At 44.1% G+C, this 144,179-nt stretch overlaps 6 protein-coding genes across 8 annotated transcripts; 2 read left to right on the top strand and 4 right to left on the bottom strand.

Annotated features, from left to right (window-relative positions):
* Positions 1–14,120: 14,120 nt before the first annotated feature.
* On the bottom strand, positions 14,121–18,934 carry LOC109881086 (somatostatin receptor type 5-like). The gene has a single exon (XM_031834716.1). The coding sequence runs from the start codon at positions 18,841–18,843 to the stop codon at positions 17,398–17,400; it is 1,446 nt and encodes a 481-aa protein (XP_031690576.1). The 5' UTR covers positions 18,844–18,934; the 3' UTR covers positions 14,121–17,397.
* A 30,054-nt stretch (positions 18,935–48,988) lies between these two features.
* On the bottom strand, positions 48,989–68,128 carry LOC109881073 (ras-related C3 botulinum toxin substrate 2). Of its 2 annotated transcripts, none has more exons than XM_031834714.1 (6): positions 67,773–68,128; positions 59,820–59,891; positions 59,121–59,238; positions 58,332–58,394; positions 51,931–52,090; positions 48,989–51,601 (listed from the first exon to the last, which is right to left on the bottom strand). In XM_031834714.1, exons 1-6 carry the CDS (start codon positions 67,805–67,807, stop codon positions 51,471–51,473), a joined length of 579 nt encoding a protein of 192 aa, XP_031690574.1. In that variant the 5' UTR covers positions 67,808–68,128; the 3' UTR covers positions 48,989–51,470. The 2 variants fall into 2 exon arrangements, with proteins under 2 accessions (XP_031690574.1, XP_031690575.1); XM_031834715.1 differs by having other exon boundaries at positions 51,541–51,601; positions 51,927–52,090.
* Positions 68,129–68,886: 758 nt separating this feature from the next.
* On the top strand, positions 68,887–78,687 carry LOC109881085 (cytohesin-3-like). Its single transcript, XM_031834712.1, has 13 exons — positions 68,887–69,360; positions 71,797–71,879; positions 72,160–72,224; positions 72,816–72,882; positions 75,102–75,220; positions 75,352–75,432; positions 75,555–75,667; positions 75,887–76,035; positions 76,153–76,264; positions 76,445–76,521; positions 76,649–76,720; positions 77,026–77,174; positions 77,357–78,687. Exons 1-13 carry the CDS (start codon positions 69,279–69,281, stop codon positions 77,442–77,444), a joined length of 1,257 nt encoding a protein of 418 aa, XP_031690572.1. The 5' UTR covers positions 68,887–69,278; the 3' UTR covers positions 77,445–78,687.
* A 3,085-nt stretch (positions 78,688–81,772) lies between these two features.
* Positions 81,773–88,748, bottom strand: LOC109881078 (protein FAM83F). Its single transcript, XM_031834711.1, has 5 exons — positions 88,230–88,748; positions 85,860–86,027; positions 84,659–84,780; positions 83,453–84,546; positions 81,773–83,333 (listed from the first exon to the last, which is right to left on the bottom strand). The coding sequence occupies exons 1-5, from the start codon at positions 88,698–88,700 to the stop codon at positions 83,287–83,289; spliced, it is 1,902 nt and encodes a 633-aa protein (XP_031690571.1). The 5' UTR covers positions 88,701–88,748; the 3' UTR covers positions 81,773–83,286.
* A 93-nt stretch (positions 88,749–88,841) lies between these two features.
* On the bottom strand, positions 88,842–106,580 carry LOC109881079 (growth factor receptor-bound protein 2). Its single transcript, XM_031834713.1, has 9 exons — positions 106,235–106,580; positions 99,951–100,025; positions 98,093–98,228; positions 97,770–97,861; positions 97,519–97,638; positions 93,398–93,587; positions 92,911–93,006; positions 92,568–92,684; positions 88,842–92,385 (listed from the first exon to the last, which is right to left on the bottom strand). The coding sequence occupies exons 3-9, from the start codon at positions 98,168–98,170 to the stop codon at positions 92,209–92,211; spliced, it is 870 nt and encodes a 289-aa protein (XP_031690573.1). The 5' UTR covers positions 98,171–98,228; positions 99,951–100,025; positions 106,235–106,580; the 3' UTR covers positions 88,842–92,208.
* A 3,555-nt stretch (positions 106,581–110,135) lies between these two features.
* LOC109881080 (ras-associating and dilute domain-containing protein) lies at positions 110,136–139,130 on the top strand. 2 transcript variants are annotated; one of them, XM_031834710.1, is made up of 15 exons: positions 110,136–110,915; positions 111,266–111,604; positions 111,869–112,104; positions 113,140–113,474; positions 117,424–118,128; positions 118,374–118,411; positions 119,090–119,384; positions 125,026–125,245; positions 125,606–125,778; positions 130,101–130,245; positions 131,460–131,623; positions 131,786–132,173; positions 136,503–136,639; positions 137,718–137,857; positions 138,034–139,130. In XM_031834710.1, the coding sequence occupies exons 1-15, from the start codon at positions 110,788–110,790 to the stop codon at positions 138,131–138,133; spliced, it is 3,543 nt and encodes a 1,180-aa protein (XP_031690570.1). In that variant the 5' UTR covers positions 110,136–110,787; the 3' UTR covers positions 138,134–139,130. The 2 variants fall into 2 exon arrangements, with proteins under 2 accessions (XP_031690570.1, XP_031690569.1); XM_031834709.1 differs by having other exon boundaries at positions 136,500–136,639.
* Positions 139,131–144,179: the final 5,049 nt, after the last annotated feature.

The following is a 144,179-nucleotide window of genomic DNA, read 5'->3' as shown; positions in this document are numbered from 1 at the left end:
TCTGCCAGAACAGTCCCTTCTCCCACACCTCATCTGCCAAAACAGTTCCTTCTCCCACACCTCATCTGCCAAAACAGTCCCTTCTCCCACACCTCATCTGCCAGAACAGTCCCTTCTCCCACACCTCATCTGCCAGAACAGTCCCATCTCCCACACCTCATCTGCCAGAACAGTCCCTTCTCCCACACCTCATCTGCCACATCAGTCCCTTCTCCCACATCTCATCTGCCAGAACAGTCCCTTCTCCCACACCTCATCTGCCAGAACAGTCCCTTCTCCCACACCTCATCTTCCAGAACAGTCCCTTCTTCCACACCTCATCTGCCAGAACAGTCCCTTCTCCCACACCTCATCTGCCAGAACAGTCCCTTCTCCCACACCTCATCTGCCAGAACAGTCCCTTCTCCCACACCTCATCTGCTAGAACAGTCCCTTCTCCCACACCTCATCTGCTAGAACAGTCCCTTCTCCCACACCTCCTCTGCCAGAACAGTCCCTTCTCCCACACCTCATCTGCCAGAACAGTCCCTTCTCCCACACCTCATCTGCCAGAACAGTCCCTTCTTCCACACCTCATCTGCCAGAACAGTCCCTTCTCCCACACCTCATCTGCCAGAACAGTCCCTTCTCCCACACCTCATCTGCCAGAACAGTCCCTTCTCCCACACCTCATCTGCTAGAACAGTCCCTTCTCCCACACCTCATCTGCTAGAACAGTCCCTTCTCCCACACCTCCTCTGCCAGAACAGTCCCTTCTCCCACACCTCATCTGCCAGAACAGTCCCTTCTCCCACACCTCATCTGCCAGAACAGTCCCTTCTCCCACACCTCATCTGCTAGAACAGTCCCTTCTCCCAAACCTCATCTGCCAGAACAGTCCCTTCTCCCACACCTCATCTGCCAGAACAGTCCCTTCTCCCACACCTCATCTGCTAGATCAGTCCCTTCTCCCACACCTCATCTGCCAGAACAGTCCCTTCTCCCACACCTCATCTGCTAGAACAGTCCCTTCTCCCACACCTCCTCTGCCAGAACAGTCCCTTCTCCCACACCTCATCTGCTAGAACAGTCCCTTCTCCCACACCTCCTCTGCCAGAACAGTCCCTTCTCCCACACCTCCTCTGCCAGAACAGTCCCTTCTCCCACACCTCCTCTGCCAGAACAGTTCCTTCTCCCACACCTCCTCTGCCAGAACAGTCCCTTCTCCCACACCTCATCTGCCAGAACAGTCCCTTCTCCCACACCTCCTCTGCCAGAACAGTCCCTTCTCCCACACCTCATCTGCTAGAACAGTCCCTTCTCCCACACCTCCTCTGCCAGAACAGTCCCTTCTCCCACACCTCATCTGCTAGAACAGTCCCTTCTCCCACACCTCATCTGCTAGAACAGTCCCTTCTCCCACACCTCATCTGCTAGAACAGTCCCTTCTCCCACACCTCATCTGCTGAACAGTCCCTTCTCCCACACCTCCTCTGCCAGAACAGTCCCTTCTCCCACACCTCCTCTGCCAGAACAGTCCCTTCTCCCACACCTCCTCTGCCAGAACAGTCCCTTCTCCCACACCTCATCTGCTAGAACAGTCCCTTCTCCCACACCTCATCTGCTAGAATAGTCCCTTCTCCCACACCTCCTCTGCCAGAACAGTCCCTTCTCCCACACCTCATCTGCTAGAACAGTCCCTTCTCCCACACCTCCTCTGCCAGAACAGTCCCTTCTCCCACACCTCATCTGCCAGAACAGTCCCTTCTCCCACACCTCCTCTGCCAGAACAGTCCCTTCTCCCACACCTCATCTGCCACATCAGTCCCTTCTCCCACATCTCATCTGCCAGAACAGTCCCTTCTCCCACACCTCATCTGCCAGAACAGTCCCTTCTCCCACACCTCATCTTCCAGAACAGTCCCTTCTTCCACACCTCATCTGCCAGAACAGTCCCTTCTCCCACACCTCATCTGCCAGAACAGTCCCTTCTCCCACACCTCATCTGCCAGAACAGTCCCTTCTCCCACACCTCATCTGCTAGAACAGTCCCTTCTCCCACACCTCATCTGCTAGAACAGTCCCTTCTCCCACACCTCCTCTGCCAGAACAGTCCCTTCTCCCACACCTCATCTGCCAGAACAGTCCCTTCTCCCACACCTCATCTGCCAGAACAGTCCCTTCTTCCACACCTCATCTGCCAGAACAGTCCCTTCTCCCACACCTCATCTGCCAGAACAGTCCCTTCTCCCACACCTCATCTGCCAGAACAGTCCCTTCTCCCACACCTCATCTGCTAGAACAGTCCCTTCTCCCACACCTCCTCTGCCAGAACAGTCCCTTCTCCCACACCTCATCTGCTAGAACAGTCCCTTCTCCCACACCTCCTCTGCCAGAACAGTCCCTTCTCCCACACCTCCTCTGCCAGAACAGTCCCTTCTCCCACACCTCCTCTGCCAGAACAGTTCCTTCTCCCACACCTCCTCTGCCAGAACAGTCCCTTCTCCCACACCTCATCTGCCAGAACAGTCCCTTCTCCCACACCTCCTCTGCCAGAACAGTCCCTTCTCCCACACCTCATCTGCTAGAACAGTCCCTTCTCCCACACCTCCTCTGCCAGAACAGTCCCTTCTCCCACACCTCATCTGCTAGAACAGTCCCTTCTCCCACACCTCATCTGCTAGAACAGTCCCTTCTCCCACACCTCATCTGCTAGAACAGTCCCTTCTCCCACACCTCATCTGCTGAACAGTCCCTTCTCCCACACCTCCTCTGCCAGAACAGTCCCTTCTCCCACACCTCCTCTGCCAGAACAGTCCCTTCTCCCACACCTCCTCTGCCAGAACAGTCCCTTCTCCCACACCTCATCTGCTAGAACAGTCCCTTCTCCCACACCTCATCTGCTAGAATAGTCCCTTCTCCCACACCTCCTCTGCCAGAACAGTCCCTTCTCCCACACCTCATCTGCTAGAACAGTCCCTTCTCCCACACCTCCTCTGCCAGAACAGTCCCTTCTCCCACACCTCATCTGCCAGAACAGTCCCTTCTCCCACACCTCCTCTGCCAGAACAGTCCCTTCTCCCACACCTCATCTGCTAGAACAGTCCCTTCTCCCACACCTCCTCTGCCAGAACAGTCCCTTCTCCCACACCTCATCTGCTAGAACAGTCCCTTCTCCCACACCTCATCTGCTAGAACAGTCCCTTCTCCCACACCTCATCTGCTAGAACAGTCCCTTCTCCCACACCTCATCTGCCAGAAACAGTCCCTTCTCCCACACCTCATCTGCTAGAACAGTCCCTTCTCCCACACCTCCTCTGCCAGAACAGTCCCTTCTCCCACACCTCATCTGCTAGAACAGTCCCTTCTCCCACACCTCCTCTGCCAGAACAGTCCCTTCTCCCACACCTCCTCTGCCAGAACAGTCCCTTCTCCCACACCTCCTCTGCCAGAACAGTCCCTTCTCCCACACCTCCTCTGCCAGAACAGTCCCTTCTCCCAACCCTCATCTGCCAGAACAGTCCCTTCTCCCACACCTCCTCTGCCAGAACAGTCCCTTCTCCCACACCTCATCTGCTAGAACAGTCCCTTCTCCCACACCTCCTCTGCCAGAACAGTCCCTTCTCCCAAACCTCATCTGCTAGAACAGTCCCTTCTCCCACACCTCATCTGCTAGAACAGTCCCTTCTCCCACACCTCATCTGCTAGAACAGTCCCTTCTCCCACACCTCATCTGCTGAACAGTCCCTTCTCCCACACCTCCTCTGCCAGAACAGTCCCTTCTCCCACACCTCCTCTGCCAGAACAGTCCCTTCTCCCACACCTCCTCTGCCAGAACAGTCCCTTCTCCCACACCTCATCTGCTAGAACAGTCCCTTCTCCCACACCTCATCTGCTAGAACAGTCCCTTCTCCCACACCTCCTCTGCCAGAACAGTCCCTTCTCCCACACCTCATCTGCTAGAACAGTCCCTTCTCCCACACCTCCTCTGCCAGAACAGTCCCTTCTCCCACACCTCATCTGCCAGAACAGTCCCTTCTCCCACACCTCATCTGCCAGAACAGTCCCTTCTCCCACACCTCATCTGCCAGAACAGTCCCTTCTCCCACACCTCATCTGCTAGAACAGTCCCTTCTCCCACACCTCATCTGCTAGAACAGTCCCTTCTCCCACACCTCCTCTGCCAGAACAGTCCCTTCTCCCACACCTCATCTGCCAGAACAGTCCCTTCTCCCACACCTCATCTGCCAGAACAGTCCCTTCTTCCACACCTCATCTGCCAGAACAGTCCCTTCTCCCACACCTCATCTGCCAGAACAGTCCCTTCTCCCACACCTCATCTGCCAGAACAGTCCCTTCTCCCACACCTCACCTGCTAGAACAGTCCCTTCTCCCACACCTCATCTGCTAGAACAGTCCCTTCTCCCACACCTCCTCTGCCAGAACAGTCCCTTCTCCCACACCTCATCTGCCAGAACAGTCCCTTCTCCCACACCTCATCTGCCAGAACAGTCCCTTCTCCCACACCTCATCTGCTAGAACAGTCCCTTCTCCCAAACCTCATCTGCCAGAACAGTCCCTTCTCCCACACCTCATCTGCCAGAACAGTCCCTTCTCCCACACCTCATCTGCTAGATCAGTCCCTTCTCCCACACCTCATCTGCTAGAACAGTCCCTTCTCCCACACCTCATCTGCTAGAACAGTCCCTTCTCCCACACCTCATCTGCCAGAACAGTCCCTTCTCCCACACCTCATCTGCTAGAACAGTCCCTTCTCCCACACCTCCTCTGCCAGAACAGTCCCTTCTCCCACACCTCATCTGCTAGAACAGTCCCTTCTCCCACACCTCCTCTGCCAGAACAGTCCCTTCTCCCACACCTCCTCTGCCAGAACAGTCCCTTCTCCCACACCTCCTCTGCCAGAACAGTCCCTTCTCCCACACCTCCTCTGCCAGAACAGTCCCTTCTCCCAACCCTCATCTGCCAGAACAGTCCCTTCTCCCACACCTCCTCTGCCAGAACAGTCCCTTCTCCCACACCTCATCTGCTAGAACAGTCCCTTCTCCCACACCTCCTCTGCCAGAACAGTCCCTTCTCCCAAACCTCATCTGCTAGAACAGTCCCTTCTCCCACACCTCATCTGCTAGAACAGTCCCTTCTCCCACACCTCATCTGCTAGAACAGTCCCTTCTCCCACACCTCATCTGCTGAACAGTCCCTTCTCCCACACCTCCTCTGCCAGAACAGTCCCTTCTCCCACACCTCCTCTGCCAGAACAGTCCCTTCTCCCACACCTCCTCTGCCAGAACAGTCCCTTCTCCCACACCTCATCTGCTAGAACAGTCCCTTCTCCCACACCTCATCTGCTAGAACAGTCCCTTCTCCCACACCTCCTCTGCCAGAACAGTCCCTTCTCCCACACCTCATCTGCCAGAACAGTCCCTTCTCCCACACCTCATCTGCCAGAACAGTCCCTTCTCCCACACCTCATCTGCCAGAACAGTCCCTTCTCCCACACCTCATCTGCTAGAACAGTCCCTTCTCCCACACCTCATCTGCTAGAACAGTCCCTTCTCCCACACCTCCTCTGCCAGAACAGTCCCTTCTCCCACACCTCATCTGCCAGAACAGTCCCTTCTCCCACACCTCATCTGCCAGAACAGTCCCTTCTTCCACACCTCATCTGCCAGAACAGTCCCTTCTCCCACACCTCATCTGCCAGAACAGTCCCTTCTCCCACACCTCATCTGCCAGAACAGTCCCTTCTCCCACACCTCACCTGCTAGAACAGTCCCTTCTCCCACACCTCATCTGCTAGAACAGTCCCTTCTCCCACACCTCCTCTGCCAGAACAGTCCCTTCTCCCACACCTCATCTGCCAGAACAGTCCCTTCTCCCACACCTCATCTGCCAGAACAGTCCCTTCTCCCACACCTCATCTGCTAGAACAGTCCCTTCTCCCAAACCTCATCTGCCAGAACAGTCCCTTCTCCCACACCTCATCTGCCAGAACAGTCCCTTCTCCCACACCTCATCTGCTAGATCAGTCCCTTCTCCCACACCTCATCTGCCAGAACAGTCCCTTCTCCCACGCCTCATCTGCTAGAACAGTCCCTTCTCCCACACCTCATCTGCCAGAACAGTCCCTTCTCCCACACCTCATCTGCTAGAACAGTCCCTTCTCCCACACCTCCTCTGCCAGAACAGTCCCTTCTCCCACACCTCATCTGCTAGAACAGTCCCTTCTCCCACACCTCCTCTGCCAGAACAGTCCCTTCTCCCACACCTCCTCTGCCAGAACAGTCCCTTCTCCCACACCTCCTCTGCCAGAACAGTCCCTTCTCCCACACCTCCTCTGCCAGAACAGTCCCTTCTCCCAACCCTCATCTGCCAGAACAGTCCCTTCTCCCACACCTCCTCTGCCAGAACAGTCCCTTCTCCCACACCTCATCTGCTAGAACAGTCCCTTCTCCCACACCTCCTCTGCCAGAACAGTCCCTTCTCCCAAACCTCATCTGCTAGAACAGTCCCTTCTCCCACACCTCATCTGCTAGAACAGTCCCTTCTCCCACACCTCATCTGCTAGAACAGTCCCTTCTCCCACACCTCATCTGCTGAACAGTCCCTTCTCCCACACCTCCTCTGCCAGAACAGTCCCTTCTCCCACACCTCCTCTGCCAGAACATTCCCTTCTCCCACACCTCCTCTGCCAGAACAGTCCCTTCTCCCACACCTCATCTGCTAGAACAGTCCCTTCTCCCACACCTCATCTGCTAGAACAGTCCCTTCTCCCACACCTCCTCTGCCAGAACAGTCCCTTCTCCCACACCTCATCTGCTAGAACAGTCCCTTCTCCCACACCTCCTCTGCCAGAACAGTCCCTTCTCCCACACCTCATCTGCCAGAACAGTCCCTTCTCCCACACCTCATCTGCCAGAACAGTCCCTTCTCCCACACCTCATCTGCCAGAACAGTCCCTTCTCCCACACCTCATCTGCTAGAACAGTCCCTTCTCCCACACCTCATCTGCTAGAACAGTCCCTTCTCCCACACCTCCTCTGCCAGAACAGTCCCTTCTCCCACACCTCATCTGCCAGAACAGTCCCTTCTCCCACACCTCATCTGCCAGAACAGTCCCTTCTTCCACACCTCATCTGCCAGAACAGTCCCTTCTCCCACACCTCATCTGCCAGAACAGTCCCTTCTCCCACACCTCATCTGCCAGAACAGTCCCTTCTCCCACACCTCACCTGCTAGAACAGTCCCTTCTCCCACACCTCATCTGCTAGAACAGTCCCTTCTCCCACACCTCCTCTGCCAGAACAGTCCCTTCTCCCACACCTTATCTGCCAGAACAGTCCCTTCTCCCACACCTCATCTGCCAGAACAGTCCCTTCTCCCACACCTCATCTGCTAGAACAGTCCCTTCTCCCAAACCTCATCTGCCAGAACAGTCCCTTCTCCCACACCTCATCTGCCAGAACAGTCCCTTCTCCCACACCTCATCTGCTAGATCAGTCCCTTCTCCCACACCTCATCTGCCAGAACAGTCCCTTCTCCCACACCTCATCTGCTAGAACAGTCCCTTCTCCCACACCTCCTCTGCCAGAACAGTCCCTTCTCCCAAACCTCATCTGCTAGAACAGTCCCTTCTCCCACACCTCCTCTGCCAGAACAGTCCCTTCTCCCACACCTCCTCTGCCAGAACAGTCCCTTCTCCCACACCTCCTCTGCCAGAACAGTTCCTTCTCCCACACCTCCTCTGCCAGAACAGTCCCTTCTCCCACACCTCATCTGCCAGAACAGTCCCTTCTCCCACACCTCCTCTGCCAGAACAGTCCCTTCTCCCACACCTCATCTGCTAGAACAGTCCCTTCTCCCACACCTCCTCTGCCAGAACAGTCCCTTCTCCCACACCTCATCTGCTAGAACAGTCCCTTCTCCCACACCTCATCTGCTAGAACAGTCCCTTCTCCCACACCTCATCTGCTAGAACAGTTCCTTCTCCCACACCTCCTCTGCCAGAACAGTCCCTTCTCCCACACCTCCTCTGCCAGAACAGTCCCTTCTCCCACACCTCCTCTGCCAGAACAGTCCCTTCTCCCACACCTCATCTGCTAGAACAGTCCCTTCTCCCACACCTCATCTGCTAGAATAGTCCCTTCTCCCACACCTCCTCTGCCAGAACAGTCCCTTCTCCCACACCTCATCTGCTAGAACAATCCCTTCTCCCACACCTCCTCTGCCAGAACAGTCCCTTCTCCCACACCTCATCTGCCAGAACAGTCCCTTCTCCCACACCTCCTCTGCCAGAACAGTCCCTTCTCCCACACCTCATCTGCCAGAACAGTCCCTTCTCCCACACCTCCTCTGCCAGAACAGTCCCTTCTCCCACACCTCATCTGCTAGAACAGTCCCTTCTCCCACACCTCCTCTGCCAGAACAGTCCCTTCTCCCACACCTCATCTGCTAGAACAGTCCCTTCTCCCACACCTCATCTGCTAGAACAGTCCCTTCTCCCACACCTCCTCTGCCAGAACAGTCCCTTCTCCCACACCTCATCTGCTAGAACAGTCCCTTCTCCCACACCTCCTCTGCCAGAACAGTCCCTTCTCCCACACCTCATCTGCCAGAACAGTCCCTTCTCCCACACCTCATCTGCCAGAACAGTCCCTTCTCCCACACCTCATCTGCCAGAACAGTCCCTTCTCCCACACCTCATCTGCTAGAACAGTCCCTTCTCCCACACCTCATCTGCTAGAACAGTCCCTTCTCCCACACCTCCTCTGCCAGAACAGTCCCTTCTCCCACACCTCATCTGCCAGAACAGTCCCTTCTCCCACACCTCATCTGCCAGAACAGTCCCTTCTTCCACACCTCATCTGCCAGAACAGTCCCTTCTCCCACACCTCATCTGCCAGAACAGTCCCTTCTCCCACACCTCATCTGCCAGAACAGTCCCTTCTCCCACACCTCACCTGCTAGAACAGTCCCTTCTCCCACACCTCATCTGCTAGAACAGTCCCTTCTCCCACACCTCCTCTGCCAGAACAGTCCCTTCTCCCACACCTCATCTGCCAGAACAGTCCCTTCTCCCACACCTCATCTGCCAGAACAGTCCCTTCTCCCACACCTCATCTGCTAGAACAGTCCCTTCTCCCAAACCTCATCTGCCAGAACAGTCCCTTCTCCCACACCTCATCTGCCAGAACAGTCCCTTCTCCCACACCTCATCTGCTAGATCAGTCCCTTCTCCCACACCTCATCTGCCTAGAACAGTCCCTTCTCCCACACCTCATCTGCTAGAACAGTCCCTTCTCCCACACCTCATCTGCCAGAACAGTCCCTTCTCCCACACCTCATCTGCTAGAACAGTCCCTTCTCCCACACCTCCTCTGCCAGAACAGTCCCTTCTCCCACACCTCATCTGCTAGAACAGTCCCTTCTCCCACACCTCCTCTGCCAGAACAGTCCCTTCTCCCACACCTCCTCTGCCAGAACAGTCCCTTCTCCCACACCTCCTCTGCCAGAACAGTCCCTTCTCCCACACCTCCTCTGCCAGAACAGTCCCTTCTCCCAACCCTCATCTGCCAGAACAGTCCCTTCTCCCACACCTCCTCTGCCAGAACAGTCCCTTCTCCCACACCTCATCTGCTAGAACAGTCCCTTCTCCCACACCTCCTCTGCCAGAACAGTCCCTTCTCCCAAACCTCATCTGCTAGAACAGTCCCTTCTCCCACACCTCATCTGCTAGAACAGTCCCTTCTCCCACACCTCATCTGCTAGAACAGTCCCTTCTCCCACACCTCATCTGCTGAACAGTCCCTTCTCCCACACCTCCTCTGCCAGAACAGTCCCTTCTCCCACACCTCCTCTGCCAGAACATTCCCTTCTCCCACACCTCCTCTGCCAGAACAGTCCCTTCTCCCACACCTCATCTGCTAGAACAGTCCCTTCTCCCACACCTCATCTGCTAGAACAGTCCCTTCTCCCACACCTCCTCTGCCAGAACAGTCCCTTCTCCCACACCTCATCTGCTAGAACAGTCCCTTCTCCCACACCTCCTCTGCCAGAACAGTCCCTTCTCCCACACCTCATCTGCCAGAACAGTCCCTTCTCCCACACCTCATCTGCCAGAACAGTCCCTTCTCCCACACCTCATCTGCTAGAACAGTCCCTTCTCCCACACCTCATCTGCTAGAACAGTCCCTTCTCCCACACCTCCTCTGCCAGAACAGTCCCTTCTCCCACACCTCATCTGCCAGAACAGTCCCTTCTCCCACACCTCATCTGCCAGAACAGTCCCTTCTTCCACACCTCATCTGCCAGAACAGTCCCTTCTCCCACACCTCATCTGCCAGAACAGTCCCTTCTCCCACACCTCATCTGCCAGAACAGTCCCTTCTCCCACACCTCACCTGCTAGAACAGTCCCTTCTCCCACACCTCATCTGCTAGAACAGTCCCTTCTCCCACACCTCCTCTGCCAGAACAGTCCCTTCTCCCACACCTTATCTGCCAGAACAGTCCCTTCTCCCACACCTCATCTGCCAGAACAGTCCCTTCTCCCACACCTCATCTGCTAGAACAGTCCCTTCTCCCAAACCTCATCTGCCAGAACAGTCCCTTCTCCCACACCTCATCTGCCAGAACAGTCCCTTCTCCCACACCTCATCTGCTAGATCAGTCCCTTCTCCCACACCTCATCTGCCAGAACAGTCCCTTCTCCCACACCTCATCTGCTAGAACAGTCCCTTCTCCCACACCTCCTCTGCCAGAACAGTCCCTTCTCCCAAACCTCATCTGCTAGAACAGTCCCTTCTCCCACACCTCCTCTGCCAGAACAGTCCCTTCTCCCACACCTCCTCTGCCAGAACAGTCCCTTCTCCCACACCTCCTCTGCCAGAACAGTTCCTTCTCCCACACCTCCTCTGCCAGAACAGTCCCTTCTCCCACACCTCATCTGCCAGAACAGTCCCTTCTCCCACACCTCCTCTGCCAGAACAGTCCCTTCTCCCACACCTCATCTGCTAGAACAGTCCCTTCTCCCACACCTCCTCTGCCAGAACAGTCCCTTCTCCCACACCTCATCTGCTAGAACAGTCCCTTCTCCCACACCTCATCTGCTAGAACAGTCCCTTCTCCCACACCTCATCTGCTAGAACAGTTCCTTCTCCCACACCTCCTCTGCCAGAACAGTCCCTTCTCCCACACCTCCTCTGCCAGAACAGTCCCTTCTCCCACACCTCCTCTGCCAGAACAGTCCCTTCTCCCACACCTCATCTGCTAGAACAGTCCCTTCTCCCACACCTCATCTGCTAGAATAGTCCCTTCTCCCACACCTCCTCTGCCAGAACAGTCCCTTCTCCCACACCTCATCTGCTAGAACAATCCCTTCTCCCACACCTCCTCTGCCAGAACAGTCCCTTCTCCCACACCTCATCTGCCAGAACAGTCCCTTCTCCCACACCTCCTCTGCCAGAACAGTCCCTTCTCCCACACCTCATCTGCTAGAACAGTCCCTTCTCCCACACCTCCTCTGCCAGAACAGTCCCTTCTCCCACACCTCATCTGCTAGAACAGTCCCTTCTCCCACACCTCATCTGCTAGAACAGTCCCTTCTCCCACACCTCATCTGCTAGAACAGTCCCTTCTCCCACACCTCATCTGCCAGAACAGTCCCTTCTCCCACACCTCATCTGCTAGAACAGTCCCTTCTCCCACACCTCCTCTGCCAGAACAGTCCCTTCTCCCACACCTCATCTGCTAGAACAGTCCCTTCTCCCACACCTCCTCTGCCAGAACAGTCCCTTCTCCCACACCTCCTCTGCCAGAACAGTCCCTTCTCCCACACCTCATCTGCTAGAACAGTCCCTTCTCCCACACCTCCTCTGCCAGAACAGTCCCTTCTCCCACACCTCATCTGCTAGAACAGTCCCTTCTCCCACACCTCATCTGCTAGAACAGTCCCTTCTCCCACACCTCCTCTGCCAGAACAGTCCCTTCTCCCACACCTCATCTGCTAGAACAATCCCTTCTCCCACACCTCCTCTGCCAGAACAGTCCCTTCTCCCACACCTCATCTGCCAGAACAGTCCCTTCTCCCACACCTCCTCTGCCAGAACAGTCCCTTCTCCCACACCTCATCTGCTAGAACAGTCCCTTCTCCCACACCTCCTCTGCCAGAACAGTCCCTTCTCCCACACCTCATCTGCTAGAACAGTCCCTTCTCCCACACCTCATCTGCTAGAACAGTCCCTTCTCCCACACCTCATCTGCTAGAACAGTCCCTTCTCCCACACCTCATCTGCCAGAACAGTCCCTTCTCCCACACCTCATCTGCTAGAACAGTCCCTTCTCCCACACCTCCTCTGCCAGAACAGTCCCTTCTCCCACACCTCATCTGCTAGAACAGTCCCTTCTCCCACACCTCCTCTGCCAGAACAGTCCCTTCTCCCACACCTCCTCTGCCAGAACAGTCCCTTCTCCCACACCTCATCTGCTAGAACAGTCCCTTCTCCCACACCTCCTCTGCCAGAACAGTCCCTTCTCCCACACCTCATCTGCTAGAACAGTCCCTTCTCCCACACCTCATCTGCTAGAACAGTCCCTTCTCCCACACCTCATCTGCTAGAACAGTCCCTTCTCCCACACCTCATCTGCTGAACAGTCCCTTCTCCCACACCTCCTCTGCCAGAACAGTCCCTTCTCCCACACCTCCTCTGCCAGAACAGTCCCTTCTCCCACACCTCCTCTGCCAGAACAGTCCCTTCTCCCACACCTCCTCTGCCAGAACAGTCCCTTCTCCCACACCTCCTCTGCCAGAACAGTCCCTTCTCCCACACCTCATCTGCTAGAACAGTCCCTTCTCCCACACCTCATCTGCTAGAATAGTCCCTTCTCCCACACCTCCTCTGCCAGAACAGTCCCTTCTCCCACACCTCATCTGCTAGAACAATCCCTTCTCCCACACCTCCTCTGCCAGAACAGTCCCTTCTCCCACACCTCATCTGCCAGAACAGTCCCTTCTCCCACACCTCCTCTGCCAGAACAGTCCCTTCTCCCACACCTCATCTGCTAGAACAGTCCCTTCTCCCACACCTCCTCTGCCAGAACAGTCCCTTCTCCCACACCTCATCTGCTAGAACAGTCCCTTCTCCCACACCTCATCTGCTAGAACAGTCCCTTCTCCCACACCTCATCTGCTAGAACAGTCCCTTCTCCCACACCTCATCTGCCAGAACAGTCCCTTCTCCCACACCTCATCTGCTAGAACAGTCCCTTCTCCCACACCTCCTCTGCCAGAACAGTCCCTTCTCCCACACCTCATCTGCTAGAACAGTCCCTTCTCCCACACCTCCTCTGCCAGAACAGTCCCTTCTCCCACACCTCCTCTGCCAGAACAGTCCCTTCTCCCACACCTCCTCTGCCAGAACAGTCCCTTCTCCCACACCTCCTCTGCCAGAACAGTCCCTTCTCCCAACCCTCATCTGCCAGAACAGTCCCTTCTCCCACACCTCCTCTGCCAGAACAGTCCCTTCTCCCACACCTCATCTGCTAGAACAGTCCCTTCTCCCACACCTCCTCTGCCAGAACAGTCCCTTCTCCCACACCTCATCTGCTAGAACAGTCCCTTCTCCCACACCTCATCTGCTAGAACAGTCCCTTCTCCCACACCTCATCTGCTAGAACAGTCCCTTCTCCCACACCTCATCTGCTGAACAGTCCCTTCTCCCACACCTCCTCTGCCAGAACAGTCCCTTCTCCCACACCTCCTCTGCCAGAACAGTCCCTTCTCCCACACCTCCTCTGCCAGAACAGTCCCTTCTCCCACACCTCATCTGCTAGAACAGTCCCTTCTCCCACACCTCATCTGCTAGAACAGTCCCTTCTCCCACACCTCCTCTGCCAGAACAGTCCCTTCTCCCACACCTCATCTGCTAGAACAGTCCCTTCTCCCACACCTCCTCTGCCAGAACAGTCCCTTCTCCCACACCTCATCTGCCAGAACAGTCCCTTCTCCCACACCTCCTCTGCCAGAACAGTCCCTTCTCCCACACCTCATCTGCTAGAACAGTCCCTTCTCCCACACCTCCTCTGCCAGAACAGTCCCTTCTCCCACACCTCATCTGCTAGAACAGTCCCTTCTCCCACACCTCATCTGCTAGAACAGTCCCTTCTCCCACACCTCATCTGCTAGAACAGTCCCTTCTCCCACAAACCATTTACTTGTTATCCCCCAGCTGTCTTTTTGAGCAATGCTAAAACTGTCAGATTGCATTGGCACAATGAGATGCTTGAGACATCATCAAAAAAAGAGGCACAATAACACTGATGGTGTTTTGGCATGGCCCATTGGAACGCAATGGCCACACCACAGAATGATCATCTACACATAGTTAGCTGAGAACATGTCAAAGCATGTGTATTGCCCTTGGATTGAGAGATTTAATCCCAAACCAAATAGCACATCTGGATGAGATAAATACTATGCCTATTCTCTGACTTTCAGGGCTCTGTTGTGTTCTTGCCCTTGCTCTACAGGCACTGTTTACATAGTGTTTCCATAGTAGCCACTGCCAAAAAGAGTGAATAATATCAGTGCTATCAGAGTCACCTGCGGTTCTGTTTGCTTCTTTCTGTGCCCATATCATACTTAGGTGGGCGTCTGTGGGTGGAGAGAGCGGACTATGAATCACACAGATTCATAAAGATACCACCCGTCGACCAATCAGGTGGTCAGCTGCTTGCCTCACCTCCGTCTACAATAAGCACTGCGCTGATTATCACTGAGGAAAGATCACACAAACAGTGGAAAACAAAAATCACATAATATAGAATAATCCCGTACACAACTCAAGTACGAGTAAACAAGTGTATATTTGATATGAAAGTGGCAATTATACAACACTTCACAGTATGCTGCTTGTCACAAGTCTGCCCAGCGGAACTGCAAGCATGGCATTGGTGAAACAATTCACTTTTCATAAGCCTTTATTGATGTTTTCACACCTCTTAATGCAGCTGTGAGAGTGTGTGTGTGTGTGTGTGGGAGTGTGGCAGAGGCGGGGGTGGCAGAGGAAATTGATTTATCATGGATCAGATAGCATTGTTCAAGGGAGTTAAACTGCTTTCTACAATACACTGCTATTTGTATCATTTGTATCATTGAATGCGTGGAGTGTAACAATATACGGAGGCACTTTATGTGTTGGTCAGTGTGGTTTCACCTAATGCCTTCCACTCCACTGGGCAAATTGGTTAATGAGGGCTTGTGTCTGTGTGATAACTCTGGTGTAACGGTCTAATAATGCAGTACCAGTTTCTTTTTCATGGCTTGGTGTGTGCATGATTTACATCCACTATTTTTACATTCTGCACTCTTTTTGTTGTCCAAGTAAATATCTATGATAAAACAAATACAATTATTAAACATGTAGTCATATGAATCACCTATATGTCAGATATTGTAGATACCATCCCTACAATGTCGGGATTTCAGCCATTCATGCTCATATTTTATCAATGCCTCCAATGTGGCTCCCCTGTCATAGCTGCCAGATAGCATTCAAAAGAAGGAAAAAGTCATTCTTAAAAGAAACAATCAGTGTATAGGAACTCTGATGTTCCTTGACCTTTCAAATGGCATACTATATAGACCGAGTTACAGAAACCAGAGGGTCAAGTGTTGAACAACAACTCAACAACAATCAGATATGTGCAACCTTGGTATGCCCTCAAGCAAATTGAACACTGTCACCAGATATTCCACCTTGATATTCAGTAATATGAGACACTGTCACCAGATATTCCACCTTGAAATTCAGTAATACGAGGCACTGTCACCAGATATTCCACCTTGATATTCAGTAACATGAGACACTGTAACCAGATATTCCACCTTGATATTCAGTAACATGAGACACTGTCACCAGATATTCCACCTTGATATTCAGTAACATGAGACACTGTCACCAGATATTCCACCTTGATATTCAGTAACATGAGACACTGTCACCGGATATTTCACCTTGATATTCAGTAACATGAGACACTGTCACCAGATATTCCACCTTGATATTCAGTAACATGAGACACTGTCACCAGATATTCCACCTTGATATTCAGTAACATGAGACACTGTCACCAGATATTCCACCTTGATATACAGTAACATGAGACACTGTCACCGGATATTTCACCTTGATATTCAGTAACATGAGACACTGTTACCAGATATTCCACCTTGATATTCAGTAACATGAGACACTGTCACCAGATATTCCACCTTGATATTCAGTAACATGAGACACTGTCACCAGATATTCCACCTTGATATTCAGTAACATGAGACACTGTCACCCGATATTCCACCTTGATATTCAGTAACATGAGACACTGTCACCAGATATTCCACCTTGATATTCAGTAACATGAGACACTGTCACCAGATATTCCACCTTGATATTCAGTAACATGAGACACTGTCACCAGATATTCCACCTTGATATTCAGTAACATGAGACACTGTCACCAGATATTCCACCTTGATATTCAGTGACATGAGACACTGTCACCAGATATTCCACCTTGATATTCAGTAACATGAGACACTGTCACCCGATATTCCACCTTGATATTCAGTGACATGAGACACTGTCACCAGATATTCCACCTTGATATTCAGTAACATGAGACACTGTCACCGGATGCCAAGTTGCCAACTCTTTCCAGAGCCCTTTTCTTCCCCCATATAGCAGCAGTACAAACACAACCATGGCTCACAACACACAAGCAAAATAAACCCTCAATCTATAACCACCGTTTGATTTTATGCCAATCAGGGCACCTGTTTTCCTCCTCTGATTGTGCATGTAGGGCCATTCTGTTGGCATGGAATAGAAGCTACACAAGGTGCCTTCTTTTTCTTCTGTCCTCTGTTCCTCCAGCTAAGGTGTAGCGAGGTGAATGACTAGGATATAAAAGTGACGCTACATTCATCTATATATAATTGATTGTCACATTGTAAAAATGTAATACAATTACAATCAGATATGTCAGATAAGTTTGGAAAAAGGCACAGACATTATGTACATACAGTGATCATGTGGTAAAACATATAAACACAGATTGAAATTATACAAATGTCTTCAGAAACAACCTAGTATATACACCGTTTTACAGGCAGTATCAAGTCATTGTAACACAAATTCCATTGGCTTGATGCAGAGTTCAAACACTCTCAGCCCGTTGATCAGAAATGTAGCATTAAAATAATGAAAGGTGCTATGGCCTTACAGAGTGCTTTTCTTCTCTATATGTGTATAGCGCTGTACATTTAAATAGACATTACTTGAATACCACAAAATATTAATGCAAGTTCCATCAGGTAACTGACTTCAGAGACAGTTATTTTACATTATAGGTAGCTTATCTCCAGTGAGGAGTTCTTCTCCACTGGCTCCTCTGGCAGTGGTTTGACACTCCCATTGGTGTGTCCATTATGCAGGGATGCTGGAGGCCCCAAGTTTGGGCCTTTCCCACCAATGTCACCAGCTTTGGCTTTCCTTTCTGGGGATACCACATGCTCAGATGCCCCTGGAGCTGGCGCCTTGGGTGTTAACAGGGCCAGGGAACTCTCAGGATGTCCGTTCCCATTCTGGGCGATCCTACAGATCTCCGTCATCTCTGTGATGTCCTCCCTGTCGTCATCATCCTCTTCCTCCTCCTCATCTCGTACGACCTTCCTCAAGCTCTCCCGGGGCTTCAGCACCCTTCCTCTCTCCTCCTGCTGCTGCTGGCGCTCAGTAACGTCGTGGCTCTCCACCTTGCGTGAGGAGCGACACAGGGCCTTGCGGAAGCCCCGCTTAAAGTTTTCTGACAGGAAGCCGTAGACGATGGGGTTGGCGCAGCTGTTGGCGTAGCCCATTACCACAACAAAGTAGTAGAGGCCCGGGTACTCTGATGGCAGAGACACCAGCAGGTTGAGGATGTTGAGGGCGTAGAAGGGCAACCAGCAGAAGACAAACACGGCCACCACGATCACCACCATGCGCGTCACCTTGCGCTCCGATTTCCTGCGCTTGGTGGACGTGGCGTGGACCTTCTTGCCAGAGCTGCGGATCTTGAAGACGATGAGCAGGTAGCAGAGGCAGATGATGAGGAGTGGGCAAAAGAAACCCACTGTGGACGTGTAGATGATAAAAGCCGCCCGCCAAATGTCGGCCGGCCGAGGCCAGGAAATATTGCAGGTGCCGCCCATCTTGTGGACGTTGGCGAAGATTACCACAGGCAGGACCACCAGGAAGGAGATGGCCCATACTGTGCCGTTGACCACCTTGGCCACCTGAGGCCGCCGCCACTTGGAGGAGCGTATGGGATGGACCACTGCCAAGTAGCGGTCAATGCTCATGACGGTCAGGCAGAAGATGGAGGTGAACTGGTTGATGGAGTCCACGGTCATGACCAGGCGGCACATAAAGGAGCCAAAGGGCCAAAACTGGAGGGTGTTCTGGACAGCCAGGAAGGGCAGGCCCAGCATGAAGAGCTCATCAGCGATGGCAAGGTTCAGGATGTAGATGTTAGTCACAGACTCCGTCTTGGAGTAGTGCAGCACAATGTGGATGACCAGGCTGTTCCCGCCAAGGCCGATGACACAGACGATGATGTAGATGAGTGGGATGAGGACCCCTGCTACACTGGGTCCTAATGGCATCTCTGGAATGTTGGTGGAGTTGATACAGTTGAAGAGAGTGTCGTTGAGGAGGGTGTCATTGAGGAGGGTGTCGTTGCATAGTAGCAAAGACAGGGGGAGGTGGGGGTAAGGGCTGGGGACTGTTCTGTTCTCCCACATGTCCTCTGCCATCTCTGAGGGGGCGGTGAGCAGAAGTCCAGGCAGGAGAGATGGAGGAGCAGGGGGATGTCTGTCTGTCTGTCTGTCTCTCTCAACTCCCACCCATCTGTCCTGTGGAGAGACCAGAAAGACTTATTAAACTGAGGAGATATTTCATATCTCATTTTTTATTGAGAAGCATCTGTAGCTCAATGGAGAGAAGGAGAGACACAAATTAAAAGGGATGTGACAGACATCTTTTTTTTAACCTTTATTTAATTAGGCAAGTTAAGAACAAATTCTTATTTTCAATGACGGCCTAGGACCAGTGGGTTAACTGCCTGTTCAGGGGCAGAACGACAGATTTGTATCTTGTCAGCTCGGGGATTTGAACTTGCAACCTTCCGGTTACTAGTCCAACACTCTAACCACTAGGCTACCCTGCCACCACATATGTCTAGTATGCCTCTTATGGGCTCTTTCAGGGCCAAGGCACAATAGTAGCCAGACAATACCTCATTGAGGGTTTTCCAAACAGCTTTAATTGTGTTCTTGCACTTCATTCAGGTGAAAGCCTTGTTTGGTAAATTCCCAGAAGCATGAGGTACATGAGAGAAGAAGACGTCAGTGTCTGGCTGTGTGAAAAGCTGCTGTTAAAACAAGTCTCAAGACAAATGAAGAGCTTGGGAAAACAATGAGAGTGAAGATGAAACAAAACAAAAAAGAGCAGCAGCTGGCGGAGGTCAAATGAAATGATAAGTATGAAATTATAAAAAAGGACACCCAAACGGGATACTAGGTACGCAGCCCATCATGAGTCAGACAGGAAATAATTAAGGCCAGACAAGGAGTGAGGGCATGGAGAGAAATTGACCAGATCGCAACACCTGTGTTTGGCTTCTCTTTGTGGCTATTGACCCCTCAGACAAATTAAACAGAGTGTGTTCCCACAAACAGCCACTGCTGGGGCTAATACATTTTATTGGTAACTAGGTACTCTGGTGCACAACAGACCACTGTGTGTAGCTCTTCTGCCAACACATATGCTGTCATCGGTGTGTATGTACTTGTGTGAATGTAAATATGGAGTGGGTGTATGTGTGCACAGTTAATGTGAGACAGGAGAAATCTCAGGTAAGCTCAAAGGCTTTGGAGGGCCCTTTTTGTATCTAGCTGTGGAGTCGCAATGCCACACTGGGTAAACATCCACTACTGATGACGTCTAGGGGTTCTGGAACAAATTAACACCTAGCTTTCTCTCTCTCTATCTACCTCCTTCCATCATACTGTGTAGATCCCATGAAAACACATATAGGAATGACCCTGAATTCATCTCTTTATGCTAAGAAGCTGTAACAGCATTGTATATCGTTTTAAATCACTTGCAAAAATTTGACTTTTATTATTTTTTTATTATAAAGAAGATTATGTATTGATTTAACATAATGTCCTGGGTCAAGCAGGTCATCCTTTGTCCCTTGGTACTTGGTCCTGTGTCATAGGTGCCATCATCACAAGAGAGGTATTGTCACGTTCTGAACTTTATTTCCTTTGTTTTGTCATTATTTAGTATGGTCAGGGCGTGAGTTGTGGTGGGCAGTCTATGTTTGTTTTTCTATGATTTGGGGATTTCTATGTTTCGGCCTAGTATGGTTCTCAATCAGAGGCAGGTGTCATTAGTTGTCTCTGATTGAGAATCATACTTAGGTAGCCTGGGTTGCACTGTTTGTTTGTGGGTGATTGTCTATGTTGATTGCTTGTTTCAGCACAGTTCGCATTAGCTTCACGGTTGTTATTTAGTTTATTGTTTTTGTATAGGGTTTCAGTGTTCAGTGTTTTCTTTATTAAAATTAATGATGAACACCTACCACGCCGCATTTTGGTCCTCCGATCCTTCTCGCCTCTCCTCTTCAGATGAAGAGGAGGACGACCGTGACAGGCATTTGGTCAGCAATGGATGTACTGAACTACAAAATGGACACATACACATGAATTCTAGGGACTTCCCACTGGGCAAAAACTGGTTGAATCAAGGTTGATTCCATGTCATAAAAAATAAATACATGTGATGATGTTGAATCAATGTGGAAACCTGATTGGATTTGCAAAAAGTCATCAACGTAAGGGAATTTAGTATTTTTTTTCACCAAACTTTTAACGTAAATCCAACGTCATGGTGCAACTTTTTGTTGATTTCACGTTGACTTCACATTTGTTGACAATTCAACTAAATATACATAAAAATAGTAGTTCTGTACCAAGTGGGTTAGAACATATTTATCACCACAGTTAAATGTAATCCAAGTTAGCATATTATCATGCTTTTCAAATCAATTCGTTTCTGTCCCATGAAATATGCATAATAATATTTTCTCTGTTTTCGGAAATGTCATTTAATGATTTTCTTTCAGGAAAATCTAAACCCTACTTATAATAGCACAGACGTGAGCTAAGCTCATTGATAGGGTTCATCAAACACTCCGACTGTTTCCTCAGTTCACTAAAAGGTTATCATCACTTCAAAATCTGGAAGCTGAGGTGAAGCAGATTCAAAGCAGGCTTTCCACCTCACTGATGCTCAGGTTCTGATCTGAGGGAGATACATGAAGAAAGACCAACTGTGAAAATGTACTGGCAAAGGAACGTGAGAGATAAACAGATGTTTTAGGGGTTGAAATTAAATATTATACAGTATATACACTGAGTGTACAAAACATTAGGACAGACTGATCAGGTGAATCCAGGTGAAATATGTGATCCCTTATTGATGCCACTTGTTAAATCCACTTCAACGCTGCTGGGTTTTTCAAGCTCAACACTTTCCCGTGTGTATCAAGAATGGTCCACAACATAAAGGACATCCATCCACTTTTGACACCTTGTAGAGTCCATGCCCCGGCGAATTGAGGCTGTTTGGAGGGCAAAAGGATGCAACTCAATATTAGGATGGTGTTCTTAATGTTTTGTACACTCAGTGCATATTTCTTAAATGTTTCATTTTGACTAAGAGCATTTTTCTACATTGCACAATTTCTATATTCTAAATGGTTTGATTATTTTCATGCGAGGTGCATACATTTATCATCCTCCAACATTGGTGCTGGTTTCCCCGCGCTGCGGAGACACCAGGGAGAAGGAGCGCGTTGGGATTGCTGCCATAAATCAAACAGAACCAAATCAAGGGCACACATGACGGGCTAACAAGATCACGCTCTGAAGTCTTCAGCTCCACATGGAGAAGAGAGGGAAGCCATTGCATTTATCTTTATCCTTGGGTTATGAACATAACATTGTCACTAATGCCTTGATTTCCTTCAGTTATTAACATATTGTTAGTGGAATGGTCTTTGCACGATGGGACAGTTTTTCTCTGAAGACTCTCTCACATCTCCAGCATTTCTCTTCTCTGCACAGAGAAGAGCAGCTCAGGACCTGTGGGCCAGCCTTAAAAAAGAAAAGACTAGTAAATTTACAAATTGGGGTTCTGAGCTGGTCAGGGTACCATGGGGAAGGCAGGAACATAGTATGAATGCAGACCACACACGTCTTTCAATCAATGTCATTCTCTTTTACTCTTTCACTCGGGAGCCATTTGTCCAGCAAACAAATATTTCTGGTCAGTCTGGTCAGTCAGTGTGGCAGTGCGGAGCTGCCATGGGAAAAGAGACATTAAAACTAAGTGACTACTTCAGAGCCGGATCCACATAATCAGCCCTCTTAGCCAGATCAATTGTGTTCCATAGCGGGGAAGAACAGAAGACACATGCCTCTTAAAGATGATCACTAATGCATATGATCATACACGGTTTAATCGGTACACCCATCTAGTACTGGGTCTAACCCCCTTGCCTCCAGAACAGCCTGAATTATTTGGGGCATGGAATCATTGCTCAATTGATATCGAGGGACCTAACGTGTGCCAGGAAAACATTCCCCATACCACACCAGCGCCGCCAGCATGTACCGTTGACAACAGGCAGGATGAGGCCATGGACTCATGCTGCTTACACCAAATCCTGGGTTTTGTCAGAACAGGCAATGTTTTTCCACTCCTCAATGGTCCAGTGTTTGTGATGGCGTGCTCACTGGAGTCGCTTCGTTTTTAACTGATAGGTGTGGAACCGGGTGTGTTTGTCTGCTGTAATAGCCCATCCGTGACAAGGATTGACAAAATGTGCATTTCGAGATACACAGCACTGTTGTACTGCACCGTTATTTGCCTGTTTGTGGCCCGTCTGTTAGCTTGCCATTCTCCTTTGATCTCTCATCAATGTGCTGTTTTTGCCCACAGGACTGCTGCTGACTGGATGATTTTTGTGTGTCGCACCATTCTCTGTAAACCCTAGACACTCTCGCGCGTGAAAATCCCAGGAGGGCGGCTGCTTCTGAGATACTGATTCTGGCGCACCTGGCACCAACGATCATACTTTAATTAAACATTTTATTTCACCTTTATTTAACCAGGTAGGCCAGTTGAGAACAAGTTCTCATTTACAGCTGCGACCTGGCCAAGATAAAGCAAAGTAGTGCGACACAAACAATAACACGAAGTTACACATGGAATAAACAAACATACAGTCACAATACACAATAGAAAAGTATATATGCAGTGTGTGCAAATGAGGTAAGATGAGGGAGGTAAGGCAATAAATAGGCCATAGTGGCGAAATAATTACAATTTAGCAATTAAACACTGGAGTGATAGATGTTCAGAAGATGAATGGGCAAGTAGAAATACTGGGGTGCAAAGGAGCAAAAAAAAGAAATAACAGTATGGGGATGAGGTAGTTGGATGGGCTATTTACAGATGGGCTATGTACAGGTGCAGTGATCTGTGAGCTGCTCTGACAGCTGGTGCTTAAAGTTAGAGAGGGAGATATGAGTCTCCAGCTTTAGTGATTTTTGCAATTCGTTCCAACTGGAACTGGAAGGAAAGGCGGCCAAAGTAGGAATTGGCTTTGGGGGTGACCAGTGAAATATACCTGCTGGAGCGCATGCTATGGGTGGGTGCTGCTATGGTGACCAGTGAGCTGAGATAAGGCAGGGCTTTACCTAGCAAAGACTTATAGATGACCTGGGGCAAGTGGGTTTGGTGACGAATATGAAGCCAGGGCCAGCCAACGAGAGCATACAGGTTGCAGTGGTGGGTAGTATATGGGGATTTGGTGACAAAACGGATGGCACTGTGATAGACTGCATCCAATTTGCTGAGTAAAGTGTCGGAGGCTATTTTGTAAATGACATCGCCAAAGTCAAGGATTGGTAGGATAGTCAGTTACGAGGGTATGTTTGGCAGCATGAGTGAAGGATGCTTTGTTGCGAAATAAGAAGCTGTTTCTAGATTTAGTTTTGGAATGGAGATGCTTAATGTAAGTCTGGAAGGAGAGTTTACAGTCTAACCATGTACAGTATGTATTTGACACCTATGTATTTGTAGTTGTCCACATATTCTAAGTCAGAACCGTCCAGAGTAGTGATGCTGGACAGGCAGGCAGGAGCGGGCAGCGATCGGTTAAAGAGCATGCATTTAGTTTTACTTGCATTTAAGAGCAGTTGGAGGCCACGGAAGGAGAGTTGTATGGCATTGAAGCTCATCTGGAGGTTAGTTCACACAGTGTCCAAAGAAGGGTCTGAAGTATACAGAATGTTGTCGCCTGCGTAGAGGTGAATCAGAGAATCACCAGCAGCAAGAGCGACATCATTGATGTATACAGAGAAAAGAGTCGGCCCAATAATTGAACCCTGTGGCACCCCCATAGAGACTGCCAGAGGTCCGGACAACAGGCCCTCCGATTTGACACACTGAACTTGGTCTGAGAAGTAGTTGGTGAACCAGGCGAGGGAGTCATTTGAGAAACCAAGGCTGCTGAGTCTGCCGATAAGAATGTGGTGATTGACAGAGTCGACAGCCTTGGCCAGGTCGATGAATACAGCTGCACAGTATTGTCTCTTATCGATGGCGGTTATGATATTGTTTAGGATCTTGAGCGTTGCTGAGGTGCACCAATGACCAGCTCGGAAACCAGATTTCATAGCAGAGAAGGTACGGTGGGATTCGAAATGGTCGGTGATCTGTTTGTTAATTTGGCTTTCGAAGACCATAGAAAGGCATGGTAGGATAGATATAGGTCTGTCACAGTTTGGGTCTAGAGTGTCTCCCCCTTTGAAGAGGGGCATGACCGCGGTAGCTTTCTAATCTTTGGGGATCTCAGACAATACGAAATAGAGGTTGAACAGGCTAGTAATAGGGGTTGCAACAATTGCAGCGGATACTTTTAGAAAGAGAGGGTCCAGATTGTCTAGCCCGGCTGATTTGTAAGGGTCCAGGGTTTGCAGCTTTTTCAGAACATCAGCTATCTGGATTTGGGTGAAGGAAAAATGGGGAGGCTTGGGCAAGTTGCTGTGGGGGGCAGGACTGTTGACCGGGTTTGGGGTAGCCAGGTGGAAAGCATAGCCAGCCGTAGAAAAATGCTTATTGATATTCTTAATTATCGTGGATTTATCGGTGGTGACAGTGTTTCCTATCCTGAGTGGGAGGAGGTGCTCTTATTCTCCATGTGTATATTGGTTCCTAACTTCCCTGAAAAGTTGCATATCACGGGGGCTATTTGATGCTAATGCAGTATGCCACAGGATGTTTTAGTGCTGGTCAAGGGCAGTCAGATCTGGAGAGATCCAAGGGCTAAATCTGTTCCTGGTTCTACATTTTTTTGAATGGGGCATGCTTATTTAAGATGGTGAGGAAAGCACTTTTAAAGAATAACAAGGCATCCTCTACTGACAGAATGAGGTCAATATCCTTCCAGGATACATGGACCAGGTCGATTAGAAAGGCCTGCTCGGGGCCTCCCGGGTGGCGTAGTGGTATAGGGCACTGCATCGCAGCGCTAGCTGTGCCACCAGAGACTCTGGGTTTGCGCCCAGGCTCTGTCGCAGCCGGCCACGACCGGGTTAGGGAGGGTTTGGCCAGTAGGGATATCCTTGCCTCATCACGCACCAGCGACTCCTGTGGCAAGCCGGGCGCAGTGCGCGCTAGCCAAGGTGGCCAGGTGCACGGTGTTTCCTCTGACACATTGGTGTGGCTGGCTTCCGGGTTGGAGGCGCGCTGTGTTAAGAAGCAGTGCTACTTGGTTGGGTTGTGTTTGGGAGGACGCATGGCTTTCGACCTTCATCTCTCCCAAGCCCGTACGGGAGTTGTAGCAATGAGACAAGATAGTAATTACTAACAATTGGATACCACGAAATTGGGGAGAAAAGGGGGTCAAATTTAAAAATATATATTTAAAAAAGAAAGGCCTGCTCGCTGAGGTGTTTTAGGTAGCGTTTGACAGTGATGAGGGGTGGTCGTTTGACCGCAGACCCATTACGGACGCAGGCAATGAGGCAGTGATCGCAGAGATCCTGGTTGAAGACAGCAGAGGTGTATTTGGAGGGCAGGTTGGTTAGGATGATATCTGTGAGGGTGCCCGTGTTTACGGATTTAGAGTTGTACCTGGTAGGTTCATTGATAATTTGTGTGAGATTGAGGGCATCTAGGATGGCCGGGGTGTTAATTAAGCATGTCCCAGTTTAGGTCACCTAACAGTACCATATGTGACGATAGGTGGGGGGCAATCAATTGGTGTCCAGGGCACAGCTGGGGACAGAAGGTGGTCTATAGCAAATGGCAACTGTGAGAGACTTGTTTCTGGAAAGGTGGATTTTTAAAAGTAGAAGCTCAAATTGTTTGGGCACAGACCTGGATAGTATGACAGAACTCTGCAGGCTATCTCTGCAGTAGATTGCAACTCCGCCCCCTTTGGCAGTTCTATCTTGTCGGAAAATGTTATAGTTAAGAATGGAAATATCAGGGTTTTTGGTGGCCTTCCTAAGCCAGGATTCAGACATGGCTAGGATATCCGGGTTGGCAGAGTGTGCTAAAGCAGTGAATAATACAAACTTAGGGAGGAGGCTTCTAATGTTAACATGCATGAAACCAAGGCTTTTACGGTAACAGAAGTCAACAAATGAGAGCACCTGGGTAATGGGAGTGGAGCTAGGAACTGCAGGGAGTGGATTAACCTCTACATTACCAGAGGAACAGAGGAGGAGTAGGATAAGGGTACGGCTAAAGGCTATAAAAACTGGTAGTCTAGTGCATTCGGAACAGAGCAGGTTTCTGGGCACAGAAAAATAGACTCAAGGGATAATGTACAGACAAGGGTATGGTAGGATGTGAATACAGTGGAGGTAAACCTAGGCATTGAGTGACGATGAGAGAGGTATTGTCTCTAGAGACACCATTTAAACCAGGTGAGGTCACCTCGTGTGTGGGAGGTGGAACAAAAGGGTTAGCAAGGCATATTGAGCAGGGCTGGAGGCTCTACAGTGAAATAATAACCAAAACAGCAATGGACAAGGCATATTGACAATAGGGAGAGGCATGCGCAGCCGAGTGATCATGGAGCTAGGCGGGCTGGAGACACGGCGATTCAGACAGCTAGCCGGGGCTAGCAGGCTAGCAGAAGGGCCTTAAGGGGACGTCGCGACGGAAGAGTCAGTTGTAGCCCCCTCGGGCGGTTACGTCGGCAGACCAGTCATGATGGATCGGCAGGGCTCCGTGTGGTTAAAGGGTCAATTGGCAAAATAGGTATTGTAGCCCAAGAAAATTGGCTGATGGGCCTCTTCAGCTAACAGTCCGATATGCTCTAGACAGCTAGCGGGCCGCCGATAGCAGGCTAGCAGATGGGTGTCTCCCCCTTTGAAGAGGGGGATGACTGCGGCAGCTTTCCAATCCTTGGGGATCTCAGACGATATGAAAGAGAGGTTGAACAGGCTGGTAATAGGGGTTGCGACAATGGCGGCGGATAGTTTCAGAAATAGAGGGTCCAGATTGTCAAGCCCAGCTGATTTGTACGGGTCCAGGTTTTGCAGCTCTTTCAGAACATCTGCTATCTGGATTTGTGTAAAGGAGAACCTGGAGAGGCTTGGGCGAGTAGCTGCGGGGGGGGGGGGGGGGGGGGGGCGGAGCGGTTGGCCGAAGTTGGAGTAGCCAGGAGGAAGGCATGGCCAGCCGTTGAGAAATGCTTGTTGAAGTTTTCGATAATCATGGATTTATCGGTGGTGACCGTGTTACCTAGCCTCAGTGCAGTGGGCAGCTGGGAGGAGGTGCTCTTGTTCTCCATGGACTTTACAGTGTCCCAAAACTTTTTGGAGTTAGAGCTACAGGATGCAAATTTCTGCCTGAAGAAGCTAGCCTTTGCTTTCCTGACTGACTGTGTGTATTGGTTCCTGACTTCCCTGAACATTTGCATACAGATGCATACACGACAGGACAAAGACAAAGACGCCTGACTGTTACGACATCTTGGAATGATACCACGCTCAAAGTTGCTTAGATCACTAGTTTTTCCCATTCTAACGTTCAATCGAACAGTAACTGAATTCCTCGATGCCTGTCTGCATGGTTTATATAGCAAGCCATGGCCACGTGACTCACTGTCTGTAGGAGCGAACCATTTTAGTGAATGGGGTGGTGTACCTAATAAACTGGCAACAGAGTGTATTTAAAAAAAATGTTTCCATAGGCGCTTTCATTTCACTGTCATGGGGATATGTTGCTATGGCAAGGTTATTGAGGGACAGGGAGTGCTCTCGTTTTCTTGGGCATGATATAAATGGGACGACAATAACAACAAAAAACAACAGCAATCCAATGTTTTTTGACAACTGCCACCCAGTCCTGCTCTTGGCTTCGTCATGCTCTTTGAAACAGGTGTCACAGCCTTTGATGCCAGTCTATTTTGATGCTCTTCGATTGGTCGAGGGACTTGACTCAATAATGAGCACTTTCTGTCATTTCTCCTCTTTGCCCATCTGAGATAATGGATACAACATGAAGTTCATAGAGATAATGATCTCTTAATTAATAATTTATAAACAGTTTAAAAATAGTTTACTTACCATTTATTAATCATTGTTCCTACATTTGTAAATGTCAACAAGCAATCTCTAAAGAGTCATGCATATTCACAATTTGTAAATTATTAATAATGTTCTACTATTGTACTTGTAAAACAGTTATAAAGAAAGTATTATCAACTCATAAGATGATTTATAAGGCATTTGTTAATGGCTGACTAATGGTTTGATATTTATAAATGTGTTTATATATAGTGCCTTCAGAAAGTATTCATACCCCTTGACCTTTTCCACATTTTGTTGTGTTACAGCCTGAATTAAAAATGGATTCAATTCAGATTTCTTTTCACTGCCCTACACACAATTACCCCATAATGTTAAAGTGGAATTATGTTTTAGACATTTTTACAAATGAATTACAAATGAAAAGCTGAAATGTCTTCAGTCAAAATATATTCAACCCCTTTGTTATGGCAAGCCTAAATACGTTCAGGAGTAAACATGCGCTTAACAAGTCACATAATAAATTGCATGGACTCACTCTGTGTACAATAATAGTGTTTACCATGATTTTTGAATGACTACCGCATCTCTCTACCCCACACATATAATCATCTCTAAGGTCCAGTAGCAGTGGGTGGGTAAAATCACCAAGCCAGAAAAAAGGCATATTACAACCTATGTGTTGTGATAATTGCGTTGTTTGCTCTATAACCTTTTAGTTCATACAGTATGCCTTGCGGCCATGATATATAGGCCTAAGACCTAGACAATAAGAGGACACAGTGGCAGAATAAATTCAACCCAACTTTTGTTTCATCACAAAACCAGAGAGCAACCTCTGTCCGGTGAAGTCCACAAAGCATAATGTATGCAGTTACAACTAAAAGATACCAATAATGAATTAATCCAATCAATGTAACCTAAATATGATGTGGCTGTCCATGGTTCTGATTTATGTGTGTGTGTTGATTCACCCTACTTGTAGAGAAATGCCAATGCTATCCTCCTCTCTTTCATGTTGACGAAACGTCTATGTCCTAGGCTACCTGGCTAACATGCTTGCTCGCTAGCCTAACTTCCTTTCATGGACCATGTTAGCTAGTTACAGTTTTTTCCAACTGCTTACACACAAAATCTTTTCATGTCACACAATTTTTGAAACTTCTCACTCAAAGTGCAAAACTACACACCAAATATCCAAAACCATAAGCTATTTCTCAGCCTTTGACTCAGTTATCAATTGCATAAAACACTTTTTCAAAACACTACACACAAGTCTCTACCTAAAACACAAAAATCTAACAGGAAGTGACTTGCTTTCCTTTTCCAAACACAACCAATCAAAATGCTACAATTATTCACCAGGTCACACACTCACATGTGCAAACACTAATAGCTTAAATGATCACTTACCAATCCCTGCTTTACTGTAGTATAGGCCTATAAATAGGTCAAAGGTCAGATGACCTGTTTTGAACAATGGATGCCAACAATGGACAGAGAGCAAGATGAGTAGGAGGGAGAGGAAGAGGAAGAAGAGGACGGGGGCAAAGAAGAGAAGGAAGGAGAGCCATCTATGATGAGATTAGGGCAACACTTGTTGATCATGTGATCAACCACAGTTTGACCATGAGAGAGGCTGGACTGAGAGTCCAGCCCAACTTGAATCGATTTACAGTGGTGTCTATAATTCGAACCTTCAGAAATGTGAACAGGTATGCAACTATCTAATGACTATTTTAGCATTACAGTAATGTATTGTAAAATACGTATGACTGCATAGTATTGCATAAACATTTGTAACTCTAAGCCATCCATTTACTGCACTGCATTGAATGAATGAGGTAGGTTATCATGCTGGTCTACATTTTTTTTTTTACATTGTTTACAGCTCCTATGCTGAACACTTACTGTGTTTGAATTCTTTACAGAGTGGAAAGGCAAAGACATCATGGAGGACGAGGACACTTGTTTACAGATGTACAAGAGACTGCAATTATAAATATGGTTTTGGCCAACAATGCAATCAGGATTCGAGAGATAAGAGAGCATATCTTGAATAATGACACCATATTTAACAACATCAATGCTGTAAGCCTGTCGACCATACAACGCATCCTCCAACGGCACCGAGTGACGAAACAACTTTACAAGTTGCCATTTGAGAGAAACTCTGACAGAGTCAAGAATATGCGACATGACTTTGTAGAGGTATGTATGCAACACTACTTCCAGTACTTCAGACATACTATATTTACTCATCTGTATATCATTTTGTCTGTTGCAGAGAGTATTGGAGCTGGATGCCCATGTAATTCGCCATTAATTTATTTATGTGGATGAGGTTGGCTTCAAAACCAGGCGCCACCGAAGAAATGTAACAGGACAGAGGGCAATTACCAATGTCCCTGGACAGCGTCGTGGTAATATAACTGTGTGCTGCCATGACTCAAAACGGGGTTCTCCATCACAATGTCACACTGGGTCCGTACAACACCGGCCATATGCTCACTTTTCTGGATGCAGTTTACACAATGCTTGTCCCTGATCCAGATCAGGAGCCTGCTAGATTTGTCGTTTTTATGGGATAATGTTAGTTTTCACCGGGCTGTTCTGGTCCAAAACTGGTTTGCCATCCATCCACAATTTGTAGTTTTGTACCTACCCCCATATTCACCTTTTCTAAATCCCATAGAGGAATTCTTCTCAGCCTGGCGCTGGAAAGTGTATGATCGTCAACCCTATGCCCGCATGCCGCTTCTCCAGGCAATGGAGGACGCATGTGGGGACATAGAGGTTGCCTCTGTCCAAGGTTGGATGCGCCATGCTAGGAGATACTTCCCTCGATGTTTGGCAAGAGAAAACGTATCTTGTATTGTATTGTGGCCAGACCCAGGCCGGAGAAGAGATGAAGCGTAACTTAGCACTGGTGACTGCCTCCCCCCACCAATTCCTGGACTACCCCCCCGGGACCCCACACACACAATTGTGTTCTTTACTGTTTTCTAAGGAATATACTTTTGGTTTACATATGTTTATGGTTTTGTTGTATGCTACTGTATACAGCAGTAATGTTTGGCCTAATAAATATTTTTTGTTTCTAGATTGCATTGGTGTTTACAGTGTACTTGTTACCCCTCTCAGCAGATTACTTTCACTGTAGAACATTGTATTGAAATGTAGATATAAGCCTATGAACTACCAAAGAGCTTTAGATTGAGAACAACAGTGTTTACATGGTATATCCAAAAATGTACTATTATGAAGGCAGTGTTTGCCATTTGATGCAAATGCTTCATTCCGACCTGTGTTTATGGCATTTTGAATGCAGTGTTACATTTTGAAGGAGATGTGAAGCATTTTGCATTTTGTGTGTGCAGTTTTGGGAATTGTGTGTAGAGTTTTGAAGAAAAATAGTTTTGAAAACGTGTGTAAGCAGTTGGAAAAAACTGTAATATTAGCCATCTACATCTAGCTACATATTGAGCTTACATCCTCACAGGCTGGGGGCACAATGTATGAATTTATGATTGGATCAGAATCTCTGTTATAATCATTGGCCAGTATGGAGATGTAGGTTAAACCACAAGTCCAAATCCCTATCTCCATCCATGGCTAATTTAGGAAAGGGACAATTTTAGCTCGCTAGCTAGCCACCGGAGGACAACAACACAATGAGATGCAACTGATAATCTGATAATGATGTATTGATCTCGATGTGATTTGAGTGAAGCCAAATTCAAATTGGCTTCTCTTGACACTTTGTTTTGGTGCGCCAGGACCATTCACAGTTGCGCTCACTCAGTTTAGCTCAACACTAATTGGCTATTATTTTATACTTTTTTTATCAAGGGAGGCCAAATTATGTCTTCCTTTGCATTCAAAGGAAGGGAGGCAACAATGTCATTCAAGGGAGGCAACAATGTCATACACTTTTTGACCAGACATAATCGGATAGATGGCCTACACATAGGCATAGAGACAGAGGGGCGCTGGGGGGGGGGGGGCAGATATTGAATATCCCTTTGTGCATGGTGAAGTTATTAATTACACTTTGGAAAGTGTATCAATACACCCAGTCACGTCCTAACTCAGTTGCCGGAGAGGAAGGAAACAGCCCAGGGATTTCACCATGAGGCCAATGGTGACTTTAAAACAGGTACAGAGTTTAATGGCTGTGATAGAAGAAAACTGAGGATGGATGAACAACATTGTAGTTAATCCACAATACTAACCTAACTGACAGAGTGAAAAGAAGAAAGCCGGTACGGAATAAGAAAAATGACAAAACATACATCCTGTTTGTAACAAGGCGCTAAAGTCATACTGCAAAACATGTGGCAAAGCAATTCACTTTTTGTCCTGAGTACAAAGTGTTCTGTTTGGGGCAAATCCAATACAACACATTACACATTACATCACTCTCCATAGTATAGTGGTGGTTGCACCATGTTATGGGTATGCTCGTATTTGTTAAGGACTAGAGGGAAACCTGGTTCAGTCTGCTTTCCACCAGACACTGGGAGATTAATTCACCTTTCAGCATGACAATAACCTATAACAAAATGCCAAATCTACACTGTAGTTGCTTACCAAGAAGACAGTGAATGTTCCTGAGTTACAGATTTGACCTAAATCTATTTGAAAATCTACGGCAAGACCTGAAAATGGTTGTCTGGCAACGATCAACAACCAATTTGACAGTGCTTGAAGAATTTTGAAAAGATAAAAGGCGAATGTTTCACAATCAAGGCGTGGAAAGATCTTAGAGATTTACCCAGAAAGACTCACAGCTGTAATCGCTGCCAAATGTGCTTCTATAAAGTATTGACTCAGGGGTGTGAATAGTCTAGTAAATGACATATTTCTGTATTTCATTTTCAATAGATTTGCTAATATTTCAAAAAGCAGGTTTTCACTTTGTCTTTATGGTGTATTGTGTGTAGATGGGTGAGAAAAAATATAAATTTAGTCAATTTTGAATTCAGCCTGTAACACATATAAATGTGGAATAAGTCAAGGGGTATGAATACTTTCTGAAGGCACTGTATATCATGAATGGGATATTTAGGAATTCTTAATGAGTGAATATATAAATGTGAGTAGGTCTACATGCACTTATTAATACCTCAGATGACGATTAATGTAGTTGCTTAGAAACCATTTATTAATTATTATTCAACCATTTTGCAGCTCCTAATCTAAAGTGTGCACTATATATAGCTACTTTTATAAATGTTTCATAAATGACTTGTCACTCCCCAAAAGCTGACCACATGTGTAGATAGTACCTGACGCTCCACCAATGGCTAAAAATAACCTAAAACAAGCAACGGTAAAAGAAGTACACAATTAAGGGACGTATAAGATTCAAAAAAAATTAAAACAGAGTATCTCCAGAATACATTTTAATGCATGAACTTGCTTGAATAATTTCAGTTACATATTTCATAAGCTTCATAACTGCAGTCATTAACAAAGGCATGATAAATCACAAGTGATCATCAACTTGGGTAACTTGCAGTTGAACCAGAAGCATACGCACAGTGTTATATGGCTGCCGAACACTAGACTAGCCAGGCTACTTCTAAGAATCTCAGATAAAGTGGTGATAATAGCTGTCCATGGGAATGAAGACTCTCAGCTGTTATTTGGTCCCACTAACTGGATGACTAGATGTAGAACACCGTCCTTTGCTACCTGGGAGGTATAATCACTGCTTCCTTGAACTGTTATTTTCTGTTATTTTTGCCAGCTGGCATTTACAGATAACGCTTTTTCGCAAGCTGTGACCCTCTAGGGGGTCACAGCTTGGGCCATTCAGTTTTTAATTAAGTATCAGTCCCATTTTTTTACCAAATCTAATCTTCCCCTTCAAACGGAAAGCAATCTCAAAGATTCTTGCCTCATAAATATCAATCTTGTTTTTTCATGTTCTGCCACTGTCAGAGTCGATAAAATCTGATGATTTAGAGGCCACATTTTTTGAGGAAATAAGGGAACTGAACACAATAATGTATCTCAGTACAGAAAGACTTCAGTGTCCCTGAAATTTAGCATACAGCTAACCATTTTTACCAATCAGAAAGCATTTAAGCACAAATTGGCCAAAAGATTCTCCTGACAGATAGGTGATCACAGCACACTAACTAATCCAACTAGCACTTGCATTACTCCTAACATATAGTACTAGGTTTACGTTTTGGTACTTAATCTGTTTTTACTGTAAAATATATTACATCAAAGACGAATAAATAAATTATCACACTTGTGAGGTAAAGCATAGCTGTTGTGACAAGTTGTCTAGATAGTTGTTGGCAAAGATAACCTGTAAACCAAACACAGTGCTAGCAGACAGGCCTCTTGATAAAAGCCTTGTTTTACCTGTATGGGCCAATCAGTTAATTAGTCGGTATGGGAAACAGTACTTAGATAGCCAATAAATCCATTCCTTCAGACAGGGTCAACTCCGCCCACAACACCCCTCACATAACCTGGTTTTCCAGTCTGTTTGTGCTTGAGCCAACTCCTCTCTTGTTGTCAAATGTTAGGTGGCTACAGCACAAAGAGCATGGGACCAGGCTACCTCACATATTCTTATGAAATAATGATCAGATATGCTAAACAACATGCAAAACTACAGCAACCTAACAAAAATCTAAACTAAACATTCATAGAGCCCTCAAATTAGTTGGCACGTGCCCTACAGATTCAGTGCCATGTTAGTAACTGAATAATATGCAGCCAAAGGCATGGGTCAAAGTCGAGTACCATCATACAGTTGTAGGATCTTAATTTGATCACCCTGTTGCAGGAGAACTGCAATGCAGGAAATGTTTTACTTGTAGTAGTGTGTTTGAGGTTTTAAAATACTTCAAACTTAATTTTCCCTATTTTTTAATTTTCCCTATGACAAATGTATCAATCAACCCATATAAAAATGTCCATGAACTATAATCAACATGATAATCCACATTTCTATTTGCTGCAGGATTACTTTCCTGCTGTAGCAAACTGGATCAAATGAAGATCCTACATCTGTACATAACCACCATGTATGGCTTGGACACACCATTCGAATCAGTCTCCTTCAGTGTTGAATGCAAACAGGACCACGCGAGAACCAAGGTCAATGTCATTGCCATGCAAAGATATTTACATACCTTATCTGCTTCCATATTTCTGCCTTCATCTAAAAATCCCATCCCAACAGTTACAGAACTAAGACACTGCTCTACTGACAACTCATAATATACACTCTTAGAAAATAATATGCTATCTAGAACCTACAAGGGTTCTTCGGCTGTCCCCATAGGAGAATCCTTTGATGAACCCTTTTTGGTTCCAGGTACAACCCTTTTGAGTTACATGTAGAACACTTTCCATGGAAACCAAAAGAGTTCTACCTTGAACAAAAAACAGTTCTACCTGGAACTGAAAATGGTTCTCCTATGGGGACAGTCAAGGAACCCCTTTGGAAGCCTTTTTTTCTAACACTGTAGTCTCAAGATGATGTCTTAATAAAAGCCATTCATTGTTTTCTAATTACAACAAACATCATTGGACCTTCTACAGATGTTCCTAACATTGTGTGTTTGTTCTGTATGGACTGTAAATGCCACATGACCACACATACTGAGTGTGCATGTGTGTGGGATGTGCCAGATTCAATGAGTGGGGAAGTGTGTGTGTGTGTGTGTGTGTGTGTGTGTGTGTGTGTGTGTGTGTGTGTGTGTGTGTGTGTGTGTGTGTGTGTGTGTGTGTGTGTGTGTATATGTGTGTATATGTGTGTATATGTGTGGGAAAGCTGCTGGGATCCCAGATTTTCCATCTGAGCAAAGTCCTACCCACATATAAATAAATTACAGAGTGATGATCCAGCATGTCTATAATTTCATTGTTTTTGTTATTATTTTTAACCTAATCCTGTGGGTGTTTTTCTACGGGGTATAGCTCTTCAGGGCTTGCTGACTCACATACTGTCCCCCCAGAGCTACAGAGACTACTTCCGGCGCCGACAGAGATGACCGCCTCGCTTCGCGTTCCTAGGAAACTATGCAGTTTTTTGTTTTTTTACGTGTTATTTCTTACACTAGTACCCCAGGTCATCTTAGGTTTCATCACATACAGCCGAGAAGAACTACTGAATATAAGATCAGCGTCAACTCACCACCAGTACGACCAAGAATATGTTTTTCGCGATGCGGATCCTGTGTTCTGCCTTACAACCAGCGCCACGGGATGGTTCCCATGCAGCGACCCAAAAAAACGACTCAGAAAAAGAGGGAAACGAAGCGGTCTTCTGGTCAGACTCCGGAGACGGGCACATCGTGCACCACTCCCTAGCATTCTTCTTGCCAATGTCCAGTCTCTTGACAACAAGGTTGATGAAATCCGAGCAAGGGTAGCATTCCAGAGGGACATCAGAGACTGTAACGTTCTCTGTTTCACGGAAACGTGGCTCACTGGAGAGACGCAATCCGAAGCGGTGCAGCCAGCAGCCAACTTCCGCGACGCATATAAGGCCCTGCCCCGCCCCCCTTTCGGAAAAGCTGACCACGACTCCATTTTGTTGATCCCTGCCTACAGACAGAAACTAAAACAAGAAGCTCCCACGCTGAGGTCTGTCCAACGCTGGTCCGACCAAGCTGACTCCACACTCCAAGACTGCTTCCATCACGTGGACTGGGAGATGTTTCGTATTGCGTCAGCCAACAACATTGACGAATACGCTGATTCGGTGTGCGAGTTCATTAGAACGTGCATTGAAGATGTCGTTCCCATAGCAACGATTAAAACATTCCCCAACCAGAAACCGTGGATTGATGGCAGCATTCGTGTGGAACTGAAGGCGCGAACCACTGCTTTTAATCAGGGCAAGGTGTCTGGTAACATGACTGAATACAAACAGCGCAGCTATTCCCTCCGCAAGGCTATCAAACAAGCTAAGCGCCAGTACAGAGACAAAGTAGAATCTCAATTCAACGGCTCAGACACAAGAGGCATGTGGCAGGGTCTACAGTCAATCACGGACTACAGGAAGAAACCCAGCCCAGTCACGGACCAGGATGTCTTGCTCCCAGGCAGACTAAACAACTTTTTTGCCCGCTTTGAGGACAATACAGTGCCACTGACACGGCCTGCAACGAAAACATGCGGTCTCTCCTTCACTGCAGCCGAAGTGAGTAAGACATTTAAACGTGTTAACCCTCGCAAGGCTGCAGGCCCAGACGGCATCCCCAGCCGCGCCCTCAGAGCATTCGCAGACCAGCTAGCCGGTGTGTTTACGGACATATTCAACCAATCCCTATACCAGTCTGCTGTTCCCACATGCTTCAAGAGGGCCACCATTGTTCCTGTTCCCAAGAAAGCTAAGGTAACTGAGCTAAACGACTACCGCCCCGTAGCACTCACATCCGTCATCATGAAGTGCTTTGAGAGACTAGTCAAGGACCATATCACCTCCACCCTACCTGACACCCTTGACCCACTCCAATTTGCTTACCGCCCAAATAGGTCCACAGACGATGCATTCTCAACCACACTGCACACTGCCCTAACCCATCTGGACAAGAGGAATACCTATGTGAGAATGCTGTTCATCGACTACAGCTCGGCATTCAACACCATAGTACCCTCCAAGCTCGTCATCAAGCTCGAGACCCTGGGTCTCGACCCCGCCCTGTGCAACTGGGTACTGGACTTCCTGACGGGCCGCCCCCAGGTGGTGAGGGTAGGCAACAACATCTCCTCCCCGCTGATCCTCAACACTGGGGCCCCACAAGGGTGCGTTCTGAGCCCTCTCCTGTACTCCCTGTTCACCCACGACTGCGTGGCCACGCACGCCTCCAACTCAATCATCAAGTTTGCGGACGACACAACAGTGGTAGGCTTGATTACCAACAACGACGAGACGGCCTACAGGGAGGAGGTGAGGGCCCTCGGAGTGTGGTGTCAGGAAAATAACCTCACACTCAACGTCAACAAAACTAAGGAGATGATTGTGGACTTCAGGAAACAGCAGAGGGAACACCCCCCCATCCACATCGATGGAACAGTAGTGGAGAGGGTAGCAAGTTTTAAGTTCCTCGGCATACACATCACAGACAAACTGAATTGGTCCACTCACACAGACAGCATCGTGAGGAAGGCGCAGCAGCGCCTCTTCAACCTCAGGAGGCTGAAGAAATTCGGCTTGTCACCAAAAGCACTCACAAACTTCTACAGATGCACAATCGAGAGCATCCTCGCGGGCTGTATCACCGCCTGGTATGGCAACTGCACCGCCCTCAACCGTAAGGCTCTCCAGAGGGTAGTGAGGTCTGCACAACGCATCACCGGGGGCAAACTACCTGCCCTCCAGGACACCTACACCACCCGATGCTACAGGAAGGCCATAAAGATCATCAAGGACATCAACCACCCGAGCCACTGCCTGTTCCCCCCGCTGTCATCCAGAAGGCGAGGTCAGTACAGGTGCATCAAAGCTGGGACCGAGAGACTGAAAAACAGCTTCTATCTCAAGGCCATCAGACTGTTAAACAGCCACCACTAACATTGAGTGGCTACTGCCAACACACTGTCAATGCCACTGACTCTACTCCAGCCACTTTAATCATGGGAATTGATGGGAAATGATGTAAATATATCACTAGCCACTTTAAACAATGCTACCTTATATAATGTTACTTACCCTACATTATTCATCTCATATGCATACGTAGATACTGTACTCTATATCATCGACTGCATCCTTATGTAATACATGTATCACTAGCCACTTTAACTATGCCACTTGGTTTACATACTCATCTCATATGTATATACTGTACTCGATATCATCTACCGTATCTTGCCTATGCTGCTCTGTACCATCACTCATTCATATATCCTTATGTACATATTCTTTATCCCCTTACACTGTGTATAAGACAGTAGTTTTTTTTGGAATTGTTAGTTAGATCACTTGTTCGTTATTACTGCATTGTCGGAACTAGAAGCACAAGCATTTCGCTACACTCGCATTAACATCTGCTAACCATGTGTATGTGACAAATAAATTTGATTTGATTTGATTTGAGATGGAACTCATCATCCTCATTGGTGAGTCTGCTCTCCTATGATCTTTAACTTTAACTGAGCTCTAGTTTTTTCCCTTTTGATCGCCCCCGGGACCTCTGTCCCAGATTTTCCACCAATCGCCCAGACTGAGTGCTAAAAACAACCTCAGATTGACTCAACTCTGCACTCTGTCCATCTGCTTGTCCATCAGCCTCCAGCAGACATCAGCCTCCAGCTTTTTTCTTATCAAAACTAAAGAAGTAAAAAAAAAATATATATATATTTTTTCTTTTTTGGCTGGTGGGAGGAGGTGAGCAGGGGGGTGAGGGGCGTTTGGAGTGGGCATGGTCTGCAAGAACACCTTGCCTCTGTATTTTACACCTAGGGAATGTTGGCGAGACACCGTGATGAACAGCATGCGTCTAGCAACCCAAAGGGTGCGAGTTCGAATCTCATCACTGACAACTTCAGCATTTTAGCTAATTTGCAACTTTTCAACTTACTTACTCGTTTTTATCTTTTATCTACTTTTGTTAGCTAACCCTTACCCTAACCTTAAACCTTTTAGCTAACCCCTCGACCTAACCCTAAGCTTAACCAACCCTTCCCTTAAATCTAACCTTAACCCTTTAACCTAACTCCTGAACTTAACCCTAACCCATAACCCCTAAACTAGCTAATGTTAGCGAGCTAGCTATTGTTAGCCACCTAGCTAGAATTGATAACAGATCATATGTTATGCAAATTTGTAACATATTGTACGTTTGGCAAATTCGTAATATATAATATATATCATATTTCATAACATATCATACGAAATGGGTGATGGAAATACACAAATTAATACATACCATACAAAACGTAACATATACTAAATGATGTGTCTTGGCTTTACAAACAGAATAATAAGAAATGCTCTGAGACCAGGTTGTGTTCAAAGGCACTTAAATCTTTCTTCTTGCCCATTCACCCTTGGAATGGCACACATACACAATCCATGTCTCAATCGTCTCACGGATTAAAAATCCTTCTTTAACCTGCCTCCTCCCCTTCATCTACACTGATTGAAGTGGATTTAACAAGTGACATTAATAAGGGATCATAGCTTTCACCTGGATTCACCTGGTCATTCTATGTCATGGAAACAGCAGGTGTTCTTATATGTTTTGTACACTCAGTGTATATTGCTCTAGTAATAGACTAAACAAAAACCATTAAAAAAAATGTCTTACCCTTCACTTTTGCAAACACGTTTTTTCGGTAAGTATCCACAGCTGGGTGATTAAATAATGGTGAAGTTGCGCTTTCTCTTGAGAAATTACCCCCAAAAATGTTACTTTCAAATAATAGGGTACACAATTGTTTTTCTTTACTGTGTCCGATATAAAATAAATAAATAAAAACGGAATGAACTTTCTTTTACGCGCACTTCCACCTGACTGTTCACAGTCCGAGAGGTAGCCTGCACTGAAAGCCACCAACATTACATTAGGCTACTCCTTGCACCATCACTCGCTTGTAACTAGGTAACGGGTCTTCTGCTCGCAGGCGCCCCAGGGAGAAAAGTAGGAGGTGTTGAAATAAATTACTGTCTGTTTGTGTGTGTGTGTGTGTGTGAGAGAGAGAGAGAGAGAGATGGGGGGCTTTGGGGATTCTACTCTTTGAATTACATCTAGAGTCACTTGGACATTGCAATCCACCAGACTCTGCCCACTTAATCTGTAGCCTGGTGTATGCCCTCTTGATAATAACCGAAGTATGCTATTGTTAACGTAGAATGTGTAGCATCTTTTTCCCAAGGGAGTTCAGGATAAATGTTCCAGCACATTAATCAGTCACATACGTTTATAGCATGAGAATATGTGATAAGTATTGGTTTATAATGGCACAATAGAACCTATTGGACCACAAATATCTTCCTCCTATACAGAGAATATGTTTGACAAGACCACCAGTTAAAACAGAGACGCTAATGCTGGCATTTAGAAACACATCTATATCTGCTTCTCTTCTGTTAGTTTGCTGTCATACGGACAATTCCAGTGCTCTCTCTCAGGCAAATCACTCTATCCTCACCAGGAATCCACTCAGCTCCTGTACATATCTGTGAAGAGCCACTATAATGGAAGTCAGAAACCAGGAACATTTGGCCGAGACTGCAGGCTTAAGAATAGCTCCATCGGCAGAGAGCCCTTTGAGCCTGTCTAAATGGTGTTTTTTTAACTTGGCTTATAATGGGGACCTCAAGGGAAAAAAATGGTCTGGTGTGGGGGCCTCAAAGAACAAAACAAGCCAATGGGTTCTAAATGTCTGGGACGATTTCTGTTCCCAGTCCGTCCCTGTCTATTGGCCATTAAGAGTGGTCAGTCAGCTAATTGGGGGATTCCCTCCCTGATGCATATCCCCAGTGGCAGCAGACCTCTATACATTAAAGAGATATTGTGACAGGGAGAGACCTCCCCCACAATGCCTGAAAGGTCACCCATCTCTCTCCTGCCTCCATCATTAGAAAAAATTCTGGTTGTAAATGATACACCAGCAGTCCCCTTTATCCCATTGGAGGAGCTAAGCAGGTGAATTAAAAACCGAAGCAACCAAACCAAAGTTACTGCACACGTCACCACTTCCTATGTTCCCCATCTCTTCTCCCAGAGCCCAAATGTCTGCTGAGGACACTGCATCCTCAGTTACACATCATGTGTCCTAATTAGATTTTTTCACTCAAAAGAGTGATTGACATTCTGTGCATGAGGATATGATCCAAAGCAAGCTGCTCAGTGTTCTCAGGACCATGGAAGTTGTGGTTGCGTGGGAGGTGTTGTGTAAGAAATGGCTCAATTGTTACTCTGCCTGCGATGGCATTGACAAATAAGGTATGAAATGGAGTAGTGAGCTGTGTGTAGGAGTGTGTACTTTATAGAAACAGAATTCTAGACCCAGGAGGACTTCTTTTCTGTTTTCTATCTTTTTCCTCTTCCTTTCAGCTGAAGAGACGCAATCACTGGCCCACCTCAAAACATTAGGCAGCCTTGAATGACACACACAGACGCACATGGACACAAACATATGCACACACATACGCACACACTATCACGATCTACCTCATTTTCTCGAGGCAATCATAACATTGTGCAAAAAGCTTGCTGAGTAATGCAGCAACATTTTTTCAATTTGTCTCAGAGCAGTGTCAATGTTCTCCCCCTTTAGTTGGAAGCCTACGTTTATTTTATTTATTTATTTTTATTTCACCTTTATTTAACTTCTCTAGGGTAGGGGGCAGCGGTCGGGATTTTGGATGAAAAGCATGCCCAAATTAAACAGCCTGCTACTCGGGCCCAGAAGATGATATGATATGATATGCATATAACTGGTGGATTTGGATAGAAAACACTCTAAAGTTTCCAAAACTGTTAAATAGTGTCTGTGTGTATAACAGAACTTATTTGGCAGGCGAAAACCTGAGAAAAATCCATTCAGGAAGTATTTCTTTTTTGGTTTTGTAGTTTTCTATTCAATGCCATTACAGTATCCATTGACTTAGGACTCAATTTGCAGTTCCTATGTCTTCCACTGGATGTCAACAGTCTTTAGAAATAGTTTCAGGCTTGTATTCTTATAAATGAGGGAGTAAGACCAGTCTGAATGAGTGGACCCTGACGTGTCACAGAGCTTTTTCATGCACAATCCCGAGAGAGTGCATTTCTTGTTTACCTTTTACATTGACGACATTATTGTCCGGTTGAAATATTATAGATCATTTAAGAGAGGTTGAACAGACTGGTAATAGGGGTTGCAACAATGGTGGCTGATAATTTTAGAAAGAGAGGGTCCAGATTGTCTAGCCCAGCTGATTTGTACAGGTCCAGGTTTTGCAGCTCTTTCAGAACATCTGCTATCTGGATTTGGGTGAAGCAGACGCTGGGGAGGCTTGAGCAAGTATCTGTGGGGTGTGCGGAGCTGTTGGCCGGGGTTGGGGTAGCCAGGAGAAAAGCATGGCCAGCCGTAGAGAAATGCTTATTGAAATTCTCGATTTTCGTGGATTTATCGGTGGTGACAATGTTTCCTATCCTCAGTGCCGTGGGCAGCTGGGAGTAGGTGCTCTTAATCTCCATGGACTTTACAGTGTCCCAAACATTTTGGAGTTAGAGCTACAGGATTCAAATTTCTGTTTGAAAAAGCCAGCCTTTGCTTTCCTGACTGACTGTGTGTATTGGTTCCTAACTTCCTTGAAAAGTTGCATATCGCGGGGACTTTTCGATGCAAGTGCAGGGCTATATCTGTTCTTAGTTCTACATTTTTTTGAAAGGGACATGCTTATTTAAGGTGGTGAGGAAATTACTTTTAAAGAACTCTACTGACGGGATGAGGTCAATATCCTTCCAGGATACCTGGGACAGGTCGATTAGAAAGGCCTGTTAGCAGAAGTGTTTTAGGGAGCGTTTGACCGTGATGAGGGGTGGTCATTTGACCGCAGACCTATAGCGGATGCAGGCAATGAGGCAGTGATCACTGAGATCTTAAATGAAAACAGCGGAGGTGTGTTTGAACGGCAAGTTGGTCAGGATAATATCTATGAGGGTGCCCATGTTTACGGATTTAGGGTTGTACCTGGTGAGTTCCTTGATAATTTGTGTGAGATTGATCTTAGATTGTAGGACTGCCGGTATGTTAATAAGCATATCCCAGTTTAGGTCACCTAACAGAACGAACTCTGAAGATAGATGGGGGTCAATCATTTCACATACGTTGCTTTGATGAGCGATGTAGTATTTGCTGTGCTACTAAAAAAACATGAAACATACTGTATGTGTATGGTACTATTTAATCAAAACAAGCACAACTATCACATATCTCCCTCAAAATGTATCTAAACTGTCCAATGGTGACCAGTGAGTCCAGCTTCAAGTTGGCCTAAAGGCAATGCCACGCTCTCATCATTGAAATGAAATGTACCTCTCGTTATCTCATCCTCAAACAGCCTTGCTCAGTCTTTTATCCAAGACTCATCTAAATCTATAAAGAAAAGACTACAGACAGTTTGTATCTATGTGTGTATTCATGTTTGGTGGTGGGTTGTTCTGAATGCTTGGCAGTGCTCTCTTTCATCCTTCAATTGAGAGTGAGATGCAGGTGCCCACACACCTCTTAATGAGTGAGACTAGCCTCCTCTCATTCGCTCAACTACTTCTGCTATTCAAGCAATTACTATTTCCAATATGACATAGCAGCATCTTCAGTGGAGTGCCAGAGAGGATCATGTGGCCTTGCACCAGCTGGCCCCAGGGTCAGTACCAGAGCCCAGCAACAGCGGGACAGAAAGGGAGATTGAGGGCTGGAAGTGTGGAGCTCGTCATTTAATAAGCCTCTTCTTGTTTAACTAATGCTGGAACCACACATTATTTGCTTAGACCCATGCCCCTATGTTAATATTTTTGTCAGAGATTGAGCCGTATTGGAGGGGAGAATTGCCTACATACTAGGTTTCTGTTGTGGTTATGTAATAATGACGAGGAAAGGTTGTACAAAGTCATCCTGGGTCAGGAAAAGAAGGAGGTAAAATTAATGAACGAATATCCTCATTCTCTCCCCCTCAGCCTGTTAGGAAAGAGAGAGATTCCACAGACTAGAGTTTAGAGGCTTCAATAGAACAAGGATGAAAGAAGAAGATTTGGGTACTGTCGTGCCGAGAGATTGCCACAGTTGAAGATTGAGTCTCAAACCATATCTCAAATGGAGATTGAAATAATGATTTGATTGTTTATTATACCAATAGTGTAATGATGAGATAATATATTATATTAATTATTCAGTATGAAACATAGTGTCTATGCTGTTAAGAGATATAGACTAACACTATTTTTGTTCCTACCTTTGATTCTGCCTATTGTATTTCATATAGAGCATGTTGTTTCAGTATTTAGTATAGGATATGTACCAGAGGAAACTGCAGGGAGACAGGGACAGGTAGCATTGAAACCCCCATGTTGCAAGACCACGCCAGGAGGCATCATGTACAGATTTGTGGAAGAGTTTCTGTCAAATGTTGGCATAGCAATGATTCAAAAGCTGTCATGTGGGAAATCAGTACGCTATTCTGTTGAATGTGTGAGATGACCTTCAAACATTATCCCCTCAGACAATTGGAAACACAACAAAATGACAGTGAATGAAGCTACAGTACAGTACATTCAACCATTTTGTATGGATGAATGTTATGTTCTGTTTCCCCAAGGTGTTTTACATAACCAGCAGTCTTCAACATTATGATTCCTCTGATAGGCTAATCTGAATTCTGTTCAGGAGGAAAGATACAGCATATCGAACAATTTTGGATCTGATCCAAAACTCCTCTGGCCACAGTACTGTGGGCAGCACATACCACCTAATACAGCATCAACGTGTTTACATGCTCTATTTTCCCTCTGCATCGCAATGAGATCTGCTCATTGTAATTCCTTAAATGTTCCGCCTCAGATGGGGCCAGGCTTTCTCATTTGCAGCTGGTGGCGGAGTCCTGAACCTGGGAGCTAACCTCAGCTGACCCCTCCGCTTTAATCTAAGAAGCTGTTTGAGGCATTGTGCATCAATTGCGCCCAAAGAGTGTCTGTGTGCAGAATCAGCTTCGACTCCAGCTGATTGCCTTTCTGTCTTTAGCTCAGTGAGGCTCTGTGATACGAGGCGACGGTGGCAACTGCCTCCTTGATCCTCCTCACTGGCAGCATCGTTGAGCATGGTGTCATGGGACCGCCCTGACTTGGCACATACTGCCCTTCTTATTCTCTGAAAGCCACATGTTTATATGTCTGGTGTCTTGTTAGGACTGAGCTCTTCCTTACCATGTGTCGTAACCAGGAATAACTCTAGGCTCTAGCTACAGTCACTAGGCCCAAGTCAACAGGAATGTACTGTCTGTGGCCTGATTTCCCTCCACTATAACCTGTAATGTCTCTTCATCTAACTCCACTATAACCTGTAATGTCTCTTCATCTAACTCCACTATAACCTGTAATGTCTCTTCATCTAACTCCACTATAACCTGTAATGTCTCTTCATCTAACTCCACTATAACCTGTAATGTCTCTTCATCTAACTCCACTATAACCTGTAATGTCTCTTCATCTAACTCCACTATAACCTGTAATGTCTCTTCATCTAACTCCACTATAACCTGTAATGTCTCTTCATCTAACTCCACTATAACCTGTAATGTCTCTTCATCTAACTCCACTATAACCTGTAATGTCTCTTCATCTAACTCCACTATAACCTGTAATGTCTCTTCATCTAACTCCACTATAACCTGTAATGTCTCTTCATCTAACTCCACTATAACCTGTAATGTCTCTTCATCTAACTCCACTATAACCTGTAATGTCTCTTCATCTAACTCCACTATAACCTGTAATGTCTCTTCATCTAACTCCACTATAACCTGTAATGTCTCTTCATCTAACTCCACTATAACCTGTAATGTCTCTTCATCTAACTCCACTATAACCTGTAATGTCTCTTCATCTAACTCCACTATAACCTGTAATGTCTCTTCATCTAACTCCACTATAACCTGTAATGTCTCTTCATCTAACTCCACTATAACCTGTAATGTCTCTTGATTACAGGAGAAGGTGAAAATCTTCAAAGTTCCTCGGCGTACACCTCATTGACAATCTGAAATGGTCCACCCACACAGACAGTTTGGTGAAGAAGTTGCAACAGCATCTCTTCAACCTCAGGAGGCTGAAGAAATTTTGCTTGGCCACTAAGACCCTCACAAACTTATACAGATGCACAATTGAGAGCATCCTGTCGGGCTGTAACACCGCCTGGTACGGCAACTGCACTACCCACAGCCGCAGGGCTCTCCAGAGGGTGGTGCCGTCTGCCCAACGCATCACCGGGGGCACACTTCCTGCCCTCCAGGACACCTACAGCACCCAATGTCACAGGAAGGCCAAAAAGATCATCAAGATCATCAAGGCCACCAACCACCCAAGCCGGGTTACTCAACCCTGCACCTTAGAGGCTGCTGCCCTATATACATACACATGGAATCACTGGACACTTTAATAATGGAACACTGGTCACTTTAATGGGCTACACCCACAATATTATCTGCTTCAATGTGTCTTCGTCTAACTCCAGGGCTCAGTCAAACACGTCCTGATGTGGCTGAGAACTGGAGCTGTGAACTTAGTGACAGCAGCGTTTGTACTTTGGCTTAACACCCTTTGATGTCCATAGAAGGGTGTCTGATTGAAGTTTCTTTACCAGGCAGTCACACAGAGACACACATGTGGCAGATCAGAGCTGGTCTCACAAGGACCTAGAGGTTGAGCTGAGCTGTGTGTTCACAGATACAATAACAACATTTGATTTGAAACTTAATCACCATCCAAATCAGCTTATCAGACAGTGCCTGGAGTGGTTGTGGACCAGTGGTTGTACAGTGGATAAGGAGCCTGCTCCAGGTTCCCCGTTCTCAATCATCTGTTGTTGAGCGCAAGCACACCAAAGTCTCAGCCAAAAAGCTAGTCTTAATGATTTACTTTACTTTTCTCAAAGCTTTAATGGACCTTGGCTCTACGGAGTGTGTGTTTGTCTACATCAGGGATCCCCAACCCTGGAGAGCTACAGTCCTGTAGGTTTTCACTCCAACCAGCTAATTCTTAGAATCAGGTGCGCTAGATTAGGGTTGGAGTGAAAACCTACAGGATGGTAGCGCTCCGGGAACAGGGTTGAGGAGCCCTGGTCTACATCTTTGGCTAAAAGCAACACAGTCACAGCAGGTTTTCAAGTAGTGATTCAATGACAGTCTTTATCATTAGGACTCCACACAGAGCTCATGTTTGATTACTGAAACTACTGTTCCAGCAGCATCCAGTCACACACTGTATTGTAACCTACTGTGCTGTACCTGAGGAGAGAACAGACAAACCACCCGTACATAACATGGGTGTTTTGAATAAACCCTTAACTGTATGTGTGAAAATGATGAATTGCCAAAGCCATTTCCTATTTTGTATCAAACTTTTGATTGTGAGATGCCTGTTTGCTCAGAGTCTAGTTGCCAGAAGGATGGATCAAAGGGTTCAGCAGACATACCTGTCATGAGTCAGAGGAATAAACCTCTTCATCCTGCCGCTCTGAAACTCCTCTATTCCCCTACAGGCAACATGAGAGAGTGATGCCTGTGGTTGGAATCAATACACGAGGCTACTAGAGAAAATACAGGTTTATTTTAAGACAGAGTGGATTTCTGTGGTAGTACATGTCAGTTTCCGACACATCACAGTACTATGCTGTAGCCCTGGAGGGGAGATGATGTCTAGGTAGCTGTTGTAAAAGTAGGCCCCAGTAGAACACTCCCCTCCATATGTATTTGGACAGTTAAACATTTTTATTTGGCTCTATACACCAGAATTTTGGATTTGAGATGAAATGTTTCGTATGAGGTGAAAGTACAACATGTCACCTTTTATTTGAGGGTATTCTCATATATATATTCCTATCTGTTCTACTGTTTAGATATGAAAACACTATATGTATCTAGTCTCCCCCATGAGAATAAGTCAGTAGTATTTGGAAAAATTCACTTATAGCTTATTCAAATAGTCAAAGGTTTAGTATTTGGTCCCATATTCCTTGATTTGGTCCCATACAGTATTCCTTGATTAGATGTTTCTAAATGAATCCTGATAATGCCATGATAAAGACAAATCATGAATGAATCATAAATAATGCCATTCGACTTTGTGCCCCATATCATTATTCACGATTAGCAATAATCATGGTAGCATCCACATGAAACATATTGGCACAAGACATTATTCACCATTCAGTTCCAAAACATAATCAGAAACACTAACCACAAAAGCCCCCAACAATTTATTAATTAAAAAAAACTTTTTACCCCTTTTTCTCACCAATTTCATGATATCCAATTGTTAGTTACAGTCTTGTCCCATCACCGCAACTCACGTACGGAGTCATGCATCCTCCGAAACACAACCCTGCCAAGCTGCACTGCTTCTTGACACTGCTCGCTTAACCTGGAAGCCAGCCGTACCAATGTATCAGAGGAAATACCGTACAACTGGCGACCGTGTCAGCATGCATGCGCCCGGCCCACCACAGAAGTCGCTAGAGCACAATGGGACAAGGACATCCCGGCCGGGCCAAACCCTGCCCTAACCCGGACGACACTGGGCCAATTGTGCGCCGCCTCATGGGTCTCCCGGTCGCAGCCGGCTGCCACACAGCCCGGGTTCAAACCCGGGTCTGTAGTGACGCCTCAAGCACTGTGATGCAGTGCCTTTGAGTGCAGTGCCACTCGGGAGGCCAGCACCCAACACATTTGAAAAGTCACAAGCTTGATGTAGTCATTGTGTGCAAGGAAAATGGTACCAAATGCTAAACTTTTGACTTAAGTCCAAATACTTATGATTTCTTCAAATGGAGGGACGAGAAACATAAAGTGCTTTCATTTCCAAATGGCAAAACAGGTCATGTATGTATGATAATACCCTCAAATACAAGCTGGCATGCTGTACTTATCACTGAGTATACCTTTTTTTTTAACAGGGGAGGAGGGGAGGAGTCAGGTTAAAGAAGGATTTTTAATCCTTGAGACAATTGAAACATGGATTGTGTATGTGTGCCATTCAGAGGGTGAATGGGCAAGACAAAAAATGTTAGCGCCTTTGAACGGGGTCTGGTAGCAGGTGCCAGGCGCACCAGTTTGTGTCAAGAATTGCAACGCTTCTGTGTTTTTCACGCTCAACAGTTTCTCGTGTGTATCAAGAATGGTCCACCGCCCAAAGGATATCCAGCCAACTTGACAAAACTGTGGGAAACATTGGAGTCAACATGGGCCAGCATCCCTGTGGAACGCTTCTGACACCTTGTAGAGTCCATGCCCCAACGAATTGAGGCTGTTCTAAGGGCAAGGGGACACATAAACACACACACACATATGTTTTTTTTGTGTTAAATTAAATTGTAATAGAGAGAAAAGTAATACGGTACCTTAGAAATATAGTAGAATGCTGTATCATGTCAAAATATGAAAAATACATTTTATAGAGTAAACAACATGATCATTTTAGAAAGTTTCTTATATTAGGATGGTGCAATACATTTCTGACTATACACACTGTATTGTTTTGTCTATGTATTTTTCAGTGTCTTTCTTGTACAGTAAGGATCAGTCACTGCATTAACAAATCATATAGATCATGAGTCAGAAACCAAAACCAATACCAATATATGAATCTAAAACACTTATCCATGTGTACATATCCAGGATTTGTCTTGAAAATATTAAGGACATTTATATTGATGCTCCAGAAAGTCTGATGGTTGTTTTCAGACCTAAACAGTGATCTAACATTGAGAAGAATCATAGATCCAGCTATATGCCTCAATCCCCAACCAGTGGGAAAGGTAGGCACCATCTGTAATGGTACAATCCGACGGTCCAACTATCTTCCATTCATTTGGGATTGAGGCATACACTATATACTGTAATTATAGCTGGATATACAGTACAGATGGCAAGACTCAACACTACATATGTTGACTCATCTGAACATTAGACCACTTTGTAAAACTGCCAAACTTTGTATTTAACTAAAATCAACATTTGCTGTTGTGTGATTCCTGAGCCCTTCCCTCTTGGTCTATCCACAGGTCTGAGATCAGATGAGTAGACAGGGTCGTTTCTTCACCTTGGTGGGCTGGGGGCACAGCACCGCTCGGATGGCCTCGTCAAAGACCGTCTTCAGCCCCCGCTGGGTCAGGGCAGAGCATTCCAGGTACTTCACCGAGTCTACCCAGAAAACACACAAAAGATGTATGAGGGACATGAAGAGGATAGACTGTTTATCTGGCATAATGCACGGCTGGCGGGCGATGACTTGGGCGACATGAAATCTCAACAACTATGCAGTATAAGGACTAAGAGCAGAATACAAAGTGTTCCATGATACTGTACAGCTCTGTGAACAACAATCATTAAAATGACAGATAATCAATCAATGATTCAGTCATATCCAATCACAAACCCAGAGTGACCACTGTATATGTGACCACTGTATACCAATCATGGTAGATCTCTGATGCACTATCACTAATTCAGGATCCCAGAGACCTACATACCTATCTCTTTGGCTAGTGCTAAGCCTTGTGGGTAGGTGATGGGCGCTAGCTTCTTCTCCTTCAGCTTCTCAATGGTTTCCTTCTCGTCCCTCAGATCCAGCTTGGTGCCCACAAGGATGATGGGTGTGGAGGGGCAGTGGTGTCGTACCTCAGGGTACCACTAGAGGGAGCAAGCACACACACACAGAGTCGGTCAACATGGCCGCAGCAAAAGATACTGAATTACTTTTCACTTCCTTTTTGGTGATACATCTCATCGTTAATTCTACCAAAGATAATCTATATTCTGACAAGATACTGGACTGACCACTTTAATAATGAGAATAAATGTCCACAAAGCGGACTGCAGACAGGAGGAGGCGGGGTCAGGCGGGAACATTCTAACCAATGAGAGGGCACATACACATGTGAACAACAGGCATAACTCCAAAATAAAATAATTTTTTCAAAGTTGCAGGAATGCCACGTGTGTCCACTTATATCAGAACATTCGTAACAACCTAAACATTACAAAACGTCTATTCGATCAAATAAGGCTCCCGTAGCATATTAGAATTACATTTTTTAGTTGACGAAATTCGACACCTTACTTGTGGACAGATTTTGTGGACAGAATTTGGGGCAGACTCAAGCCTCTCGCTTCGTCTCTTCCCCTCTGGTTCTACTACTGTATTATGGAGTAGCCAGTTAATGCAGAGGTTGATTCCTGGTATAGCTCCTCACACATAAAATCTAGGATACTCTGTCTATTACTATTATTATTACTACTATCATTACCGTCATTATTATTACACACTATTCAAATAAAATGGCTGCTCTCTTGTTTCTATCAGTCACTCAATGAAAAAGGAAGTTCCTTCTTCCGCATTGAGTGACTGATAGAAACAAGAGAGCAGTGTACGCTTTTGCAGAATAGGAAATGAATGCTTATGAATGACGTTAGTGAGTCACCGTCACTTATTTTAGTGTGCCTCTGTTCATTTGGAGGCCTTTCATCAGCTTCTCTGCTTAACACCTGGTTAACAGCTCTACGTATGTTCATACGTCAGTAATTATTGGGGTCTCTAATACAATATAGGATCCATCCTGCAAGCCATCATTAGCTGTTACAGCAGAGTGGAGGGAATGTCAAGGTTGAAAATGTTTCCTTTTTATAGAGCATGAATGTATAGTAATGAGAACAGTGACAGTGAAGCACGCACATAGAGTATGCACACATACACACATTTCAGGTATTTCACTGAGTCTACCGAGAAAACACACACACACACACACACACACACACACACACACACACACACACACACACACACACACACACACACACACACACACACACACACACACACACACACACACACACACACACACACACACACACACACACACACACACACACACTACATTCTGTGAGAAATGCATCAAGAATTCTTAGTACCATTGCTTGCACCAAGGTTTTTCTGCCTCTCGTGTCTGTCTCTCTTTCATTGCAGGGTAGCCATTATTTAGTCATCGTCTATGGGGACAAACGCCCACTCCTCTGCACTCTTTGGCCTTCCTGCCATCAAAACTTGACTGCCACACAAAGGACTGGGGTAGATCTCACAGAGATCTCACAGAGATCTACCCCAGTCCTTAGCACCTTAGGGGGACTTAGCTCCTTAGGAGGACTCATTGGAGAAGAGCAGCTTTACAATAAAAGGCTTTTACTATTCAGGAACTAAGGGGTTACCTCTGCCCTGACCCTACAGACTCTGTGGAAGAGAGATGAAAGGATGCTTCTCTATATACCAGGACAGGTAAGAGATGTCACTTTAACAAATAAAACTTCCCAGCTTCCAACTAAGAACGGCGATGGTGCCATGAGTTAAATCATCCCTAACTTCCATTGAGGCTGACTGGATTAAATGGAAACACATTAATTTGGTGGTGTAGCAATTCTGCGTTTTCTTCGAAAATGGCACCTTTAGTTTACTAGTATCTCTCTGAAACTGAGTGAGGGAATTAGGTTCTGCTAGGTTAAGATATGAGTTGTCTTGAGAAGCTTGGAGAGAAATTCAAGCTCCAACCATTTACCCAGCGATGGCTAATTGATTATTGATCTCCTGCTGATCCAAAACGGTGATAGCAGTAGGAGGAGTACCGTGGCAATAATCAGAGATAACACGGGTCAATTGAATCTCCTTTTGACAGGCAAATACCAGAGTGACATGGGTGGGTTAGTGTGAGCAACATGCTACATGGCTGTGACTCTGGCTGTGACTCTTCCCCCACACAGTCTGTAGCCTAACTTCCATGTTAAATAGATCCTAATGTCACCTGAAAGCCTGGTAATCTACTAAGGCGCCATTTGCATACATGGTCAGTGTTACCATGGAGACTCATTGGGAACATGCCATGAGAAAAACAGACTGAGAAAGATGGAGAGAGGAGGAAAAAACGACTAAAGAGGTTTGTTCTTTAAATGTGAAAAGCGGCAAACATTTGCATAAGGGCTGGAGAAGCGAGATTGCTATTGTTTGAAGCTAATCATAAATTAAAGGGCTGAGTAAAGTCATTTGGGAAAGCGGTGCGATTCGAAACGGCACAAATTGTAATGGATTAACACTGGTCTTTTCAATAATTGCCAATAGCAAGAACACTTTTCTTTCCCCTCCTTCTTAGTTTGAGCACTTGAAATCTATGTAGTAAGAATAAATGACACATTAATACTTTCCAGCGACCTACCAGACCTGCCTTCAGACCACTCTGGACCATATTAGGGTTGTTTTGACAATGTCATATCAAGTAAAGCAGATTTATCAAACTTCATTGTCTTTTGACCTCCACTGCTCTTGATATAATGCTGTCCTCTCCAACACTGATTGTTCCCAAACTAATCAGCTCAATTCAAATTGTTGACAGTGAAGTCAGAGGAGTCAGACACTTAATTTAACCTTATTTAACTAGGAAAGTCAGTTAAGAACAAATTCTTATTTACAATGACAGCCTACCAAAAGGCAATATGCCTCCTGCGGGAAGGGGCCTGGGATTAAAAATAAAAATAAATACAATATAAATATAGGACAAAACACACATCACAACAAGAGAGACAACACAACACTACATAAAGGGAGACTAAAGACAACAACATAGCAAGGCAGCAACACATGACAACACAGCATGGTAGCAACACAACATAACAACAACATGGTAGCAACACAAAATGGTAGCAGCACAAAACATGGTACAAACATTATTGGGCACAGACAACAGCACAAAGGGCAAGAAGGTAGAGACAACAATACATCACACAAAGCAGCCACAACTGGCAGTAAGACTGTCCATGATCGAGTCTTTGAATGAAGAGATTGAGATAAAACTGTCCAGTTTGAGTGTTTGTTGCAGCTCGTTCCAGTCGCTAGTTGCAGCGAACTGAAAAGAGGAGTGACCCAGGGATGTGTGTGCTTTGGGGACCTTTAACAGAATGTGACTGGCAGAACGGGTGTTGTGTGAGGAGGATGAGGGCTGCAGTAGATATCTCAGATAGGGGGGAGTGAGGCCTAAGAGGGTTTTATAAATAATCATCAACCAATGGGTCTTGCGACAGGTATACAGAGATGACCAGTTTACAGAGGAGTATAGAGTGCAGTGATGTGTCCTATAAGGAGCATTGGTGGCAAATCTGATGGCCGAATGGTAAAGAACACCTAGCCGCTCGAGAGCACCCTTACCTGCTGATCTATAAATTACGTCTCTGTAATCTAGTATGGGTAGGATGGTCATCTGAATCAGGCTTACTTTGGCAGCTGGGGTGAAAGAGGAGCGATTACGATAGAGGAAACAAAGTCTAGATTTAACTTCAGCCTGCAGCTTTCATATGTGCTGAGAGAAGGACAGTGAACCGTCTAGCCATACTCCTAAGTACTTCTATGAGGCTCTAAACCCTCAGAGGTAGTAATAACACCTGTGGGAGGAGGGGAATTCTTCTTACCAAACCACATGGCCTTTGTTTTGGAGGAGTTCAGAACAAGGTTAAGGGTAGAGAAAGCTAGTTGGACACTTAGAAAGCTTTGTTGTATAGCATTTAACACAACATCCATGGAGGGGCCATCTCAGTATAAGACTGTATCATCTGCATATAAATGGATGAGAGAGCTTCCTACTGCCTGAGCTATGTTTTGATGTAAATTAAGAAGAGCGTGGAGCCTAGGATCAAGCCTTGAGGTACTCTCTTGGTGACAGGCAGTGGCTGAGATAGCAAATGTTCTGACTTTATACACTGCACTCTTTGAGAGAGGTAGTTAGCAAACCAGGCCAACGACCCCTCAGAGACACCAATAGTCCTTAGCCGGCCCACAAGAATGGAATGGTCTACCGTATCAAAAGCTTTGGCCATGTCAATAAAAATTGCAGCACAATATTGCTTAGAATCAAGGGCAATGGTGAAATCATTGAGGACCTTTAAGGTTGCAATGACACATCCCTAACCTGAGCGGAAACCAGATTGCATACCTGAGAGAATAATATAGACATAAAGAAAGCCAGTCAGCTGATTATTGACAAGTTTTTCCAACACTTTTGATAATCAGGGCAAAATAGAAACATGCCTATAAAGATTAGGATCAGCTTGATCTTCCCCTTTAAATAAAGGACGAACCATGGCAGCCTTCCAAGCAATGAGAACCTCCCCAGAAAGGAGAGAAAGGTTAAAAAGGCCGGAGATAGGGTTGGCGATGATAGGGGCAGCAACCTTAAAGAAGAAAGGGTCTAAACCATCTAACTCTATCAAGTTTAAGGAGCTCCTTTAGCACCTCGGACTCAGTAACCGCCTGCAGGGAGAAACTTTGTAGCGGGGCAGGGGGGAAAAGAGGGAGGAGCATCGGGGATAGTCGCATTAGAAGGGATGGGAGATGAGGAAATGTTGGATGGGCAAGGAGGCATATCTGAGTCAAATAGGAATCCTGACTTAATGAAGTGGTGATTAAAGAGCTCAGCCATGTGCTTCTTGTCAGTAGAAACCACATCATCAACATTAAGGGACATGGGCAGCTGTGAGGAGGAGGGTTTATTCTCCAGGTCTTTAACCATTTTCCAGAACTTTTTGACAAAGCCTATGGCTGAGGCAATGGTATGAGAAGAAGCAACGTTAAAAGTGTTTGAAAAGGGTAACGTTTGGCAGGCTTTTTTGGTGATATCATAGCTCTTTGATGTGAATTAAACTTCTATAGTAGTGTGTCAGTTTAAAACCCATGACTTCTGGAGAGATGGAGATGGAGAGATAGGGTGGGACAATTACTATCTTCTCCTTTTCATCAGAATGGCAGTAGAGAGATAGAGGGCTCAAGGACAGCTTCGTTCAGCAGTAGCTGAGAGCTGCCAAGGTGACATGTGAACTGTGTGCCCCATGCAGTGAAAAGACACAGACCCTGACAGTTACCTGGGGGAGTAGGTAGAGGTCTCATCGTTCATTAGGTGAGTTAAGTTCACATGGGACATCCATGTTTGACTCCGTTAAAGAAGAGATGATTACTTCTCTCTGACGTAAACCTGAATGAATATGATTGACTATGATTTCTATTGATGAACAGACCTCTATATCATATCCAAATGGAGTGAGGTTCATTGGAATCCAACGGGATGCAAGGTGCTACCTGAATAGATGTGCTGTTCTAGTCCTTGGATTTGAAATATTTTATTTATGACTGTCTGACTGAAGCGACTAAACCATGGCCTCTGCAACAACAGGTAGAGCTGAAAGCAGCAGATCACAAAACAACTATTGACAATAGCATTACTCAGACATAGTTCAAATAGAAAAATATTCATTGTCCATTGGACTATATCCTATTACTGTACCGTAAATGCCAGAATCTGCAATATGTTTGTTTTATTATACGGTACACTTGGATGTTCTATTGAAAGCAGGTAAACCAGAGTAGCCTATCCTTTTTAAATTGATTGATTTCTTTATGTGTTTAGACTGACTTCATTATCTTAATCTTGACAGGTATTTTATAGATTAACTGGCCTTCTACTGTTTTCCTGTTCTGTCCATCAACCCCCTCTGTATTACTGACGGATGATGGCCCATCTATATTCACAGAAAGGTAAGCACATTTAAATACCCCTGTGCTTTAGGAGTGATCAACAGTATTGACACGTTAATCTCTCCGTATAGTAATCTATAATGTATGCTGCATACTGCAGCTCTTGGGGATGCTGCAGCCTTTATTAATGGCACTGTGTCAATCAACGCCAATCAACACCTACATTATGAGAACAAAGTCCTCCGCTATCCCAGCATTAGGTACAGAGGAAAACACCGGCGGCGGATCAAATAGAATATGTGTGTATTGCATACTATATGTACCTATACACTGTAGCACAACAGACATGAAGATCACACAGCATCCACTCACCTTGGCTCTGACGTTCTCAAACGATGCTGGGCTCACCAGAGAGAAGCAGATGAGGAACACATCCTAGGGGACAAACATAGTGCCTGATCAATGGTAGTATTAAAGGTGTAGGGAGATGTTGATGTTGTAAACAGATTAGATCTAGTGATTTATATAGTGTATATGGTCATTGGTCAGTGAAGGTGTAGGGAGTAATACATGTGGTTGTACCGAAGGGTAGAAAGGTGTATCAGAGTAGTAGAAGACGTGGGGTCCAAAATTATCGACACGTTTGATAAATATGAGCGATAATGACTATATAAAATGTAGTATGCAAATACTGAACTATATTGTGTGCTCCAAACAACGTGGAAATTATATTCTTTTATACTAATACAATTGCTCAAAGAGATTTAGTTTAACTAGTAATATTATGTTTTTCTCAAAAAAGTAGTCGTCAAATTTAATGACACCCCTAAAGATTCTTATAAATAAAGTAGTCAACAGCTTACATCCTGAATGAATAGTGAATAATGATGAATGAGAAAGTTACAGAGGGTCAAAGATCATACCCCCAAGACATTACCAATAACAGGGGAGGTTAGCATGTTTTGGGGCTATGATTTTTGACCCTCTGTAACTTTCTCATTCATCATTATTCACAATTCATTCAGGATTATTCGTAATCATGGCAGCATCCATTATTAATTGGACAGTATACAGTCATTACTGCTCATCTTTATCAAGGGTGTCAATAATTCCGGACCCCACTGTATATCATTTGTAATAGAGATTCTGTATGTGTGTTACCGTCTGAGGATAGGACAGAGGTCTGAGTCTGTCATAGTCCTCCTGTCCTGCTGTATCCCACAGTCCCAGGTTCACTGGCTTACTGTCCACCATCACATTGGCTGAGTAGTTATCAAACCTGCAAGACAAATGAGTCCATTACATCTAGAACATATCACAGTGAAAATCCTTACACAGAATAAACAGTATACAGTTTATTAGGTACACCACCCCGTTCACGAAAATGGATCGCTCCTACAGACAGTGAGTCACATGGTCGTGGCTTGCTATATAAAGCAGGCAGACAGACATCAAGACAACTTGAATCCATGGACCCATCCTGCCTGGTGTTAACGGTACTGGTGTGGGGAATGTTTTCCTGGCACACGTTAGGTCCCTTGACAACAATTGAGCAACAATTGAACGCCATGCCCCAAAGAATTCAGGCTGTTCTGAAGGTAAAGTGGGGTCCGACCCGGTACTAGATAGTGTACCTAATAAACTGGCCACTGAGTGTATACAAACTGCATACCATAGGTGTTTGTGAAAGTAAAGTCAATATCTAGCATACCAATCCCTAGAATTATTGTGAATATAATATTATTTCCTATTTCTGGTTATTGGTTGCATTATGTATGATGTTTGTCCATTCAGCCCACACATTTGTCACTGTACCAGCCATATCATGTCCACTGTGTCTGTCTGTGGTCCAGTACTTACACTGTGGGGATGTACTCTCCAGGGAAGGCGTTGGTTGTGTAGCTGATGAGCAGGCATGTCTTTCCCACAGCACTGAAACAGACTTTGCGCAATCAGTTGTGTGCCAACACATACACACACATTTTCTTGCTGCAATAGCACATTGGCACACTCACGTGCGCACGAGCACGAGCACGAGCACACGCACACGCACACACACACACACACACACACACACACACACACACACACACACACACACACACACACACACACACACACACACACAGCCACACATATTGAGGTCAAATTTCACAAGTGAAACCATATTAATTTTCTATTCAGTTAGAATTGCATTTTCACGTGTGAAAAACATTCACATGAGAAAATCACATTTGGAGTTTCATACGTAAAGAAAACTTCACATGTGAAATTATCACTTTCACATGTGGAATGCAAAAACAAAATGCAACGTGCCATTTCATATGTGAAAAAAATCCACATGAAATTCATTTTGTTTTTTTACTCCAATGTTTGTTAACAAAGTTAATGTAAACAAACACTGTATAAGTCTAATAATATGGTTAAAACTATAATTTTGATAGCATGGATGGTCAGTCCTCGCATCCATAGTGTCGTCTATGGATTTGAAAGTGGTTGCGTTTCTCCAGCCCCATCCCTCAGCGTTTTACCGAAACTGTGGTGGGGAGGACACCTGTTAATGTTTCAATTAAGGATTGCTGCTTTAAACTCCTTAGTTTAGATTAGTAGTGTTACTACATCGTGCCATTCTCTAGTGAGTGAGTTACTTTTGTCCCATTAATATCAAGCAAAACTTCTGAAGCCAAGAACAAAATTCTTAGTATTGCAAACAAAAGTAATGATATTAAAAGCAAAACATAAATCCAAAAGTATTGATAGCAAAAAAAAATATTGCAAAGAAAAAAATGTCAAAGCGAGGGAAAATGAATTGTAAATGGATTTAATTAAATGAAACAATTCTACCTATTTTCGGTTATGTTACCCTGGCCTTTGCTTTCGCTGGATTTTTTCCAGTGGTGGAAAAAGTACTCAAATCTCATACTTGAGTAAATGTAAAGATACCTGAATAGAAAATTACACAAGTAAAAGTGAAAGTCACCCAGTAAAATACTACTTGAGTAAAAGTCTAAAAGTATTTGGTTTTAAATATACTTAAGCATCAAAAGTAAAAGTATGAATAATTTTAAAAAGTACTTATATTAAGCAAACCATATGGCACAATGTTTTTCATATTTTTCATTTATGGATAGCCATGGACACACTCTAACGCTAAGACATAATTTACAAACAAAGCATGTGTGTTTACTGAGTCCACCAGATCAGAGGCAGTAGGGATGACCAGGGATGGTCTCTGTTTACTGAGTCCACCAGATCAGAGGCAGTAGGGATGACCAGGGATGGTCTCTGTTTACTGAGTCCACCAGATCAGAGGCAGTAGGGATGACCAGGGATGGTCTCTGTTTACTGAGTCCACCAGATCAGAGGCAGTAGAGATAACCAGGGATGGTCTCTGTTTACTGAGTCCACCAGATCAGAGGCAGTAGAGATGACCAGGGATGGTCTCTGTTTACTGAGTCCACCAGATCAGAGGCAGTAGAGATGACCAGGGATGGTCTCTGTTTACTGAGTCCACCAGATCAGAGGCAGTAGAGATGACCAGGGATGTTCTCTGTTTACTGAGTCCTCCAGATCAGAGGCAGTAGGGATGACCAGGGATGGTCTCTGTTTACTGAGTCCTCCAGATCAGAGGCAGTAGAGATGACCAGGGATGGTCTCTGTTTACTGAGTCCACCAGATCAGAGGCAGTAGAGATGACCAGGGATGGTCTCTGTTTACTGAGTCCACCAGATCAGAGGCAGTAGAGATGACCAGGGATGTTCTCTGTTTACTGAGTCCTCCAGATCAGAGGCAGTAGGGATGACCAGGGATGGTCTCTGTTTACTGAGTCCTCCAGATCAGAGGCAGTAGAGATGACCAGGGATGTTCTCTGTTTACTGAGTCCTCCAGATCAGAGGCAGTAGGGATGACCAGGGATGGTCTCTGTTTACTGAGTCCTCCAGATCAGAGGCAGTAGAGATGACCAGGGATGGTCTCTGTTTACTGAGTCCACCAGATCAGAGGCAGTAGAGATGACCAGGGATGGTCTCTGTTTACTGAGTCCACCAGATCAGAGGCAGTAGAGATAACCAGGGATGGTCTCTGTTTACTGAGTCCACCAGATCAGAGGCAGTAGAGATGACCAGGGATGGTCTCTTGATAAGTGTGTGAATTGAACCGTTTTCTGTCCTGCTCAGCATTCAGAATGTAGTACTTTTGGGTGTCAGGGAAAGGTATGGAGTAAAAAGTACATAATCTTCTTTAGGAATGTAGTGAAGTAAATTAAAAGTTGTAAAAAATATAAATAGTAAAGTAAAGTACAGATACCCCAAAACACTACTTAAGTAGTACTTTAAAGTATTTTTACTTAAGTACTATATGCCACTGCTTTTTCTAGTTGCAAGTTTTGGCACATTCATTTCAGCAGGATAGCAACCTGCAGGCAGACAGGTTTGCTGAGCAGAGTCGGTTCTGGTCCGACCATGGATGGGAGACCAGACGCAGATGGAAGTGGTGAGAAATGTTTTCTTTTTTTAAGGGTTAGCTGCCTTAATATGGTAAGAAACGTAAAATTGCAGATTACGTCAATTCTTTAAATGTTTCTTGTTTGGAAAGCTTCCATCATATTTTCGCCAGAATACCATCATTAAATTCAGCTTGGTGTCTATCATTGTCCACTCCCACTCATGATAAAATGGTACAACAACAGCACGCCAACTCATTTTTGGGATTTTCCCTGTGCAAAGAAGATGCCAATATACTGTCCTTATTGCTTGCTACAGTATGATAAATGGCCATAGACATTCTAACTATGTACAATGTGCTGAATGAACAGCATGATGGGGCCTGGCTTCTTTCAAACTTGCCTACATTATGAGAAGCAGTAATCTGTTTTCTCTAGCTTCTTGTCAGTGTTCTAAAACACCTCTGACAGTCAGCAGCTAAAAACACAGTCAAGGTTTTTGCAGTAAAATTCCAATAAGAAGCACGAACCTGCATGTACAGACAGGAGGGAAGGAATGCTAGTCTGAGGAGTGCTCCCAGAGTTACATTTTTAGGGCAAGGTTAGAAAGTGACACCCCGGGCTATACGTAGGCAGGCTACCATCAGCTTCTTCTACAGATTGGCTCCACCTTGAACATCATTAGATTAGCATTCAAGGTTGGGTAGAAGAAACCTGATAGATGCCATTGAAAATAACTGGAGAAACATTCATAGTTTATACCCTTGTGGAAGACATGATTAGTAATAACTTACTGTATATTATATTAGGTGGCAAGAAGCAGTTCTGTCTACACTAACTGAAGTCAAGAGCGAGAGAGAAAGAGAGAGGTGACGAGAGAGAGAGAGGTGATATGAGAGAGAGACGTGATATGAGATTGAGAGAGAGAGAGAGAGGTGATATGAGAGAGAGACGTGTATTGAGATAGAGAGAGAGAGAGAGAGAGAGAGACAGAGAAGTGATATGAGAGAGAGACGTGATATGAGATAGAGAGAGGGAGAGAGAGAGAGAGAGGTGATATGAGAGTGAGATACAGGGTAGTGTGATAGTGTCTGTTTCACTCTCTCAGTGGTGAGTTAGTGTGTCATTGAGCGGTCTGTATCTCTGCTACCCTCTGACTCACACACACATGCTGTTGACTGTGGTCTAAATGTAGGGGCCCCGTGCTTCCTACTCTCCACCTGCTCCTCCTGCATGAGGCTCTCTCTCTCTTCTTACCCCCACACACAGATGGACAAGGGGCAGGGGTGGATGGAAGCCCTAAATCCAATGATGGCATTGTGATAACTTACTACATGAACCTGATGGAACCATGTGAAATGCTATATTCTATGATGCATCTGAAAGGTACTCCTTTTAACAGGGCAATTACTTTTCAACTCAAAGTTCTACAACGGAACAAAAGACTAAAAAGTGCCAATCATGCTACAGTAGTTAAAAGTTACAGCACATGAATTCTTTTCAATGATACTTCATGGTGGGAATCCAACATATACAGCATCTGACTTCAAAGACCAACCTAATTACCACTGGCTGGGCAGAGTTCATTTTAAATGCTCTCACTTCTCACTTAGTCAGAAGGCCGAAAACAAAACACAACCGAGGAGGATATAGATGTCAAAATCACACGTACACCTAAATGCCACACTCCAGAAGGAAGTTGTTGGCCTATTTGTGTCCTATTTTGTTTCTGTCACCTCTGCCTTGATGTAGCCTATAGGCATAAACATATCTATGTTCCCCACGTATACATACTGTATGACTGCATTCAAACAAGTAATCCATCACAGTTTCAAAGCTATTCAAGTCTCCTGATCTACAGGGGTTCTCCACATAGGGGGACCGGGATGTCAGAGTTGGCAGGAGGCAGGGCGGTGACACTGAGTGACAGTCAGGACGATAGGGGCATAGAACCTCTCATGAAGTGTACCTTTGTAAAGTATTTATCTTTGTCTGTCATTCTCTCTTTCTTTCTTTCTCTCTCTCTCTCTCTCTCTCTCTCTCTCTCTCTCTCTCTCTATCTCTATCTCTGTGAAAAGTTTGGACAACCACTCCCTCTCTGTTTCACTTCTCTCTCTTTCTCTTCTCTTTCTCTCCAGTTAATGTCACCTCTACCAGCTCTTACTGACACAGACCCATGGGCCCCCTCTCTTTCCATGTACTGTAACCAGCATCCTCACCCACTGAGCACTAACTGACACTGGACATCGATGGAAGTTGAAAAGTTGCTTCATTTTATTAGTCCGACCTGGCCTTAATTTTAACATCCACAGACGTCTGGACCGGGCTTAATTTGGCCCAAACATAGACATGCATGACTGGTTCAAAGGTTTGGACAGCACAGTACAGTACAGTACAGTACAGTACAGTACAGTACAGTACAGTACAGTACAGTACAGTACAGTACAGTACAGTAAATAATAGTTGAGTATAGTTCAGTACAGTACAGTACAGTAAATAATAGTTGCATATAGTTCAGTACAGTACAGTAAATAATAGTTGAGTATAGTTCAGTACAGTACAGTAAATAATAGTTGAGTATAGTTCAGTACAGTAAATAATAGTTGAGTATAGTTCAGTACAGTACAGTACAGTAAATAATAGTTGAGTATAGTTCAGTACAGCACAGTACAGTAAATAATAGTTGAGTATAATCCAGTACAGTACAGTACAGTAAATAATAGTTGCATATAGTTCAGTACAGTACAGTAAATAATAGTTGAGTATAGGTCAGTACAGTACAGTACAGTAAATAATAGTTGAGTATAGTTCAGTACAGTACAGTAAATAATAGTTGAGTATAGTTCAGTACAGTACAGTACAGTAAATAATAGTTGAGTATAGTTCAGTACAGTAAATAATAGTTGAGTATAGTTCAGTACAGTACAGTACAGTAAATAATAGTTGAGTATAGTGTCAGTACAGCACAGTACAGTAAATAATAGTTGAGTATAATCCAGTACAGTACAGTAAATAATAGTTGCATATAGTTCAGTACAGTACAGTAAATAATAGTTGAGTATAGTTCAGTACAGTACAGTAAATAATAGTTGTGTATAGTTCAGTACAGTACAGTAAATAATAGTTGCGTATAGTTCAGCACAGTACAGTAAATAATAGTTGAGTATAGTTCAGTACAGTACAGTACATAATAGTTGCGTATAGTTCAGCACAGTACAGTAAATAATAGTTGAGTATAGTCCAGTACAGTACAGTACAGTAAATAATAGTTGTGTATAGTTGAGCACAGTACAGTACAGTAAATAATAGTTGAGTATAGTCCAGTACAGTACAGTACAGTAAATAATAGTTGAGTATAGTCCAGTACAGTACAGTACAGTAAATAATAGTTGAGTATAGTCCAGTACAGTACAGTACAGTAAATAATAGTTGAGTATAGTTCAGTACAGTACAGTAAATAATAGTTGAGTATAGTTCAGTACAGTACAGTAAATAATAGTTGAGTATAGTTCAGTACAGTACAGTACAGTACAGTAAATAATAGTTGAGTATAGTTCAGTACAGTACAGTACAGTAAATAATAGTTGAGTATAGTTCAGTACAGTACAGTACAGTACAGTAAATAATAGTTGCGTATAGTTCAGTACAGTACAGTACAGTAAATAATAGTTGAGTATAGTTCAGTACAGTACAGTACAGTACAGTAAATAATAGTTGCGTATAGTTCAGTACAGTACAGTACAGTAAATAATAGTTGAGTATAGTTCAGCACAGTACAGTAAATAATAGTTGAGTATAGTTCAGTACAGTACAGTACAGTAAATAATAGTTGAGTATAGTTCAGTACAGTACAGTACAGTAAATAATAGTTGAGTATAGTTCAGTACAGTACAGTACAGTAAATAATAGTTGAGTATAGTTCAGTACAGTACAGTACAGTACAGTAAATAATAGTTGCGTATAGTTCAGTACAGTACAGTACAGTAAATAATAGTTGAGTATAGTTCAGTACAGTACAGTAAATAACTATTATTTATTTACTGTACTGTACTGTACTGAACTATACTCAACTATTATTTAGTTGAGTATAGTTCAGTTCAGTTCAGTATAGTTCAGTTCAGAGTATAGTGCTTTGGTTCCTTTATTAACCATGAGACTGTGCAGACAGAGTGCACTACAGACTAAAGAGGAACTTCAAAACTAAAACTGGAGGATAAAAGCAGCATAACAGAACTTCTCTTTTACAAAACGAGAAGAGGTTTAACGAACGGAGAACGGGAAAAGGCTGCATTGACCTCACTGACTGCTGTCTGTCTGTGTCTTTGTAAACGTTCTCTTTAATTGAGGCCCTCATTATCACCAACTCCATCTCCTCTCTCCTACAGACATTACACCCACGGATCCCAATCTCCAGCTAGCATCTCAGCATCCATTTAGTCTTTTTCAACTTGTCACCAATCTTGCATACACTCCAAAAGAGTTATTTGGCTGTCCCCATACGAGAACCCTTTTGGGTTCCACTTAGAACCCTCTGTGGAAAGGGTTTTTACCTCAGTAACCAAAAGGGTTCTCGTAAAAGGGTTCTCCTATGGGACAACCGTATAACCGTTTTAGGTTCTAGATAGCACCTTTTTTTCTAAGAGTGTAGGCACTTCCTTCCTGTCTTCTGAATTCAGTGTGTATTGCTACACTGTCTCTTCCTTATTGATTTAAGGGCTGTTGAACAATGTCATTATCAAGTCATCATACATTCCTCAACCTGATGTTAAAACTGAACATGCAAATTAGGAATTTTAAGTGTTAATTGTGTGGCCTGTTTTACAGTTAGAGGTTTGCTCTACTGGGAAGTGCCTGCCTTGAGGGCGTCATTATGTTGTTGTATTGACTCTGTGATAAAGACCTATTGAGCTTCTGGACATCAAGGTTAATACTGTACACAAAAGGACTGTTACTTAAAAGTATTAGTTCTTTGTCTAGCTAATACAGAGTAGAACAAGGTTAGATTGTTCTGTGGCACCTTTGACAACGTTACCCCCCTCATGTCTATCAAGCTGACAGAACACAGCTATGAGGAAGTTATGAAAAGTGCAAACTGCATACAATAACCTCATCATTAAGAGTATGACAACCAAATTGAAAAAGTACATACATTCCACATTACTGCAGCTCCCAGTGCAATATGAAACGAATTAATTGTCTCTTGACACAAGAATGTGTAGTACAATAAACAGAGAAAAAAATCATCTCCCAATTAATAGACAATTGAAAGAAGGCTAAATAGAGTTTTTCTAAATGTCCACTTTTTAACACACCCAAATCCAAGTAGCCTACCAGTTGTTGAACTGCGCGCATACATAATTTAAAGAACTTACCCATCTCCAACCACCACACACTTGATGGCTTGCATTTTCCAGGGGCTGATTTAACAACTTGTGAGTTTACACTTTGTAGGCAAGACAACAATGTAGAATCAGGTACAGTACAGGAAATACGTTTGCCTATCTTATCTTACCCACCGCCTCGACTCTCGCGTTTACTCTTGCGCAGAGCAGTTGAATGCAGCGAAGTTTATCATTGGGTCTAACTGAAGCACATCTCTCATAGCAGGAAGTTGACCTATGTGAAACTGTAATATTAATGTCCTTCAAATTTGATTAACAAAATGCTCATTGAAGCTTTCAGAAGCTGACATTATGACTCACACTGACATTTGAGCATATCTAGGCTATGACTTTATTGTCCCAACGCGAACACACGTTTTTTCACCCAGGCTATGACAGTGTTATGCACTTCCGTTTTATTTTCACTAGATGGTGCCCTAAATCAAGAAACTGGGCGCAGCGTTTGACAAGTAGCCCATACTCACACAAGTTATATAAACGGCGGACAACTAGCCTTTACTCACAGAAGTTCTATGTTTATTGTTGCAGAAATCTGTAAATGAACATGAAAAATATGAAAAGGCTGCTTTTATAGGCCTAGCTAAGAAGTAGTCAGTGAATTATATAATTTCACCTTTGATGCCTAGGGGTGCGTTCGTAAAATGTGCTCTTGTTATCTTTTCCGATTTCAGATCACTCGTCTGAGTGTGCAGTAGTGCAGAATAACTGATGAATTTACGAACATGCATCACCTTTGAATATGACCGGTTTCGGCAACAACAAAAAAACGTAATTAAATTGTTGCAATCAGCACAGTTAGTCACGAACGCTCTAGAAAACATGAAAACAGCCTAACCAGCTCTGCTAGGGCGAGTAAAATGGTCAGATTGAGGTGTTCTCACATTCGTGTCTGGAAGTAGCCAGCAAGCTAGCCAACTTTAGCCTATTAGCTTGGGTGCTTGACTGCCATTGTGAGGTCAGAACACTCGGATCAACCCTACTCCTTGGCCAGAGCATCCAGTGTGCGCTTTGAACGCCCCTCCCCCCAAGAGCGAAACAAACGCACTCTGGCACTCCAGAGTGTATTTACAAATGCACTCACAGTTTGAATTGTGCAAGTCTGGGCATGGTACTTGACTTGAGGCTCACAAGTGGCTTCCACCCCTGCCTGAAGCACTCTTCGGTCACTTATGTTGGATACATATTTACACTGACTGCCGAATAATGATGGATATTGTGCATTAGATCTATCTCGAATTGCACACACACACACACACACACACACACACACACACACACACACACACACACACACACACACACACACACACACACACACACACACACACCTCTTTACTTGTACAGTATATGTATATTGTACAGTATATCATTAACAGCACTGACTTTAGGTGGTCAGTTCATTATGTTTTGAGGATGCTATTGACGCTGTAGCTCATGTCCTTCTTGCAGTAGGCTACATGACTTCAACACTGACACATGTTTCCTGTACAGCCACAGTCTCTCTCCAACACCTCCAACATGGGCAGCCAAAGAAAAGACAGCTTCCTCTGGGGAAAAGGTCAGGTTTTTACGTTTTACAGTCCATTTAGCAATTTAACATCCCTAATTAGGCTATATTATCTGGGGATTAACACCATGAACAATACATGAGTGTCTTTATGTAAGATGATGAAGTGTTGAAGTGTCAGTAGACAATGGGGGTTTGACTTGTTGCTGTGAATATCTTACTTGAGAAATGAAAATGAAATACACTAATAAGAAAGTGTACTGTTATAGTACCTGTCTTCACAATAGATATTCACTACCGTCTACAGTGACTATTGTGCTTTCAGTCTCTTTACCTTGACATATATACACTGTGGTATAAAGTCAGCAGTGTTCAACGGATTCAAATGGTTTGTTTTGATCACTTTTACCACAGTGATGAATGTTATTCACTTTATTATAGCATCACCTGACTTTATAGAGACATATTGTTGTCATATAGCCTTTATATACCTCAAGTTCTCATGACTGACTATCACATAACGTTCAGAGGCGTTGTTCACAGTATAGTGTTCAACAATCTAATTGCCAAGATAGATGGAGTTTGGTGATGTTGTATTATCTAGTTAATGTTGTATTGTCTAGTTATAATGTTGTATTGTCTAGTTATAATGTTGTATTATCTAGTTAATGTTGTATTGTCTAGTTATAATGTTGTATTGTCTAGTTAATGTTGTATTGTCTAGTTATAATGTTGTATTGTCTAGTTATAATGTTGTATTTTCTAGTTATAATGTTGTATTATCTAGTTAATGTTGTATTGTCTAGTTATAATGTTGTATTATCTAGTTAATGTTGTATTGTGTAATTATAATGTTGTTTTGTCTAGTTATAATGTTGTATTGTCTAGTTATAATGTTGTATTGTGTAATTATAATGTTGTTTTGTCTAGTTATAATGTTGTATTGTCTAGTTATAATGTTGTATTGTGTAATTATAATGTTGTTTTGTCTAGTTAAAATGTTGTATTATCTAGTTAATATTGTATTGTCTAGTTATACTGTTGTATTGTCTAGTTATAATGTTGTATTGTCTAGTTATAATGTAGTATTGTCTAGTTATAATGTTGTATTATCTAGTTAATGTTGTATTGTCTAGTTAATGTTGTATTTTCTAGTTATAATGTTGTATTATCTAGTTAATGTTGTATTATCTAGTTAATGTTGTATTGTCTAGTTATAATGTTGTGTTGTCTAGTTATAATGTTGTATTGTCTAGTTATAATGTTGTATGGTCTAGTTATCATTTTGTATTGTCTAGTTATAATGTTGTATGGTCTAGTTAGAATTTTGTATTGTCTAGTTATAATGTTGTGTTGTCTAGTTATAATGTTGTATTGTCTAGTTATAGTGTTGTTTTGTCTAGTTATAACGTTGTATTGTCTAGTTATAATGTTGTATTGTGTAATTATAATGTTGTTTTGTCTAGTTACAATGTTGTATTATCTAGTTAATGTTGTATTGTCTAGTTATAATGTTGTATTGTCTAGTTATAATGTTGTATTGTCTAGTTATAATGTAGTATTGTCTAGTTATAATGTTGTATTATCTAGTTAATGTTGTATTGTCTAGTTAATGTTGTATTGTCTAGTTATAATGTTGTATTATCTAGTTAATGTTGTATTATCTAGTTAATGTTGTATTGTCTAGTTATAATGTTGTGTTGTCTAGTTATAATGTTGTATTGTCTAGTTATAATGTTGTGTTGTCTAGTTATATTGTTGTATTGTGTAGTACTAATTTTGTATTGTCTAGTTATAGTGTTATGTTGTCTAGTTATAATGTTGTATTGTCTAGTTATAATGTTGTATGGTCTAGTTATAATGTTGTATTGTGTAGTTATAATTTTGTATTGTCTAGTTATAATTGTGTGTTGTCTAGTTATATTGTTTTATTGTGTAATTATAATGTTGTATTGTCTAGTTATAATGTTGTATTGTGTAGTTATATTGTTTTATTGTGTAGTTATATTGTTTTATTGTGTAGTTATAATTGTGTATTGTCTAGTTATAGTGTTGTGTTGTCTAGTTATAATGTTGTATTGTCTAGTTAATGTTGTGTTGTCTAGTTATAATGTTGTGTTGTCTAGTTATAACCTGAAAAGGGAGTAATGAATATCCCTCATCTAAAAACCGTGAGAAGCTGTTATGAGGACTAGAGCAGATCACTTACTAATGGACATTACTGGGGCTCATTCTATAAAAAGCTGAAGTTCAGCAGTTACATTTAGCTAGTGCTGAGAAGTGCAGTATGTTGAGTTACTGTATGCTAGGGTTGGTGTGAGGGTGGTTGTCAAGGCACATTTCTGACACCTTTGATATGTTCAGTGTATACAGGAAGATGTCTCAATTAGGTCTCAGGGGTTTTGTCCGACTGCTTCATTTATGCATTGGATGATAATGATGGTTTCATCTGTATGTTTGTTTTTGTGTGTATAATCAATTATACAGCTTCCACAATACTTAGCTCAATGGAGAGGCAGGAGATAGACACCATGAAGTTTCATAAGAGTGACCTATTAGATGACATTCAGGTACAGTAAATCATCCTCTCAACCATGGCTATTTTTGTACAGTCAAAATGCTTTATGAAACTGCATTTTGCCAGAATAAAACTAACTGTATTGTGACATTACCTACAACAGTTATTACATTCACAAAAGCCTCCCTCAAAAGTTACAACATCTCAGAAACATCCAGTTTTTTGAGTTGACTGACCCTGTACCCCTGTATGTGCCAAGGGCTTGAGTCAGCTATGGCTAAAATACCACATATTATCATCTCATCCCTTTGACATCATTTCCCCTTGTGTAGAAGCTGAGGTTGGAGATTGACAGCGTCATGACAGAAATCCACAACATTGAGGCGGACGAGGAGAAGTAAGTCAGAGATTGCACAATGGCTCATTCGGATAGGTTACCATTGACCAGTAGGCCTCTTCCTCTGTGGGAGAGTTAGCTACAGTAACACTTGGCAGTGTGTCGTAGCTTCTTTTGAATCTATCACAGCACAAACACCAGATCAACAATACTCCCTGACATCCATCTTGACAAAGAGGCCCCTCTCACATCTCTGACGTCCTATCCCTCCCTAAAATAGAAAGGTAGGGAGGCATAGCCGCGGGAAGTAGTGATGCAACCCTACCCATAAGTGGGCTCTGGGGGCGTTGTCTTCAAGAACAAGAACAGATTCTGCCCCCCATCTGTAAGGCCCCTCTGTATATGTGTGTTTCCTGTTTCTTCACTCTCAGCTACAGGAATGTGGTAAAACTCTTATATGTCAGCAGCATGAAACACTGAGACATGTTCCAGGCAGGACAACCCCAGCTTCCGTTAATTGTCTCGCTCTCACTGTGTCATCTCTTATGCAGTGGACACTAGTATAACGCCCGTGGGTAAAAGTGGTGTTATTAACCTTTGTCAATATTAACCTTTGTTAAAATATTCTGTTTTGTCTTTGTCTCTCTTCAGCAAAAATGTTGTGAGAAACAAGAGGTTCTTATGTGGGAAAAAGAAATTCAACATGGACCATAAAAAGGTGAGCTCATTTCACACTGTAATTAGAGCCCTTAGTTTTTCCTGGTGAGGTTCTCTGGTAAGACAAAGCCATAACATTACTCAATATGGAATACACTAAACACAAATACATGTGGATCAGATATGTACCGAAATGTGAAGTGCTTCAATTATAGAATTTAAGTACTAAAGATCTGTATAGTTATCACATCTCTGAAGGAGGCTTGCCACAGCTAGAAGTTTAAATAGTTAACTGCAAGATGACAGAACAAATAATCTGACACAAACGAATGAATGCTGAGCGAGTGACGTGACTTATGTGCAGAAGTGCAACTGTGCGGAGGCAGAGAGAGGGGGAGAGAAAACGAGAGAGAACCACATCCTGTTCCGTGAAGAGGAGCGGAGGCGCACACTCCTGCTCAAACCACAAACACCCCTCCTTTCCTCTTATCTGAAGAGAGGTCAAAGCCATAATATAAAGTCCCCCTGGCCTGTATGACCACCCTGGAGACAAGCCTGGCCTGTATGACCACCCTGGAGAAAAGCCTGGCCTGTATGACCACCCTGGAGAAAAGCCTGGCCTGTATGACCACCCGGGAGACAATCCTGGCCTATATTACCGCCCTGGAGAAAAGCCTATGTTTGTGTGCAGAGGCTAGAGATCCAGTCAAGCAGACCATTGGTTTCTTTAGCTGGAAGCTCCGCATTGTTTAGATATAAGAAGATATATTACTTCCGGTGGCTCTCTCAGAATGACAGACAATGCATACAGAATATTTAATATGTGCATGACCACTACTGCACATCACAGTGCTTTGGACCTCATTATGATTTCTGCAATTTTTTAATTCCACATACAAGTATGCGTTAATGCATTCAAATCTTAAAATCAAATCAAATCAAATGTATTTGTCACATACACATGGTTAGCAGATGTTAATGCGAGTGTAGCAAAATGCTTGTGCTTCTAGTTCCGACAATGCAGTAATAACCAACAAGTAATCTAACTAACAATTCCAAAACTACTGTCTTATACACACAAGTGTAAGGGGATAAAGAATATGTACATAAAGATATATGAATGAGTGATGGTACAGAGCAGCATAGGCAAGATGCAGTAGATGGTATCGAGTACAGTATATACATATGAGATGAGTATGTAAACAAAGTGGCATAGTTAAAGTGGCTAGTGATACATGTATTACATAAAGATGCAGTAGATACAGAGTACAGTATATACGTATACATATGAGATGAATAATGTAGGGTATGTAAACATTATATTAGGTAGCATTGTTTAAAGTGGCTAGTGATATATTTTACATCATTTCCCATCAATTCCCATTATTAAAGTGGCTGGAGTTGAGTCAGTGTGTTGGCAGCAGCCACTCAATGTTAGTGGTGGCTGTTTAACAGTCTGATGGCCTTGAGATAGAAGCTGTTTTTCAGTCTCTCGGTCCCAGCTTTGATGCACCTGTACTGACCTCGCCTTCTGGATGATAGCGGGGTGAACAGGCAGTGGCTCGGGTGGTTGTTGTCCTTGATGATCTTTATGGCCTTCCTGTAACATCGGGTGGTGTAGGTGTCCTGGAGGGCAGGTAGTTTGCCCCCGGTGATGCGTTGTGCAGACCTCACTACCCTCTGGAAAGCCTTACGGTTGTGGGCGGAGCAGTTGCCGTACCAGGCCGTGATACAGCCCGCCAGGATGCTCTCGATTGTGCATCTGTAGAAGTTTGTGAGTGCTTTTGGTGACAAGCCAAATTTCTTTAGCCTCCTGAGGTTGAAGAGGCACTGCTGCGCCTTCTTTACGATGCTGTCTGTGTGGGTGGACCAATTCAGTTTGTCTGTGATGTGTATGCAGAGGAACTTAAAACTTGCTACCCTCTCCAATACTGTTCCATCGATGTGGATAGGGGGGTGTTCCCTCTGCTGTTTCCTGAAGTCCACAATCATCTCCTTAGTTTTGTTGACGTTGAGTGTGAGGTTATTTTCCTGACACCACACTCCGAGGGCCCTCACCTCCTCCCTGTAGGCCGTCTTGTCGTTGTTGGTAATCAAGTCTACCAATGTTGTGTCGTCCGCAAACTTGATGATTGAGTTGGAGGCGTGCGTGGCCACGCAATCGTGGGTGAACAGGGAATACAGGAGAGGGCTCAGAACGCACCCTTGTGGGGCCCCAGTGTTGAGGATATCTTCCAAGTTCATACATGTTCATTGACTTGTCATGGCCTCTTCCCCCAGGGTATTCAGTACCTGGTTGACAATGACCTGTTGGAGTGGACAGCAGAGGCAGTGGCTGAGTTCCTATACAAAGAGGAAGGACTGAACAAGACAGCCATTGGGAACTTTTTAGGAGAGAGGTACACAATGCTTCTGAACATGACCAGGATAATGATGGCTTTGTTGATGGGGATAATGATGACTGTCATAACCACTCATTATCTAAATAATCTCCATATCACTAATTTGACTCTTGTTTGTGTTCATGCAGGGAGGAAATGCACCTTCAAACTCTGAAAGCCTTTGTAGAACTACACGAGTTCTCCGACCTGAATCTGGTGCAGGCACTGAGGTTAGTGCTGCACTACACTGGTGTATCTCTTACACTCATACATGAATATATTGTCATTATTATATTAATTTCCACAGTAAATCCTGTCTGATCCCTGTCTGTTCCTTGGCTCATCCCTGTAGGCAGTTCCTGTGGAGTTTCCGTCTCCCTGGAGAAGCCCAGAAGATTGATAGGATGATGGAGGCATTCGCTACACGCTACTGTGACTGTAATGCAGGGGTCTTCCAGTCAACAGGTACTGTACAGTACTGTAGTGCACAGGAACCAGCCTCCTCTACCATGCTGCTGACTCTCTACAATGACAGATCAGCAAGACAGATGGGGGGGGGGGGGGGGGGTTGAGGAGTACATTTTGAGGCATATTCAAATCATTTCACAAAGGTGATGCTGATTAAAGGTTGCAAATACATATCATTGACCAAACAGTAAGGAAATGTGTGGGTGTTTCAAACAGACACCTGCTACATCCTGTCCTTTGCCGTCATCATGCTGAACACCAGTCTCCATAACCCCAACGTGAAGGACAAGCCCACTCTGGAGCGCTTCTTCAGTATGAACAGAGGCATCAACAACGGGGGTGACCTGCCCAACGACCTGCTCATGGTGAGGCCTCAGGGGTCAGAGTTCAGGAGTTAACTCCACTCTCAGAATGTGACCCCTATTTGGTTGTTGTTGTCTGTTGCGGTAGCTAACTCTCATCTACTACCTCATTAAATCCAGAAACTCTATGAGAGCATTCGGAACGAGCCGTTCAAAATTCCAGAGGATGATGGGAACGACCTCACACACACCTTCTTCAACCCAGACAGAGAGGGTTGGCTGCTCAAAATAGGTGAGAGGATTAGCAATATAACTAGCTGAGGGAATTGTCTTATAATTGTGCCATTACCAAGCATTAAAAATAAGATTACCACAGAATGATCTGATTTCCTTTATGGAGCGTGTTGGATGGAGAGTTTCATGATTAAACATTTTATTTGTGTAATGAAATGTAAACTTTTCCTCTCTGCAGGAGGAAGGGTGAAAACATGGAAGAGGCGGTGGTTTATTTTGACAGACAGCTGTCTGTACTACTTTGAGTATACCACAGTGAGTATGCTATACCCCCAACTTTTTCATAGGGTTTGCCAGTAATGGAATTTAGGATAAAATATGGTAGTAGTTACTGCTAAGTGATAGTTCTTGACCAAAGCATCTCTCTCTCCTCCTCCCTCAGGATAAAGACCCCATAGGGATCATTCCCCTTGAGAACCTCTGTGTAAGAGAGATAGAAGACTCTACCAAACAGGTACAGTGTATTCCACTGACTGCATACTTCTTTCTAAGGTTTATGGCAGTGCCACCTGTTCTATGGTGTTTCAGTCTCATAGTCTGTGCAGAAGTCACATTTACAGAAGCTACTCTCTTAGCTGTCACGGCACTGTATGACTCATAGCCTCCGTATGAGAAAGGAAGGTTTAACTGGAAGATTAGAAGTAATTAGACCAATATACTATGGGATCATTTCCTTAAAAAAAAGTTAAAACCAGTAATTTGGCTTGGGCAGGTGTTTTGTGAACATTTGTATGCATGTGTGTGCTTCTTTGTGAGCAGTACTGTCTAGAGATCTACAACCCCAGAGGGCAGAAGATCAAGGCGTGCAAGACAGAGAACGGAGGCAGGGTGGTGGAGGGGAAACACCAGTCCTACAGGATGAGTGCAGCCACAGCAGATGAGAGAGATGACTGGATAGGCTCCATCAGGTCAGACACCTCAACCCAGGCTTAACACATACCTGTACTATACGCCATACACTTCACACATGACATCCCAAATGACAGTTGTGTCCTGCCACCAGGACACAACTGGCAATCAATAGGATAAAGTGAACTTGATGATTATCATTTGGACACTTGTCTCATTCTTCTCTCTGTCTTTCCCTCAGAGCAAGTATCACCAAGGATCCCTTCTATGACCTGGTGTCATTGCGCAAGAGGAAAGTCATCAACAACAACAATGCTTCACAGGACTGAGACATCAGACATGATATAAAGCATCATGGGAATTGAGCCCGGTAATGATCTGTAGAGGTCCCTCTCCGTAGCAGAAATGCTTGGAAATGATAGACTGGTTCAAGTACATAGACATGGCGCTTAACGTTACAGTGCTTTACAGTACAGCATTAGTGCAATACTGTAACTCAGAATGAAAAAAAATCATTGTGACCTGTGTGTGGTTTAAAGCTGTCAAATCAGAAACTCCCCATACCTCTTACTGTAGGTCTAATTTTATGGTTGAAGTTAGAGTCACTCAGTCTGTTCAATTACTAATAGAAAGGGATTTCTGTCAATATTTATTAGAAATAAGAATTTAAAAGTACGAGGGAGAGAGATGCAAACCAAAATAAGTGTGTAGCACTGTAAGAATAATGCATCATTCTATAAGGACAGATTTGAACATGTAATGTATAACGCAAAGTTACTAAAATGTAGTTGTATATAGTTATAGTTGATTCTGTACCATGAGCATAGAACAAAGGAACTATCAGGTAAGCATTACGGAAATGCTCCACCTTTTTACCTTGCACCAGGCTCAGCGATTTCAGTTCGCAGTAAGCCTCTGTACTACGAGCCTTTTCCTCTCCCAAGCCTATAGAATTCCTGTTACGTGGACACAAAACTTCAACACTGATTCAGTGTTGCGACGTTCTTCCATTGTCTTAGAGGCATTGTGTAAATATTTTTTTAAACATGTATGGATTTATTTTTCAACTCCTAACATATGTATTTTGTAAATACTGTATTATAATAGAAAGTTATTTTGCACATTGCCTTTAAAGTACAGACAGTGATAATACACACGTCTGTATACATGCCTTAATCATGTTGAATTGTCACGCCCTGACCTTAGTTATCTTTGACCTTAGTTATCTGACCTTAGTTACCTTTTCTTTATTATTTTGGTTAGGTCAGGTTGTGACGAGGGTGGTATGTGTTTTTTCTTGTCTAGTGTTTTTGTACATCTATTGGGTTTTTGTTAGTCTAGGTAAATGTAGGTCTATGGTGGCCTGAATTGGTTCCCAATCAGAGGCAGCTGTTTATTGTTGTCTCTGATTGGGGATCCTATTTAGGTTGCCATTTTGGTTTTGTAGGTTATTGTCTGTGTAGTTGCATGTCAGCATTCGTGTGTATAGCTTCACGTTATGACGAAATTGACATGAATAAATAATAATACATGCATATTTTATTATAAATATGTGTGTACTTTCACAACAGATGACAGATAGTAGCAGATTATAATTACATCAAACGGGCCTAAAAAGCGGGACTGAAGACCTTTCTCTTCAGGAGGGCTCTATGTTGATAGCGGTGCTCATTGGTTTCATTGTCCCTTGTGGTGTCAGCTGTGTTCTTTGTGTCAGTTTCCCTGTCCATTTTATATTTATTCTGTATAATGAAATGCACTTTACAAATGTAATACACCTTATTATCATAAATATCTTAGATATATACTGAACAAAAATATAAACGCAACATATAAAGTGATCGCAGACAAGTTCAAAATGTTCTACATTTTTATTTTCGCAAATTTGTTTACGTTTCTTCTTTGCCAAGATAATCCATCCACCTGACCTGATAATCCATCCACCTGGGGCGGCAGGGTAGCCTAGTGGTTAGAGCATTGGACTAGTAACCGAAAGGTTGCAAGTTCAAATCCCCGAGCTGACAAGGTACAAAATCTGTCGTTCTGCCCCTGAACAGGCAGTTAACCCACTGTTCCTAGGCCGTCATTGAAAATAAGAATTTGTTCTTAACTGACTTGCCTAGTAAAATAAAGGTAAAAAAAAAGTGTGGCATATCAAGAAGCTGATTAAACAGCATGATCATTACACAGGTGAATCTTGTGCTGCGGACAATTAAAGGCCACTCTAAAATATGTTACACAACACAATGCCACAGATGTCTCAAGTTGAGGGAGCGTGCAATTGGCATGCTGACTGCAGGAATGTCCACCAGAGCTGTTGCCAGAGAATTTAATGCTTGTTTCTCTACCGCCTCTAAGCCGCCTCCAATGTAGTTTTAGAGATTTTGGCAGTACGTCCAACCGGCCTCACAACCACAGACCACGTGTAACCACGCCAGACCAGGACCTTCACCTGCGGGATCGTCTGCGACCAGCCACAGCTGATTAAACTATGGGTTTGCACAACCAAATAATTTCTGCACGAACTGTCAGAAACCATCTTAAGGCCGTCATCTGCATGCTCGTCATCCTCACCAGGGTCTTGACCTGACTGCAGTTTGGCATCTTAACCAACTTCAGTGGTAAATGCTCACCTTCGATGGCCACTGGCACGCTGGAGAAGTGTGTTCTTCACGGATTAATCCCGGTTTCAACTGTACTGGGGAGATGGCAGACAGTGTGTATGGCGTCGTGTGGGCACAGTGCCCCATGGTGGCAGTGGGTTTATGGTATGGGCAGGCATAAGCTACAGACAACGAACACGATTGCATTTTTATAAATGTCAATTTGAATGCACAGAGATACCATGACGAGATCCTGAGGCCCATTGTCGTGCCATTCATCCGCCGCCATCACCTCATGTTTCAGCAGCATAATGCACGGCCACATGTTGCTAGGATCTGTATACAACTCCTGGAAGATGAAAATGTCCCTGTTCTTCCTTGACCTGCAGACTAACCAGACATGTCACCCATTGAGCATGAGTTTGGGACGCTCTGGATTGATGTGTCCAACAGCGTGATCCAGTTCCCATTAATATCCATCAATTTAGCACAGCAGAGGAGTGCGACAACATTCCACAGGCCACAATCAACAGCTTTAAAAACTCTATGCGAAGGAGTTTTGTCATGCTGCTTGAGGCAAATGGTGGTCACACCAGATTTGATGGTTTTCTGATAAACACCCTTACCTTTTCTGAAAGGTATCTGTGACTGACATATGCGTATCTGCATTCCCAATCATGTGAAATCCATAGATTAGTGCGTAATGAATTCATTTCAATTGACTGATTTACTTTTATGAACTGTAACTCAGTAAAATCTTAGAAATTGTTGCATGTTTCGTTTATATTTTTTGTTCAGTGTAAAATCTAATTAAGTAGTTTTAAACTATTTTTATTATTTAGTGATACAAATTTAATCAACCTGATATTGTTCAACACAAATAAGGAAACACACAATGATATTATCGAAGAAAACACTATTTGAATTTCTAAAATATCCAGTAGATGGTGCCAGATTATAATCTGTTGTTGGTTTTCAGTTTTCAATACTAGGTGTCAGAGTTGAATAACCACTCATCCATATGCTTTATGTCTCCCATGACATGGGGAAATATATTTTAGCAACCCAAATGCACAGCTCCTAATGAAGAAACATTGAATCATGTCAATGTTAATGCGTTTTTTTTTGTTGCATCATGTGATGAAAGATGCATCATACCGGCTGTATTTCTCTATTTTGAAAGTTATACATCTTGAAAACATTTTGGGACTATATCAGCAATGGACTAATGAACCAAATACCAAAATATTGTTTTTGGGTGGGGTTTTCCTTTAAGTGCTGTATTTCTACTGTGAAATGAGGCCTGCACCTGTGGTACGAAAAACACAAGCATCCTTCCTGTGCACATCAGTTCCTGTGTGCATGTGTGTCTGCTCTGAGGTCACTATAGCTCTTATGCAGATATGAGAGACAAAATATACAGGGAGGAGAGAGTTGATGCAGGGAGTGATACACTAACCCTCCCCACGTGTGACAGCAACATCCATGAAGAGGGCTACTGTAATATACACAGTATGTATATGTTGTAAGTCCTCTCTCACTCACAGTTAAATATACAGTACTGTATGTCCACACACAATATACAGTACACCGTTTGAGTGAGGGTACAGTAAGCATAGGCTACAATCTTATGAAACCTTTCCCTAAAGCTTTACAGGCAAGAGTGAACCAAAGAAATGTCTATATGCTTTTTGTAAAACTGAATTCTCACATAAATTTCTCTTCAAACAAGGGTGGGAATAAAAACACTGATGCACCAAGAGAGAGAAAAAAAACAGCTATCAACTGCACTTATTATACCGGCAGCCAAAACATTTGTATACCCACCCAAACCATATCTACAACTAGCAGAGTTATGATTAATCGGAGCTCATGCATATTCATCCATTTCTTCGACAAATCTACAGATAAGATAGTGGCAGGAAATGTTATCTAAAGGTTGCGCAAGAAAAATATGATCATGTCCAAAAACAAAAAATCACATGACTGTGGAGAAGAGAACTTGATTTAGCAAAACTATCTACATGTCCTCTGTAAATGATTGCAAAACAAAATACAAAAGTTGTTTTTAATATTATGATTTCATATAAAACAACAGTCACACCTCAGAGATAGGAAGTCAGTCAATTACATTAAGTGTGTGTGGTCTCATACATCTTTGGCATTTTTATATACAAGACTTCACACTATAATTTCAATGAGAAAATGTCCTTTGCTCTTTGTAATTGCTATGCATAAAAAATAAGCAAAATATGTCTTAGTCCCTATTGTTTCTTTTTTATTAAGATGACAGATATAGCCATGGATCAGTGACATGTTTATAATGTCACATAGGTTTAGAGACAATGTATTGTTGCATGTTAACAGCAGAAGTGTGTGATTGGTGTCTGATCTGAAAACAACATCCATTCTTCAGACACTACACACTCCAGTGATAAGGGCCAGTCCACTAACAATTTAACAAAGTGCCCTTGGTAAGGTGATACCTTGTGTGAGAGAAGAGAGCTGATCACTTTTCCTTCTCCATAGTAACCTGAAGGATAGACACATTCAGAATACATCTATACCTGGGATAGATGTGGTTTTATGCCATCCATTTATTTAGGTTTAAAAGCAGCCGTTTCAATGACAGTGATACAGGGAAGAGCAATACAACATGTTGATTTCTTATGACATGTGAGCAGTAACATAAGATCAGTTTTCAAGCATCGAATGACTGACCGATCAAGTCTGTATTGGCATTTCCCTGACACAGGTGGTGAATGCCATCTGAGACGGGCAGGACTCAGGAGACACTCACTGGTATGTGGCATCAGATCACTCCTGCTAAACAACAACATTAGGCTCATATTAAAGGAAGTGGGTCTGGCATTGAAGACTCTCACTACTCTAACTGATAAGGCAGTGGCGGTCCACACAGTCTCACACCAAGTCTCACTAAGGAACATTATAGTAGCACATAGAATGAGCAGCACATGTAATTACTATACTCCTGCCATGACATGTAATTACTATACTCCTGCTATGGCATGTAATTACTATACTCCTGCCATGACATGTTATCACTATACTCCTGCCATGACATCTAAGCACCATACTCTTGCCATGACATGTCATTACTATACTCCTGCCATGACATGTAATCACTATACTCCTGCCATGACATGTAATTACTATACTCCAGCCATGACATGTCATTACTATACTCCTGCCATGACATGTCATTACTATGCTCCTGCCATGACATGTCATTACTATACTCCTGCCATGACATGTCATCACTATACTCCTGCCATGACATGTAATTACTATACTCCTGCCATGACATGTCATTAATATACTCCTGCCATGACATGTAATTACTATACTCCAGCCATGACATGTCATTACTATACTCCTGCCATGACATGTCATTACTATGCTCCTGCCATGACATGTCATTACTATACTCCTGCCATGGCATGTCATTAATATACTCCATCTAATACTGCATCTGATACGGGCAATTACTTCAAAATGTCCTCTGGCTCTGTCTCTCCCAGCTGATCCTGTCCTCCCTCTCTTCATCTCAGGACTGGATGCAGTTCCTCTTGGAAGGCTTCTTGTGTCCCTTTCCTAGAGGGAAAGGAGAAAAGAATGGATGAGCCAAAAAACAACAACTCCATGTGTGGGACTATTGCAGTTAATATTCAAAGACAAATGAAAACCACAAATGGTAGAATATAACAACATACCGCCATCCTCTCCTTTGTTGAGGGTCATTAGAGACATACTTCTTTGAGGCAATTTTGAAGGCTTTTTGTTCTTAAATTTCAACAGGGACGGTTTCTCTACCATCTCAAATGAGTCACCAGTGGCAGTGCTATTCGTCTCTGAGACTTTGCGGGTAGAGGACGGGTTTGGGCGGGTAGGGGAGGGTGTTGAGTGGGTAGGGGAGGGGTTTGGGTGGGTAGGGGAGAGGGTTGGGTGGGTAGGGGAGGGTGTTGAGTGGGTAGAGGAGGGGTTTTGTTGGGTCGCGGAGGGGTTTGAGCGGGTAGGGGAGGGTGTTAAGTGGGTAGGGGAGGGGTTTGGGCGGGTAGGGGAGAGTGTTGGGTGGGTAGGGGAGGGGGTTCGATGGGCAAGGGAGGGGGTTGGGCAGCTAGGGGAGGGAGTTGGGTGGCTAGGGGTGGGGGTTGGGCGGCTAGGGGAGGGGTTTGGGCGAGTGGAAGAGGGGTTTGAAGGAGTGGCCCCATCCTCCTCTATAGTCTCACTGTTGTGATTGGATCCTCTGCCTTTCAGGAAGAGCCTGAAAGAACTGCGTTGTTTCTTTCCACCTAAGACCTGACGCTTCAGCGAACCTCCCTTCCCATCCTCCTCATCCTCCACAGGAGAACTGGGGGACTTCACAGTGACCATGTCCAGTTCCACACTACTGCCCCCTTTGGCATGGAGTAGCGTCGACAGTCCGTTCCGTTCGAGTCCACCGCCCAGTGAGTCTCTGAGTGTGGAGAGGTCCTGTAAGGACCCAGTGAGCCCGAGACTGTTCCCCACCACCAGAGAATACTTAGGGTTGTGGTATTTATGTGCAGGCACCCTCTGGTCAGCCTGCCCCCGAGAGTCCCCTAGAGACACCTGGAAACGGGAGGTGGATATCAACAGGGGCTTGGGGACCACCACCTTCCGTACCGGCGCAGGCATGGGAGGCTTGGTTATGTGGAACTCCTTGTAAAGGTCCACATTCTCAGATACAGCATACATTTCCCTGAAGTCATTGTCGAAGAAGTCCACCACCTGCCCAGACATTACTGTGATGGTGTTCCTGTCCATCCTAGAGGAGCTCCATGTGAAGCTGGAGATGACAGAACAACAGAGTGAGACACAGACTCAAAGCGTAGGTCAAATCATGTTTGCTCTGGCTGAATGAATGTGAGTGGAAGTGTATGACTGAGAAAATGACTGACCTGTAAGAGCCAAACATAACCTTTTCTCCGTCCACCAGCATGTATTTGGAGCACAGAGAGCCGGGCAGCCTGCCAAATGACAGGGCCAGCCCAGAACCTTTCACCGTTCGCACACGCAGGTTCTGAAAGAGTCACACAGATACTGAGTTAGACAGGTGCCCTTGTTACAGTATAAACCATGAGTCAGTGACTATCAGACTACCAAGTACTGAACAGTATCATATCAAACACTTGGGAAATTGTGCTGTTACCACCCACGACCAAAGTAAACCTTCAAGGTAAGCAAATCCGAAACTGGTGATGCAAGGGTTGAGTTAAACCCCTTGAGTATACAGTCGAGGCAGGTCTATTTACTGAGCAAGGAATGGGAGTGAGTTGGAGAGAGTGAAAAAGACTGTCCGAGACATACACACAGAAACAGACACGTCAGAAGGATGCTACCCTATGCTGTTAACACTTGTTTGGTCAAGGATCAAGTTCCACAGGACTGGATTGTATTCGGCTCAATGAACAGCAGTTTCTATGAAACAACAATGACAGAGTCTCAACACTGGAAGGGCCTTTCAGAGGCTTATCAACTGACACCACACACACGCACGCACGCACGCACGCACGCACACACACACACACACACACACACACACACACACACACACACACTAGGTTATCCAGCATTCCATATAATATAGGCTAGATCTACTGCACAAGCTTTAGTCTACATAGATCAACATCGACAGATGTAGGATCTTAATTTGATCACCATGTTGCAGGAGAACTTTCCTGCATTGCAGGACATTTTTAACTTGTGGTGTATTTGAGGTTTAAAGAGGCTTCTGGAGTTTGTAATTTCCACTTTGAAATGTCAGACTTGATTTTCCCTTATGAAAAATGTATCAACCCCTACAAAAATGCCCATGAATTATAATTCTTATAATAATTCCCATTTCCTGTTGCTGCAGGATTATTAGCAATCTGGTTCAAAATAAGATCCTACACCAGTATAGAATGTGCTAATATGGATGATAATAAAAGAATAGGCCAGAGGAATATTCTGCTTTATACTGCCAAGACGTTGTGGCTGCACTTTCAATTTACGTGACACTCTGCTATTTACCTGGTAATGACATGGTAATACCATAGCTAACTATTACTTGTTCCTGTTGTTTGTTGCCTACTGCCTGCCAAAGCATCCCTGTCTTACCCGTAGATGCAGAGCAGTGATCTGTAAACGAGTGCACATATCCAGGAAGTGGGGCATACCACGAGCCTCCAGTATGATGTACACAGCCACCCCTCGTCTCTGTGCTGCGTCCAATAGGTCCTGAAGGATCTGCAGGTCTGTAAGGTGGTCCATGACCACGGCTACTACCTGAGGATCACACATAGGACCGTTATAGAGGAAGAACAGAGGGGGATGATATCTCTGAATCAAATCAAATTGTATTTGTCACATGCGCCGAATTCAACAGGTGTAGTAGACCTTACCGTGAAATGCTTACTTAACCAACAATTCAGTTCAAGAAATAGAGTTAAGAAAATATTTACTAAATAAACTAAAGTGAGAAAAAAAAATGATAGTAATCTAAAAGTACCACAAGAAAATGACATAACAATAACGAGGCTTTATACAGGGTGTGGATTTCCTCAAAGCAGGACATTTGTGGTTCAATTGCTTGAGTAAGATTAAAATCTCCCTAATTAACCTGAAAAACGAGTTGAACCGAAATGTCAAGATGTATTTTCTTATGACATATTTTCCACTTCAATCCAAACAGAAGTATGTCAAAATATTTGAGAGGCTTGAGGTGACTGATAAATCTGATGAATAATACCAGACTAGTTGATATTTACAAAGATCAAGCTAGAGAGGACAGAGGAAAGACAAAAGTGTAAATTCAACAAATAACCCCGACATCTCACACATGCATGCTTGAAAGTTCAATATCTTGAAAACTTGACTGCTGACAAGCAAAACATTTTGGGACTGTGTCAACAGTGGACTAATGAAGAGCCAGAAACCGGATATGGACAAGAATCAACTTCGCATGTACGAGGATAAAAAATATGAATATTGAGATTGCATGAATTGGAGATAAAATGTGAATGTAAAGTGAGTATGCATTATTCCATTGTTCCAGAGAAGTTAACTGTAACCTGGTCAAACACTCCAGTCTCTTATCTGGATTTGGGCTACTTACACACCATAGTGTTTAAGCTCAAGTTTGCATGCTTATCTCCTTGCCCTATAGCCGTGTCCTCCTGTGCCAAGCTTAACCCCAGAGTTATGCGTGTTCTTCCTCCTGACATTTAGCATGACACGTTACCCAGCCATTTAGAGGGGGAGGGACTCTTGATGGAGTGAGTTGAATTACAGTGGATGTGGGAGGAGAAAGCGTCGTGTGGATGTGTTTTTAAACACTGACGTGAGGCTGGGGAAACGCTTTTTTAATGACTTGTTACAGGTTCTGATGTGAAACTGTCTGACATTTAGAACTATGAAATGTTTGGCCTTTCCAGCTCCTCCACATGGGGCGTTGCTTGTTACAATATGCCTATCTACTGCATGTGTTCCATCCAGTTAGACATCTACTGTGAACATTCATTTCAAAACTCCTGTTAACTGTTGATCATTCATTGTAGAACGTAATGACGTGATGAAGGGGAGAAAATGAAGATGATTGAGATTACCATATCAGTGTTCTATATCTATGATAATAACAACATAACATAAATCAATCGTCAATAATCAACAATGGTCAATTATGTAATCGTTTCTTTTCATAATAAAATCAAAATAGAAGTAGATGTTTTACATTGTTGCTAATCACCTTGGTTCATTTTACAGTACGACTCCTCAGTTGAGCCAGGACCTGGCTGTTCTAAGCCTTGAGGACACACATCTCTTGTTGAATTCACATGACTGTCAAAGTCAAGGGATGTGAATACTTTCTGAGGGTACTGCAGGTCAATGAAGAACAATTAGACACGTTCCCCTTTCTCTTTTTTTAAAACCTTTATTTAACTAGACAAGTCAGTGAAGAAAAATGTATTATTTACAATGAAGGCCTAGGAACAGGGGGTTAACTGCCTTGCTCAGGGGCAGAACGACAGATTTTTACCTTATGAGCTCGGGATTCGATCTAGCAGCCTTTCGGTTACTGGTCCAATGCTCTAAGCACTAGGCTAGCTGAGAAGTAACCAAGCAGGCAATAAAACCTTGTGTCAAAAAAAGGAGTTTGCTGTCACAAGGCCTATGTAGCGACTGTAGTAACTACACTGACAAATTCAGACCACTAGAACTGACACTAACTATTCTATGTAGTGTTGAGAAGTTTACATTAAATTAACAGAACCCATTTTATAACTTGTCAAGATGAAGAACAGAAATGCATGATTCAGGGTCATGCTGACTCAGGATTCAAAGTCATTTGTAAACTGTTCTGAGCTACAAAGAATGAGGGGGAACAATGTGAGGGCATCACTCAATAATTTAGGGCAGAGAAGAAATTATGTAAACTACGTTATTCACGTGTAATATGCCGTTATCAATTTATATTAGAACTGGAATTACCTTGTTAGATTCTTGAATGAGTCTCCTGACAACCTCTTTTATATGGGGCCCCTTGTTTTTGGGTGGGTGCGTGTGAACGGATACTCGAGTAACACCTTTATAGAAACTAGTGCTGCCTGGCCAGCCGATGTCAAGCGGCGGGACATCCGTGTCCGACATCTGAGGCCAGTATGTGGAGTGGACCCCCGAGTCTGCATTGGACTCCTGAGCCTTTTCGTATTCGCCCTTCTCGGACTCACTATCGGAATCATATTCATCCAAAGTTTTTCGAATCCATTTAATCTCCCGGGCGGATAGAAAGTCTCTGACGTTGTCCTCTTTCAATCGCATCTTGAACGCGCCATCACCGTTCTTCAATAGTTGCTCGAGCGCGGCTCGCTGCTCCTCGCAATAGTAGAATTCTGCTTTGGATTCGGGTATCTTTTCGTTGACATGATCTTCGTCCATGCACAGAAGCTGAGACTCGGCCATAGCAGCGGTATCCGGAATTTGTCCAACCGTTAATTCTTCCTTCCCCCGCAGTTCTCCTTTGCATACACCTTTACCTGTAGTGTTGGGCGCGTACACAGGTGACGTTCAAGAGGTAGGGGGAGGAGTTCTAAACTGTTATAATCAGGTTCAAATGTCAAGTTTTATTGTCACGTGCACAAGAACAGTGAAATGGCTTTCTTGCAAACTCATTCCCAACACTGCAGTAATCAATATAAGTAGTAGGCTTACTATAAAACAAGGAAAAATAATCACAAAATAGCAAAGACGGCAACCATACAGTACGGCGCCATCTTTGTGTGTTGTTGGGGTAATTATTGCATGGAGAATGATTATTTTGAATTTCCATAAAGGCCAACCAATAAATGAGTGGTGTCACGTAAAGCACATTCATACTGTAATGTATAGGCTTATAGGTTTAACATGGAACTCAATACAGATACATTAGCCTACATGATGTTGTAATGTCTAGCCAAATAAAATGAAATGACTCAAAGCAAAAACCAAAACAGTTAAATTCCAAATGTATTTATCAGACCCTGATACTTTTCTTGGATGCTCTGGTTCTGTGACATACATAAAAATAAACATTTGGTCACAGGTCAGCAGTGTTGGGGAAGCTACTCTGAAAATATACAGTACCAGTCAAAAGTTTGGACACACTTACTCATTGCAGGGTTTTAATTTATTTTACTATTTTCTACATTGTAGAATAATAATGAAGATATCAAAACTATGACATAACAAAGGGAATCATGTAGTAACCAAAAAAGTGTTAAATTAATAAAAACATATTTGAGATTTGAGATTCTTCAAAGTAGCCTTGATGACAGGTTTGCGCACTTTGCATTCTCTCAACCAGCTTCATGAGGTAGTCACCGGGAATGCATTTCACTTAACAGGTGTGCCTTGTAAAAAGTTAATTTGTGGAATTTCTTTCCTTCTCAATGTGTTTGAGCCAATCAGTTGTGTTGTGACAAGGTAGGGGTGGTATACAGAAGATAGCCTTATTTGGTAAAAGACCAAGTCCATATTATGGCATGAACAGCTCAAATAAGCAAAGAGAAATGACAGTCCATCATTACTATGACATGAAGGTCAGTCAATCCGGAAAATGTCAAGAACGTTTCAGAGTGAAGGAAAAGCAGCCAACAAGTGCTCAGCATATGTGGGAACTCCTTTAAGACTGTTGGAAAAGCATTCCAGGTGAAGCTGGTTGAGAGAATGCCAAGAGTGTGCAAAGCTGTCATCTAGGCAAAGACTTACTTTGAATAAACTTTTTTTTAACTTTTTTTTGGATACTACATGATTCCATATGTGATATTTCATAGTTTTTATGTCTTCACTAGTATTCTACAATGTAGTACAAAATAAAGAAAAACCTTGAATGAGTAGGTGTGTCCAAACGTTTGACTGGTACTGTAGGCTAGTTTACCAAGCCACTAATTACTTCACTCTGGAAGAAGTTAAGCTACACTAATGCTTCCCTTAAGGAAAATATAGTTTACTTAACTAAAGTTACTTTGAAACGTAGTTTACTACATCCAAACTTGTTTGTGAAAAATTATCATATGTAAATCTGAAATGTCATAGACTACAAATTGCAAGACTAAATTCAAATCTAGGTTTTTTTTCAGTAGTTAATTCCTTTTTTTTGCAATGTAACGCTAAAGTAATTGGATTAGGCAAGTCTGATGCTGAAAAAGAATGGAAACGATTGCCTACGTCACTCATATTTTACTTTATTTGAAATAAAAAGTAGTGTGTATTTCCAGTCGTTACATTGCAATTTTTTTTATAACTACTGAAAACACTACCTAGATTGAATTTAGTTCAACTACCACTGAGCTACCCCAAAATGTAGTTAAATTACTTGAATTACATGTAGTTCACTATTACCCAACACTGCAGGTCAGGAGTGTAGTTCTCAGTGTCAGATCATTAGAGTAATTTTTTTCAAAATACTTTCTCAACTACAACAAAAAATACATGTCATTTTGTCCTAAAAACATTTAAATTAAATACTGAAGTATTCCATAAATTCCTATGGAAGACTGCTTGAGGAGTGACAATATGGCCGACCGGTGGCTTCAAAGCATCTCATTGGCCAATACATAGCATCAGCAAGCCAGGGTTTATATACATCATTGTTTTAATTTAGACAGATGACAAGCATACCCAAACTGACATTGTAAATTTGGTAGTTCACTAACAAGACATAATTTGCTATGGCGACCTTACAATTAAAAGCAGGCACTACAAACAATACAAAAAGGTAGCAATACAAAAAGTGTAGTTCCATACAGTAAATGTGTGGCAGCATAGCTCCCAGTTTTCAACCTCCAATGGATATGACACTGCAGTTGGGTTGTGGAAGTTCCCTTACAAACAGGGGCGGACTTAGTGATTTGGGTGCACAACATTTTGTTATGGGTTTTAGAGTAAAGACCTCATTTAACTGTCAAAAGAAATGACCTTTTAATGTGTCATTTTTGTTTAACCTGTAACCTTTATTTAACTAGGCAAGTCAGTTTAAGAACAAATTCTTATTTACAATGACGGCCTACCAAAAGGCAAAAGGCCTCCTGTGTGATTAAAATGAACACAACAGGCCATGATGTTTTCATTTGATTGTTAAACGATCACTTCTTAAAGTAGCATCCAAACAACATTCCTTCAGTTTGCAAGTGACAAACTATCTCACTGGAGATGATTCGATTATCCTAGTGAGCCAAACAACGCCCTGTCTTTCTATATGGTTCCAATGTATCTGATTCTGTCTGGCCAAAAAGCGAATGACATGCCATGCTCTGTTTGGCCAGATTACATCAGATACATTGTCTACACATACATGTCTTCTGCCTCGATGACAATGCCAGTATTACAAGCAGCACTTGTCTTTTGACTAAAGAAATGCATTAACTTACAACATTTTTCTGTTAAATCTTCTTTCTTTCTTTTTATTTTCACTGGTTGCATTAATTGCACATTTCTCTGCCCCGCTGTGAAAGCACCTCATTGATACAGCTTAATTACAATGAAAGTCACATTTGCAATCATATCGCGTGACATATGCACAGGAACTCTGTCAAGGTGGAATAGTCCATTATTATGAACCAGTTGTGGGGTCTCATGCAGAGACATTATTGGGGAAAAAAAGAAGATTGCTAGTATTTTATTATTATGGCCAGCTCAGAAGGCACCTTGATGATGTGAGGCCTGAGGCAATTGCCTCTTCTGCCTAATGGTAAGTCCGCCTCTGCTTATAAATCAATGTCATTTAGGTATGTCAATTGTATCATGCTGAGCACCAGCTTTAAAATTAAAATAAATGTGTGAGCATATGTTATCAGAAATCAACTGTGAACCAATTTCTTTTTAGTCCTACAGTTTGGGCTGCTGAAGTTTCTGTGAGTTGCCCGACTCTTATCATCACAGTCCATATGATTGGAGAAGCCCAAAGAGCAACAACTCTCTCTCTAAGCTTTCCTCATAATGGTGTGGTATAGTTGGCAGGGAACAGACCACTTTTACCCCGCAATCTTCCTTTCCACCACGATGGATCAGAGTGATCCAAAATGTCAATGACATCACCTGCATGGAAGCCAAGCTCGTCCCCTTCCTCCGCTGTGAAGTCGTACACTGCTTTCACCTGTATGACTGTCCTCTGGTACACACACACACACACACACACACACACACACACACACACACACACACACACACACACACACACACACACACACACACACACACACGTGTTAGATAATAGTTGGCCATAGGAACCAGTAATTTCAGAGGACATCAAGGATTTGCCCCTATTTACTGACTACAGTAGGCTTACTGTACCTGTGAATGAGGTATGGTTTCAGATGTCCTTTGGGGGGCTGGGAGAGAGGTTAGGGGGGTGTTTCTACCAGGGGTGCCTATGGTGTGAGCCCTCACCTCCATCCCAGGTCTCTTACTCTGGGGGAAGAGAAGAGAGAGGTTGAACTCAGGTCAGACTCTAACCTTTAAACCAACCTACGTCTCAGAATCACAGTAAAACATTACAAACCCAATGCAATCAAATAAAAGCAATGACATGGTTTTACATGACCATGGTACATAGCAGCTTCTGAAAAACACACATGATTCAAAAGACTGCATTGTAGGTAGTGTAGGTTTGTACTTTGGGGTGAGTGATGTTTACCTGCTGACTGTGAGGAAGGTCTGAGGCCCTGCGGTGTGACGTGGCTGCAGTAGGGGCCCCATAGCTCCTCTCCTCAGGTAGACTACCCCTCTTCAACTGACAACAGAAGGATGTGGACAGGAAAGGGTTAATAAAGGCCCAGTGCAGTCAAAATGTAGTTTTTATATCCTATTGTACAACAGCTGATGAAACTAACAAAAAACATTTGATCAGTGTTATTTCCTGATAGTTGCTGGTTGAAAGTACAATCTACACAGGACCTTCTGTGTAGAGGTTTGGTTTTCCATGGTGACATCACCATGCAGTACATTGGTTAATAGACCAATACCATTGGTTAATTGACCATTCTGGTGCAATAGCTCACTGATTTCAGTTCCTGTATGTGTGCTTGAGAATACAGAAGATACAGAAGAGTGGGATGTCAAGAAAGGGAAGGAAGGCTTCACTAAAGAGTTGATTGAACTGAGTTAATATATGGCTGAAATACCGGTTGGGGTACGGATGGGCTCTGGTCATCCCGGCTACCGTCTCTAAGGTAGATGCCCCGTTGCTTGGAGATGGAGGTGTTCTTGTAGAAGTCCACCAGCTTGTTGAGGGAAGTGAACTTCTCTGACCACAGGAAGTAGTGGCCTTTGCTGTCCTTCATCACTTTGAAATGCTGCACGTCAAACTCATGTCTGAGGGGAAAGGTTTTATATATCAGTGAGGCATGTCACAACACAACATCTGGCCTCTTAGTCACATACAGTACAATGCAGGTTTAGGGTCAATTCCAATTCAATCCAGTCAATTCAGGAGGTACACTGACATTCCAATTCCAATTATTTTCAATGAGGAAGATTTGGAATTTGAATTTGGTTTAGTGTCTAAATTCATTGGAATTGAAATGGAATTGACCCCAACCCTGGTTGACACTGCTGGGGACTATTTGTATATGACATTTGTGTTGATTTGTGATAAGCATGCCGCTGTAAAGACATTTAGAATAAGTGGAATGGACAATCCTTGGTTTTCAGATAACTTGGCAGAATTAATTAGAAAGAGAAATTGCTCTTGGGCTCAAGCTAGACATACAAATGCTCCTGTTGACTGGGCCTCCTTCAGAGCGCTAAGAAACAAATACACAGGGTTGATCAGGAAGTCCAAATCAGATTACTATTTAAATGCAGTCACAGAGAACCTAAACAACCCTACCAAGTTCTGGAAGCTAATCAAATCAGTGTCAGGTTCTAATGTATCCTCTGGCCTTCCTGATCATTTAATGATGGATTCTAATGAAGTGAAGCATAAAGCCCATATTGTAGGTTTTTTTAACAAGCACTTCATATCTGCTGGTTCAGTTTCTGATAATGGTGGGCCCCAGGTCTCTAATGTAAGCTCTGCTACAGTCAACTATGATATAGGCCCTCATGACGTGATCTTCCTGTCTGGGTTGGTGCCCTCCCTTGGGTTGTGCCGTGGCGGAGATCTTTGTGGGCTATACTCGGCCTTGTCTCGGGATGGTAAGTTGGTGGTTGAAGATATCCCTCTAGTGGTGTGGGGGCTGTACTTTGGCAAAGTGGGTGGGGTTATATCCTGCCTGTTTGGGGTATCATTGGATGGGGCCACAGTGTCTCCTGACCCCTCCTGTCTCAGCCTCCAGTATTTATGCTGCAGTAGTTTATGTGTTGGGGGGCTAGGGTCAGTCTGTTATATCTGGAGTACTTCTATCTTATCCGGTGTCCTGTGTGAATTTAAGTATGCTCTCTCTAATTCTCTCTTTCTTTCTCTCTCTCGGAGGACCTGAGCCCTAGGACCATGCCTCAGGACTACCTGGCATGATGACTCCTTGCTGTCCCCAGTCCACCTGGCCGTGCTGCTGCTCCAGTTTCAACTGTTCTGCCTGTGATTATTATTATTTGACCATGCTGGTCATTTATGAACATTTGAACATCTTGGCCATGTTCTGTTATAATCTCCACCCGGCACAGCCAGAAGAGGACTGGCCACCCCTCATAGCCTGGTTCGTCTCTAGGTTTCTTCCTAGGTTTTGGCCTTTCCAAGGAGTTTTTCCTAGCCACCGTGCTTCTACACCTGCACCAGCATTGCTTGCTGTTTGGGGTTTTAGGCTGGGCTTCTGTACAGCACTTTGAGATATCAGCTGATGTAAGAAGGGCTATATAAATACATTTGATTTGATTTGATGTGAACCATTTGATCTTTGAGCCTGTTTCTTATACTGAGGTCTATAAAGCACTAAAGGCTATAGACACTAAAAAGTCTGCAGGTCCAGACAACTTGGACCCCTACCTCTTAAAGATAGCAGCTGGTTTTCAACTTGAGTCTCTTGACCAATTCCATACCTGGCATTTGGAAATCAGCTTATGTCCTCCCGCTGCTAAAGGGTGGAGATGTCACGAACCTTGCCGAAGACGGTGCCTCTTCCTGTTCGGGCGGTGCTCGGCGGTCGTCGTCGCCGGCCTATTAGCTGCCATCGATTTCCTTTCCGTTTGTTTTTGGTTATTGGGTAATTGGGTACACCTGTTTTGTATTAGGTTTGTTTGTATGGTATTTAAGGGCACTAGGCCTGCTGGGTATTTGTGCGGGCTTGTTTGTGTTACTCAGTGTTAGATGGTGTGAGTTAATTGTACATTTATTCTCCGGACTATTTTGTCCTGTTGTTTGGACCGGCAACCTATTATACGCCCTGTGTGTTGGCGTGACTGTTTTGTTGCACTGGGGAATAAATTTGAAGGAAAGACTGAACCTTGCTCTCTGCGCCTGATTCCACCCACCACCACTCCTAATTGATCGTAACAGGAGATCCCTCAGATGCTAAAAACTATGGTCCTATCTCTAAACTCACTAACCTGGCCAAAGTCTATGAATCCCTATATAACTCACAATTAAAAAACTTCTTAATTGAAAAAAACATACTGAGCGGGGTTCAGTCTGGCTTTAGATCGGGGTACAGCAACACAACTGCAGCTATGGCAGTGGCAAATGACATCATTAATGCAGTTGATAAAAAGCAACATTGTGCTGCTCTGTTTGTGGATTTAGCAAAGGCCTTTGATTCAGTTGACCATGAATTGTTGCTAGCTAGACTCAGAAACATTGGTCTTAGTGAATGGGCAGTAAATTGGTTTAGGAACTATCTTTCTGACAGAACACAATATGTATATACTGACAATCACAAATCTAGTTTTCTTGAGATTAATAGAGGTGTGCCCCAGGGTTCCATTTTAGCTCCTGTGCTGTTCTCAATTTTTATTAATGATTTTGGAAATGGCATGCTACCAGCAAAGGTACATCTATATGCAGATAATACAGTCATATATTCATGTGCTCCTTCTCTGGTTCAGGCTGTTGAAGAGCTCCAGACTGCTTTTCAGTCACTGCAGGCCTCCCGTTATGGTCTCAAACTGGTCTTGACTGTACAAAAAACGAAATTCATCACCTTTACCAGAGCTAGAACTCTGCCAGAGAACGTTAGCATTGTCACATCTGGTGGCTTATCCATTGAAAAAGTGTCATCCTACAAACACCTAGGTATTCGGTTGGATGACAAGTTATCCTTTAAAGTTCATGTGGATAATCTTGTGACAATGCTTAAATTGAAATTGGGTTTTTATTTTCGTAATAAGGCTTGCTTCCCGCTTATGGCTAGAAAGAAGCCACTTTTCTCTCTGTCATTGATTATGGTGACTTGTTGTATATGCATGTAACCTCCTCCATCTTACAGAGACTGGACTCTGTTTATCATTCATCCTTGCACTTTATTACAAATGCCAAGTCACTCATCCACCATTGGTAGGTTGGACCTCACTTTATATGCGCAGAAAGATACATTTGTATGTGTTCATCTACAAAGCCCTTTTGGGTAAACTCCCTCTTTACCTCTGTAGTCTGGTCTCCTTCACCACCTGCAGTTACCATACCCAGTCTGCTAGGTGGTTGCTACTTAAAGTCCCCAGGACATTCACAGTATTAGGCAAGACTGCCTTCTCTTTTTGTGTACTAGACGCATGGAATAGTCTACAATCCATGTTTCATCTAGATAGGTAGTGCCACTGAATGAATTTAAAATATTGATGGGAGACTTGTTTAGGCTAGATCATGTTGCTGTATGTTTTAATTCTGTAATGTATTGAATGTTGCTGCCTTCTTGGCCAAGTCCCCCTTGAAAAAGAAAATCTGGGTCTCAATGGGCTTATCCTGGTTAAATAAAGGTTAAATAAAAAATAAATAAACAATGATAGGATGTGATGAGTTATGATTCAAACAATTTAGTTGTGTCCTGTCCTATTCCATAAATCCAAAGTCAACTGTTTCTCTGGTGCAGTACTTTCATTGTCCCCTGCTGGCTTATGTTAGATATTGCAAGGAAAAGCTGTACCAGTAATATCAAGTATAGCCTACAGAAACTGAATTCTTCCCCTGGCTCATAGACATTTCATGAGAAATGGAGGGAGATTTTGAAAATGTTCACAGATGAGTTTTGCAGGTTAACATGTTACCACATTTTACAGAGTACATGCGGTGCAAACTCTAACCCCCCTAGGTACTGTTTTGTAATCAGTGAGCTAGCTACCTGTAATATCCTGGCCTGAGCCTACACTCACCCACCTGACAGAGATGGAGAATTCTCCAGGGGAGCTCTGACTGCCACGGATCAGGAATCCCCCCACCTCCCTAGACATCAGGAGCTCCTCAGCAGAGCTGCGGCTTGCCGTCTCCTTGAACCAGCTGGACAGAGAGAGATACAGTATACAGATGTGGCTATACTTTTCTTACTGTAAGCATACAAACTCATGTTGTATGTGTGTGTTCAAATACATTTTATGGATGAGAATGACTAAACCTTAACTTTATTTCACCTTGGGGTTTGTCTCTCAATGTAGTTTTGGGGCACAAAGCCTTCCTGTCCATGCAGCTCTGCCTTAAACCACTCATCTTGACTCCCTAGAATCTGAATAGGGAACAGAGATATACAAAAACAACAGAGCTCACTGTTTAGGTTTAATATTACAGCAGAATACAACAGTAGAACTTTGTGTGTAGAATTTAGGAATTAGATTAGTGGAATGTGTCTTTAAAGCCAAGTCCCACACTCAGTTGTATTACTGCCATTCTTTAGTCTTACTATGGCACGCTATTCTGAATTGTAATGTGTCTCCTCCCATTCTCAGGTCATACTCACTTTCAGGATGTCTCCCTTTCGGAAGCTCAGCTCATCCTCAGCCGTAGCATTAAACTCGTACTTTCCTCTGGCTTCCATGGCGAGCGGTGGAAGGGTCAAAGAGTTGGAATAGGGATGCAAAAGGACTGCAGTCGGTCTATGGAATGAGATGAGTCAGGGAGAGTTGTGGGTTGGTAGTTTCAAAGTAAGCAAACTATACAGTGCAGTCAAACATGTTATTTCCTGTGTTTTAGATATATTTCGACACTGACGTTGGAATAATGTGAAATTGTGAAAATGATGATAATGCCATTTTAGTGTAAGAGCTGTTTAAAAAGAAATATTCTGTTTTGGTGGGATGGAGTTTTGGCAGTAAATGAGTTAATAGACCAATATGAAAGAGAGTTCCACACTCTGTGCGGGAATGATTTCTTCATTCCGGCCGCATCCGAAGCTTTTGATACCGCACCCGCCCCCTCTCCCTGGCTCTCTGTCCGACTCCCACCCGCTACTGCCAGAACGTGTCCCGAACCCAACCGCAGTTCCGCAATGTTACTTCAGGAGTATGTGACGCAGCTCACTTGCCAGCCATGGTCCTAGCGATTGTGTGCCCTATATAGGCAATATCAAAATGAGCAAAAAAGAACCTAAGAAATAAGTTAAATTACCAGAGATTCTCACGTGGCCCATTATATTAGGCTATCGGTGTTACTGGGCTATATCAGCCAATAGGCTAGACATAGTTTGAAGAGAGCAGACACATTCACATTCTCTTGAGAAACGTTTTATAGCGTACCTTTTAGGAGTGGGACCATTTTCGGACAGAGATAAAAATAAAAGGTGATCAATATGTATTTCTAGGCAATGTAAACTACAGCCTAATCATATCATATCATCAAGTTCATTTCATTGGAAAGATAACTAGTCTATAGCTTACTATTTTAATTGAGACTACACACACACCTGATCAGAGCCACAGGAAGTATGGGTGCTGAGAGTGCTGCAGCACCCCCTAAAAAATTATAAAAACGTAACAAACAATGTTTTACTAGTCCTGTATGAAAGACCGATTTAGCTGTCTGTAGCATTTTCAAATAAATATTCTCATCCCCAAAATTGTCTGTCTGATCGCCAGCTTCCACCTGCAGCATGCACAATTATAATCGCGCCTCAATGATCTCTGTCAGACCCACAGCCCTCTACCTCTTTGCCAATAACAGCTATAGTTTTCAGTTCTCCTCCTCAGTCAGTCGACTCACAGAGAGTCCTAGCTTACTTCTAGCTAAGAAGCTTTACTTATTTTTTTTTTAACCATTTTAATTGAAAAAAATCCCAGTAAGGTACTTCATTGATAATCAGAAATTATTTGATATTGAGATGAAAATGGCTGCATTAGACCTACAAATAACTGCATTGTTTAAACAGCTTACTGTATACTTGTATTTTAGGTCAACATTGCCAGTAATTTAACTCTGGTGGGGTAATTCTGCTGAGGTGGTGCAGTGGTGGTTTGCAAAATACAATTGTTACTAGACTAGACTATGCTGTACATTCTGTAATCTGTGAATACTGCACCTGGGGCTGTAACAACCATTGCATGGGGGAAATATATTCAGTGGGATAAAACGCAAAAAAAAAAAAAATGTAATGGAGGAGATGACATAAGAGGAGTTGTGCAATAAGAACACAGATTTAGTTTCAAAACCCTTTGGTTCGGTTGTATCCTTCTGAACACAAGCCTAAGTATAACTGTATCCATTCCTAGCTATGAAGTTTAGATATGGAAAATGAGAAATAAAGAAATGGGGAAACTGGAGAAAAAAAATACAAATGGAAGCAAAACAGAGAAAAGTTGTGTGAGCCAGACACTTCCCCTTACCTTCTGTCACGAAGCTGAGGAGAGAACAATTCTTGTTTCGGTAGTTCGTAGCATTCACCATGTGTTAATGTTTACCTACGGGATACATAAACAGACATGAGCATGGAGGAACAGGCAGAAGAGCGAGTCAGAGGAGGACAAACAACATCAGGAGCTGTCCATTTCCCCTTTCAATTAAGTTTTTTAAAAACGGTGTAATTTTTAGAGATTGAAATCTCATGATGGTAATTATCTATGATGTTCAATTTGCTGCTCTCCCATGTGTGTGTGGTTGAAGGGGGGTCTGCAGTGCATGCTCCAAAATCACATACATTATCCATTCCCAGAACCATAGATACACATGATTACATAGAATTTCAGAAATCTATCCCAGCCCTACCTCTCTACCTATTCAGCCATCAGACACCAGAGGGAGCCAATACCAGCGCTGTAGTATCAGCTTCTATTGCTCACCACGGCTCCAATCCTGTACCCTGATTAAAACTCCTACTCTGCAGTAAAAGACCCCTTCTGTTCCCCCTCTCTGTCTTATTCAGAGCGGATATGAGTGAGGGTAGATAGATGATAATGAGAATCATTCACAGAGCTCTACTAAGCCGGATGGAAGGCCGCATAAACAACATGAGGACAACTGAGGATTAAATTCAATTACATTAAGAAAATCGTTTCAAACTATGTGTGTTTGTCAGACCCAGATGTATCTCTTTCTCTCCCTTTTTCTTTACCAGACAGGAACTATTCATTAAACCAGAGGAGGAAACTCTCCTGTCTCTCTCTCTAAAGTCAACACAACATATTCACTTATTGACAGTAATAGCTCACATATCAGTTTAATAGAATTGTTTTATTTAAATGTAACCTTTATTTAACTAGGCAAGTCAGTTAAGAACAAATTACTATTTACAATGATGGCCTACTCCGGCCAAATCCGGACGACACTGGGCCAATTGCGCGCCGCCCCATGGGACTCCCAATCACTGACAGATGTGATACAGCCTGGATTCGAACCAGGTACTATAGTGACACCTCTTGCACTGAGATGCAGTGCCTCAGACTGCTGTACCACTCAGTAGCCCACATATGATAACAATAGTCTTTTTTCTTGGAGGTGTGGATGAGCAAGGAGAAGGTCAAGGGATATCACCACACATTCCATTGACATAAATTCAACAAATTGTTTAATCTAAATGATTCCCACTTCAGTTGAACCATGTGTGTACACAGAAGTGCACTCAATCTGTGTTATCTAACTCCTTCGCTCCATAAAACCATGTACCGTAAACACAGTAAAACATGCGTGCAGCCAAACAGGCACTTTAGTTTTAAATCACTTGCCTCACCGAATGGCTCTAATGTTTTACTAATGAATGGAACTAATGAAGTGAACCTCCTGATTCCATTGCAGATTAGCCCTCATAAACATTATCAATATAACTCTTACTTTTGATTTTAGATCAAATGTATCCCAGCAGCTTGCTGAAAAAGCATGTACATAAACTGCATACATCCAACAAATCTCAAAATACTGTCAACTGCACTGACGAGACAGATATAGTAAGATAAGACACTACACTGACGAGAGAGATATAGTAAGGTAAGACACTACACTGACGAGAGAGATATAGTAAGGTAAGACACTACACTGACGAGAGAGATATAGTAAGGTAAGACACTACACTGACGAGAGAGATATAGTAAGGTAAGACACGACACTGACGAGAGAGATATAGTAAGGTAAGACACTACACTGACGAGAGATATAGTAAGGTAAGACACTACACTGACAAGAGAGATATAGTAAGGTAAGACACTACACTGACAAGAGAGATATAGTAAGGTAAGACACTACACTGACGAGAGAGATATAGTAAGGTAAGACACGACACTGACGAGAGAGATATAGTAAGGTAAGACACGACACTGACGAGAGAGATATAGTAAGGTAAGACACTACACTGACGAGAGATATAGTAAGGTAAGACACGACACTGACGAGAGAGATATAGTAAGGTAAGACACGACACTGACAAGAGAGATATAGTAAGCTAAGACACGACACTGACGAGAGATATAGTAAGGTAAGACACGACACTGACGAGAGAGCTATAGTAAGATAAGACACGACACTGACGAGAGATATAGTAAGGTAAGACACTACACTGACGAGAGATATAGTAAGGTAAGACACTACACTGACAAGAGAGATATAGTAAGGTAAGACACTATACTGACGAGAGAGATATAGTAAGGTAAGACACGACACTGACAAGAGAGATATAGTAAGCTAAGACATGACACTGACGAGAGATATAGTAAGGTAAGACACGACACTGACGAGAGAGATATAGTAAGGTAAGACACTACGCTGACCACCACTAAACCCCTTACCCCAATGAGCATAAACTACTGATAAAATCTTTGTAAAAAAACACTGGCCAAATAAAACCCACAAACTACTTAATCATTCTGCTGTCAGGACAATTCTGCTATTAGACAGCCGTGAACACACACACACACACACACACACACACACACACACACACACAACCTCGTTGTTGTCACTCTAAAGTCCTCAAACTCAACTCTGGACCTCAAAGCCTGTTCCACTGCGTTTGTTCACTTCCCCTCTAATTATGGACTGATTTAGACCTGGGACACCAGGTGTGTGCAATTAATTATCAGGTAGAACAGAAAACCAGCAGGCTACGGACCTCACAGGGTAAGAGTTGAGTGCATGCACAATGCCGTCGGGGGTACGCCAAATAAAAATGTGATTCACACTTTAAAAAAAATAATAATATTAGTTTTTCTTCACATTTTCAAACAGTCCATTTATATTTTCCAATGGGGCTATACATTTGGGTGAGGTTTTTTAAATCGCCTGATAGCCTCGTTTCACTGCCAAAAATCAAATGAAACCATCTAGTGTTCAGCGAAATAACAACACAATGTCAAATACGGGAAGCCTAGTCAAATAATTAACATCCAATCACATTAACTGTTACTCTCTCGCAGGAATTCCACTAATGGTCCATATGTAGCCAAACGTAGCTGCTGCTCATGTTGCTATCTGTACTGATGGCTCAAAAGCCATGACAGGGAGACATAGAGGAGTGGTAACGCGCATGCAAGCAGTTGCTCCCGATGCCACTTGGGTACACTGCAGCATCCACCAAGAGGCTCTTGCTACCAAGGGAATGCCTGACAGCTTGAAAGACATTTTGGACACTACAGTGAAAAGGATTAACTTTGTTAAAGCAAGGCCCCTGAACTCTTGTGTATTTTCTGCACTATGCAATGATATGGGCAGCGACCATGTAACGCTTTTACAATATACAGAAGTGCGCTGGTAATCAAGGGGCAAAGTATTGACACGTTTTTTAAATTGAGAAACGAGCTTAAAGTTTTCACTTGTCTGACAGCTTGCATGATGACGAGTTTCTCACATGACTGGTCTATCTAGGTGATGTTTTTTCTCACCTGAATGATCTGAATCTAGGATTACAGGGACTTTGCAACTATATTCAATGCGCGGGATAAAATTGAGGCTATGATTAAGAAGTTGGAGCTCTTCTCTGTCTGCATTAACAAGGACAACACAGGTCTTTCCATCATTATATGATTTTTTTGTGTGCAAATGAACTCAAGTTTACGGACAATGTCAAATGTGATATAGCGAAGAACCTGAGTGAATTGGGTGCGCAATTATGCAGGTACTGGATGAGACAAACAACTGGATTTTTTATCCCTTTTATGCCCTGCCTCCAGTCCACTTACCGATTCTATTCAAGAGAGCCTCATCGAAATTGCAACAAGCGGTTCTGTGAAAATGTTATTTAATCAGAAGCCACTGCCAGATTTCTGGATTGGGCTGCACTCAGAGTATCCTGCCTTGGCAAATCACGCTGTTAAGAGACTGATGCCTTTTGCAACCATGTACCTATGTGAGAGTGGATTCTCAGCCCTCAATAGCATGAAAACAGGCACAGACTGTGTGTGGAAAATTATTTAAGACTGAGACTCTCTCCAATACAACCCATCATTACAGTTATGTGCATCCTTTCAAGCACACCCTTCTCGTTAACCTGTGGTGAGTTATTCACAATTTTCAATGAACAAATAAGGTTTTATATGTAAGATGGTTAAATAAAGAACAGAATTATTGATTATTATTATATTATTATTTGTGCCCTGGTCCTATAAGAGCTCTTTGTCACTTCCCACAAGCCGGGTTGTGACAAAAACTCACACTCATTCTTATGTTTAATAAATGTATCGTATAGTGTGTGTGTGGCAGGCTTACAATTATGGCAAAAAACAACATTGTAGAGTGCACTGACCCTGGTGCTAGAGGGGGTACGCAGCTGGAGGTTGAATGTTTGAAGGGGTACGGGACTATAAAACGTTTGGGAACCACTGCTCTAGAGGATGGAAGTCTCAAACATGTAAAACAGTAACAAAACAGTAGCCGAGGCCCCTGGGAAGAGACAGTGCAGAGCAGAGGGGATCTACTCTAGTAACATGTCACCAGTGAGGTGGGCCAGGGGCATGTTGGCAATGTGCCAACGTCCCTAGAGCTCCCCTGGTTACGGTGACCTGGGTGAAGGGGATATTTGCAGTGGTTTCAACTCTCACTGCCCACATTCATTTTAGCTGGATTTTTTCAGCTCCCAACTGTTTTTTTCTTAGCACTTTTGTGCCTCTTCAACAGCCCAGTCGGTTGTTATATAGTCTTGTGGTGCCAAACATTCCACCATTAGTCAAAGAAATAGGATTATGATGTCTTAAACAGATATCTTTATTAAATATCGGACATTGTCGAAGTGGTAAGATCTATTACGGAGTAGCGTGCATCATTTACTTTGTTGGAAATGTTAGAAATGGTAAGTTTTATAATTAAGGATTTACATTATGCAAAGCCTAACTATGTGAAGGCACAAAACATTTCTCTACACTTCACAAATCAGAGATTAGTGAGGAATGTGCAGAATGTGTTTTTGAGAGTAACTATGACATCCAACTACCCAGCACTGAGGAGAACAGCACTAGACAATACTGTATATACATGTATAAATATCCATCCATTCTCAATTATGGGAAATCCAAATTCAACAAGTTCTATATATTTTAGTAAACAACAATTTACCACCATGTAAAGCATTGAAAGAGCCAGTGATACTGTACTGTTTGTAATCTATGTGACACACCATAGTAGCTCACACTATGTCAATTAGACTGACATGGCTAGCCTACTATGATTGAATCGAGGACCTTATTTTAGCAAAAAAAAACAACCCTGAAAAAAACATTAACTTATAAAGCTTGCTCAATAGTGCACCTGTCCTCTTCAGTGGCTTTCTATTTTAACTGAGTTTCATATCAAAAGAAAACACATTATGAACATACTTCCTCATCACAACTATTGTTGAACTTATCTCCTACTACTCATAAATTACCACATCCCAGAGGAGAAGCTATTTGACCTTGTAGAGCACTGAGCACACAAACCAATGAGGAAAAAACATTCAAACAAAAAGCTATTTCAAAATACCTTCCACATCACCATGGCATGGGCAGGGGGACTATATGTAAAGGTCGTTTTCAAATAATTTAGCAATAAGGCAAATGTTTCAACTGTTAGGTCAAAGATAATATCTTTGTTGTTCTACTTTTATAATAGCATTGCATAATATGGTGACAAGTTGTCTCATAGCCTACTTATGTGCTCCAGAACTATATTGCATATCCTTTTCACCAATGTCTGTGGACAACTGTTGGTTACTGGGGACAGTTATTGCTTGTATCAAACAGGTAGTTAAAGTGCTCGATGTGGCACTTCTTTCAATTGTCCGGTTAGTTGCCATAGATTCAGAATCTAAAAGATTTCCAACAAATTATAGGGATACCACTCTTGAGAGAGAGGCAGTTCTCTAACCACTAAAGAGCAATGATTCACAATTCAGATGAGAGGAAGCTGACTAATTATTATAATTAATTACATTACAGAAAAAGTGGAGTGAGTATGACTGTAACAGCTGTTCATACGATTAGAGGGAGAGACTTTGATGACTATAAACCAGTCGCTGGAGTTGAATGGATTGCTCTGCATGCAGTGTCTTCAAGCCAGCATGACACTATAAGAAGTTTGGTAATTTTGGTGACATGATTTGGCTAGCCATATAACAGTGGATATATTACATTTACATTAATGGTTGCATCACGTATGTAAGAATAATCAAGCATTCTTCAAATGGGTCAACTGTATATTGCAATATGATATTTACCTTTATCTCATGTAAAGAGCCACGCGTTGACAGTCACAAGAGGTCGGGAAATTTACGCAGCCAGCCAGGGCTTTGCCAACTAGATCATCATTTCAGTCAAAATTTCGCAAGTTCGCATCAAAAGGAAAACGTCATTTTCGTAAAAACAAATCCGTTAATGACTGTTTACTTCCGCGTCCTTTCATTGAAGTATAACAACGCTGAGACTTTCGAGTTCCCTCCCCAACACGCACAATAGCTGAATGTCCCAACGCGGAGATGAACCAGTTACTTGCACTTGGTTAGAGACCGCCTCTTTTCAAAAGGAACTTTTGGACTTTACTTAAAAAATGCTGATGAATAAAACTGATCATATTCATAATGTGACAATAAATTATAAAAGCTTATGCACTTGGTTAGAGACCGCCCCTTTTCAAAAGGAACTTTTGGACTTCACCACAAACATTCTGAGGCACTGCATCTCAGTGCAAGCGGCGTCCATACAGTCCCTGGTTCGAATCCAGGCTGTATCACATCCGGCCGTGATTGGGAAGTCCCATAGCGCGGCGGACAATTGGCCCAGCGTCGTCCGGGTTTGGCAGGGGTAGGCCGTCATTGTAAATAAGAATTTGTTCTTAACTGACTTGCCTAGTTAAATAAAGGTTAAATAAAATTAAAATAAATAATATTTATTTAATAATGTGACAATATGTAATAAAGGCTTATTGCATGAGGTGAAACATTATGATAAACACACACACAAACACACACACAGTATAGACTTTATTCCTGTGATCTTCCATGTGTCTTTCGGATCGGCAAATTAATACTCCTTGGCATCATCTTGAACATGTCCAAATGTTTCACATTCTTTCGGATGGCATGCATGAAGATCTCATTGGAAATGGGCTTCCCACGATAAAACACCGACACTCCTCAAGCTCTATTTCAGTAACCTACAACCTTTCTATGACAGATCGTATAGGCTAATTCTTGTCTATATCAACACATATCAAAACATATCAATGTAGGCTTTCAAACCAATATAAGTTACATAATTCAGCCTGCATTATACAGTTAATGGAAACGGATGGCTTTGGAATTTGGTTATATAAAGTTATCTACAGTCCTCATATTTCTGTTTAGAAAAATGCATGTTTGGTGTGTTTTTTTTGGCTATACATTCATAACACATGCTGCTGACCATCATTATAGAGAGCAAGCAGGGAGTTTACTCCATGCAAAGAGGCTGAGGGATAGATAGTGTAGCTCTGCCGAAGGTGGCAGGTGGTACCTTAATTGGGGAGGATGGGCTCTTAATAATGGCTGGAACGGAATAAATGGAATGGTATAAAACACATGCTTTCTGTCCTCCACTTAGCAGCCTCTTGTGCAAGCCTTCACATGTTGCTAACTAAAGCTGCAGTCTGTGACAGGAAGTCAAACCCATAGAGATTACAGCGTGGTTTCACTCTCTTTCTATCTAGTTCAATATTATTTCTTGCTGACTCTAAAGCTTGGTCCACTTGATGTTCTAGATGTAAATGACAAGTTATTTTTCACAGAGTAGAAATAACTATTCAAACTCCTCTTTTATTCTTTCACACCAGTTGTAGTAAAGTTGTAATAAAGATCACCAGATTAAGTCAGCGTAGTTGGCAATGAAATTCCACATAACATTGTTCAGCTGTGACAGCAGCAGAGGAAGGAATGTGAATGGACAGCAGAGTAAACATGAAATTCAGTTGACATGGGGAAGTAATGTGTAAGCCCCCAGGGTTCAGTCTATAGCTGCACCTGCAGGCCCTCAGCTTAGCACGATTCAACCCTCAGAACCAGAGTAGCAACAGGGGAAAAGTTTTGGACTAAGTAGTATAGATGATCTTTCTCTTTCAAACATCTGGCTTGTACTGTAAGTTTATGATAAACTGCACAACCTCTTTCTATAGTGACTACGGTGTATTGCACTGGAAGTGTGAAAATCTATAGTGACAGCCTTCCATTTAACTGTAGTTAACAATTTACAATTTGCAATGTTACATTGCTTACGACAGCACCTATTGCAATGTCAACACAACATAATGAAGTGATAGAGAGAAAGAGGCGTGTCAGCATAATTTATTGCTAGGCAGGCAGGGTATAAAAGTCCTATTGTAATCTGACATATTTCTATTCACTTTTGCTAATGTTAAGAATATGATCAAATGTGAAACAATACTCAACAACACAAATAGTTCATAAAAATAAACAACATAATCAAGGATTTAGTTCATATCAATGTCCTTCCAATTAATGGATTTGATCAAAACATCCAGCTGAACAAAACATGTAGGCCTACAGTATATTTATGGAGAAGGGAATACTCTCCCATTTATTTACAGAGCTTTTGGTTTATATTTAAGCAATAAGGCCCGAGGGGGTGTTGTATATGGCCAATATACCACTGCTAAGGGCTGTTCTTACGCACGACGCAATGCAGAATGCCTGGATACAGCCCTTAGCTATGGTATATTGGCCATATACCACAAACCCCCCAGGTGCCTTATTGCTATTATAAACTGGTTACCAACGTAATTTGAGCAGTAAAAATACATGTTTTGCCATACCCGTGAAATACCAGGGTTGTCAGCCAATCAGCATTCAGGGCTCGAACCACCCAGTTTATAATACATTTTTTATCACAGTGTTGAGTCTATTGCAAAATTCCTATTAAAGCTGCCTCTTTGTAAGAACCTTTAATGTTCTACTTATGTACTACTTAAGTGTTTTTTTTGTATCTTTACCTTTACTCAAGTATGACAATTGGGTACTATTTCCATGAGTGGATACATTACATGAGTGGATATATCCTTTATGGATCATGACCCAAGAAAAGCATAATTTAATATTTTAACATTTGACTGATTCATTGCTGCATATCCGTTATAAAGAAGAGGTGGTGGTTAGGGGGAGGTGAGCTCCCTTTCCAATGAATTAGAGTCGGATTAATCATAATCAGTCAAATATTCAATAACGTTTTTCTTAGGTAGTGATCCATAAAGGATATATCCACCTACGTACAGTATGTGAGCTTGGAAGGTTGGAAGGTTCTTACAAGGAGGAAGATTTCATTGGGATTTTGCAATAGACTCAACACTGTTTGGCCTGAATCCCCAGCCTAACTATGTCAGCAAACCAGCCAAACCTCCTCATCTACAGCTGCAGGTTCCACACTCACTCACTCACATCCGTTTGTGACCAACCAGCGGCGTAATGTGTGTGTGTGTGTGTGTGTGCACGCGTGCATGTGCATGTGTGATTGTGTGTGTGTGACACCAGTGTCAGACACTTTCTGGGCATGAAAATATTTTTTGCCACTAGATGGGGCCCTTAGTATAGAGCAAGAATACTGAGAAGATCATCTGAGTTGATGCGGTACATGTACGGCAGAGGAGGCTTGTGGGATGAGCTATAGGAGGACAGGCTCATTGTACTGGCTGGAATGGAATATATGGAACAGGTCAAACATGTGGTTTACATATGTTTGATGTGTTTGATACTTTCCATATGGGTGCGCCCATCCAGAAAGATGTCTCCTCATGGATATAACCCCTTTTAACATGGACATTGCCGTTGAGGGCTTCCACCATTTTAAAGTAGTCAACTGGGTAGGTATTCCTATGAGTTGGGAGGAATCAGCCAATGAAGAAGAACAAAACATTTACTCAATTAAAATGGAGATAGCCTCAATTGAGCTGCCCATGCTGTCACCGACGCTATAATGGCACAGATACAAAGATGAGTCCTATATCTAGCTCTATGGGTGCTCCTTCACTCAGTACATCGCATTTTCAAATCCCTCCCAACAACCCTCCCATGCGCGAAATGAGCAATGACGTCAGGATAGTAACTCCAGCACAACTTTTCAAACACGTTGCATTCTACCAGACAACCAGTATGTGTTGGGCACTGAACTGTTGAATGCGCCTAACGGGATAGGGAGAGATGGCATGGAGCAGACAGGTCAAGATTCGCAAGGTGCTTCGAATAACAAATAGTCCAGTTAACTCTCTGAAATTGATCATTTATTAGAAGTAATTCACATTGGATGTATTTATTTATTTTTATAAGATAAAAGCTTTTTTAAACTAGCGCTCGTATGGCTGTCCCGAACGTGGATATATTGTATCTGATTCTGACCAAATAACTTCTGTTCATGGAAACAATTCAGCAACAATTGTATCGAACGGACTACAGTCGATATTGTTGAGTTGGAAATTCGGAATATAACTGTAATTTGAAAGCGAGTGTATTTTGGAAGTTGCCTGATGTCTAATGCCACTGGACGAGAGTAACTTTTCTCCACGTCGTGCTTCTTTACGAAAACCTGTCAGAGTTAGTTAACAAACTGTCTGAACTGACCAATTCTTAGTTGGCTTCATCACCATGAGAAAGTGTGGATTCCAGTGTCAAATACCACGATGGACTGAGTATATTTGTCACAAATAGTTTATTTTGAGAATAGTGCCTGCCTTACGGTGCTTTATAGGGAGCACTTTGACATATAATATAGCCTACATCTGAACAAAGTCGTGATGATTTCGGAGGAACGAAGTAGTCATGTATCCAAGCAAGCCCTTAACTTCCCAGTGGGCCTATTGATCCGCTCGCCGAAGAAGAGCCTGGCAAAGCTGGGGAGGAAGCCAAGCAATGGATCCCTGCAGTAAGTCCTATTATTTATATCCAGTGTGTCTACTTTGTGGGGTATTTAAAATGGGGTACCCTTATTATGCAGAATTGGATTTCAGTTTTGTTACATGCAGCTGCCTGGGATTTTCTATATTCAAATGGCCTTATGGCCTTCAATATAAATATAATTTATTTGTAGAGAGGTGCCCGAAATACTGTCCTCTTATTAATGACCCATTAATTTTGTGTCCTCTCTTGAACTCTCATTTTCATTTACATCTTTGCCTTGCTCTCTCTGTTTCACTCTGTCACTATCTATGTCTCTGTCTCTTATTTATGTCTCTCTCTCTCTTTCATCTATCCATCCATTTTTCCCTCTCTCAGGTCCAACACCTCGGATGGCACCACCCATTCAGCAGAGAGTACAGGCGTGAGGCAGCCGGCCAAGAACAAAATCCGCCGCCACAACAACAGACTGTCAACGGTGTTCAACCGGAGCCCCCTCCTGCGGGGCGACAGTGGACAGGGGCATGCCCCAGGTGGCAGGAGCATGGCGGGGGACCTGCAGGCTGCAGATGACCCTGCTGAGCTGTCCAGTCAGATGTCTGCCCCAGGTATCCTAAAGATCTTTGGCAGCGACATTTGCCAGGGAACCAACTACAAGAGTGTGCTGGCCACGACTCGCTCCAGTGCCAAGGAACTTGTCAAAGAGGCCCTGGAGAGGTGAGGGGTTAGGGATGCCCACTGGCATAATGTGATTTGTTAGCATTAGCTTTAGTGCTAACAGGCAAGCAGAAAGGGAACATTCCTCAAGGCTGAATGGCATGGACTGCAATACTGCTCATTCTAATATAGTGGGAACCATTGCAAATCACTTAAAGCTGGTGATATGGATATTTTACCCAAATGATCTCAAAGCCATTTTATTTCAGGGGGAATTAGATCTTATCATGGTATTCTGACTGAATCTCTTTTATTGTTGCCTAGATACTGTCTGGAGAAGGAGGATTCCAGTCGATATGTGCTGTGCGACGTGATTGGCCAGACCGGAGCAGACCACCAATGGAAGACAGAGTGCTTTCGGGTCGTGGGTGACCACGAGAAGCCCCTCATGCTGCAGTCGCTATGGAAACCCAAAGAAGGCTTCTCCAGACGCTTTGAGATCCAGAAGAGAGTGAGCGTAGAGGAACAGACTGCTAAAGAGACCGACACCGTCACTGCAGGTACGTCAACCACACAGGTGCAGCTCAGTGACCCCACTAACAACAACCTAAAGCCCAGGTCATCATTCTGTCTCTGTTGGGGTGGCATTTGATCTCCTATCTCTGTCACTAAGTTTTTGGTAACAGAATCCATTGTCCAGCTTATCATGAGACAGAGCAAGGGAGGTGGCAGGCAAGTGAGAGGTCAGAGAAAAACAGAAGCTGCAGTGAGGGGTAGACAAGGACACCTCTCTTACTCTGAAGCCCCCAGGGCAGGGGACTGGCTGTGGCTGAATAAGCTTTTTCTGCTGGGACCTGAATGTCTCCACCATTCCACATGTTATTCTTTCCATCAGAGCTTGCTTCCTGCACACTGGACACTGTGTGGTCTTGTTGACTTTAGCGTGCGTTTGTCTCAGTGCGTTTGTCTCTGTTTTCATCAAACCCCACATCACCCTCCACTCTCTTTGCTCCACTCTGATTGGGGGAAGCTGGGGGAAGTTTCCCCCCCTGCAGGCCTGACCAGCCCCCCTGACACAGTGTGGCAGAACAATGTGGAAGAACGCCCACTTCCACAGCTGATAAGGCCTGGGAGCAGGAGCTGTTAGCTGGGTGTGAAGCTGAGCTCTTTGGACATTCCATGGTGCTTAATGGCTCCAAATGAGCTGAATAGTGTTTATGTTGCAGTACATCAGCCAAACAGCCAGGAACGCCTGCTGATATCAGATAGAGGACAACACCTCTCACTACACCTCCAGATTTCCTCTCCTTCCCCTTCTATGTTTGGTTTGACTGAGAGCCAACTCATTAAAACATTATGATATGTTGGTGTGTTATGGACTGGAATGATTTGATGGAAGATCTCCACTAATAGTTTATTGAGTGTTTAGCATACTGTGAAGTTTCAGTTTATGCATAGATGATAAAGTTTATGTTACAGTGACTATATCAGGACACAATCAATGATTTTGTAATAAACTATGAATACACGATTAATAATCACTTCTCTGCATCTAGTCTCATTCTCCCTCTCTCCCGTGCTCCTTTCTGCCCCAGGAATCAACGCCCAGGCTCGTAAGCTCCAGAAGGGCCGTTCGCGGGTCACCTCTCTGTTCATGGACGGCAGTGGTGAGTATGTGGAGGGCCTGGGGATGTGGAGGAGTCTCAGTGAGATGGACCTGTCTGCCATGGAGAAGGAGGCCGTGCGGGCACAGCAGAAGGCCCAGCTCATCAGGGAGGATCCGGAGGCCGAGGCCGACAAGGAGGCCCTGCGTCTGGGCATGGAGAAGGAGGAGACGGAGAGCAGTGACGACAACACCACCCAGTACTCCATCCATCCGCCCTTTGACTTCCCCTACTTCCTCCTGCTGCAGGGATACAGCTACAGACAGGTAGGAAAACTGGAAAGTGAAGCTGTTGCCACTGTTATACATTAAACCCAGATGGATTTGTTTGTCTATCGGATTATTGATTAACTTAAATGACGAGTAACTTTAATGAAAGGTTTGGCTTCAGTTCACACAGCTGAAGTCAATTTGTTAGATTAGAGTCAGTCTGTCCTTGAATAGTTAGGCTCAGAATAGGTTTGTATGGTTGGAGAATGTGTCCGGCTGCGACAGAGAAATGTCATGCTGAAATCCTTCACAGAGGGCCTGGGCAGCCAGATAGCAGCAGCTGTAATTGGTTGAGCCGGGTGGCTGCTCCATTGAAGACCTTTCAAGGTTCTCAAGTGTCTCTTGGCAGGGTGGCAGAAACACTGTGACGAAAGGCTTATCAGAGACACTGAGGCGTAAACAAGTGTACTCCACTACACTATAGAGGCTCCCACTGAACCTCTTAGGTTAAGACCTGGGGTTAAAATCCCCAGAAACAGAGCGAGACAGTGAGAGAGAGGAGCAGAGAGCAGAGGGCTTTAGCTGCAGTGATGATGCTATAACAGGGACAGCGAGAGACTGAGTCTTGCTGCTGGATTACAATGGGCTCAGAGTATTGGACTCGGAGTAGACCGGCATGTTGTGGACAGGTGATCCTCGTGTCCACACACTGAGTGGGCCAGCCTGGGCCAGCCTGGGTCATGTACTGGAGAGGCGGGGAAAAGGAGCTGGCCCTGGCCCAGCAGTAGAGTTCCCACACTGGGATGTGTTGTCTGTCGTCAGGGCTCGTTGAATAGATAAGGAACACTGTGTTCACAATCACAGTTCAGCTCAGCCCTGCTGGCTCTGCAGTGGAGGTGGCGATAGGCCTGATTAAAGGTACATAGTATTAGAGCATAGAGCAGAAGGAACACTGTAATGTCTAAACAAACTCAGTGGATAGTCACATACACATGCCTAGCCTAGACATTTGCACACAGGCTTGTGCATGCCAGAACACACATGCACATTTAGGCACAAAAGCTGCACATTCAACTAAAATAATAATATTCTTCTCAAAAAGAGATTTCTGTCGGTGCTAGATTTTTTTCTGAACTTTAATGCCTTTACAAAACATTCTGGATATTTCAATGCAATGCAAAGAGCCAGAGGGCCAGAGGGCCAGAGAGCCAGAGAGCCAGGCCCATTCCTAGAAACAGGAAATGCTGCTGCTCTTTGTTGTTTGTTCCTCATTGTGGAGACTGCTGAGTGTGCAGGACACTGGGTGGGGTGTGCTAGATACTGAGGGAAGTACTGAGCCCGCCCCTGGTCTGGCCACTCAACAACAATAAGTCACTCATATATCAGTCCTATGGAATAGAAATGTTCCAGCTCCATAAATGAAATCGTTTTTCTCAGGCTTGACTAGTTATTTATCGAAAGTGTCTTTGTGTTTCCAGACCAGATTTTCCTGAACTTAATCACCTGTGAACCATGAGAGCTGTAGTGGATTTGATTTCCTTGTAAGTGTTGTTGTTCAAGTGCAGGTCAGTGTAGTCACAATTCACATTGACTCACAGCTATTAACTCCCTTCCTAGACAGTTTGATCTATTCTGTCAGATATCATGTGCAGGAAAATAAATAAAGGTTGTTTTGAATATTGCTTTGAATAGTCCATATGGAGCCAGGGACTGGAACCATTTAGTTAGTTAAGTGTATGTGCTCGCACACACTGCTCAGTGGCTGATTGTCTTCCATGATAGCTGGGATGATACAGTATCATGACCTGCCTGAAAGGCTCTGCATGGTCAATCCAATGTCTGAAGTGGCCGTACAGCATTTACTGCGATGCAGCCTCCGAAGACGTCAGGGCTTTCATACTCGATCTTAGCGGAGCAGAGCAGTGTTATAGTTAAGGAAGTTGTCAAGGAAGTGAGTTTGTGTTTATACATGACGTACCACCCCCACCTACCGTCAACATGTCAATGCGGAGCTATAAGGAGCCCTTCGCATTGTTAAAACATTTGAGAGGTGCGATGCGGTACGGTGCTTGATTTGGCCCCTGCATGCCTCCGGCTACATTTTCAGATCAACCATAAATTGGCTTTAATAGTCTAGGGACGGATGACCGAGCGACGGGTGGTCTTAGAAGGTCATGACCTCCCCCACACTGATCCTCAACAGAGGGTCCCCACAGGGGTGCTCAGCCCACTCCTGTACTCCCTGTTCACCCATGACTGCGTGGCCACACACTTCTCCAACTCAATCATCAAGTTTTCTGATGACACAACAGTGGTAGGCCTGAATACCAACAACAACGAGACAGCCTACAGGGAGGAGGTAACGGTCCTGGCGGAGTGGTGCCAGGAAAATAACCTCTCCCTCAGCGTCAACTAAAGGAAGGAGCTGATTGTGGTCTACAGGAGACCGCAGAGAGAGCCCGCCCCCATCCACATAAACAGGGCTGCAGTGGAGAAGATCAAAAGCTTCAGCTTCCTCAGCGTGCACATCACCGGGGACCTGAAATGGTACATATATACAGTACCAGTCAAACGTTTGGACACACCTACTCATTCAAGGGTTTTTATTTATCTTTACTAGCTTCTACATTGTATGTATAATAGTGAAGACATCAAAACTATGAAATAACCCATATGGAATCATGCAGTAACCAAAAAAGTGTTAAACAGATTCTTCAAAGTAGCCACCCTTTGCCTTGATGACAGATTTGCACACTGGCATTCTCTCAACCAGCTTCAACTGGAATGCTTTTCCAACAGTCTTGAAGGGGTTCCCACATACACTGAGTGTACAAAACATTAAGAACCCTTCCTAATATTTTGCCTTCAGAACAGCCTTAATTTGTTGGCACCCCATCGGTGTCGAAAGCGTTCCGCAGGGATTCTGGCACATCTTGACTCCAATGCTTCCCACAGTTGTGTTAAGCTGGTTGGATGTCCTTTGGGTGGTGGACCATTCTTGATACACACAGGAAACCTTTGAGCGTGAAAGACCTAGCAGCGCTGCAGTTCTTGCCACAAACCGGTGCGCCTGGCACCTACTAGCATATCCCGTTCAAGGCACTTAAATATTTTGTCTCGCCCATTCACCCTCTGAATGGCACACATACACAATCCAGCATTTTCACGTTTGGATAAAAAGCGTGCCCAGAGTAAACTGCCTGCTACTCAGTCCCTTCCACTGGATGTCAACCGTCTTTAGAAACTTGTTTGAGGCTTCTACTGTAAAGGAGGGGCTCATAAGGGCTCTTTGAGTCAGTGGTCTGGCAGAGTGCCACAAACTCGTAACACTCGTTCACGTGAGAGGTAGCTCTCGTTCCATTGCTTTTCTACAGACAAAGGAATTATCCAGTTGGAACATTAATGAAGATTTAAGTTAAAAACACCCTAAAGAATGATTCTATACATCGTTTGACATGTTTCTACGGACTGTAACGGAACTTTTGGACTTTGTCTGGACCTAGTGCTCGCGCCTCATGAAGATGCATTACTGGGCTGAACGCGCTAACAGCAAGGAGGAATTTGGACATAAATGATGAACTTTATCGAACAAATCAAACATTTATTGTGGAACTGGGATTCCTGGGAGTGCATTCTGATGAAGATCATCAAATGTAAGTGAATATTTATAATGCTATTTCTGACTAATGTTGACTCCAACATGGCGGATATTTCTTTGGCTGGTTTGGTCTCTAAGCGCCATACTCAGATTATTGCATGGTGTGCTTTATCCGTAAAGTTTTTAAAAAATCTGACACAGCGGTTGCAATAAGGAGAAGTCTATCTTTAATTCTGTGAATAACACTTGTATCTTTTATCAATGTTTATTAGGAGTATTTCTGGAAATTGATGTGGCTCTCTGCAAAATCAGCATATTGCAAACTGAAACCAGTACATTCATTATTGTGCCAGTCATTCTCATGGATTCTGCTGGTTGACCTTCCATTGCCCCTCCTCTACGCTGCAGGACTTTGTCATCTACTTGATGAGCGGCACCACCACCATCTTCGGCTGCTGCAGGGAGCACTGTAACGGAGAGGACGAGGAAAGGCTCAAGGTGGACATCCTCCTCTTTGCCCCAGACATTCTTCCCCAGCACTGCTGTGTCAGACGCCTGGACTCTACCAACTCCTTCCCGGGGGACACCAAGCGGACTCTGACCCTGCTGAAGCCCCTCCACGGCGCCCCCGTCACCCGGAATGGTTTCCTCCTGAAGGAGGAGGTGGAGCTGACCCCTGGGGACCTGGTGGGTCTGGGCCGACACTACCTGTTCATGTTTAAAGACCCCACCGCCGCCCCAGGGGCCCCACAGACCCCTCTCTGGATGAAACAACTCTGCCCCGCCCATGACGGAGGAGTGGGAGTGTCATCATCCTGTCAATCATGTGGCTCCGCCCTCCCCATGAAATGCCCTAGGGTCCAGAGGAAGCCGGCTCCTCCTCGGTGGAAGGACCCAGAGGGTGGAGAGGTATCTCTGAGCTATGAGTTGGAGCAGGAGGACAGGGTCCTGCAGGAGGTCCTGGTCATGGTGGACCCCAATGGGGACGAGGCCAAACTGACCCCTGCCTTCCTGCTGAGCCTGTCCATCCAACACTCAGCCACCACGTTCCAGCTGACACACTTCCGAAGGTTGCTGCTCCGCATAGCCAGTCAGATCCAGCTCACCATGTGGGTGAGTAAAACTATGCACCTCCACTATGCACAAAAACAATGCACTCTCTCCAGTCAAACGATTGACCTTTTATATCATCACGCCACAAATAAACCTTGAATCGTTGTGAATTCAACATACTGTGTGTCTCAAGGGTACTGTAAAGAAAGAAATGTAATCAAAGGTGTCATCAGGATGGAATATCATTTAGATAGGCTTGCTGCTGGTTTGAAATCAATGCTGTGTATATCTCTGTCCCCTTGCAGGAGAAGACAAAGGAGCTTGCTGTGATCCAACCAGAAAGGTGAGTAGCCGCCTCTCCAACCTCAATCACTCAGCCTGCCCCAGAAATGCTAACAATGAACAGCAAATATGACAACAGGGTGCAGAACAGTGGCAACCTGCTGCCTCTGACACTAACACCCCTTTCAACTTTAGTGTTTGCTATGAGTCATATACAGAGTGTATGTAGAGCTAGGAGTCTTAGAATAGGATGCTACTGCCTTCCAACAACAATGCTACTTGAATTTCTGGGAGGGATGTATAGTACACAGATATAGTATTCTCTCATTGTCACATGTCCCAGTGACTTCTTTACAGAATAAGAAGCTGAGAATGAGTCATGGTCTCTTGATGTTCATACTTCTCTATCTGCCGCCCATTGAAGTGTATGAAGTCAAAATGATAGCTTGTGATGATTTAATGTTATGGAACATTATTGCAGGGCACTGTATTCCAAAGCTGTGCTTTGGCTGCCTGCTGAGAAAGGAGGAAGGATTTTTAAGAATGAATGTTTCATTTCATAGTTCACTCAATTGTACATGGAAATCAAATGTAATGGTTTAGCATTCATTCCAAGGGATAGAGACATGCTGTAAAATATGAGTCACTCGCAAGCCACTTTTAGTGCCATTCACCCAGTACAGGGTATTTGTTGGCTGTTGGACTGAACTCAGACCTGTCTATATGTCTCCCCGTGCAGGAGCTTCAGTGATGTCCAGCAAGAGCCAGAGGATGTGCAGCTGCTGAGCATAGAGGAGCTGATCCCAGGCCTGCGGCCACTGGTGTTGTGGATGGCCAACTCCATCGAGCTGCTGCACTTCATCCAGCATGACGTTCCCCAGCTGCTGCCCTGGAGGCAGGAGGAAGAGGAGGAGGAGGGCTCAGAGCCGGAGTCAGAGATGTGGTCCACTAGGACTGCCAGTGAGGAGGCCATGACGGTCCTGGAGGAGGTCATCATGTTCACCTTCCAGCAGTCTGTCTATTACCTCACCAAGGTCAGTGCATAGTCACACATACTACAATCATACATTGTAGATGGCATTCCATTTGCTCCGTTCCAGCCATCATTATGAGCCGTCCTCCCCTCACCAGCCTCCACTGATACACTCACCAATAGATTACATGCATGCAACATGCACACAAACATAGACACGTGCCTCACACACACAATTAGCACACACACCGCACATGCACACAAACATGGACACGTGCCTCGCACACACAATTAGCACACACACCGTACATGTACACAAACATAGACACGTGCCTTGCATACACAATTAGCACACACACCGCACATGTACACAAATAATAACATCCTTGACTATTTGCTCCAGAAAACCTTGCACAGCCCAAATAGAAAGCCATCTTTTGCCTGTGGACTACAGGAAGCAGGACTAGAGACCTTATGAACACCATTCTCAGTTTGCTGGTAGCATGCCAGACAATAAGCCATAATAAGCCAGGGGAAACATGCACACTCTCTCTGGCTCTCTCAGTAAGGATAGGCGTGTCAGATTTCTAGTGGAATAAAGGACTACTTATCGTCTTTTTAATATTCTGTAAATCCACTTCGAAGGTATTTCCAAAGTCTTTTGAAATGTTTACAGAGAGCAACAAAAGGTCTATCCTGTTCAACAGTGAGCCCCAGGAAGACACTCCCAGGCAGGGTTTACTGGAGTTTCCTATGTTTGGGCCCTATAACTAACTCTATGGCATTAACAGAGCACCCAATAGACACCCAATGCCTGGCGATGACTGTTCCAGGATGGGAGGGAGCACCGGCATGGGTGGGAACAGGGAACAGGATTGTATGTGCTGCTGTTGTTTTGAATGCTCCGAGACCCCCTCTTCCTGTCCCTAGATTTCCGTTTCATGACAGAAACCATTGATAAAAGAAAGCTTACACATGCCTGTCAACTTTCCCTGTTGACAGGTACATTTACATTTTTACATGGTGAGGGGAAGGTCATTTTTCCCCCCAATAGTTACAGGCTCTAGTTAGACAGTCACCGCTGGAGCTCAGGGGAAAGCAGGCTTCGTTTTGGTGGTGGTTGGATGTGCAGTGGTCAGGGAAGCTGCTGTAGTCTGGTGGAGAAGCAGGGCAGAGGAGTGGCCTTTTCCAAAAGTCTGTTTCCTACACAGGAACAGAGGGTCTGTCTTCACATAGACACACCACAAGGAGGGATGGGCGGGGTACTCACTGCACGTTCTGGGGTCAAGTGAGAAACACAGGCCAAGTCTATACCTTAGATGAATTGTGACACTTTTTGTGCCAGTATGACCCAATTTCTGTCAACAAACTGCTCAAGCTCACACCCACAGCCATCTATGTTTTCTCAGACATGCTACCAAAATAAGGTTTTAACTTTGTTTATATTCTAAAACAGTTGGACTTTTAATGCTGTACTGGAGAATACAATCCCCAGTTCCCTTCATTCGGCCAATCTCAGCTTAATAACTAACCAGCACCTGTAGCTCTGCAGAACTGGTCTCTAATCTATCTAGTGACCTGTGGTTGAAGGAATGTATGTATGGTGATTGGGATTTAACAGGCAGGACTTTATGATCTTTCAGAGCCTCTGAAGTGTCTGTCTTAGTCATGATACGTGCTTGCTAACCTGGCTGCCTGAGGGGTGATGTCATGGACTAAAACAATGGCAGAGAGCTGTGTCAGAGGAAGGAGGAGGAGGGTGGAGAAGGGGGAGGAGGGAAGAGCGGGAGAAGGGAGGAGGAGGCCAGGATCTCTGCACTGTGACTCAAAGTATTTTGTACTTATTGAGTGCTCAATGGTCAGAACTTGGCTTCCTCTTGTTTGGGTCCTTCTCACTTTTGGTGGAAGCAAGAATGTGCCTGTTTAAAGTTTATTTTGTTGAAACATAGAACAAGGGTTTTGTTTATGTTCAACCTTTTACCAGATTGTGGTCTGCCAGGGCCCTATATTGGTCAATGGTCATAGCAAAAAGAGTAGTGGAGCTGTACATGTTTCAGTGTCACCTCGTTTCCCCTCTCCCCTTTCCACTCACCCAGAGCCGTGTGTGTGTGTGCGCCTGTCCGTCCGTCCGGTATGGGTGCTCCCATCCAGAAAGATAGATGACTCCTCATGGATATAACCCATTTTAACATGGACATTGCCATTGAGGGCTACCACCATTTTTAAAGTAGTCAACAGGGTAGGGAGGAATCAGCCAATGAAGAAGAACAAAATGTTCTAAATTAAAATGGAGATAGGCTCAATTGAGCTGCCCATGCTGTCACCGACACAATAATGGCACAGATACAAAGATGAGTCCTAGATCTAGCTTGAATTTTCAAATCCCTCCCGCCACCCGCCCATGCACGAAATGAGCAATGACTTCAGGGTAGTAACTCCAGCACAACTTTTCAAACAGGTTGCAATCTATCAGACAACCACTAACTGTTGGGCACTGAACTGTTGTTGTTGGGAAACAGGTTTTCCTGCTTGTTTTCCTGCTCTGCGAAAGCCTTCCTCTACCTTGACCAGTATGTGGGTCGTTCCACGAAGTGAGTGCCTTTTGCGTCCCTTTGCTATTTAAAATGGAAATTGTACACAAAAATTACATTAAATGAAGGTCCCTTTAGTATAGAACACATGGAAAATTCAATAAATCGATTTTCAATATGATTAAAGAAATCTGCATTTTGACATGTCCCTCTGTTACTTCTAGGAAGATCTTAACCCACTTAACATCAACATTTATCAAAGTTTTCACCATCATTGTAAACGCTTAGTTATATTTCCTGAAGATCATCAAATCAAATCAATTTGCATTGGTCACATACACATCTTTAGCAGATGTTATTGCGGGTGTAGCGAAATGCTTGTGTTTTTAGCTCCGACAGTGCAGTAATAAGTAATATCTAACAATTTCAAAACATATGCAACAATACACACAAATGGAATTAAAGAAAGGAATGGAATTAAGAATATATAAATATATGGACAAGTAATGTCAGAGCAGCATAGACTAAAGATAGATAGATAGAATACAGTATATACTGTACATATGAGATGAGTAATGCAAGATATGTAAACATTATTAAAGTGACTAGTGTTCCATTTATTAAAGTGGCAGTGATTTCAAGTCTATCCATGTAGGCAGCAGCTTCTAATGTGCTACTGATGGCTATTTAACAGTTTGATGTACTTGAGATAGAAGCTGTCTTTCAGTCTCTCGGTCCCAGCTTTGATGCACCTGTACTGACCTCATTTTCTGGATGATAGCGGGGTGAACAGGCAGTGGCTCGGGTGGTTGTTGTCCTTGATGATAATTGTAAAAAATTATATTTTTGGCCTTCATCAAATCAAATGTATTTATATAGCCCTTCGTACATCAGCTGATATCTCAAAGTGCTGTACAGAAACCCAGCCTAAAACCCCAAACAGAAAGCAATGCAGGTGTTGAAGCACGTTGGCTAGGAAAAACTACTTAGAAAGGCCAAAACCTAGGAGGAAACCTAGAGAGGAACCAGGCTATGAGGGGTGGCCAGTCCTCTTCTGGCTGTGCCAGGTGGAGATTACAACAGAACATGGCCAAGATGTTCAAATGTTCATAAATGACCAGCATGGTCAAATAATAGGTCTGGGACAGGTAGCATGTCCGGTGAACAGGTCAGGATTCCATAGCCGCAGGCAGAACAGTTGAAACTGGAGCAGCAGCACGGCCAGGTGGACTGGGGACAGCAAGGAGTCATCATGTCAGGTAGTCCTGAGGCATGGTCCTAGGGCTCAGGTCCTCCGAGAGAGAGAAAGAAAAAGAAAATTAGAGAGAGCATACTTAAATTCACACAGGACACCGGATAAGACAGGAGAAGTACTCCAGATATAACAAACTGACCCTAGCCCCCCGATACATAAACTACTGCAGCATAAATACTGGAGGCTGAGACAGGAGGGGTCAGGAGACACTGTGGCCCCATCCGATGATACCCCCGGACAGGGCCAAACAGGAAGGATATAACCCCACCCACTTTGTCAAAGCACATCCCCCACACCACTAGAGGGATATCTTCAACCACCAACTTACCATCCTGAGACAGGCCGAGTATAGCCCACAAAGATCGGCACAACCCAAGGGGGGGCGCCAGCCCAGACAGGAAGATCACATCAGTGACTCAACCCACTCAAGTGACGCACCCCTCCTAGGGACGGCATGAAAGAGCACCAGTAAGCCAGTGATTCAGCCCCTTCATGTGATTAGTGATTCATTTTAAGCATGCAAGTAGAAACCCCTCAGATTTCCAGTCATTACGCTAACGCTAGCTTGCATTGGCTCGCGAAACTACCACAAACGTCCTAAGTTTTGGACACAGAGACATATAAATGGTATCCACAAGTTCATCTGACTCTAGGGGATTAGATAAAGGGCCTCATTGCCAGTATCCTTTTAAGGTCAACTCTGTTACATGAACTGAACTGAAACTTCAGTTTCAGTCCTTTTGGCAATTTTCTGGTGTTTTGTGGTGGAAAGCTGAGCGGGTCGAGCATAGACAGGGTATATATATTTTAAATATATATATATTTTTAGTGAAGCTTGCATTCAATTGCCTCTCCTTGTTGCATGAAACAAGCTTCGATTCCCCCTGTCACAAGGGGATTTATGGATGATTTAAGATGAAGTCGTCAACCCTGTTACGGTCAACCCCGTTACCTTATTTGGCACTTAATAGGCACTTACTATAGTCAATTTTTGAGTTGGAAAAAAAGGTTTTTTAGAACATGTACTGTTTATGACAGTAGGTGAAATACTGCTAAAAGTGTACTGCTAAAAGTAGGTGAAATATAACATTTTTGTTTTTCCCAACAAGTTACACTACTCAAAAGACACCTAATTGGTGGAATAACCAACCATGAGACAAAACACTCCAGGAGAAGTTGTAGGAGAAGTTCATTCTCATGCCTATTACTCACTGGCATTACCATTCCTTAGTAGTCAACAGCATGGGCTATTATCAGCTAGTTTATGATACTTGGCATTTATTATGGGAATTATCAGGAGGCTGGAGGGGGCAGAGCGGGGTTGAGTCACTGGGAAACATTTGTGTTTCTGTCAGGAATGGCAGTGGCACCAGTGTTATCAATGGGATTCCCAGGACTGTGTATGGTACACTGTTAACAATGGTGAGTGTCAAGACTGGACAGCCTCAGGCCCCTGGTTATCAGGCCCCTGGCTATCAGGCCCCTGGCAATCCCCCTTTGGAGGGGAAGTGTGTCTGTTCCTGTCTGGCTTTCTGTAACCCCTCCTCCTTGGGCCCTGACTGTTTTCTGATTGGTTCAGGGAGCTCAGGGTCAGTGGGCATAGCCCTGTTGATTAAGTCACTGATTCCACTGCAGTTTTACTGAATCTGTCAACAAATGTTTGCATGTTGATGAAGGTTTATTTTATAGAGAGTATGGCTGATAAAGTGAGAATCGCTGCCAAAACGTCCCTTTTAAAGATCAATATATAATGCAGTATACTTTCTGTATTAGTGGTACTGGGTACAGTAGCTGTGACCTAAGGTTTCTTATCTCCCTCTCTCTCCTCAGAGAGGTGCTGTGCTAGACTATGGTACAGTGAGGTAAAGTCATGTAGCTGTGACTAACACCTCTAACATGCCTCTCTCTGTCCTCAGAGTATGTACTCGGCACTACCAAGCCTGCTGGATGGGAACCCGTTCTCGGAGAGCGGGCAGCTGCGTGTGCCCGAGGGCGTGAGTGGCATCCTGGATGTCCTGAAGGAGGCGCTGTCTCTGCTCAACGCCTTCCAGGTGCACTCTGACATCAGCTCGCAGCTCTGCGCCTACCTCTTCTTCTTCACCAACGCATCCCTCTTCAACTCACTCATGGAGAGAGGTGACACCTCCAACACGCTCTGTTTCTGACTCATGGGGTTTTGTAGGATCAAATCTTAATATCCTCAAAGTCCTATCACAAGTATCCTCATAAAATACATACTGTATGTGTTAATGGGATACTTTGGGATTTGGACTTTCCCCAGAGTAAGATGAACTTGTGGATAGCATTTTTATGTTTCTGTGTCCACTATGGAGAACGTTAGAGGTAGTTTCATGAGCCAATGCTAACTAGCGTTAGTGCAATAACTGGAAGTCTATGGGTATCTGCTAGCATGCTGCATCTTATAGAAGTTTCATTACACTCAATAGCTATGATCGAAATTACATGAGCATGTCTGAGTGGTGTTTTGTTCTGCAGGCTCTGGAGGTGGGTTCTACCAGTGGTCTAGAGGGGTGCAGATCAGGGCCAACCTGGACCTGCTGATGGACTGGATACAGGGGATGGGCCTAGGAGACCTGGCTGTGGAGTTCTTCCAGAAGCTCTCTGCTGCTGTCAATCTGCTGGCAACGCCCAAGGAGAACCTACTACAGGTCAGAGGGCACTTCCTTTATTTTCACTTCCTGTTTTGGTTTGGAGAGCACTAAATAACAATGTAGCCAAGATGTCCAAAGCAGTCTGAATATATAGTGTATCAAAATGGTATTTTACAGTGTATTAGACTGTACATCACCAAGTGTCTCAGCTCATTATTGGTACACTAATCTCTTTTAACCCAAAAGTAAAATCATTATTCATTTGGTCAACTGTGTGATTTAGTTCTGGGTCTATATGTGTTAGGAATTGTGAGTTCCGGCAGTTTGCAAAGTCTCCACACTCGCAAAAAGAAACTCTTATTCAAAGCCCCCTCCCCCCTTCCGATCTGTGTGGGCCACGCGTGAATCACTTGTAGCCAAGCAGTTTAAGCCCCGCCTTTGTTCAATCCTGATACGTCCATATAACCAGTGTCGAAAACCCAAAGACTGAAACTACTGCAGTTCGTTATCACAGGGATCCCATTCAGTCCCGGCAGATTCTTGGGTCTACATGCAGAATCTGCCCACGGGAGATTATTGGCATACCGAACATGCCTTGAGTGGGAAACCTTTGGGAAGTATTTAGGAAAATCTGGCAAAACATTGAAAACATTCATGAATCATCACTGAAACTCTGTTTGCTAACTAGGTTTTACACTTAGAAATGCATGTTGTCTTTGATGGAGGTGATACTGTTGAAGTAGTTATAAGATAATAACATTGCGAGTATAGTTTGAATGGGCCATTGTGGGGTGAGAGATGTTGTTTGTTCACTGCCACACTAGTTGTGGGAGAAGGTGTGTGTACACAGAATGTTGGTTTTATACCTCTATAGCACCTTACTAAACATTCCCCTGCCCTGGCCAGTTATCAGATCTGGAAAAATACTGCAGGCCTCAGGTACGATACACACTTCTGATGTTATGAGAACAGTTAGACTGGTCTTAACACTATCGGTGTGATGTCAACACCTAGATGTAATGGTAAAGCAATGAAGCAATGGGGTGTTAATGACAACATTTCAGAACAGTTAGACTGGTCTTAACACTATCGGTGTGATGACAACACCTAGATGTAATGGTAAAGCAATGAAGCAATGGGGTGTTAATGACAACATTTCAGAACAGTTAGACTGGTCTTAACACTATCGGTGTGATGTCAACACCTAGATGTAATGGTAAAGCAATGAAGCAATGGGGTGTTAATGACAACATTTTTGTCCACTATAGCAATTCTGAATGTATCCATTGTAGAACACAGGTGTTTTACAAGGTATGGAACAGATTGAAAATGTTAGAGCTGAAAGCTTTTTTTCACTGACGGATGTCACCTGAGTGGAATTCACATGCGCCACCACATAACATCATTAAAAAAGCCTGACAGAGCTGTGGGAGAGGGAAAAGAATGCTTGGAAACAATGGAATTTTTCCCACCAAATTGTACTCCACATCTCGTATTATGCAATGACTTCTCATCTATTGATGAAGAAAATACACATTTTGCCAAGATAGGCAGTCCTTGCACCAAGAACTTAAACAAATAGACATAATAATAATTCATAATTCATACATGTTTCACACATGTACAAGTGTGTATTATAGATGTGTGAATTGTTTTTTGCATATCCCAGCTCCCCCTTAGACATCCTCGGACAGTGGGGTCATGGCCAGGTTCACTGTATGTATGTTTAAATCCCATGTTGTTGATGCCTGTGGCTTTAAACTGTGTGCCACGGAGTAGTTAATCCTTCCTTAAGAATGCCATTCTCTCTGTAATCCACTGAAAGGAGGATCATGTTTACTGGGGGGAAGTTGAGCCGTAACATATCTGGTGGTGGTTGGGTTAGTTAACACTGTGGGCTAGTTAGAGACATAAAGACAGAGACCACCATATAGAACAACCCAGCTAAGGGGCTCCCGTGTGGCGCAGCGGTCCAAGGCACTGCATCTCAGTGCAAGAGGAATTACTACAGTCCTTGGTTCGATTCCAGGCTGTATCACATCTGGCCGTGATTGGGAGTCCCATAGGGCGGCGCCCAATTGGCCCAGCGTTGTCTGGGTGTGGCCGGTGTAGGCCGTCAAAATAAAGGTTAAAAATACAAAAATAAAAATTTGTTGTTAACTAGCTTGCCTAGATTTAAAAAAAAAAAAAATTACTAGGCAAGTCAGTTAAGAACAAATTCTTATTTTCAATGACGGCCTAGGAACAGTGGGTTAACTGCCTGTTCAGGGGTAGAACGACAGATTTGTACGTTGTCAGCTCGGGGATTCGAACTTGCAACCTTTCGGTTACGAGTCCAACGCTCTAACCACTAGGCTACCCTGCCGCCCCGTTAAAAAAAGTTTAAATAAAAAAATGTAAAAAAATAAGTGGAGGAACAAATGTTAAACACACACACATATCCTGTTTCTGGTCATGTTTATGACACCTGAAAAGATAAGGGAGACAGGGAAAACCTGTTGCCAGTCTGTGTGTGACACAAGGCTAGCTTTAGCCCTGTCACCTTCAAAGAAAAGAGTGACCTCTGCCGTGACAGGCCCACCCTACTGTATGTCTCATCCTATGAATGTCCAGGGGCTGCAGGAAGGCTGTGGACACGTCATGTTCTCCCGGGTACATGAGAGAATCACCTGCTACTCAATCCCAATTACAGCACTGTTGTTGTGGATAGTTGTGGGTTTTATCTTAAAACCACAGTTTGCACAGCCCTAAAGCATCAAATTCAGTCAGAAAGTAGTATTTTCTCCTGCAGCTGCCCTCATATTTAATTTAGATCAAGAGTTTATAGTTTCTTGATCTGATTTTATTTTGATGGAACTAATTCACCAGGAATGGAGAAAGGAGCCTGCTGAGACTCAGTGCAACAAGACTGACAGGGCAGCATTTCTCTCTTCCATCCACAGCCATAAGGGGCTAATACAGTATGAGACAACACATGTTCTCAATATCTAACCAGAAGGCAGCCATGGTAACAGCCCCAAAACAGCTCCCCAGTAGTAGACCCAGTCTCCCCTCAGTCAAAGGCTGCCTCTCTCCTTTATTCGTGGGGACTGTTGCTAGGAGGCTGGTGGTTTTGTGTATGTATCACTCCCATGCACAAGGTCAGATGTTGTGGTTGGTAAAATGGAGCACACACCCTTGTGATATTCTCCGTTTTCCATCTGGAGTTCTGGGCTCGAGGGAGTGAGGGACATAGTAAATGACCAGTGATGTGGCATGGTTTTGTTATGGCTGAGCTCTCTGTCTCCAGTAATTACTGCTGATACAAAGTTAGGAAGATTGTGTCATTGATGCCACAATGTTATGCCACTTATGACTGGGATACACCAAGTCAAATAGTAGATATAGAAAATATAGACTTAAAATAATGTACAAAATAAGTCACTATTGCTTCTAAACATTCCCATAACTCCTCCTTCTGGCCAGCCTCTGTGCTGTCATGCGACAAAGAGGGTGTGCTCATTGGAGGAATGAAGGGATACAAGGCTGGGGTAAATATGGTCTGATATATTCTACACAATGCCTGTCAGCATACCAATAACACCTCTATGCCAATGATGTCATCTTGAAATGATTCACCTATGTCTTTCTGGTTAGTTAGTGGGTCATTAAAACACCTCAGCTCTCCAAGGTGTGTCTGAGTGAATGAGGAAATAGTTGAAGGTTAAGTCTCTTGTGTGTTTATTCCCACTAACCAGAGAGAGATCAACTGAGAGGATAAAAAAACACCTGATTGTTCATAGTCATATAACACATACAGGAATCTAGACTCTGTAATTATCTTCTGATGACATCTGACGCTTGACGTTTATGACTCATCAATGTTTAGTCAAATAGATGGAAAATGTGACATTCAGGAACATTGACTTCCACAATCAAGCATTTCAACATTTCTCCATTGTGGGTGTGTGTGTGTGTGTGTGTGTGTGTGTGTGTGTGTTGATTTTATTATTACTACAGACTGTGACAGGTTGGCATGACAAGTATTACTTACAGTCCTAGATGTATTTTCCTAATGAATTCATCACCACATAATCTGTCATTGGAATGACACAAATATGCAATTACAGTACTTGGACAGATTTGTGGTTTGAAATATTTGTTTTATGCGAATAGCTTTGTGTTGAAATAACCCCACTGAGGAAATGCTACCCTGCCATTTTTAGTTTCACTAACAACAATGACATCAAACAGCTCTGCCAGCTCTTGCATTTAAATGATGCCATGTTTACTCCTTTGTGAAATATGCAATCATATTCCTTGTATCATGGTCCTTGTGCCTGTACTTTGATATTCTTGTAACGTGTGAGTGTACATATGTGTGTGTGTGTGTGTTTCAGGCATCATGGAGCTCTCTGAGGACTGAGTTCATGCCTCTGAACCCAGCCCAACTGCACCACATGCTGAGGGAGTATAACCCAGGCAGGGCCTGTCCTGCAGACTGGAACCCCTCGCCAGACGAGGCGGAGGCTGCCCTCAGGACCAGTGAGTGGAACACAGATACAGCAGAGTCACGGCGGTTAGCCACACAGACATGTTCACGTGTATAAACCATATTTTGAAACAAACACACGTGTTTCTTGGACAAACAAATTCACATAACCTATGTAGTCTGTACGCTTGTGTACACACTCTCACTCTGCCAAGACTCAATCAGATCAGACTGTCGCCCTGACAGGGTTACACGGATCCCAAACCGGCTGCACACGCGTGCACCATCGTGCATAAATATATTTTGTCCCCCTACACCAAACTCAATCACAACACTCAGGTTAAAATATCAACACAGACTCTGAACCAATTACATTAATTTGGGGACAGGTCGAAAAGCATTAAACATTTATAGCAATTTAGCTGGTTAGCTTGCACTTGCTAGCTAATTTCTCCTGTTTAGCTAGCTTGCTGTTGCTAGCTAATTTGTCCTGGGATATAAACATTGAGTTGTTATTTTACCTGAAATGCACAAGGTCCTCTACTCCGACAATTAATCCACACGTAAAATGGTCAACCGAATCGTTTCTAGTCATCTAACCTCTTTCCAGGCTTTTTCATCGTCAGAAATAGAAAGGAGTTCTATTTTAGCCCTTGGCAACGCAGACGCTTGTTTACGAGCGCGAGCAGTGTGGGTGCAATAATTGAATAACAGAGATTTCTAAATGTATTTTGCAACGCGACGCGAGCGTTGTAGTCAGGGTATTAGTAACTAGAGGCCTATTCCCTGTGTCTGGGAGTGGCTGAGTGTGTTCCCCAGAGTAATCCTGTCTGCCTGTCCCAGTCTAACTCTAAATTGGAGCATGGGTACAGGGGGAGGTTAGAGAGGAGAACCCTGTCCAGCCCAATCAGTCTCACCACAGAGTTAACTCTCAAATCCACCCCTCTCAATATAGGACTTGGCACCTGTCTCCCCTCTCTGTCCCCTGTCACCTCACCTCTTCTGTGTGAATGGCCCAACTCCCGCTGGCACCCCCTGGGGGGAACTATATCTTGTCCTAGAGGCCATGACTGTCTTTCTTTAACTGGAGAATCTAAAGGATTAACCTACAAATCAGATGTAATTAAGTTAATGAAGTAAAAGGGAATAACAAGTATAAATAATGTAGTGTACACCATGAGAAAGCTCTTCCAGAGCTTCTGTTGTAATCTTTTCTGAGTCACGTCTTCTGTCTTTAATGATGTCCTGTATTTCCCTCCTCTTCTAGCTGACATCCTGGAGAGTTTCGACAACCACCCTCCCCTTATCCTGCCTAGCAACACCTTCCACCTGGAGTTGGGTAAACCAATCATGGAGCCCGCTCTGTTTGAGCAGCTAGGCCATCTGCAGGACTTCATCCGTAGTCTCCCCACCAGTCAAACAACACAGCAGGTAACCACCTATCTGACCTTCTGACTCTGTGTACCCAGAATTTACAAATATACAATCTAATGAAAGGCAGTGGCCGCCCTGAACTGGTGGTGCTCAGTAAATGAGACATTTTAACTTTGATGTTTTTCCATCTCTGTTTATTTGACTTCTCCCTCCCTTCAGGCACTCAGCGGGACAGCTACAGACGCCAAGTCTGCGACCTCACGCTCCTCGCCCTCTGTCACAGTGGTGGTCCCTGACCCAGTTCCCTGCCCCTCGCTCAGGGCAGAGGTGGACTCTTTGAGCCCTGCAGCGCCCCCTCAGGCCCGGGGGTCTCATGGTGACCTAAGCTGCTGCCTGGCAGAGGCAGAGTTGACCCACAAGCTGAAGAGTCTGGAGCTGCAGAACGCCCTACCTAGGAGTAGCCAGGCTGACCTGGGATGCCACAAGAGCCTGGCTCTGGACCCCTCCTGCCTGCTGACGCCCCCCAACACCCCCCAGGGCATGGGCCTGTCTCAGTCTGAGCTGGAGGCAGACCTGCAGGAGGGAGCAGCACGGCAGCACAGGAAAGGTAACACAGAGGGCTATGTCATACGATCAGGCTACATACAGAGCATTCAGTTACAATACAAACAGCTCTGATTGATAGAAAAGAAGCATAAAAAGCCATGTGTCAGCTGAAGTGTGTTATTGACCAATCATAACAGAGGATTGATGATGCTGTAACAGTGGGGGGCACATACTGTACATTGTTATCCTAAATTAAACTGAACCTGTCTAAATCCCCTTGGATGAATTACGAAGACAAAGAATAACAGAGGATCCCTTCATGGCCTTTCCCTCCCTCTGCGGGTTTTGATTAAAGTGATGTAAAACTCCTGTCACAGCAAATACAGCCACCTCGGCTCACACGGTGGCTCATGTACCTAACCCTTGGAGTTAGGTCGCTAGTGCCTCCCTCGTAATATCAACCCACCAATGATTGACAGGCTCCATTAAAGGAAGAATTTGTCTGCATGACCCGGGAGTCCCTGGTGCATATTTGTCCCCAGTGGCTCCAGGTTGACACAAGGTGCTTGATATGACAGGAGGAGGAGGAGGAGAGCTCTCATCCTCCCTTCATCTCTTCGACTCTATTGACTTTGGACAGAAACTACAGGTCATTGGAGGAATAAAGAGCTGTTCTGGCTGTGTAAAGGTCGTGTTCTCCCTGTAGGGTGGATTCCATGTGTAGAGGAAAGGCCATTTTCTCCTCAGGCCTATTGTTTTTTGAAGCTCTGCTCATGAGGTCATCTGTAGGAGTGGATGGGAGGGGAAAGCGAGCAGACTGCTCTCTGGTTATGATTTATTCTGTGGTGGAGGAGTTGAGCTGAGAAAGGGGAGGAAAGGACTAAACATCTTATTCCGTAACTGGGAGGGACACTTCCAGGGTTAACTTCCAGGGATAACAATGATGTCCCTCTCCCTAAAGCAGGTCAGCTTTCTCTAGCGATGTCTCAAACAATGTTTAAGATTCTAACACTTTTATATAAGTCCTATACCAGCCATACTCAACAGGCTGACCGCGGTCCCAATCAAGACTCAGAACGGGGTCAATACTGACCGTGGGTCCCGACACAATTCAAATGTAATTTCTATGTGTAATTGTATTTAGGAACTCAGCTGGGCTTTCACTTACTGCTGTTGAGAGTTCTAATTGTAGAATGCAGAAGTGCAATTTCGAAATTTGGTAGTGCATGGACAGTTTTCCTCTTATGTCATTCACTGACAGACCTTAGAGAGCTATTTATAACCTGTCAGAAATGTTCAGTGGATTACTACTAGCCCATGTTAGCTAGATGGGTAAATTAGACTAACCAGCTATCTAAATCCTGTAGTTATCATGGCCAGATTAGGTGCCCAGGGGCCTCAACACCAGCGGCCCGCATTGATTTTGTTCAGTTACTCAGGTATCATATGAACACACAGAAATGTCAAAATGTGTAGAATATCAAGAAATTAGCTATAAAACGTCAAAATGCGTAGAATTGCAGGAAACGAGGTTTAAACTGACAACATTTTCTCTCCGCCAGCAATATGGCTGTGTACAACTTAAACAGTTTGAGGTCGCATGGGTTGGGAGGTGGGGGTTTGTTACTATGCCGATTAATGACAATACCTATCCGGACCTTTGCCACCTAGGAAATGTGTGTGACCCCCGGACATTCTCAAATAGTAGTCTAGTGCGCCTGTCATATACATTACATTGACTTTTCTCAAGGGATACAATCGTTCAGTCAAACACCTAGCAAAAGAGAGTGAGTCTATAAGTTTGATGCCACTTTATCTAAAACATTGTGAGAATCCTGAATGTTTCTGATTTCAGATACCACAGTCCCAGGTCATATCCAAACAACAGGTTAGATAATAAAAGCCCGTTAAATCCAGTACAATCTAATAGCAGTCCAAGGCCTTTCCTGTTGATTAACACCAGATAATTCCCTCATTACACAGAGACAAACGCTCTGTGTAACATTTGATTGTGTGTAAGTGCTTACCGCCTGCTTAAAGCTTCCTGGCCCCCTGTGTGGTTGTGTGTAAGTGCTTACCGCCTGCTTAAAGCTTCCTGGCCCCCTGTGTGGTTGTGTGTAAGTGCTTACCGCCTGCTTAAAGCTCCCTGGCCCCCTGTGTGGTTGTGTGTAAGTGCTTACCGCCTGCTTAAAGCTCCCTGGCCCCCTGTGTGGTTGTGTGTAAGTGCTTACCGCCTGCTTAAAGCTTCCTGGCCCCCTGTGTGGTTGTGTGTAAGTGCTTACCGCCTGCTTAAAGCTCCCTGGCCCCCTGTGTGGTTGTGTGTAAGTGCTTACCGCCTGCTTAAAGCTTCCTGGCCCCCTGTGTGGTTGTGTGTAAGTGCTTACCGCCTGCTTAAAGCTTCCTGGCCCCCTGTGTGGTTGTGTGTAAGTGCTTACCGCCTGCTTAAAGTTTCCTGACCCCCTGTGTGGTTGTGTGTAAATAAGGCTTTACTAAAGCTTCCATTTTGTTGATCATAATCAGATCTCATTACGATCAATGGCCCTTGTCTTTATACGGGCTCTATGGTTTAATAGTTTGTCATAAACCTAAGATATTGTTATGAAAAGGATGTACTATTGAACATTACCCACTTTCACAGAAATATTCTCTAATCATGTCATATCCCTGGTTATGACATTGGCCATAGCTTCCCACCATGTATTACTGTGGCCTCCCAGTCCCATAGAGTGCTCCTGCTCTCTGCTCAACCTCGGTGGTTTTGGGCTCTAATGGTAACTTACTGCTATTTTGGTAGCATTGCTAATCTTTTAATCTGTACCAAGAATTACAGAGAGGTGGTGATGTCAGGAGAGAAAAGATCAGTGGCTGACCCGTCATGGGAATTTACAGTTGGATTGGTGCGTGGAATCTTAATCGGGACAGGCATTGTCCAGAGCAGGTCCTGTATGGGGGGCAGATGGGCTCGGGCTGGAGGTGAGCAGGGGGAGAGCAGGGGAGACCAGGGGAGAGCCGAAGGAGAGCAGGGAAGAGCAGGGGGAGACCAGGGGAGAGCCGAAGGAGAGCAGGGAAGAGCAGTGGGAGAGCAGGGGAGAGCCGAAGGAGAGCAGGGAAGAGCAGGGGGAGACCAGTGAGAGACCAGGGGAGGGCCGAAGGAGAGCAGGGGAGAGCCGAAGGAGAGCAGGGGGAGACCAGGGGAGAGCCGAAGGAGAGCAGGGGGAGACCAGGGGAGAGCCGAAGGAGAGCAAGGGGAGAGCCGAAGGAGAGCAGGGGGAGAGCCGAAGGAGAGCAGGGGGAGACCAGGGGAGAGCCGAAGGAGAGCAGGGGGAGACCAGTGGGAGACCAGGGGAGAGCTGAAGGAGAGCAGGGGGAGACCAGGGGAGAGCCGAAGGAGAGCAGGGAAGAGCAGTGGGAGACCAGGGGAGAGCCGAAGGAGAGCAGGGGGAGACCAGAGGAGAGCCGAAGGAGAGCAGGCAAGAGCAGTGGGAGACCAGGGGCGAGCAGGGGGAGACCAGGGGAGAGCAGTGGGAGACCAGGGTAGAGCCGAAGGAGAGCAGGGGGACACCAGAGGAGAGCAGGGGGCGACCAGGGGAGACCAGTGGGAGACCAGGGGAGAGCCGAAGGAGAGCAGGGAAGAGCAGGGGGAGACCAGGGGAGAGCCGGGGGAGTCCAGGGGAGAGCAGGGGGAGACCAGGGGAGAGCCGAAGGAGAGCAGGGAAGAGCAGGGGGAGACCAGGGGAGAGCCGGCGGAGACCAGGGGAGAGCAGGGGAGAGCCGAAGGAGAGCAGGGAAGAGCAGGGGGAGACCAGGAGCGAGGTGAAAGTGTAGGGCATGCTGGTGGTACTGTTGCGGGTGGCAGGTTGTTGTGACAGGATAAATACACCACAGAGCACCAGACCAACCTGAGGAAGAGCTTTCCCAAGGCACCAAAGCTTTAGAGCTTGTTCTCAGTGGGGTTCTGTATGGTTCTCATTACAACGTCTATGCATTTAGTGGACTCCCCACAGTTTTATAGCACTCAGGCTTGACATGATTTTTATATGGAGTCCAAATGCAACATCTGTGTTCAATATCAGTGGTAGTTATATGTATGTTGAGTAGGTCAAACCAACTGCGTGTCCCTCTGGAGCAGCTCAGATGAACCTCCAGTCTTTGATCCATATATTTTCCTATTGGTTGAAATAATAATCCTTATAACACTAATGCCTCTGGACTTCAAAACAAGCCGGGTATTGTGAACTTCTCTTTCATATGACTGACTGACTGACTGACTGACAGACAGACCGCATTAAAAGGACCACGATAACAGGAAAAGTAGGACTTTAAACAGAGTTACGGTGGGATTGCATACTGTGTCTAATGTGGGGTGTTCTTGTGTGTGTCTCCTCAGCAGGAAGCTGCCCAAGGGAATGTTCTGAGAGAAGGAATGGGAATGTGGAGGAAGAGGAGGAGAAAGAGGGGGATGATGTGTTTACTGTGGAGCTACACAGAGGACCTCATGGTCTAGGCCTGGCACTGGTGGATGGAATGGTGGGTGAAATCCTTGTCTTTATTCCTCCACCTCCTCCTTTGTTCATCTCCTTCACCCAAGTCTCATCTTCCTTTTTGTTTCTCTACCTCCCTTTCTTATTTGTCACCTCTCTGCATGGGGAAATCAATGGAACTTGAAAAAGCTCTAACGTTCTGTCTGTGCCTGGTTGTACAAAGTGACAGCCTTGTCGATGCGAGGGGCGTGTGCCTCTTATTTGGTCATGTGATTTATGACATCCTAATATAAGGCCTTGCGTGGCTGTTCAAACCTCATAGTCGCAAATGAATTAGTTAAAGGTTACATAATTCCCATGATTAACTGTGTTACATCATCATGCATCAAAGGCAGGGAAATCTAGCTTTAAATGAATGATGAGTTGAACTGTGACGTAGATCTCAACTACAGAGAGGCTCAACAACTCTTCTTGCTATGTGGGACTTCATGCGTGTGTGTGTGTGTGGTTGGTTATGGTATGTGGGTGTGGGCTTAAGCTTGGGTTTACTAACAGGTGTACAACATGTGGTAAATGTGTTGACCTCCTTTTGAAGTCAGCCATGGACCACATTGAGAACACTAAGCTAATTTATTGGAACCGGTAGACTCCTCTATTGCACAATTGGCAGCTGCAATGGTTATTATTACCCTCATTCCAAGGTCTGCCTTTGACTTCAAATTCTACTAAATTGCTGTTTTCATCATTTAATTCATAACAGAAACGTGCCTGGTCTGTGAAAGCCTGTACTCATATATATGCATGCAGGTGTAGTGCTGTGGAGGATTCTATAGCATGTGGTGCCCCCTGTAGGATAGAGATGAAACAGCCGAGATGTTCCTGTAATGATACTATAGTGCAGGTACGGCATGTCTTCAGGCCCAACCTCAATGCTTCCTGTGAAAGCCTGTACTCATGTATATGCATGCCGGTGTAGTGCTGTGGAGGATTCTATAGCATGTGGTGCCCCCTGTAGGATAGAGATGAAACAGCCGAGATGTTCCTGTAATGATACTATAGTGCAGGTACGGCATGTCCTCAGTCCCAACCTCAACGCTTCCTGCATCCTCCTGTGTCCTGTGTAGAAAACACCTCTGAAGATGACTGGGATCTATATTAAGTCAGTGGTACCAGAGTCCCCAGCCGCCCAGTGCCAGAAGCTGAGGTTGGGAGATCGTATCCTGGCTGTGAACGGCATCAGTCTGGTGGGCATGGAATACCACATGTAAGTAGTGTAAGATGGAGACTGGTCTTTACCACCCTGTGCTGATTAAGAAGTTGTAATAGAGTACTGGATATTATTTAGGTAATAAGAGTTATAAAACACAACATAGAGTAGTGTCGTTCCCTCCCTTTGTTTAACACACCCTCTGACGTTCTCTCTCGTTCTCTCCGTCACAGTGGTAGAGAGCTCATTCGTTCATCTGGAGATGCCCTCAGATTGCTGGTGGCCAAAAACGAGTCCAAATCAACGGGGAAGAGCTCAGGGATCACGTGCTGAGTGGAAGGAAGGTTTCAGTGGAGGCTTCCCCACGTGACCTTTGACCTTTGGAAGGGAGGTTAATCTTCTCTCTTTATCCAACTAAGAACCTTAGTTGTCTGTCAGTACTTTACGAGACATGATCCTCAACCAAAGGATAAAAGACACTTGACTGTTTATTTTGTTTTGGTGAATAATCACTTCTCACTGAGTATTTTAAATGAAGCTTTACTGTACATAGAATGAACAGGAGGACACTGAAATGAGGATGAAACGACTAGACTGAATCCACTATTGCTCAAGTCTTCTCTGAAGCACCCATTTTGAATGAATGCAAATTCAAACGCAAACACGACATGTGTATCAACATAATGGTCCAGACAGCTTTGCAGAAGTCTTTAAATCTGCATGGTGAGCTGTCCTTCGTACCCAGAAAACACTGGGTTTGGGAGAGTAGAAAAGAACAGTGGTTAAGGCCGTTGTTGCGAGCAGGGATGAGTTATTTCAGTGTCTTCAAGGACACTATCTACTGACAAATGGCTAGTGCACAGCATTCTGTCTGAAGATTGCTCAGCTTTACAAATGCCAAAACCCAGAACTTATGCAAATATAACATTTTTATAGAACTGTAAATTATAATGTATTTTTTGAGTAAAAACAATGACTTATCCTTATGTCGTAGTGGCTGTATACTTTGGATATTTACTGAAGTGCTATTAGTGAAATACTTTCTGAAGCACTACAGTATAACGAAAGGTTGTCATGGACTCTGGTTATCTATAAGGCATTTCAGTGGATCTCGTGATAATCTAATATAGATTTCTGGAGGTATCACAAGCTCACTGCTAAACATCAGACTTTTCCCATGTGGTGACAGTGACACTATAACTTATGACTGTTTATGAAATGTTTATAAACAAATTACTCTGACAGTTTTAAGTCAACTATCTCTCTTAACAGTGTTAAGTCTTCAATTTTATTGATGACAAATAAAAGAGTATTCCATTTTTTATACTTATATTGTCCAGTATTTTTGAACATATTAAATAAATGTTATTTAGATTTTAAAGCAAAATCAGAGCTCCAACATTCCTGAGTTATTCCCCAATCCCTACATCGCCTTCTACCCATAGAGGTTGTTGCCTCACAGACGGTACAACCTGCATCCCCAGATGGTTGAACTCTACGACGCGGGACGTAACAAGGCCAAATAAAGCAACGGCACACTTTGGGGGGAATAAGGACTCCAGCTGTTGACCAAGTGCTTTTAAACGGGGGGAGGTAGCAGGGAACCAAGGGTGTGTCTCACACAGGGGCCACTACAAGAGCCGCCATTTATAGTGCCCTTTGGTTTCCACTAGAGCAGCACTTTCCACTACACCACTCAATTTGACACAACCCAGGGTTCTCCACTGTGCCCTGAGGCCATGAGGAAAATGGTTGTTTTGGCATTAAAAAGGCAATCTCACACTTTGCATACTTCATGCTTGCATGTAAACACAAAACGATGTCAGAAGCTGCTGATTGTGAGGAGTGTTCTGCCCAAGTCATCCATTTTCTCCCCTGGTATAACGCTGACATTAATGCACTTTTAACTATCAGATTTAATAATTAGCTAAACACAGCCAATTATCAACTGTAATTGCTTCATAGTGCTAGTCACACAAAGAGAAATCTGTACATCAAAAAAGTGCTGATATAGTAAGTTACACAGCCGATACTATAAGTTATACAGGTCACCTAGACAGCCTTGATGCAAAGTAGTCCTCCCCAATCTGAGGTCGCTTAGAACCAAAGTAGTCCTCCCCAATCTGAGGTTGCTTAGAACCAAAGTAGTCCTCCCCAATCTGAGGTCACTTAGAACCAAAGTAGTGGTCACAGTTGAGGATGGGGCAGTCAGTGAACTCCAGCCTGTAGTCATAGAACAGTGTTGCCTGTCTGGGTGAGTCCTCAGAGCCTCCAGTGAAGCCACACTCCCCCAGAGAGCTGTCTGGCGGTAGGAAGGACTCCTGGGAGGGAACTCTGGTTCTGAACACCTGCAGGCTGGTGGTCTTGATCCCAACCTGCTCCTCGATCACCCTGAACAGTCTGGACACCCTGGTGCTCCTGGGAAGAAACCACCTCAAAGCTCCCTGGATGGGCTCCTCCGTAGTCAAGTGGTATAAGTCTGATACTCAGAAGAATGAACCTGGAACATGTTTGGAAATAGAGTAGGTGGATGATAAATATACTGTCTCTTATGATCAGCTATGCTATTTTATACTCCTTACTGTGCAATACAAGGTCTTTATGAGATGTGTCCCAAAGTGATTTAGCGCTGATCACAGAGTTACAAGGTCAGAAATAGCTTTGTCCTGAGAGGGTTGGTTGTCATGGTTAACCTCACAGACTGGCTGTTTTGGTATAGCAGCAATTTGTGGGCAGATCCTACATATTTACTGTTCATCAGTGCTGCTTGTTTGTTCCAATTGAACCACAAGAATTTGTGAAACAATTCATTCAATTTCAATTTGTGAAACAACAAATTGTTGGCCTTTAGCTTTGCCTCATTTTACACAGGCGACTTCGAACCTCCGCGTAAACATAAATGGCTGACGTGTATTTTCAATGGGAGTTCATTTTAAGTGGACCTGTCTGGGTGATGTACTGTAGCATGATTATTTCTGTGTGTATAGATACTGTATGTCTGAGTGCTTGTTTGTGCAGTATGTAGTGTATGTGAATGTCTTGCCTGTTTGTCTCAGGAGGTGGTGGGCTCCACAATCCCAGCTGACAGTTAGGACTGGGCTGTAGCTTCTCTCTAGTGTTCTCCAAACAGCAGGGAACAGCATTAGAACAGCAGGGAACAGAATAGAACAGCAGCCTCTGGTAAGATAAGGGGTGGTGGTCTATGTATATTTGTAAACAACAGCTGGTGCACGATATCTAAGGAAGTCTCAAGGTTTTGTTTGCCTGAGGTAGAGTATCTCATGATAGGCTGTAGACCACACTATCTACGGAGAGAGTTTTCATTTGTATTTTTCATAGCTGTCTACATACCACCACAGACCGATACCGGCACTAAGACCACACACAATGAGCTGTATACTGCCATAAGCAAACAGGAAAATGCTCATCCAGAGGCGGCGCTCCTAGTGGCCGGAGACTTTAATGCAGGGAAACTTAAATTTGTTTTACCAAATTTCCACCAGCATGTTAAATGTGCAGGGGGGAAAAGGGGGGAAACAACTCTAGACCACCTGTACTCCACACATGTGTACAAAGCAGTCCCTCGCCCTCCATTTGGCAAATCTGACCATAATTCTATCCTCCTGATTCCTGCTTACAAGCAAAAAATAAAGCAGGATGCACCAGTGACTCGGTCAATAAAAAAGTGGTCAGATGAAGCAGATGCTAAGCTACAGGATGTCACGAATCCCGTTTCCTGAGTCTGTTTTTGCCAGTGTTCTGTCCTGGAGTGTTTTTTCCGGCGTCCTGGAACGCACCCTGTCTGGTTGCCGGGCAATGTAGCCAGTTGGGAGTTCTGATTACCCGCACCTGTATCCCATCAGCTATCTGCACACCTGGTCCTGATCATCATCTCTCCTCTTCATAAGCCCGGACCTGTCAACCATTCCCTGCCGGATCGTTAGCCATGAACAGTATGTTGTGCCATAGTATCAGCCTCAAGTTGGATAGAATTTGTTTTGTTGTTTTGTACGTCTTGCTTGCCTTCAACTTACCTCCGTTTGTTCTGTCTTCAGTTACTCACCCGGATCATTTACCCCATTCCCGCCTGGTCGTCGGAGGATTCCGCTTCCCCATTGGATCCACCTATTTACTCCCATCAACTCACCACCGCTGCCCGCTACGCCACCTGGATGTATCTACCCACTCACATTCACTTGTAAATAAATACTCACCTTCTTCCTACTCTCCTTGTCCTGGTCTGCTTCTGGGTTCAATTTTGAAGAAACGTGACAGAACGATCCGGCCAAGGATGAACCCAGCGGACCTGGATTCCGTTTGCCATGCCATTACCCAGCAGGGGAAGACACTGGGACAACACAAGACGGCGCTACAGGAGATAGCGGGTGCAATCCAGAAGTTATCTGCTAGCTTGACACAAATCCAGGATCAGCTCAGTTTGCTGGCGATTCATTCACCACCTGTTTCACCCATCTCACCTGCCGTGTCTGATGCGGTTTCCTTCCGTGAACCCAAGGTACCGACGCCTGATAAATATGAAGGGGATTTGGGAAGATGCCGTTCGTTTCTTATGCAGTGTGGGTTAGTGTTTGATCTGCAGCCCCATTCTTACGCCACTGACAAGGCTAGGATAGCCTTTGTTATTGAACTGCTGCGTGGAAGAGCTCTGGAATGGGCTTCAGCCGTTTGGGAACGACAGGAGACCTGCATGGCTTCATACCAGGAATTCACGGGAGAGATGAGAAGGCTTTTTGACCATCCAGTCCGAGGTAAGGACGCAGCTAAACGTTTGTTCACTCTTCGCCAAGGAGCTCGCAGTGTGGCAGACTTTATGATCGAGTTCAGGACATTGTCTGTGGAGAGTGGTTGGAATGAGGAGTCACTACAAGCGGCTTTTTACCAGGGGTTGTCGGAGCAACTCAAGGACGAGCTGATATCTTATCCAGAGCCTAGTGACCTAGACAGCTTGGTCACTTTATCTATTCGGGTAGATAATAGAGTCCGAGAGAGAAGGAGGCAGAAGCAGTGGGGCCCATCCAATCAATCAGCAACTCGGTTACCATTCGGTTCAGGAAGTGAACCAGAACGTATTGATCGTTATTCCCCACACGGGATTAGTGGAGGGGTCTTGCCACCAGATCCTGAACCAATGCAAGTGGGGAGACACAGGCTAACTAAGGAGGAGCGCCAACGTAGACGTGAGACCAACAGCTGTCTCTACTGTGGTAGCTCAGGACATTACATCTCCGCTTGTCCACAGCGCTCGTTAAACTGCCCGGCTCGCTAGTTTTGGGAGGAATTTTAGCGAGCCAGTTTCAACCTCTCAAGAATCCTGTCAGACCCCGTTTTCCTGCGACCCTTATGAATAAGGATCAGAGCTTAGAGATGAACGCTTTTATCGATTCAGGTGCCGATGGCAGCTTTATTGATGCCGACTTGGTGGAACAGCTGGGGCTTTCCAAGGAGCAATTGCCGGAAGCCATTGAAGCAACCACTCTGAACGGCAGTAGTCTGGCACGGATCACTATGAGGACTGAACCGGTTAAGATGTTGTTGTCAGGGAATCATTCAGAGTTTATCTCCTTCTTCATTCTGTCCTCGCCCCATGTTCCTCTGGTTCTTGGTTACCCCTGGCTGAAGGAACACAATCCCTCGTTTGATTGGGTGACGGGTAAGATAACTAGTTGGAGCATTGATTGTCATGCTAACTGTCTTAGGACTGCCGTTTCCAGTCAGGTCAGTGCCTCTGCTCCTCCTGATTTGTCCCTGGTTCCAGAAACATATCACGAGTTGGGTGAAGTATTCAGTAAACAGAAGGCTCAGTCCCTTCCTCCCCACCGACCTTATGACTGTGCGATTCATCTGTTTCCTGGAGCCGCCTTTCCCAAGGGACGGTTATACAGTATCTCTCGACCTGAACGTGAAGCCTTGGAGACCTACATCAATGAGTCTCTAGCTGCAAGTCTCATTCGGCCCTCGTCATCACCTCTGGGAGCAGGATTTTTTTTTGTGAGCAAGAAGGATGGCTCTCTTCGACCGTGTATTGATTATCGGGGTTTGAATGATATTACGGTCAAGAACAAGTATCCCCTGCCCTTGATGAGCTCGGCTTTCGATTCTTTACAGGGTGCTACGGTTTTTACGAAGCTTGATTTACGTAATGCTTATCATTTGGTTCGGATCAAGGAGGGGGACGAGTGGTTGACTGGGTTCAATACTCCGATGGGACATTTCGAGTACCAGGTGATGCCGTTTGGACTGACCAACGCTCCTGCTGTGTTCCAAAGTATGGTGAATGACGTTCTGAGAGATATGATTGGTATTTTTGTGTTCGTTTACCTGGATGATATCCTCATCTTCTCGAAGGAGCTTTCTAGCC

This window comes from Oncorhynchus kisutch, linkage group LG10 (assembly GCF_002021735.2).
Source record: "Oncorhynchus kisutch isolate 150728-3 linkage group LG10, Okis_V2, whole genome shotgun sequence".
Lineage (NCBI taxonomy): Eukaryota > Metazoa > Chordata > Actinopteri > Salmoniformes > Salmonidae > Oncorhynchus > Oncorhynchus kisutch.
The sequence above is the reverse complement of the archived record's forward strand: the minus strand, read 5'-3'. Positions and strand labels throughout refer to the sequence as shown.

Bases quoted from the DNA above. Each gene is read 5' to 3' on its own strand.
- LOC109881078 (XM_031834711.1), bottom strand. From the start codon at position 88,700: ATGGCCGAGTCTCAGCTTCTGTGCATGGACGAAGATCATGTCAACGAA. The intron at 86,028-88,229 runs GTAATTCCAGTT...TGTGATCCTCAG, and splicing joins TCATTCAAGAATCTAACAAG to GTAGTAGCCGTGGTCATGGA. The intron at 83,334-83,452 runs GTATGTTGTTAT...CTTTCCCTCTAG, and splicing joins CAACAAAGGAGAGGATGGCG to GAAAGGGACACAAGAAGCCT.
- LOC109881079 (XM_031834713.1), bottom strand. From the start codon at position 98,170: ATGGAAGCCAGAGGAAAGTACGAGTTTAATGCTACGGCTGAGGATGAG. The intron at 93,007-93,397 runs GTATTTCAGCCA...TTCTGTTGTCAG, and splicing joins GCCCATCCGTACCCCAACCG to TTGAAGAGGGGTAGTCTACC. The intron at 92,685-92,910 runs GTAAACATCACT...CTCTTCCCCCAG, and splicing joins ACCTTCCTCACAGTCAGCAG to AGTAAGAGACCTGGGATGGA.
- LOC109881086 (XM_031834716.1), bottom strand. From the start codon at position 18,843: ATGGCAGAGGACATGTGGGAGAACAGAACAGTCCCCAGCCCTTACCCC.
- LOC109881073 (XM_031834714.1), bottom strand. From the start codon at position 67,807: ATGCAAGCCATCAAGTGTGTGGTGGTTGGAGATGG. The intron at 59,892-67,772 runs GTAAGTTCTTTA...AGTCTGTTTCAG, and splicing joins TGTGTGGTGGTTGGAGATGG to TGCTGTGGGAAAGACATGCC. The intron at 58,395-59,120 runs GTAACACACATA...TTTGTCCCCTAG, and splicing joins CTCTGTCCTATCCTCAGACG to GATGTGTTCCTCATCTGCTT.
- LOC109881085 (XM_031834712.1), top strand. From the start codon at position 69,279: ATGTTTCCTGTACAGCCACAGTCTCTCTCCAACACCTCCAACATGGGC. The intron at 75,433-75,554 runs GTTAGTGCTGCA...TCATCCCTGTAG, and splicing joins AATCTGGTGCAGGCACTGAG to GCAGTTCCTGTGGAGTTTCC. The intron at 76,265-76,444 runs GTGAGAGGATTA...TCCTCTCTGCAG, and splicing joins GGGTTGGCTGCTCAAAATAG to GAGGAAGGGTGAAAACATGG.
- LOC109881080 (XM_031834709.1), top strand. From the start codon at position 110,788: ATGATTTCGGAGGAACGAAGTAGTCATGTATCCAAGCAAGCCCTTAAC. The intron at 111,605-111,868 runs GTGAGGGGTTAG...ATTGTTGCCTAG, and splicing joins GTCAAAGAGGCCCTGGAGAG to ATACTGTCTGGAGAAGGAGG. The intron at 119,385-125,025 runs GTCAGTGCATAG...CTCTGTCCTCAG, and splicing joins CTGTCTATTACCTCACCAAG to AGTATGTACTCGGCACTACC.